Source organism: Natrix helvetica (assembly GCF_964273705.1).
Source record: "Natrix helvetica genome assembly, chromosome: 1".
NCBI lineage: Eukaryota > Metazoa > Chordata > Lepidosauria > Squamata > Natricidae > Natrix > Natrix helvetica.
The window spans coordinates 45,444,586-45,579,226 of record NC_138548.1 but is presented as its reverse complement, the minus strand read 5'-3'; the positions used below and the strand labels follow the sequence as shown (position 1 = coordinate 45,579,226).

At 40.6% G+C, this 134,641-nt stretch overlaps 1 protein-coding gene across 4 annotated transcripts; it reads right to left on the bottom strand.

The window, feature by feature from the left end:
• Positions 1 to 14,820: 14,820 nt before the first annotated feature.
• PRIMA1 (proline rich membrane anchor 1) lies at positions 14,821 to 115,264 on the bottom strand. Of its 4 annotated transcripts, XM_081939466.1 has the most exons (6): positions 115,116 to 115,255; positions 92,840 to 95,129; positions 92,131 to 92,266; positions 68,769 to 68,916; positions 45,718 to 45,844; positions 14,821 to 17,055 (listed from the first exon to the last, which is right to left on the bottom strand). In XM_081939466.1, the coding sequence occupies exons 3-6, from the start codon at positions 92,221 to 92,223 to the stop codon at positions 16,953 to 16,955; spliced, it is 471 nt and encodes a 156-aa protein (XP_081795592.1). In that variant the 5' UTR covers positions 92,224 to 92,266; positions 92,840 to 95,129; positions 115,116 to 115,255; the 3' UTR covers positions 14,821 to 16,952. The 4 variants fall into 4 exon arrangements, with proteins under 4 accessions (XP_081795592.1, XP_081795594.1, XP_081795595.1 ...); XM_081939468.1 differs by lacking the exon at positions 92,840 to 95,129 and having other exon boundaries at positions 115,116 to 115,264; XM_081939469.1 differs by lacking the exons at positions 92,840 to 95,129; positions 115,116 to 115,255 and adding an exon at positions 92,534 to 92,596.
• Between the last annotated feature and the right edge of the window lie 19,377 nt (positions 115,265 to 134,641).

Below are 134,641 nucleotides of genomic sequence, written 5' to 3'. Positions count from 1 at the left end.
GTGCTGCACCCATAATGCAATGTGCGATCCCCCAGTGCGCATGCGCGCACAACGCTCCCCCCATTTTTACATGCTTTTTTCGCCCTTCCAAGGCTCCAGAGGCTTTATAGGAGCCTGGGGAGGGCAAAAAGAGCCTCCCCTGCCCCCCGAAGGCCCTCCAGAAGCTTCAGGGACCGTCCGGAGGCTTCCCTGAACCTTCGGAACACTTAAAACCACCCTCCGAGCAAACCGGGTTGCTCGGAGGGTCGTTTTAAGCGCTCCGAAGGCTTCAGGGACCGTCCAGAGGCTTCCCTGACGCCTTCGGAGCACTTAAAACCACTCTCCGAGCAAACCGGAAGTGCTGCGCGTGCCCTGACAAATGGCTCCGCATGCCACTTGTGGCACGCGTGCCATAGGTTCGCCATCACTGCTATAGAAGTTAAGATACGCTCCCATCTAATATTTTATTTCATTAATTTTATCACTTTCCATATCAAATTAATTTATTAATTACTAATGGTAGATTGTTTAGTTTTAACTAGTTGTAACAAGTTATTCTTATATCTCAGGTTCTTAGAAGCTGAAAATGCTGCTGGTCCAAACAATGTTGATAACAAATGTTGTAATTGTAAATATTGCCTAGAATGGCTAAGATTGGTAGCTCAATTCCTCTTGAACTCACTGGCATTATGAGCAAATTAGATTTTGGCTGCTGGGAGGATTAGCCCAAGACATTTTGTGGCCTAAGGTCAAGTACATAGAGTAGTAGGTCCTCTTTCCCATTTACATGTATGGGGTAACTTGAACCAACTGTGATTGGGATGCCATCTTCCAGCAATCTAGGCTGAAGCAGACTATGTGTCGTGCACTGCTTTGTCTTCCAAGAGACAGGAATGCTTGAAGAACTCAGAGAGAATTGTTCAGGAGTCTCTTCATTTCTCAATTGGTGTCATATAGACTTAGTGCTGGCTATGGGTCTGCAGTTATTGATCAAATAAATCCAACAGTTGGATCTTTGAGTCTAGAAGGGTTCCTATGAGAACACAATGTGAAGACCCATCTCAAAGCTGGGGCTGGCATTATTGCATTGAGTTGTTCGACTGTTCAACTCTCATTAATAGCTGAATAATTGAAACTTTTCTGAGCTAAAATCTATGAAGTAAGTGGGTTGATGACTTAGAATGGGAATAGAGGAATGCTGGATGTGATTAAATGCAGCTTGATCACATCCCTTCATATTACTGGGTACACTCACCCCTTGCCTGGGAAGAATATAAGGAAAATGTGATTCCGTTGGTCCTCCTGGACTATTCAGCAATTTTCAACTACATTGTACATGGTATCCTTCTGGATATCAGAATTCAGTTGTGGGCACATTGTGCTAGAGCAGTGGTTCCCAACCTTCCCAATGCCGCCACCCTTTAATACAGTTCCTCTTGTTGTGGTGACCCCCAACCATAGAGGAGCGGTGTCTTGGTTCCTAAGACCATCGAAAATATGTGTTTTCCGATGGTCTTAGGCAATCCCTGTGAAAGGGTCATTCGACCCCCAAAGGGGTCCCGACCCACAGGTTGAGAATTGCTGTGCTAGAGCATTGACAGCTAACCTTTTTATTGTTGGGTACCAAAAATGTTGGCACCCATAATGCAAAGCAGGTCTCCACATGTGCATGTGCGCACAACCTACCCCCTCCCTCCTCTCTGCGCTGCACTGCTTGCCTCCAAGCTGAGCTTGGGATTTCCTCTGGAAAGCCTCTGGAGCCTGGGGAGGACAAAAAACAGGCCCAATGGGCCTACTGGAGGTTCAGAAACGATCTGTTTCCGGCTTCTGAAGGGCCTCTGGGAGCCTGGGGAGGGTACTTTTATTTTGGGAAGGCCTCTGGAGCCTGGGGAACCTCTGGAGCCTGGAGAGAGTGAAAACAGGCCCAAAGGGTTTAGTTGCTTTTATTTTGCATTTTATTGTGTATTTTTTAAAAAACCCGAAACCGTCTTTTTAGTGGTATTTTAGTGTAAACCAATCAGAGGGTTTGGGCTACTGGGAGGTTCAAACATTTTGATAAATAAATAAATAAATACATGTTTAAAAACCCTTCATTACATTAAACTGCTAATTATGTTGATGCTGTGGAGATTTAACTCTCAGTGAAGACATTATGGTACCTGGAGCAGCTAATATTCTCTTGAACTGGTAAATCAAGCTGTGTAGTATTTTCCTAAATCATTGGTCCTTACATCTTCCCTTGAACTAGCAGTAAAAATCTGCTATTTGAGGAGTCACTGCACATTCAAGTAATCTACTGGTTGTTGTCACTGTATTATGTAAATAGAACATACCTGAGTCAGCTCTTCCCTCTCTTGAATTGATGGTATTCAGCCTTTCTTTGAGGCTGGTGGCACATGCTGTTGTTACACAGAGATGGAATGCTAGCTGTGATAATGGCAGGCCCCATTATGCAGATCTGCTAAGTCAACGTTTCCAGGGGAGGGGAGGGGGAGAGAGGCTGTTGTTGAGAAGATCACATTTAATTAGAAGAGAATCAAGTGAGTGTGTGGCATTGCACATCAGGCAGGCAATACTGCAGAAAAGGACCTAGGATTAATCTGTAAGGGAATTCAGCTTTAAGTAATAATGATTACAAATGATGGAAGGCAGTTAAAATTCTTGTATTTATTCTCCAGGCTAAATTTTCAGAATACAGCTAAAAGCAGGGAAGACCCAAACTAAGGAAGCACTTTGTAAGCTAATTGACACACGCATAAGGGAGTATAAAGATAAGAGAAGCTTGTAGAGTTTTGATGGAAGAGATTTATTTTTCACGGATTTTGAATGATTCCGGGACATTTGAATGCCCTGAAAGAGCAATGGAAAAAGATGCTGTAGCAGGGGTGTCAAACTGGTGGCCCACAGCCCAGATGTGCCACACACAGGCCACGCCCATCCCCGCTCCGCAAATGGGAAAAATGTCACATGATGTCAACGGGACACCATGAGTTTGACACCCGTGTGTCATAGCAATGATGGGAGAGATAAAGGTCATTCATTCTGTTTCAACCATCTGGATTTTGTGGGATTCAGGCTCCTACTGGGGTCCTTCCACAACATCCATAGGGCTGTGTCAATTCAGTGTTGGTGATGCCCTTGTTTGTTTCTGTAACTGAAGGGTTTTGAAAGTTCAAGGAAAGCGGAATTACTCAATCCCAGGAGTTAATCAAATCAGTTTTCGATCTAGAGGAAAGGCTGTATTTACAGTATAATTGTATGAAGTATAATTGTATGAAGTGTCTCTAGGCTTAAGGCACTTGAGATGTTCAGTGTGAAGGGGGAAAAGATATAAGATTGGTGCCCAGGAATAAGAAGTTGTCATTTGGAAGTTGGTTAGGAACTCTTCTCCAGTCTCCCATTGCAACTACCTCAATTGGAAAAGGATGGTAAGATGTTTACAATAGTGGAGCTATTGGGGATTCTTCATCTCTGGAAGCTTTTAAGCAGAGGTTGGATAGCTACCTCTTGAGCATCATTTAATCGGCTTTCCCTAACATTGCAAAGGGCTATGTCACATTTCTATGATTCTATATTTCTATAATTCCACAGAGAAGCTTATTCTTTAGTAGATATCCATGTAGGTATGCTCTAAGTACCCCCCTCCCCCCATTTTAAACATGGGGATTTTAGCTTGCCGAGACTGTCAAATCTTGTTTGCTGCTGAATTGTTCATGCTTTGGCACTGGACAATACATAAATGTTTAAATTGCTCGATATGTCTAACTGAATTACCTTCACATTGCAAATAAAAATGGGAAAGGATGTCTCTAGCACTTCAGCTTATTCACTTAGACATGTCTGCTGCAATGCCACTTTGTCTTTTCACTATTTCTTTCTCAGTGAAAAAGAGAAAGTAGAAAAATAAATTTAAAATAATGAGACCATGTCTTTTTCTGGAGAAGTGAGTTAGATTTTAAAGCAGGCTTGTGTCCCATTCAGGGGACTGCTTCAATCTTGGTGAGCAAAGAGAAGAATCTTCGAGTGATTTGTTACTTCGAGAATATATCAGATGTTCCGGGAATTCCATTGAGAGAAATTGCAGGATTCAGGGTCAGTGGCCTGTCTTGGCAAAAACCATTTCCTGTGTTCTTAGATCAGAGGAACACAGCAGGGGTGGGTTCCTACCGGCGTTGGTACCGGTTCACTTTGTGCGTGCTTTGCACAGTTCAATGTAAATTGTTCTGTGCATGCGCGAAGACCATGAAAAACTAATAAAAAACATGCCGGCAATGGCAGCGGAAACTAGGGAATGGGTTCAGGGGCGTGGCCAGCCTGGATCGCTGCCGGTTCTGCAATCCAGGCCAAATTACCACTACCGGTTCATCCGAATTGGTGCGAACTGGTAGAAACCCACCTCTGGAACACAGTCCGAGAGATCCTAGCATGTCCAATGAAGACTCCTGTTTATTATCACATTGTAAATGTTCATTAGTTTGAAGTTCAGGGAGCCATGGTGACTCATGTGGTTAGGATGCTGAATCAAAAGACTATTGAGAGGTTGACAGCTCAGCAGTTTGAAACCCAAGAGCGAGCCACATGACAGAAGGAGTTCCTGTCAATTTGCCCCAGCTCCTACCCACCTAGTAGCATGCAAATGCAAGTAGAGAAATAGGTAGCACTTTTGTGGGAAAATATCCGGGCCACAAAAGGAGCCACATCAAGCATTTCCTGGGAAATTGTGATGTCACTGGCTAATCTTTTCAACTTGGTAGCGCCTTGGTATGTGCTTCCAACACAAATGTAGTACCAGTAGTATAAATCAGAAGTGGAAAATTATTAAATATCTGTATGGAGAATAATCATAACCGGATTTCATCTTTATTATATATAAATCAGATTGAGTTTTTCTCCTGCTGTCTCCCACAACTTTCCTGGTAAGCTATTCATTTTATTTATTAATTAAATTTATATAGCCATCCAAGTCACACACAGAGTGGATTTGGGAGACTTACAACGTTTAAAACATTCACAAGCAGCCCAGAAAAAGTTGTGCATATCTCTAGTGAATTATTACAGCTAGAAAAAGTGATTCAGAAAGTCCAGAGATCTGGTTGTGAACGAGTTACACTAAGTAAGAAAAAAAAACACATGTTAAATTTATGATTGTTTTCTATTTTATAATTTGACAGAGTTAATACTAATACAATGTGTTTTGTTTTTCTGTTTCCTTGGAAGCCAAAAGCTGCATAAACTTTTGTTTTCTGGATACCCACATTGCTACTGTTTTTTATGTGGATTTTTGTTTCTTTAATGGAACTTTAATGGATTTAATGGAACTATTGCATTTTATGTAATCTTGTTTAGAAATTCTTATTAAAAACAAAAGTTCACAAACAGATTTGTAATTTTTTTTTGCTATGAGCTATTTGCAAGGATCACAGCAATTTCATTCCATGTAAATTGTTGATCTGATTCAACAAATGCACAAATCTACAATGTACTTCATTTGGCTTGGTCTCAGAATGTAACTGATTGCGATTTGTATAATCCTGATTAAAGAATCATGGCCTAATGCAATATATGAACCCAGGGAGTGCATGTGTTCATTTCAAAGAATAGAGTCGCCTCAATATCTTGCATTCTTTTCACTCATAATGAGATTCAGGGTGTGGGAAGGTGGGGGGAGTAGGGTAGTGGAAAGATAACCAGAATATGTAAATGGTTGGCTATGACTTACAACAATGACAGATGGTGGATGGATAAATTGCTACTCATTCATTTTTTAATCAAATGGTAAACCATGATGCAACATCGTGCATCATGTGACAGAAGACAAAATTAGACAAAATTGTATAAATCAGTGTTTCAGTACACACTAGTTTGCTTAGAGCCCAGGTTTGATGTAAGACAAATTCTTATGTTCCTATGACTGAGCTATTATTCAATTGTAATTGTTCTGGACAAATTAGGAATGTATGAATTTGGGCATCTTCAAGAATTCAAATTAAACTACATACAGCAAGACAATGAATCTTAACTAACAAATGACAAAAACAGATAAACAACTTTTAATAAGCATATTTTTATTTAAAATAAAAAGTAATTATGATCTTTTTAATAGGGTACTGCACAATCTATATGCAACACAGGGTTTTTTTGGTACAGAATGTTATGTATTGAGCAATATCCTTAAATACTAAATATATGTTAATGGCTTTGTCTTAAAAACATAGCATTAATTCTAAAACTGGCTTTGGCCATGATCCAATGAACTCCATGAATATTATGAGACTTCCGGTTTTCCCTTTCCCAAAGCAGACAGCCTGGTGCAGGTACAAGATGCTTTTATTTATTTTTAAAGGGACTCTTTGGATCATGGCCATTCTCATCAGTTACTTAACCACTGCTACAGATTTTCAAAGAACAAGAGCTGTTTTAATCTGTAATGTGGCGTACACTCAAAAAGGCAGATCTTAAAAGAGTTATTTACATTCATGCATTAGCTTTTAACACACTACCCTTGCAGTTTAAAAACCATATATATTTCAGTTGCAGAGATGCAGGAAACGCTATAAAGAATATATAAAAATATATTTATAACAGTCACAATTCCCCCTTGCCTTACACTATGAATTATTTTAGGTACTTGTGCAAAGCCAAGAGCAAAATTGGTACAAAGATATCATGTGAAGAGGATAGGTTTACACCCATTTTGCATGATAGGAACCAGTTGGAAAGTGCGAGGCAATGGAAATTTAACTCCATACATGTATTATATATGGCTATGTTCCAGCCAAAGTGAAGCACTCTCAAGACCCATAAATCATATTTTTGATGGAACCATACTCCCTCTATGTCAGGGAGCATAGCTGGCCGGAGAATTCTGGGAATTGAAATCCACAAGTCTTAAAGTTGCCAAGTTTGAAGACCTCTGCTCTATGTCTCAGCTGTTGTGTGATGTACAATCAGCTTGACATAAGTAGAGCAATATAAGATATATTAATAAACTGAAAAGCTTGCTAGCTATATGACCATTGGTGCACAAAAGATTTCAATCTGGGTTGTTTTTTTTAAAAAAGACTAAAAATAAAAATTTTAATCCCTGTAAATTGTTATATTGAATTATGATTTCAGCATGAGGTTATCATTATGAGACACCCACACACCCACACAGACCTTTTATACATCCTTGTATATTTCATTTGTATTTAATTAAACTCATTAGAGACCGCATTATTTGTTTGTTTGTTTGTTTATTTATTTATTATTTTAACCATTAGTTTCAAATCAAATTTTGGTTATGTAATAAAACACTAGAAGGCATATTCCTCTCCTCTGTTTTGAAAGCTGGGAACAAGGTATAACTTCAGAAGAGTTAACATTATTTCTAGGGTTTACAAAAATTGAATGCCCCTTAATGTGATTAATATTTTTGTTAGCTTTTAGTCAAAACTTTGAGTCAAAACTTTGTACAACGAAAGGTGTATGATAATTTTTGGGAAAAGATTGCCACTGAGAAATAACGAAGTCCAAAATCAAATCATTTTTTAAAGATCAATCAGCCCTCCCCATCCCCCCACCCCCAAATATTTGAAAACAGCAATTTCCAAAATTCTGAATCAGTAAAGATTCTCTGGTGACTACATGGACATATCTGTATCTAAACAGATTTCTTGTGATATGCTATTAATGTCTGGGATCTCTCTCTATACTGTATATTTCAACTTCTCGTTGCCTCATGCATTGTTGAGCCTTCCTTGAATCTTAATGTGGGCTGGGTTGGATTCAGCTTAACATTTTTAGATTGATTAGGGTTGGTCAGGTGTTGCCATGTGCTATGAACCCCATCATTCTGATTATCTGAAATGGGTCAAGCCAAAAAAGTGGATGTAAGAATTCTAAAATTTCCACTACATTTAATCTTCGGCTTCTACAAACTCCTACAAACCACTCATATGAATAATGTCATTCTCCTGCCTATATTATTGTGCCTATGCAGTATCCTACACAGAGAAATCTCAATTTAATGGATTCTCAATAACAGGTTTTGATGAAAACTCAGATTTATATCTGGACAACCCGTTAAAATAATAGACAAGTTTGTTGCATTTGAAGTGATTTATATGAGGCAATTTAATTTATCTTAATTTTATATTATTCACAGTAATGTAATAGATATTCTAGAACAAACAAAAAAAAACCCTTTCCCAAACAACTCCATTAAGGTTTCCCTGCAGTGTAAAATTATTTTTCCTATTTTACTGATAGGAATAGCTTCAAATACCACAAAGTATAAACTTTCTATATATCCCACCTTCTTCTTTCATACGGCCTTCTAGGTAAGGTGTGTATGTATGTATATATGGTGTATGCACATATGGTATGTTACAAACACATAATCTGTCATTGAGATTTTTTGGAATGAAGCCAAAATAAAATGAAAGCATAATTTGTAATAATTTTAAGATGCTCATTGACATGAATAGAATACATAACAGAAATTCTGATGACTATCATAATGCAGTTTTGAATATTCAATGATATAATTAGAGCTAATAATAACATCATATAATAATATCTCAGTTTAACGGCATATCGTCAGTAGTCCTCAAAGGCCTCTCTCTCTCTGTATATGTATGTATGTATGTATGTATGTATGTATGTATGTATGTATGTATGTATGTATGTATGTATCAGGTGGGTTCCTGCCAGCATTGGTACCGCTTCGCTTCGTGCGCACTTCATAAACTGTAAATTGTTCTGTGCATGCGTGAAGAACATGAAAAAATACTAAAAAACATGCCGGCAACTGTAGTGGAGACTGGGGAACCAGTTCGGGGGTGTGGCCAGCCTGGGTCACTGCTGGTTCTGCGACCCAGGTCAAATTATCACTATCGTTCGCCCAAACCAGTGCAAACCGGTAGAAACTCTGGTATGTATGTATGTATCTGGGAAACTCTGAGTTCTAGTACCACTGCCTTGGACAGGAAGATAAATGGATGACCTTGGACCAATCTCTCTCAATCCTAGGAAGGAGGCAATGGCAAACCACTTCTGAAGAATCTGCCCAAGAAAACGGAAGGGACTTGTCTAGGCAGTCTCTGAGAATCAGACATGATTGATTGAATGAAAGAAAAACAAGTTACAAATAGACCATATTTTAGCCTCCACTTGAGTCTTAGGGAAATCTACACAGTTCTATCTTCTATATTGCTCGCAGGCTAAAAAAATAAATAAAAATAAGCAACCCTTCAGCAAAAGACAACTTGGCTCGGCAGGCAGCCAAAATTCCCTCTATTTCAATTAAAATAAGAGCAGTTATTAGCAGCCAGGATTTTAGTTTTTCTATTTTTTTAAGTTGGATATATCTATTGGCTTGATGTTCAAAAACATTTTTCTTCTTTTTGTTTCAATATTTTTATGTTAAACTTTATTGTGCATTTTGAACTGTTCTTCACTATTAACTAATGAAGTGTTAGGGTTAAGTTGGATTTATGTGTGCTTTTGTTAAAACGAGAATTACATCTGTCTTCGAAATAATGTTTTCTCTGTTCTGATTTTACTTTGGATTTGTCAGTGACTATAATAAAGAGAGTATGTCTTAAGATTCCTCTGAAAATACATTCTTACATAGAATTCAAAAGGCTTTCAGAATAAAGGTCTAACAAGACGTTCAGCCCAAAGGTATTTGGAGTGAAAATGATTTGCAGAGCATTTTAAGTACTGATGGATGTAGCAGATGCAAATAATTAAGACTGGTACCCGCTATGAAATTTCTATTAACTTCAGTGAAGGTTTAACAGGAACTCTGATCCTTTCAATGAATGAAAGCAACAATGCAACACAATCGCAATGCAGTTGGGGACACACATGCAGCATGATCTGGATTTAACCTGGGTCATCCTTGGGGGGAAAAGGCAAGGAAGCTGCTGCTGCAGTTAGAGAAAAAGTACATGAACCGATGGCTATACTAACATAACCCGCACCCTGTGTTCATATATAACTCATGCATGGTATACTTTTTGCTCAGCTTTCTCCTCATCTGAACTATGGAGCAGAGGGGTTGCATTTTCTCCAAGATAAAGGAGAGCATTGAATCCTATGGGAAAAAAATTATAGTTGAATTCTTTTCGTTTTTGCTGTCACAGAACTATTACACTCAGTCTTGAAATTAAATGACTGGTTCAGTAAAATTCTTCTGATAAACATAATAATTGCACCCTGCATACATACAAAGTTTATGCTGTAAAGCATGTCTATTCTCTTTTAGGAAAGAAAATAGTTGCTACAGATTATAACATTGGAATCTGAATTAAAAAGAGAGCGCAAATCTCCCCATGAAACATTCAAAGTAGGATTGAGGAGGGAATAACTGTAAGTGACTGTGGAGTATGGTTTTAAGAGCTTTTTTTTTTGAATCGGCAATTATTTCTGAACAATTCTGTCTCCAAGAATCCAACTTATATTATTTTCACTGTTGCAATTACAATAGGCCAAACTAATTGGAAAAGAAAGCCCCAGAAACCTTAATAGTGTACTTTGATTGCTCCATTTTCACTAAGTCTTAACAAGATATTAACCAGAGGTGGGCTACTATGGGTTTGCCCAGGTTCGGGAGAACCCATAGCTAACATTATGGTTGGTTTGAAGAACCTACAAATCCCACTCCTGGCTGGCCTGCCTACCGCCACTGCCACCACGCCCCTCCCAGGAGTCTCCATGTGGCCCATTTTGGATACGAGATACGTGCAGGGTCTGCGGGGAGGAAAAATGGGCCTCCCAGAAGGCCTCTGGAGCCCAGGGGAGGGAGTTTTTGCCCTCCCAGAGGCTCGAGGAAAACCTCCAGAGCCTGGGAAAGGTGAAAACACCCCCTCCCACATGGTGCAGAAGGCCACTTGGCCATGTCCACTCAGCCACCGAGCAGAGAATCTGTTGCTGAAAATTTTGTAGCCCACTCCTGATACTAACTATAATTTTTAGAAGGGAAGAAACTTAGATAAGTAGGTTAATTTATATATTTTCTCCACAGATTTCTCCCTAAGAATGTTTTTCCTTTTGGACAATATACATATTTACATATCCTCTACTGCTTATTAACATTTTTAATAAATATACTGATTGGGCAGGCCCTCCAGTAACTAATAGCCACCTATGCCAACTATTAAACCCTTAAGGGACTCCTTGCAAGAATATGATGGGGGAGGCTGTTTCAATGAACTAGATACAGTTCAGCTTTTATTATTCTTGTTTTTTCACTTATGTTTAGGGACATTGTAGCCTGCAGTCAAGTTCTGCAATATTTTTTAAAAACTGTCATAATCACGGTGCTGCTATTTTGTTCATGGTTTTTTTTTTCATGGCCTTTTTAATAAAATAGGTGGAGGTCCAGGGTAAGGCTGCTTTATTGAGGTCTGGAGAATAGCTAACGGCTAAGCTACAGAGAAGCCTCTAAAAGTGATTCTGTTATGCAATTCGCACAACGGATTAATTAGGAGGAAAGAAGGAGCATCAAACTGGCTAGCAAGTTTGTTACTCCTCTAATATTATCTTTAACATAAGCAAGAACTGCCCATGCCCGTGATGGCGAACCTATGGCCCGCGTGCCACAGGTGCCACATGGAGCCCTCTCTGCCAGCACACAAGCCGTTGCCCAGCTCAGCTCCACCGCGTATGCGGGAGATGAGCACACGTACGTGGGGAGGGTGTTACGCGTGCATGCATGTGGGAGGGTTCTTGTCCACATGCATGGCAGCAGGGGGGTCACGTGCGCATGTGTGGAAGTTGGGGAGCCCCATTTTTTATTTCAGGCGGCTTCAGGGAGGCCTGCTAGACCCAAAACTGGTTACAGTGGGGTGTGGCACATCCCCAGCCCATTTTTGGTCCCAGGAGGCTTTAGGGGGGCCTGCTAGGCCCAAAATGGGGCAGTGTGTAGTGTGCCCCCCGCAGCCCGTTTTTGGTCCCAGAAGACTTCAGGGAGGCCTGCTAGACACAAAACGGGCTGCCGGGGGGTCAGGCACAAGCACTGGGGCGGGAGCACAGGCGGTTATATGCACATGCACAGGGGAGGTGGGGTGCATTGTATTGTGGGTGTGGGCACATGTGTGCGCGCTGTCACGCACGTGCACGTGATTTTGGCATGCGAGGACAAAAAGGTTAGCCATTAGGGGCCTACTGTCTTTAAAAGAAATACTTCTATCCCAGTGCAGATCTTTTATTGCTTTCTGGCATCTGCTTTTTCCCTTTGAACTTCTACTTCTCATGATTCTACCTGCAATTTAATAGGGTCTGGTTTGATACCAGTCCTTGAAGACCCTGAAGAAAGGAAAATTTCTTGCAAGATTAACTGTAGTATTTACCAGCTAAAGGTTACGGACTTCTCTTCTTAAATGCCTATCAACTCCAAGTTAGTGTAGTGAATGGAAAGCAAGAGAACAAGCCTTCAAAATCTGTTAGTGACCCTGCTCCTCTTGATGGAATAGCAGGAATGAAAATCAGGCTTCTTGCTGATCTCTCATCTGTTAGAGAAGCAACCGGTGTACTTCCGTGAGCGAGCAGGGGACTCTGAATTTCCACTAATAAAGTCCTTCTTGACAGAATGGAGAGCCTTGTTAACAAATGTAACCAAAATAGCTACAGAAATGCTGAATCAATCAGCAAATATGAAGGCCAGAAATGAAAGACGATACCAGTCCATGCTATTCTAGTCTCAAGTTTACCACTAATAATTGAGCACTCCAATATCTGAGTAGCTGCACAATTTAAAACCCAGTGTTTTGGTATTTTGTTCATTTTTATTTTATTTTACATTTTTTAATGTTTCTCTACATAAAACTATGTGGTAATTAAAACATATTTTAGTACTGCAGTGAGAGGTATACTTTATATATAACCTATTACTTTATATATTTTCGTACATTAATAAATCCGACTATTTGCACTAGTAGTCCTCAAATTAAGACCATTCATTTAGCAACCTTTGGAAACCACAATAGTGGTGAAAAAAGTGACTTACAACCAGTTCTTGCATTTTCTTTGCAGCGTCTCTGTGGTCATAGGATCAAAATTTGGGCACTTGGGTAAGCAGCATGTATTTGGGGGATGTCACATGACTACTGTTTGTGACCACCTCAGTCACTTGCCAAAAGCAAAGTCAATGGGGAAGCTGGATTTGCTTAATAACCACGATTCACATAATGACAATGGCAAAAAAAGAGTTTGCAAGAAGAGGAATTGTGGTCATGAATTGCCAAGGCAAATTTAAAGAAACTGGTGAATATTCTTGACCAGGAAAAAAAAGTGACTATAATCCTAAGAAAAATAATACTGAAAGAACCAAAACCAAAAACCAAAATTCAATTCAGGAGCCAAGATTGATGCAAGAGGTAGGAAGACGGAATCTTGAAATACTTATGGCCTTGATTCCCTTGAATATATGGTTATGCAAAAGATGCTCATGTAAATGACGGATATCTGAGATTATTTTTTTAATGATAATCTTGTTTATTTTTTATGAATATTGTGCTGGCTAAATGTAAAGTAAACTTTTTATATAACCCAGGCAGATTAAAAATAATAATAAACAGTGGATGAAAGTAAGATATAGGTTTCTAAATAACAAGTTTGCAACATTGACAAAAGCTATACAGCAGGCAGTAAGAAGATTCCCTAGCCATGCCACTTCAAAAAAGTGTTTTTGATATTTCTAGGAGTAAAGGCAAACAAATCTATTAGTTCCAAAGCTATAGGAAGGTATTCTGAAAACCCCTTATGTAAAATCTCTGCTGGAACTTGAGAGAGCCACTTTTTTTGCAATTTACAAACACAATCATTTCCTTGAGTCCACTGTGCTTCTTACTACCAATCCCTCTCCCCTCCCCCCCAGGCACACTTCTTGACCATAAAAAATGAAATTGATAAGGCAGGGTAAGTCCCACGGATCCTATACCTTCAGAATTTAATTAAATCAATTCAAAATAGTGAAAATTACTCCTTATTAATTTTATTTTGCTTGAAAAATCCCTATCAACAATAAAAGGGAAATCTATGGATAAATTCCACCATAGTACCCATGTTATCAACAGTAGGCACAGGGCCGTCTTAACAACACTAATGGCCCCTGACAAATCAGTGTACTGGGGCCCCCTATGACAACTACTCACAGGAATAAAAATGTAAGTGGTCGATAAAATTAAACATATATTTTCATGTTAGTATTAATTTAAAAAGTGCAGTAAAGTGTAATAAATATGTTGCTGCATTTATATGATAAAAGGTGCATTGAAGGGTCAACATATACAGATAGTATGGGGCACCTATGCTCGTGGGGCCCATGGGTAAGTGCCCATCAGGCCCATGTGTTAAGTCAGCCCTGAGTAGGCAAACTTTATGCTATGTATATCTTAAATGAGTTAAAGACATAGCTGGGGAGATCCTAAAATCTTGGGGACTGAGCAGATTGAGTTCAGAGAAGGTTGTCCTACACTGGATTACATATGGTTTTATGCAATCGCATTGAGAAATATTTCTGGGGATTGATGTGTAATCTTTTCATAGTTTTCATTGGCTTAAAGCAACTTTCAATTCTATTTATTTATTATTTATCTGATTGATGTGCCGCTCATCTCATCTGTTTCTAGGAGACAACTATGGGAAACACAACTGACCAGAAGGGAATTATTCTAAATCCTATTTGCAGATTACATATATACCTAATGGCACTTTAACTAATATATTTCCTTCTACAGGTGGAGCTAGAGAAGGGTGTGTCTTGACTCCAATTTTTATATGAATGACTTGGCAGCCTCATTGGAAACTGAAGACTTTTCTGCCCAAAGCTAACAAATACATGTGCCTTTTAAAATTATATGTTGATATCACCTATTTTGCTTTGCCAGAAGTGACTATGTCTCCAGTGACTGATGACAGCCTTCTAGCAATATTACAGTAATAACAAATCAACTATAAAGTATTCTAAAACGAAGGTACTAATTTTTTCCTGGTCCAGGAAATCATAATAAAGATATTTTGATCACCATCATATCGAACAGGTATGCTTAGGATTTTTTTCACCAAGTCCTGTTTAAATGAATTTTCCTTATCTATCCTAGAAATGAGATTTATAAGGAATCAATTTTCTAGTGAGACACCCTGGCAACCCTTACTCCTTGGGAACGTGCTTTTTTTTGTACTGTATCCTCTACTGGGATATAAAGAACAAATACAGCCACTACTTTTTAAGATTCCTAGGAATAAGTTGTTTATTTTATGTAACTTAGTGCCTTGCAGATGCAAGCTCAGACATAACTAAAATGGTTGCAAAAGTATTTTATATTGCTACTAAGAGGCAAGTTATTGTTGCTGCAACAGCACTAACTATATTGATTTTAAGTATTATTGTATACTGTTGAGTGGCAAAAGGCTCTAAAATCATTCACTCACTCACTCACTCACTCACTCACCCATCCATCATTTTTCATATTTAACTGGGACAGCATTATACAGTGACTTTGTCTAAGTGAGAGAGTATCAGAATTCAATGCAGAGATGTCCCCCATCCCTCACTTTTAAGAGGTCTTCTGAAAAACTGATTGTAGGTTGGAATACACTGGAATTCTACTTGGAGACAATCCTAGCTGCATTCAGCCAGCATACCAGCTTCTTACAATTTAGGACTGACACAATATCATAATTCTAGACTACAGAACTGCTAGTTTCTTTTAGACTGCTTGAATCTACAGAGAGAATATCACTGAAGCTTGACAGCAAGACAAGAAGCCACATCGTGACACCTCATTTTGTTTTGTTTTGCTGGTACAGCTGTGACAAATGAAGGCATATAAAAGAAAAGACAGAAACCATATTTTAAGTTCCTAAACAAGGTATGGACAAGTAATAGCATCAGTCGTTCTTTTACAAATTAAAGTGACTGTGCCTAACAAGACACTGTGACAATGGAGAGTTGGATTATGCTTTTAAACTGTTTGTGGTACTTTATCACAAAGTGATACAAAACAGAGCAATTTTGGCACTATTGGCAGCCCCTTATGAAAGAGGGGACTGATCTATCACAGCTTTTTCCCTACAACAGATTTTTTTTTTATTTAGCACTCATTTGGAGGAGCAACTCAAGGAATAGGAAAGTCTTCAAGGAGTTGTTTCCATTGCAGCTTCTTGTCCTCCAGAGTAAAACATTTTTAGATCATTCTAGAGATCTTGTCTACAGATTAGTGTGGTGGATATACATGTGCAAAACTGCAAAATAATAATAGATATACCGAAATACAGATTTTTTTTTAAACACTAAGGCCCAAAATGTTTCTGGTCTATGGATTAACAATATTTAAAACACTTTAAAAATGTTATCCTAGGTAACACTTTTCTTTCCACCAGTAAAGCTAATTGTTGTAAGACATTCCAAATGGCACCTATATCTAGTCATCAGATTGTTTAGGAGAGGATACATTCCATGAAATCATGCAGCTGGGCAGGGAGGGATGTTCCCTTTCAGTGAATGGAGATTTTCCACTTTAACAATTTGATCATCATAAAGGGTGGGTCTTAAAATGACTGTAGAGAAACAGAAAAATGCAAAGCTTGAATCTGCAAGCCCAATTATGGTATTTTACCATCGTGAATAGATCACTCTCTTAATTATCAAAGGATCGCTGAAGCATTTTAAAAAAATAAACAGTCCATCAAAGATGAGGAAAGAAGAAGGGGCACTGCAATGTTGCTTTCAAAAGAACAAGCATGCAGTGAGTAGGCCTCTGTGAATCCCTTTTTCAGAGTAGCCCCCGGTATAATCCCACTTTTCGTGACACTCAGCAAGCCAAAGAGGAGTCACCTGCTTTTCTTCTCAGAATATCTGAAGCGTGCGCTATTTCTGAAATGAAGTCCTCGGCCATAGGTCTTCTCTTGATGCTGCATTTCACCCACCTTGCATATTCCATGTGTGCTTTTAATGTTTACTATTCAAGAGGTGGTTTTGGAAATTACACCACTGCATTGTTAGCATCAACTGTCTTGCTGTTTTGACAGGATGTCATTGCATATTCAGCTTGACTTGTTCCATTCTCTTCTGTTCTCATAGGTTTCCTTCGTTAAATCCCAATCAAAAAGGTATTTTAAAAAGAAAAGGAGACAAAAACAAATTCATTAGCTATGCAAAATACTGAAAAACATTCTATACAAATCATTAATTATAAAAGGATTCTTAAAACTAAAAATATTGTATCTCATTCCACCACTGACTTTGTGCAATTCTATAAATTTTCAAATTTAGACTATTTATCTACGCCACGAATTACTGAAGAATTCTGTATTATGACTCTTTAACAATTTTCTGATGATAGGAAAAAAAGGGATGAGCATCCAGATGGTTTCCAGATATTCAATTCTCATCAATGCCAGCAGGACTGCCAATGGCAAACCATTTAGAGAGCAGCAGGTTGCTCCTGAACAAGGAAAATAAGGGGGGAATGCAAGACAATAAACCCTTGATTTAAAAGGCTCTGTTCTGAGTACTTTGGTTACAATGAAGAAAATTTGTCTGCATATTGGATAATTCTATGCACATATACAAATTGCTACTTTATACATGCAAATGCATATAATATGCAAAATGCATATGTATACAATCTAGTGTCATTTTATGCATAAGCAAAATTAATTTACATTTAATAGATATTCTATTTTTACGGCTGGCATTATTCCCTGTAAATCTGTTTAAGAGTTTTTATACCTTAAATCCTTGACCAAGTCTTATTTTATGTCACTTTTTCCACTAGCTACTCGATTCAGAAATATCTAGACATGGAAGCCAAATCATACACAACTACAGTATCCTACTGTACCATAATCAATTGATAGAGAGATTGGGGGGGAGCATATTGAATGATTGAATGAATGAACGAATGAATGAATAAATAAATAAATAAATACTTTTCCAGTGGCTTAAGTATCTATAAATGAAGAACAGTATTGTTTCAAAATCAAGAAACAGATAGGGGGAGGATTCTGTAGAGACCCTTGGATTTCCTCTCTTCTGGAAGATGCAGATGTGGGCATGTGCAATCCTTAAAACAGCCTCTTGCCATGAAGCATGGCGAGGGACACTGTTACATTATTACTGCTAAGTACTGCTAACACTAAACTGCCAATTTAAACAGAGCTTGCTTTTACATGAACACTTAAGTTTGTAATCTTAACCTATTTTTCCTGACATGTATACAATTTAGTTTTGCAAAGATCAATACTAAGCAATTTATGAACTTCACGTTTGCTTTATAAGCTATACAGCCCCAGCGTTCACTGAACTGTTTTTAAATTCTAGATACAAGACTGGAAGAGGAGAGAATCCAGAGACATTATAATGCTGTTTCAGTAAGAACAAAATAGAGAATTTATGATGACTGATTGTACGATGATCAATCAAACCTTTATTATGGTCTCTGGGTCAGAAAACACAACAATATAATACAGAGACTTATAATTATTATAAATTATTATAAAACTTTCAGAAAGTAATACAATTATATAAAATGCACATCTGGCTCTCATGAAACATTATGCTGCTCCTCCCCCCACCCATGGCCACACGATTGCGATCTGAGTCCTTGGCAACCTGTTTGCACTTAAGACCAATTTCCAAGCACCCCACGATAATGTGATCACCATTTCCAAACTTCTCTGCTGGTTTCTCTAGATAGTCAATGGGGTAGCCAGCAGAGAAGGTTGCAAGCTGCTACCACCTGACACGGAGCTGAGATTCTGGCAAGCAGGCAGCTCTTTGACAGTGAAATGAGAGCTGAGATTCAAGAGTAAAGAGGGCTGCCTCCTGAGGAACTCCTCGGGTGGATTGCAGAAATGGAGGTCAGATCCCAAAGATCAGTGCTGTCTTTGTGCAGTCTCTTGAAGGAGTTTCCCTTTGTGCAAAAGGGAGGGGTGGAGGAAGAGAGTTCAGATCCAGAAGATCCCACTCAGTTCATGCAGCCCGCCACAGGGAGTTCTGTTCCATGCATGGAGGGCAGATGAACTTCTCCAGGGGGATGCAGAAACAAAGCCTGAATCCCAAAGATCCAAAATTTGTTTCTGCAGCCTACTGCAGGAGTTCCTAACCATCCATGGAGCTCTTTTGCTCCGTCACTTAATGACTAGAACTGGAGGAACTGGGATTAGGGTTGTTGAGTGAAGTGGGCATGTGGGCATCTTAATGACTACTTCATTCAATGATAGATTCTGGGGTTGCAAGTCAAGCACTACGTGTATTTGAGTATTTAAAAAGTATGCATCTTTTAAAAACAATATTCCAAACTTTTGACCACTGTGTTTTACAGCTTGCTTATAATATAATTTTGGGTACGTTATATATTTAGGAAAACAACCCAAAGTAGATAAAACAACCCAAAGTCCTCATTATTCTATTGCAAATTTTCTTTATAGCCTCCAATATGTATATGTACAAAACTAATTATTTTTTAAAGTCTTTACTCACTCTTCATTACTCCAATTCTGTTCTACTTTTTCCTCCATTCTGCTCCATCTTTTTAAATTGGTATTTGTTTTGCAATTAGTACTGGTGTATGTTAAGTGCTGTTTAAATTCATAATATTCACTCCATGCAAATCCACTCCAAATTCATGCCAGAAGCAGAAGTAACTCATTAAAATGTCTACTATGAAATCATCTACGTGCAGTTGTTTTTCTAATTAGCAAATCACTGATTGAGCTCTTTGTAAAATTGCTTTAAAATGAAAGGAGCAATTTTATGCTAAACAAATGAAACTTTATGATGTTGAGCAAAGAAATGAAATGGGAGTGCAAATTTGTACTCTCATTCCCTTTTCATCTCTCATTTTCCTGCATCCAAAAACCAAGAGAATATTATTTAGAATATGTTCAGTTAAATACATCCTATTCTTATCCATCTGTCTCATTCAGATAGAAAAGCAACTATGAGAGAAAGAGAGAGAAACATGAGCCTACTGGAAAATGTTGCAACTACTTTTATAGGAATAATGCCCAACCTTTTTCGCTCCTTGTTTTTCATGGTCTGTCTTATGTTACAATGAAATCTAACCATTTATCTAGTGTTGTCTGACATTGAAGATGGGTACCAAAAAGGAGGGATGATGTAGTCATTTAAACCTGATAGTAGGAAAGAAGCACTAAGAAATATTGGATGGAAAAGGCTAGAGATGTTTGTTTTCTTCATATGGAGGTGCTCAGGTCCTATTTTAGACATTTCCAGGTAGTCCTCAACATACAACCATTATTGAGTCCAACATTTCTGTTGTTAAGTGAGATATTTGTTAAGTGATTTTTGCCCCATTATATGACCCTTCTTGCCACTGTTACGTGAATTACTGCAGTGTTAAGTTATTAACATGGTTAAGTGAAACATGGCTTCCCCATTCACTTTGCTTGTCAGAAGAAGGTTGAAAATGTGATCACATGATCCCGAGACACTGCAACCATCATAAATATGAGTTAGTTGCCAATCATCTAAATTTTGATCAAGTGACATAGGATGCTTCAATGATCACTAAGGGTGAAAAATGGTCAAAAGTCCCCTTTTTCAGTGCCGTTGTAAATGCCAGAGATGGTTGACACCCTTCAAAGAACAAAATCTTAACAGTAGTTAAGTTTTAAATTAAATTAAATATTAGTGAAATTAATTCAGATGAAGTGGTTGTGTCCCATGTATTTAATATTTTCCCACTTTGTCATTAATTGCAATTATAATTGAATTATACTCACCTATTCTCTTCCTCTGCAACTCAATGCTAATTATGTGTCCCTTCATATCGTTTGGGGTCACCTAATTTTCCACTGAAATTTAATATAAATCTCCCTAAATCCTCTTAATACTTAAAGATTCATTTGCTTTTAACTTAGTTTGTTGGGCTCCAAACTGATAGAATCATTGATAGACTGCAACGTCTAGAAAGGAATTGTTTGATCTGTAACCCAGTGATGGATTCCTGACAGCCAAAACACTTTTGAAGCAGGACAATCTACACTTCCTAAGGTAGTCTTTTAACCTCTGGAATAGCTATTACCAGTAGTGCCCCCCCCTTCTCCGATGCCTAACTGAAATCTACTTTCTGTTTTTTTTATAAGTTTGGCTTATATGTCATTGTATTTCCAAAGATTCTAAGTGGTTACAAATAACAAAAAATTTTAAAAAATGAAGAGCAGAATCTTTCTGCATCTTAAACGTCTTTGTAGAATCTTACTTTCATTAACTCTTTGAAAAAAAAATAGGGGATTTGATGCCAAAAAATGAGACCATCTGGACATGGAGGTTTAGAAGTAGGGATCCATCACTGAGAAGGCTTAAGAATGGGTTCCTTACCTCAGATTTGCAACCTGCAGCCCTCTTTACTACATCTTACCTGACACACCAACTCAAACTAGATAGGGAAGCCACAGAGTTATGCAGGCCCTGAGCCATATAGAACTTTAAAGGAGATAATCAGCAATTTAAAGTGCACCTCAGAGATCAAACAGGATCAGGAGAATTACACTCCCCTGCCCTAGTCTCACCAGAGGTCATCAACAAGCCTTAATGGCATAGGTTCAATCCCACATGCAGGCTTGAATCCTGACCAGAAAAGATCAAGATAAACTATTTCATTTGTGATTCTCTGCAGTTGTCCCTAACAAAGTAAAGCTGGATACCAGTCAATAGTCACCTACAGGTAATGTTTCTTTAGCAACTATAATTGGGTCTGGCAATTTGGTTGTTAAATAAAGTGAATGCTACATTCAACATAAGACTATGGTTATGTTCATACTTTGGCTTTCCATTGTTTTACAGACCTACAAGGTTGTAAATCTGAAAATTGATCATAAAGTTACTTTTTCACCACTGCTGCAACTTGAACAGTTGCTAAACAAGACTGTCACTAAACAAGGACTACCTGTAGTATAATTGGATGACGGCTTCTTGAAGACAGAGGAAACAACACCTTATTGAAGTTGTATACATTTCCCATTATCCACGCACAGCCTTCCCTTACTTTAAGGAAGTCTTTCACCAGCCAGGTAGGATAGATGATCAAGCACAGAGAACTTAGCCAGTATTCAGAATATCCCAGTATTTTGCAATACAAGACCTCTGTAATTTCAGCTGGACCTGACACAGCTAGTCTCTAACCCTGAGGATATCTGAATGATTGCATCCTCCAGATTCTGTCTGAATTCACTGCAATGGCAAATCCATCTTTTGACCTCGCTTTCCATAATAGGGACCAATTCACTTTTAATAATGCTTAGGATGACTATTTGCAGAAGAAGTAAGACCAGAGAAATAAGCGACCTTCCCCATTCTTAGCACCACTTGAATCTGATCGCTTACCGATGTCTGGACATATAAACTTTTCTTTTTATACCAGCTTCACTCTAAACACTTCTTAAGCCATTTTATCTCCTTGAGATTCCAAGGAAATGACTTGGATTAATGGCCAAAGTTAGAATGCTTGGAAACAATCCTGTCAAGTGCTGTAGGTAACTCCTATTCTAGATAATTTGTCTGGAACGGTATAGGGTTTCCTGCCTAGGACGGGGGTTGGACTGGAAGACCTCCAAGGTCCCTTCCAACTCTGTTATTGTATTGTATTGTATTGTATTGTATTGTATTGAATTTTATTATTGTATTTATTGTATTGTATGGTATTGTATTTATTATATTGTATTGTATGGTATTGTATTATTGTATTATTGTATTGTATTGTATTATTGTATTGTATTGAATTTTATTATTGTATTTATTGTATTGTATGGTATTGTATTGTATCATATTATTGTATTATTGTATTATTGTATTATTGTATTATTGTATTGTATTGTATTGTATTGTATTGTATTGTATTGCATTGCATTGCATTGCATTGTTATCAGTGAGATACTCAAGAGAACTCCCTACCAGGCTTCAGTGAACTCCACATTTGGTCTGTGGAAATAGAGTGATTTATTAGGTGCCTGGGGTGGGCTCTCCTCCCTCCAGAAGTTTGCAGTGCCAGTAATTATATTATATCCAGAGTGATGAAACTATACCTTCCTCAGAACATCTTTCAGCTGCTCCATGGCAAAAGCCAAATCTGACATGTGGCTGCCTACATGGATTAGGGCCATGATCTCCTGCAATAAATCCAGGGTTGTCATGATGGCCAAACTCACAAATTACATCGCTTCTTATGTATATGAGAGATTAACTGTACAGAAAGATAAATTTACAGCAGAACTCTTCTGAACTTTCACAGATGATAGCAAGTTAGTCAAGGAGTGTATATTCCAAGAAGAGTAAAAAAGAGGGAGAATTTTAAATAATTTTAAAATGTCAGCAAAATTCTGTCAGACAAGAATGTTCAATAATTCCAAATAATGCCAAATAATAAAGTCCCTCTGAATTCATTAAGAGTATCACTGCCTCTCTTATTTACTCTGAACAGCCCACCATAGCTCACAAATACAGATAGTCCTTCTTTAGTGTCCACAGCTGGGACCGGTAGGTTGGTCTTTAAGCAAAGTGGTTGCTACGTGAAACTGCAACTATTTTATCTTACTTCAGCTTTCCTTTGCTTTATAGACCTGCAAAGGTTATAAAGGCGAGGACTAATTGTAAAGTCATAACTGTTAAACTAAATGTGAACTATCTGCGTATGTTTTCCGTGGATGAAATCTTTTCTTTTTTATGATTTCTTCTTCCAGTTTTTAATTATATCTGCAGAGAAATATATCTTTCAGAAATTTCTGATGATTTCCCCTAAGCATTAAGGATATTGCACTTAGTTTTCATTCATTTGCCAAGTGTCTTTATCACTACTTCAGATCGGCTTTAAACACACAGAGAGCGCTAATGCAGATGACAATATAATGGTACCATGCTATCATATTGATTAATCACAATTACTTTCTTAGCAGCTCTACTTTGGTCTAACCGAAGTTTACATTCTTTTGCAAAATTACCTCATATGCAACACATTTTATTTATGTATTTACTGTATATTTAATACTTGCTAATTGCCCATCCCCCTTGATCCTTAATGAAATAGCCATCAGACCACAAATAAGTGACCCTAGGCCAGCGATGGTGAATCTTTTTTGGCTCATGTGCCATAGTGGGGGAGCGCAGGGGGGTCGTGCGCGGGCGTGCCACATCCATAATACAATGTGTGACCCTCCCCCCATTTTTCCATGCTTTTTTTACCCTCCCCAGGCACCAGAGGCATTATAGGAGCCTGGGGAGGGCGAAAACAGGCCCCACTGCCCCCCCCAGACCCTCGGGAGGCTTCAGGGACCTTCAGGAGGCTTCCGGATTGCTCGTAGGTTGGTTTTTAGTCCTCCGGAGGCTTCAGGGAACCCTCCTGAAGATCCCTGAAGCCTCGGGAGGGCTTAAACCGACCCTCAGAGCAAACTGGAAGTCTGTTCCTGAACTTCCTTTTTGCCCATAGGGCAGGTTTTTTGCACTCTGGAGGCTTCAGGGAAGCTCCTGAAGCCTCCAGAGGGCCTCTGGGAAAGTGGGGAGGCTCTTTTCACCCTCCCCAGGCTTCTATAAAGCTTCTGAAGCCTGGGGAGGTCGAAAAATGGCTTTAAAAAAGGCTGAACTCAGCTGGCCAGCTGATAGGGCAGCGATGGTGAACCTTTTTTGGCTCGTGTGCCACAAGTGGGGGGAGCGCAGGGGGGTCGTGTGCGGGCGGGCCGCACCCATAATGCAATGTGCGACCCCCCAGTGCGCATGCACGCACAACAGGCGCTCCCCCCATCTTTACACTTTTGGTTTGCTCGGAGGGTCGTTTTAAGCGTTCTGAAGGCTTCAGGAATCCCTCCGGACAGTCCCTGAAGCCTCCGGAGGGCCTCCGGGGGGGGCAGGGGGGCTCTTTTTGCCCTCCCCAGGCTCCTATAAAGCCTCTGGAGCCTGGGGAGGGCGAAAAACGGCTTTTAAAAACGGTGAACTCAGCTGGCCAGCGCGCATCAGGGCAGCGCCTCGTGTGCCCTGACAAATTTCTATGCATGCCACCTGTGGCATGCGTGCCATAGGTTCGCCATCACTGTGGTAGGGCAACACCTTGCGTGCCCTGACAAATGGCTCCATGTGCCACCTGTGGCACGCGTGCCATAGGTTCGCGGTCCCGGCCCTAGGCAATTCCTGGCCAGATATAGTTGCAACAGTGGTGGGATTCAGCCAGTTCGCACCTATTCAGGAGGACCGGTTGTTAACTTTCTAAGCAGTTCGGAGAACCGGTTGTTGGAAGAAATCTCATTTTGTGTTTTTCCACTTTACAGGGCTAATCTGTACGGAAGGCAGGAAGGAAACATTCTGATGTTGTTTATAGCCTAATCTTTATTTCTCTGCTAACAGAAACTGCCTCTCTGGTTAACCCTTATTATATTGTAACAGCTAAGGCGAAGCGCCCATCAACGTAAGTGATGTTGAGTTGACCACACCCACCCAGTCACATGACCACTGTGCTCTGCCTACCCAGCTGGTCATTTGGGCAGAGAACCGTTTGTTAAATTATTTGAATCCCACCACTGAGCTGCAACTAGTATGTCAGCCTATGTTAAGAAGACACTCCTAACTTTGAGACCACATGTGTCTGCAGTGTCATTGATAGATTAAGAAACACCTCAAACAGTGAAACAGGGACTACAACTCTCTATAGCAGTGGTTCTCAACCTTCCTAATGCTGCGACCCTTTAATACAGTTCCTCATGGTATGGTGACCCCCAACCATAAAATTATTTTCGTTGCTACTCCATAACTGTAATTTTGCTAGTGTTATGAATCGTAATGTAAATATCTGATATGCAGGATGTATTTTTATTGTTATAAATCGAACATAATTAAAGCATGATGATTAATCACAAAAGCAATATGTAATTATATATTGTGAAATATTTCTTAATAAATCTATATATTAAGAGAAAATATATTTCTCTCTGTTTTTGTCTCTCTGTCTCTCTCTCTGCGTCTGTCCGCCTGTGTGTGTGTGGCTCTTTGTCTCTCTCCCCCTCCCTCCCCCTCTGTCTCTCTCTGCCTCTCTCCTCCCTCCCCCATCTCTGTCACTCTCTCTGTGTGTGTGTCTGTCTGTCTCTCACTCACTTAATCACTCACTCTGTGTGTGTGTGTGTGTGTGCGTGTGTGTCTCTGTGTCTGTCTCTCCCTCCCTCATCTCTGTCACTCTGTGTGTGTGTGCCTGTCTCTGTCTCTGTCTCTCTCTGTCTCTCTCTCTCTCTCTCTCTCTCTCTGTGCCTCTCTCTGTCTGTCTGTCTGTGTGTCTCTCCCCTCCCTTCCCCATCTCTGTCACTCTGTGTGTGTGTGTCTGTCTGTCTCTCTCACTCACACACACAGACACACATACTATGGTCACTTTTAATCACAGGTTAAAAGTACCTGGCAGCGGCGTTTTTCCCTGGGGGAAAGTCTCAGAGGCTATAATTTACGGGGTGTGCACACGCCACACCCCTATGTTTTCAATGGCATAGAGCCATGGCAAGGCTCTGCGCAGCTGGTGATGACTCCGGAGCCCATCCGGGAATACGAGAAATGCGAGGGGGACCCCTCCCCCTGCAGATGGGCTCCAGACCCCACACATCTCGTTTCCAATTGGGGGGATCCATGCAGAGGATTTCTTCCCCCCAATTGGAAACGAGGCTGTGCTGCCTGAAGTGGCGGTGGCAGTGCATTGCTGGGCGATGGGCAGTATGGAGGAGGGTGTGGTGCTGCCGCCCTTGCCTCTGGGGCTCTTCTTGTGGGACATGCTGGCTAGTGCAGCTTCAGGGCACCCCGGCCACCGGCTCTTCCGCACGCGGCTCGGCTCCCAGCACTGCCGGCATCCCGTCTAGTGCCCGTCTTTGGCAACACGGATGGGCTCCGGACCCCACACATCTTTCACAGCCGCCTCATTTCCAATTGGGGGGATCCATGCAGAGGATTTCTTCTCCCCCCAATTGGAAACTAGGTGGCTGTGAAAGACAAGGCAGCGCTTTGTCAGAGTGAGAACACTTTCCTGCCATTACGAAGTCTCCGAGGCTGTAATTGTACAGGGTGTGCACGCGCACCTATGTTTTCTATGGCGTGGAGCCGCAGCAATGCTCTGCGCAGCTGGCAATGACTCCGGAGCCCATCCGCAGGGGGTTTCAAGAAACACGAGGTGGAGTTTAAAGTTTAGAGTTCAGATGGTCTTAGCGACCCCTGTGAAAAGGTCGTTCGACCCCCCAAAGGGGTTGCGACCCACAGGTTGAGAACCGCTGCTCTATAGGATTGACTATGCATCAGTCAACCAGGCAGATGAAACACTCATCAATAGCACTTCTGGTTTATTGTCCTGACAGTTCTGAACTGAATGAATCCAAGATGCTTTGTGATCTGCTGAGATATTTCTTTATAAAATGAAAACCTGAACAACTTCAATGTGACCTATGGTCTCTATTATTGTCAAGGAATTAGACTTATCTTTAACATCTGAGGAAAAGATACACACTGGTCTAATATCTGGGAACAATTATAAAGCATGCTGGATGTTAACTCGCAAAGCATAAATTGAATTTATAGCCTCTCTAAGAACAGCTGTGATATTTCTGTCTTATAGATTTGATAGCTGCTGCACAGCTGGTGCATAGCATAAGGTAGATGAGCCAGTGATAGAATAATTTGCAAGCCAGGTTATATGCCTATATTCTATTGGAAATAATAGATTGTTCAAGGAATCACAGAATCATAGTTCATTTCATTTGTATAGGATTCCGCCACAAAAATCAGGAATTTTGGGTTTAAGGAAGTTTATTGTATGAAATCTATCATTAGTTCATTTGTATGACATATCAATATCCCCCACCTTAAAAAAATTCTAGGGTTTTACATTATAGTTTTCTTACCAGGTATTATACTAGCATAGCATAGCATAGCATAGCATATAGCGCAGCATAAACGGAAACTATTATCTGGAGATATAACCTGCTATTGGTAATTTCTATGTTAAAAGGTCTTTGAAGATATTCAGTAGCCCAGTAAAATATCAGAGTCATGAGGACAGGACTATTTTTTTAGTAGTGTCAACAACGCCTTTCTTTGATTCAATAATCATGTACTTTTTCAATAAATATTTCAATGAACCATTAAGGGGCTTCTTATTCATTTGACAAATGAATTCTGAAGAATGATGATGACATTTTCCCAAATGAAATTGACTGCAATTAAATGATCCTTGATAAGTATGATCTTGATTGTTATTACAATTTTTAGTTGCTGAAATAAAATTCCTTTCCTACCAGATCTACCAGTCACATGCAGGTCTGCAGAAGATGTAAATTCAAGTTATCCTTAGCTCCACAGACTACACAGAGCTGTCCATGTAATTTTCCTAGCAATAATATGTTAGTAGCTACTTCCAGAATATTTGTTTGATTTTTCTAATCCCTTCTACAACCCTAGAATTCCACGGTAAACTTTTATCCAAGTTCTCACTACTTTTGACCCTGCATAATTTAAAAATAAATAAAATCAATTAAATATGAAGAGATGGGTGTCTCCCATGAAATCTTTGCTATTTTTTGGGTATCTTGGGATAGTTATCATCTTTTAAAGCAGTGTTTCTCAAACTTGGCGACTTTAAGTCCTGTGGACTTCAACTCCCAGAATCCCCCAGCCAGCATAGCTGGCTGGGGAATTCTGGGAGTTGAAGTCCACAGGACTTAAAGTCGCCAAGTTTGAGAAACACTGTTTTAAAGTTACAAAACAAGGTTAAAGAAATAGAATCCATGTAGCATCCATACATATTCGCACTACTAAAATGAAACTGCATTAAACAAGAACATATTTGGTCTTAATGCTGGATAAAATAGCATGGTTTAGAATATGATGAATTCACAGTTCGCTGTTTTATATTTAACAATCACTCTGTCCCAGTTGGTTTGGAGAATGCTTTCTGCCACAAGAATATGCCACTCTTAACCTACATCAATGAAGGCCTTTCTCTTTTTTTTTTTTTTTTTTGCTTTTAGGCACAGTTGGGAGTCCAACCTAGCAAAAGGCTACCCAGGGATAGCAAAGCTGTGCAATGTCTTTGTTTTTGAAGCCTTTAGGGAACGTTTCCTTTAGTAGGCTTTCGGGTTTTTTTGCAACTTCACCTTATTCCACTACAAAGCACTTACTGCTTCCAAAGAAACACGTAGGTCTCTGCCATAGAAACTGTCTTCCAAATGGACTGGAAAAGGCTCCAACTCCAAATCTCCTTTTCTTCAATATGTGCAGTGCATCACCAGTATTGTCCCAAATTTACATCCGTTTTAAGGAAACACACAGACATACTCTAAAATACATGTACATGGCTTTAAAAAAAAAGCTACCCAAGAATGGGAAAATTCTGATCCTACCAATGTGAGTAATAAGGTTTGTTTATTTTGGAGACCTCTTCCTGCCTCCAAAACATTAAATTTAGTTTTGGTCACCAAAATGTTGCCTTTCCCTGATCTAGAGGAGCCCTGGAGTTATACTTTTTAAATGTGTACCTCTGAAGCAAAAGGAGCACTATCTCTCATAGAGTTTATAAGAAGCAGCCTTTATAAGATGCTAATACGTTACTACATTCTTTCTTGTGTCTGAAAACAAGCCAAACACTCCAGAGTTTTTATTTTCCAGTCTATATGTCTCCACGAGAATAAAAAGGCACTACAAGTTGAACTATCACAATCTGTACAGATATCAGATAAAGATTTGACAGCCTCTTGAGGTCTAAAATAGAATGATGAGTTTCACTATGGAGCAGGGCCAGTCTTCTCATTGTATAGTAGTGCCTTCCAGAACTGTTGGATTATAACACCCATCATTTTTAGCTAGATTCAAGAGCAAAAATACGTGAAATTAGGCTGATAACGGTATAATTTTGCTCAGATGTCTGTGCTCATAGAAAGCTTGCCTTTCTTCATTTGTAATTTTTTTAAAAAAATGTTTAATAAGATTATAACTAGACTGTCAAAAAAGAAAGTAAAGAATCTTCACAATTTTAGAGAGCTATTTTCTGCCTGGCATGTGTAATTCTTTATCATATAATTTGTGTGCTGTTCTTTTTTAGACATAATTGTTTCTATTCTCAAGCATTAACACTGATTGACTTTAATTTAATGGGTGAAAACAAGAGGGTTGATTCTGAATTTCAGTAATTCTAATGTTCTGCAATGAGAAACTGATTAATAGATTGCCAGGTCACAACTGAGATTCTCTCTGGGCTTTGCAATAATTGATTATGCAGAAGATACCACATTTATAATGAATATTACCCATTATTGAGCTTTCTGCTGTGTGGCATACTTGGAATTCTGCTTGTAGAAAGGAATAAAAAGCAAAGAAAACTGTATGGACCTCTCCATGTAATTGTCTTGGCAGAAATACCAAAGTGGTTTGTGTTAGATACTTACTCTAACTACAGTGGTTTCCACCAAGGTCCTCTGTTCCAGCGGGAACAGAGGTTTAATCCTATTGGTCGAAGGGTCTGACAGCTCCCTATAAAAGGGCTGCTGTCAGACTCAACCTTCGCTGGATTGTTCTCACTTGTTGTACTTAATAAAGAGCTGTTGTTACTGTTAAGCCTGTGTGTGCCTATCCATTACCCAATCTAACACTGGCGATGAAGGTGGGATTGGAAGACAACTAGGCGAACCGAAGGAACGTAGCAATCCAGCAAGTACATCCAGCCCGGAGCTCAGCACGGCTTCGAGCAGCCATTTTTGAGCAGCAAACTCAAAACGCTCTCTGAACACAAAATGGCAATGCACTCCCCACCGACCCCATATGACCCAGTCACCAAGCACTGGGACTCGTACATGCTATGGTTTGACTGCTTCCTTGAGGCAAACGACCTCATGGACCTTTCTGAAGGCCGCAAGAACATGTTCCTCGGGTGCTGTGGCTGGAAAGTGTTCGAGACGGCGAAAGACCGCTCTGAGCTGACACTGCTACAATCAGTTGCCTGGTCCGTGCTTCAGCAGATGCTAAGGACCCACTATGCACCCAATCTGTCCAAGCACATTCATCAGCATGAATTTAACATCAGAAACCAGAAGGAGGGCGAGTCAATTAACGAGTATGTTGCGGCGCTCCGCAAGGCCTGCGAATTCCAAGACCTGGACGAGCTGGTTCTGGACTGCATAATTTGCGGCGTACAGGACATTAACATACAGAGGAGGTTACTCGCTAAATCTAACCTCACTCTACAGATCTCCTTGGACAAAGTCAGGGCATCGGAATAAGCCGTCAAATCGACTGAGACTCTGCAGCGGCAAAGCGCTCCACAAGACACACGAAAGAGTACATCGCGAGGCTGCAGAGCCCGAGAGCTCAGAAGGCGAAGACAATGACAGCTGCCGCATATGCAGTAGCCGTGCCCAGCCGGCACGCAAATTCAAACCGTGTCTCCCGACTTGCGCTAGCTGCAGAGGAGACCATGCCAGATCGGCCTGCCGTTTCTGTGATGAAACCTGCCAGTGCTGCGAGCAAAAGGGGCACATCGGCAAGGTGTGCCGGAACGAATTCCCTGCCACTGCCTGGCAGCCTAGAAGCACACTAAACCGCCAACAGAGGCCCAGCCAAGGGCCTGGCAGAAGCCACCACAGCACTCAGAGGGCGAAAATAGAGTCACCCACCACATGTCAATCGGCCAAATCCGCACCAGGTGGCCAAAAAAGCTGAAGGTCACAGTCCTCATCGAGGACTCTCCATGTAAGATGGAAATCAACACCAGGTCATCACTGACCATCATATTGTGGTCTACCCTGAAGCAGGCTATCCCTAGCCTAAAGAAGCAGCATTTTCGCACCCCTGATACACGATTACCAGGGAAACCGGGTCCCTATCGTGGGCCAAGGCACCTTCCAGGTGAAGTTCAAGCAGTTTAGCAAGAAACTCCTAGTGACAGTGGTCAGCAGCAACCTGCAGAGCCTTCTAGGGCTAGATTGATTCCAAGCCCTGGTGCTAGAGGTGACCGGTATCAATGCCTTGAAAGATGATGGCACTGAAGCCATCTTTAAGGAGTTCGAGGACATCTTTGGCATCGGTCTGGGTAAGTATGCGGGGACTCCAATTTCCTTTAGTTTGGACCCCAACATAGCCCCAATAAGGCTAAAACCCAGGAGAGTACCTTTTGCTCTCTACCCCAAAATTGACAGGGAAATTGACAAGCTCGTAGGCCAGGGAATTCTAGAGCCGGTCAATCACGCACGCTGGGAGACCCCTATAGTGACACCTGTCAAATCTGACCGGTCTGTCCGCATCTGTGCGGACTACAAGTACACAGTAAATAAAGCGTTACAACAAAGCGCCTACCCTGTACCCATTGTACAGCACCTCCTTCATTCATTAGGCCACATAATTTTTTTTGCTAAATTGGACATGGCGTAGGCATACCAACAATTGCCTGTAGATGGCACTACGGTGGAGGTCCAAACCATTGTGACGCACAGGGGTGCATTCAAATGTCACCGCCTGCAATTCAGCGCAACACCCTGGACTGTTCCAAAGCATCATGGAACAGCTTTTGCAGGGGATTCCAGGAGTCGTCCCCTATTTCGATGACATCTTGGTATCGGCTGCAAACGAGGTGCAACTTTTAAAACGTTTACGAACAGTTTTGGCTCAAATTAGAGACAAAGGCCTCCGTCTCAAAAAGGAGAAATGCCAAATTAACGTGCCAAAGCTTGAATTCTTAGGGTACCAAATCGATGGCTCTGGGATTCACCCGACCACACAAAAAATCAAAGCAATTCAGGACGCCCCCATACCTCGCAATCAAACCGAGCTGCAGGCGTTCCTCGGGCTCCTTAATTTTTACAGCTTCTTTCTTAAACAGAAAGCCACAGTTGCTGGGCCCTTACACTGTCTCCTGGCTAAGAACACGAAGTGGTTCTGGGGCAAAGCCAAGACAGCCACATTTGCCACGGTAAAACGACTCCTGTCAGCAGATTCCTTCCTGGTTCAGTACAGCCGGACCCTGCCATTGGTGCTGACCTGAGACGCTTCCCTGTTCAGCGTCGGCACCGTCCTCAGCCACCACATGCCCAATGGAACCGAAGCCCCTATTGCATTTTACTCCAGGACCTTGTCCACAGCAGAGCGGAACTACATCCAGCTGGACCTTTGGCTGCAGTGGCCGGAGTAAAGAGGTTCCATGAGTATTTATATGGCCAGGACTTCGAACTGGTTACGGACCACAAGCCATTGTTGGGCTTACTGGCTGAGACCCCAGTGTCATTATCACCCCGCATGACCAGATGGATCATCTTCCAAGCTGCCTATTCCTACCATCTCATCCACCGACCAGGCTCCACCTTGGGGCATGCTGATGCTCTCAGCCGCTGTCCGCTGCCTGAACTTCTCGCTGACCCTAGCCTCGAGACGCCGTTACTCCTCATTGACTGCCTGGAGACTGGGCCTGCCTCATCCAGTGACGTTGCCCGTCACTCTGCAAAGGACTCCACCATCAAGCAAATGTTGAACTGGGTGTGGAAGGAGAGGCCCAAGGGACCTGTTGGGGCTGATTTCAAAATGTATTTTGCCAAACACGATGAGTTATCGGTTGTAAATGGCTGTCTAGTTTGGGGGGACCAGGTTGTTGTTCCACCCAAACCGCACATTGCAGTATTAGAGGCTTTACACGTAGGGCATCCTGGAATTGTCAGGATGAAGTCTTTGGCTAGGAGTTACGTGTAGTGGCTTAACATGGACAGGAAGATCGAAGAAGGGGTGGCTACCTGAACACCATGCCAGGAGTCCAGACCAACTCCCCCAGAGGCACCTGCCAAGGAGTGGGAGTGACCTCAAGCACCATGGTCTAGAGTGCACATTGACTTTGCTGGCCCAGTTCATGGCCAGACATTTTTCGTAGTTGTGGATGCCTACTCGAAATGGTTAGAGGTAGTCCTGATGACTTCCACTATGGCAGAAGCAGTCATTAAGGTGCTACGGAGACTTTTCTCCACACACGGCCTGCCTGATGTCTTGGTCTCTGACAAGGGGCCCCAGTTCACGGCCAATTTGAGACCTTCCTAGCAGCTCAGGGAATCAGGCATGCCCTGGTCGCGCCATTCCATCCAGCCTCCAATGGTCAGGTGGAGAGAATGGTGAGATCTGCAAAAGAGGCCCTCTCAAGGATGGGCCCGAGAGATTGGAAAACACGGGTTGACCACTATTTGCTAATTCAGCACATCACACCCAGAGCCACTATGGGGAGAAGCCCCTTTGAGCTTCTCATGGGTCCCTGGCTAAGGTCCCACTTAGACCGGCTACACCCCAATTATTCTGCCTCATCGCCCCCAGACTCCACAAGCAAAATTCAGACATTTAGCATAGGGGATTCGGTATATGCCCACAACTATGCCGGGGTAACTCTGTGGATTCCTGCCACAGTGATAGGCATCACCGGCCCTCGCTCTTACCTCTTAGAGCTCTAGGATGGTAGGAATTGGAGAAAGCATATTGACCAACTCCGTGGCCGCCTCTCCAACTCCACTCTTAGACAACCAGAGGTAACTCCTGCACGAGTTAGCCAAAGCCCTACCCAAATGGAGCAAACACTCACTCCTTCCACAGCCAGCTCAAGACCGAGGGTACCGAGAAACTTATCTGGTTTTGTTGCAAGCCCACAGCAAGCTCCGAGCGAACCGGAGCAAACAGGTCCGTCCGACCTGTCCTGCGCAGGTCAGGCAGAGCTACCCAAAAGCCCGCATACCTGCGTGACTACGTAACTAGTAGAATTGTTCCATCCAAGAGGGGAGGGGTGTTAGATACTTGCTCTAACTATAGTGGTTTCCACCAAGGTCCTCTGTTCCGGTGGGAACAGAGGTTTAATCCTATTGGTCGAAGGGTCTGACAGTCCCTATAAAAAGGCTGCTGTCAGACTCAACATTCGCTGGATTGTTCTCACTTATTGTACTTAATAAAGAGCTGTTGTTACCGTTAAGCCTGTGTGTGCCTATCCATTACCCAATCTAACAGTTTGCCATTGCTTTCTAGCCTACAGCCGTGGAATTCCAAGTATCAACCAAGCTATGTTGCAGCGTTTCAAGAACAGCTAAGGTTGGCAGCAGAAGATAGGTGAAGGGCAAGGCTAAGGAAAGGATGAGGGGGAAAATGTTTATTTATTTATTTGACTTATCAGTCGCCCCCTCTCCGCAAAGGGACTCGGGGCGACGTACAATCAAAACAGATATACAGATGTGGCATGGAGGAGGTGACATCAATGCTTAACAGGTAAGATTCAAATAAAAAGCCACAGAATAAATAACAATAGATTAAAACAGTTAAAATAATTTAAAACCCCAAAATTTACATTTACCGTAATTAAAATTGCCAGGGAGGTCAGAAAGTTCTAGTCAAGCCAGGCCGGCTAGTTGGAACAGGTGGGTCTTGAGTTTCGTGCGGAAGGAGCGGAGATCGGTCGTTATCCTGATGTCTGGGCGGAGGTCATTCCAGAGGGCTGGGCCCATCACAGAGAAGGCCCTACTCCTGGGCGCCGCCCTCTGACACTGCCTGGTGGACGGCACCCGGAGGAGTCCCTCTCTGTGAGAGCGAATTGGTCGCAGGGATGTATGGGGCAGAATGCGATCCCGCAAATAGCTAGGTCCTGTGCCATGGAGCGCTTTAAATATGGTAACTAACACCTTGAAACGCACCCGGTAGACCACAGGGAGCCAGTGCAGCTTGCGGAGGAGAGGTGTTATATGGGAGAACCTCGTTCTCCCCATGATTGCCCACGCGGCCGCATTCTGGACCAATTGCAGTCTCCGGGTGCATCTCAAGGGGAGCCCCATGTAGAGAGCATTACAGTAGTCCAGGCGGGACGTCACCAGCGCATGAGTGACTGTGTGGAGGGCATCCCGGTCCAATAGGGGGCGCAATTGGCGCACCAGGCGAACCTGGTGGAACGCCCCCCTCGCCACGGCTGCCACATGGTCTTCCATAGACAGCCGGGCGTCTAGGAGGATGCCCAAATTGCGCGCCCGCTCCACGGGGGCCAGTTGCTCGCCCCCGATGGCCAGCAATGGAATACACTGGTTGAACCGGGGGGCCGGTAGCCACAGCCACTCCGTCTTGGAGGGGTTGAGTCTGAGTCTGAGTCTGTTGTCTCCCATCCAGACCCATACGGCTTCCAAACACTGGGACATCACTTCGACGGCCTCGTTGGGGTGGTTTGGGGTGGAAATGTACAGCTGTGTATCATCAGCATACAGATAGTATCCCACCCCAAAACCACGGATGATCTTGCCCAGCAGCTTCATATATGTGTTGAACAGGAGAGGCGAGAGGACCGACCCCTGTGGCACCCCACAAGTAAGCAGCCTCAGGGTCGACCTCTGCTCCCCTGCCAACACACATTGCATCCGGTCGGAGAGGTAGGAGCAGAACCACCGCAACACGGTGCCTCCTACCCCCAACCCAGATAGGTTCCAGACGGAGCTTGGGCCACCTCCTGTGGATTTGACCCGCCCCCGAGTGGAGGACCTGGTAGAAGCATGGAATAGTGCGACTACCGGGGCCCTGGACCGGGTGGCGCCTTTGCGGCCTCTCCTGCGGCGACAAACCACCCTGGCTCCCTGGTTTACCGAGGAGCTAAGGGTGATGAAACGCCAAAGGAGACGCCTAGAGAGTCGTTGGAGATCCTCTCGTTCCGAATCTGACCGAGCACAGGCACGAGCCTATTTGAGGACGTACCTTGTGGCATTAAGAGCGGCCAAACGTCAACATTGCGCCGCCCTTATTGCGTCTGCAGATAACCGCCCTGCCGCCTTGTTTCGGGTGACTCGCTCCCTCTTGTTTGAGAGGCCGCGGGAAGCCCCTTTACAGGGTAGAGCAGAGGAGTTTGGGAAATATCTACATGACAAAGTCGCTCAAATCCGGATGGGATGGGCCCCCTTCAGTGGTTCAGTAGAGACGCCCGTGGCGAGTCTTGAGGGTCCGCTTTGGGAGGAGTTTGATTCGGTTGCCATCGAGGATTTGGACAGGTTGCGTGGACGTCTGCGACCCACCACATGTTTATTGGACCCGTGTCCCTCCTGGCTTGTACTGGCATCCTGGGAGGTTACACGTGACTGGCTCCTGGTCCTAGTGAACACTTCGTTGGGTGAGGGGTCTCTACCAGCCGCCTTGAAAGAGGCGGTGGTGAGACCCCTGCTCAAGAAGCCTTCCCTGGACCCGACGGACCTAGTCAATTACCGTCCAGTCTCCAACCTTCCTTTTCTAGCGAAGGTTGTAGAGAGTGTGGTGGTACAGCAGTTCCCACGCCACCTGGAGGAAAATGATTATCTAGACCCACGCCAGTCCGGCTTCCGACCCGGGCACAGCACGGAGACGGCCTTGGTCGCATTGGTGGATGATCTCTGGCGGGCCAGAGATAGGGGTTGTTCCTCTATCCTGGTCCTATTAGACCTCTCGGCGGCTTTCGATACCATCGACCATGGTATCCTGTTGCACCGGCTGGAGGGGCTGGGAGTCAGGGGCACCGTTTTACGGTGGTTTGGCTCCTACCTCACTGACCGGACGCAACGTGTGTTGGCAGGGGAGCAGAGATCGACCCGGAGGCCTCTCACATGTGGAGTGCCACAGGGTTCGGTACTCTCGCCTCTCCTGTTCAACACATACATGAAACCGCTGGGCGAGATCATCCGTGGCTTTGGGGTGGGATATCATCTGTATGCTGATGACACTCAGCTATACATCTCCACCCCGAACCACCCCAATGAGGCCATCGAAGTGATGTCCCGGTGTTTGGAGGCTGTACGGATCTGGATGGATGGCAACCGACTGAAACTCAACCCTTCCAAGACGGAGTGGCTGTGGCTTCCGGCGCCCCGGTTCAACCAGATGCTTCCATCTCTGGCCATTGGGGGCGTGCAATTAGCCCCTATGGAACAGGTGCGCAATTTGGGCGTCCTCCTGGATGCCCGGCTGTCCATGGATGACCATGTAACAGCCGTGGCAAGGGGGGCGTTCCATCAGGTTCGCCTGATGCGCCAATTGCGCCCCTTATTGGACCGGGATGCCCTACGCACAGTCACCCATGCGCTGGTGACGTCTCGCCTGGACTACTGCAATGCTCTCTACATGGGGCTTCCTTTGAGATGCACTCGGAGACTACAGTTGGTCCAGAACGCGGCCGCGCGGGTGATCATGGGGAGGACTAGATTCTCCCCTGTAACACCTCTCCTGCGCGAGCTGCACTGGCTTCCTGTGGTCTACCGAGTGCGTTTCAAGGTCTTGATTATGATCTTTAAAGCGCTTCATGGCACAGGGCCTAGTTACATGCAGGATCGCATCCTGCCCCACACATCCCTACGACCAATCCGCTCTCACAGAGAGGGACTTCTCCGGGTGCCGTCCGCCAAACAGTGCCGGGGGGCGACACCCAGGAGCAGAGCCTTCTCTGTGATGGGCCCAGCCCTGTGGAATGACCTCCCCCGTGACATCAGGATTACTTCCGATCTCCGCTCCTTCCGTGTACAACTGAAGACCCACCTCTTTCAACTATCTGGCCTGGCTCAACCGTAATTTTTTCGTACCCCTCCTGACTGTCTGTTTTTAACATTTTGAATTTGGATTGTATATGGGGTTTTATAATTAGGGTATTTTAATGGTTTTTAATTGTCTATGTATTGTATCTGTTAACCTCCTCCGTACATGTGTGTCTTTGTATTTATGTATGTCATGGGTTTATGTAAATGTTATATGTTTTTTACTCCATTGTACGCCGCCCCGAGTCCTATTCGGAAAGGGAGCGGCTAATAAATTTAAATTGATTGATTGATTGAACCCCTCCAGCCGGCGCAGTAGGATACCATGGTCGATGGTATCAAAAGCCGCTGAGAGGTCTAATAGGACCAGGATAGAGGAACAACCCCTATCTCTGGCCCTCCAGAGATCATCCACCAACGCGACCAAGGCCGTCTCTGTGCTGTGCCTGGGCCGGAAGCTGGACTGGCGCGGGTCTAGATAATCAGATTCCTTCAGGTGACGTGGGAACTGCTGAGCCACCACACTCTCTACAACCTTCGTTAAAAAAGGAAGGTTGGAGACAGGACGATAATTTTCTAGCTCCATTGGGTCCAGAGAAGGCTTCTTGTGCAAGGGCCTCACAACCACCTCTTTCAAGGCGGCTGGCAGGAAACCCTCACTCAATGAAGCGTTCACAAGCCCCAATAGCCAGCCTCGTGTAACCTCCCAGGATGCCAGTACAAGCCAGGAGGGACACGGGTCCAATAAACATGTGGTGGCTCGCAGTCGCCCACGCAACCTGTCCAAATCCTCAGTGGCAACAGAGTCAAACTCCTCCCAGCATGGTCTCTCAAGACTCGCCACGGACGTCCCCCCTGGAACACTGAAGGGGGCCCATTCCCTCCGGATTTGAGCAATTTTATCCTGCAGGTATTCCCCAAATTCCTCTGCCCTGCCCTGCAAAGGGGGCTCCCGCTGCCTCTGTGACAAGAGGGAGCGGGTCACCCGAAACAGGGCGGCAGGGCGGTTCTCTGCAGACGCAATAAGAGTGGCGCAATATCGACGTTTGGCCACTCTTAATGCCACAAGGTAAGTCCTTAAGTGGGTTCTTACCTGTGTTCGGTCAAATTCGGAGCGAGAGGATCTCCATCTGCTCTCTAGGCGTCTCTTGTGGCGTTTCATCACCCTTAGCTCCTCATTAAACCAGGGAGCCAGGGCGGTTCATTGCCACCGGAGAGGCCGCAAAGGCGCAACCCGGTCTAAGGCCCCGGCAGCTGCACTATTCCATGCAGCCACCAAGTCCTCCATCCGGGAGCGAGTCAGGTCCACAGGAAGTGGCCCAAGCTCCGTCTGGAACCTATCTGGTTCCATCAGACGCCTGGGGCGGAACCATCTGGGACAATCTGGTTCCGCCTCCCCGCGGTGGGGGGTAGCGCCAGGGAAATCGAGCCGGAGAAGTGAGTGATCTGACCATGACAGGGGCGTGATGGCTAGATCCCCTACTCCTAGATCACTCGTCCACTGGTCGGAGACAAAAACAAGATCCAGTGTGTGGCCTCCCTCGTGCGTGGGGCCCTGAATTACTTGAGTCAGATCCATGGCTGCCATGGAAGCCATGAACTCCCGAACTGCCTCAGATGCTTCTCCCATCGACGGCAGGTTGAAATCCCCCATAACTAAGAGTTTGGGGGTCTCAACCGCCATCTCAGTGATCCGCTCGAGGAGTTCGGGCAGGGCCGCTGATGTATAGCGAGGAGCCAAGTATACAATCAGTAAGCCCAGCTGTCTCCCTGGGCCCCATCTCACGCCCAGAGACTCACACCCGGATATCTGCGGCACAGTGAATTCTCTCGGTTCCAGATTCTCCCGTATAATTACCGCTACCCCACCACCCCTGCCCTGGGCCCGTGGCTGGTGGAATACACGGTAGCCTGGTAGGCACATTTCCACGAGGGGCAAACCTCCCTCATGGCCCAACCAGGTTTCCGTTATTCCCGCGAGGTCCGGCTCCCCCTCTGAAATCAGATTGTTGATGAGGGGGGCCTTGTTAACCATGGACCTCGTGTTACACAACATCAGCCTGAGGCCCTGGCTCTGTAGAACCTGACCACCTAGAATGCGGGGGTTGGTACAAATGACCGGGCGTGTCCAACGACCACAGTCTCCCAACCGACTACACGTTCTTCGACTGTCCTCGCGCCTGCCCCTCCCTATGACCGTAGGTATCACAGAGCCCTCTATAGGAATGTTATTTTCCCTCCCCTCCCCCGCTCCGCTCACTTCCCTCCTGACCACACCTGTTCACCTGGCTCTAACCACACTCCTGGCCTGTATAGCCCTCCTCCCCACCCTGGAACCCCCTAAAATATTTAAAAAACATTTAACTAAAAACCCCCTAATTCCCCGCTTCCTCCACCTCTCTGGGTTAATGAACCCGTCATCAAGGTGGGCCCTGGAAAGGGCAGGGGGGCATACCTGCGAGAGGGGGGACTCTCGCAGTCGTAGCAGGTCTTGTTGCCTTTCTCTTTAAAGGAGAAGAGTGATTATACTTTTGTTAGCTGCTAAATCCACTAAGAATCACAGACTTAAAAAGTTCAATTTGACTATGAATTAGGGTTTGTCTCTTGCATAACAGGGAATTGATAAACCAACTGCCAAGTTTTTTGTTTTACTTAATTTTATATGGCGAACAGATGAGTTACAGAAACACATTAAATTAGAACAAATTTGAAGAAGACTATTGCATGTATTGTATTAACTTCATCTGAGACCAAATTAGGAAAAGCTACAAAAGTCACCAGTATTTTCAACATAAGGTTTGCACTGTATGTGATCACCTGGCAGAAAAACATTTTCTGCATCAGTCACTGTCTTAGAGCAGCAGTCCCCAATGTTTTTTGGCACCAGGGACTGGTTTTGTGGAAGGTAATTTTGCCACAGATTGGGGGGGCGGGGGTGGATGGTTTCAGTTTTGTGCACTCACTCGCTGTTCACCATCAGCTTTGCTGCTGGTTCATGGCCTGGAGGTTGGGGACCCCTACCTTAGAGGATAAGGAGGACACTCATTTGTTATATAGATAGCATTATCTGTTTAAAATATGAGTTTTCTGGAAAATGGGAGACTGTGAATTATAGTTCTGTCTTAGGGATGGAAGCCTGTGGGAGACCTTGGACCATCATTCTCTCTCAGCTGAACTCACCTCACTTGTTACTGTGGGGCAAAATAGAAGGAAGGAGTTCACCATCTTGAGTTATTTATAAAAATAAGAAAGACGGGATTAGATAAATAAATACATGAGCCAATTTTAGATCCTTTTGCTTACAATATATATTCAATAACATAAAGACAAAGTAGAAGAGGAAAACCAAAAAGGTATTCTAAATTTCTCAGATAAGAGAAAACTTATTCTGGATAGGTTAAAAATAATCTGAAGCAGAATATATTAACCAAACCCTAAATTTTAAAATAAGATGAAGGTACGGCTCTAATGTGGTTCTAAGACACTTAAGATGAATCTTATGATGTGCTGTATTAAAAAAAAACCTATTTCACAAAATGAGGGACAAATTTAATTATACATATAAATTTCTAAAACTCCCCAAAGTGCTTTTTCAAGAGACAATTGGATTTTTTTGTTTTTCTTTGAAGACGTTTTGCTTCTCATCCAAGAAGCTTCTTCAGCTCTGACTAGATGGTGGATTGCCTCTTTCCAGTTAAAAGCACTTTTGGGACAATCATGACCTGGATGACTGAGATTCTCCATAGACATTTTAAAAACTCATTCATTCTGCTTTCAGATTGCAACAGCAAGCAGAATTAACAGGCATGCAGGCTTAAACCCCCTCCCATGGCCTACAAAACAATCAAAGACCCAATTTTAGCAATTAGCTTATAACATTCTATCTTCTTCTCAAACAATCAAGTGGCACCTAAATAAACTATAGCTGTCTCCTTATCAAGCTAATAACCTAAAAACAACTAAAATTTAGTGGCAGAAAAAGAACAGCATTCTCCAAATAAATTGTCCCCTAAAACAGCTATCAATATCACTGAAGCCACTAATACACAAAAGAAAGAATTTCTACCTTATCAGTCAAATAATCTATTACCCGCAAGGCATCTGCAAGTCACATGCAAAAAAAATATCTACCCATGGGACTTTTCCATCTAAGAACAGATAAAGTAGGCAAGTTAATAAGAATATACAATTGCATCAAACAATGAAGGTCATGTCTCTAAAAATTCCTGCACTGATTATGCTACCTAGCACGGTAATAAAACGTCTACATCCCCAAATGAGTTATAAGAATTCCAATAACACAACATGCCAATCCTGAGCTACAGATATTCTCTTCATGTTAATTAAAATCTGAACTGGACAACTGGGCATGCTTTATGCATCCTACTGCCCTCTAGTACCTCAAGGTTTATTTTAGTATTATATGCCACTCTAGTCTTAAACTGATTCTGAGTTGAATACAATATTAAGAACATAAATTATTGAAAACAACTCAACAAATACACAGTCATTAGAGAACAGTCAAATTACATACAACACTCCCTTGAAGGAACGACAAATTCAACACCTCATACCCTATAGGCTTGTTGAACAAAAAAGGTTTTAATTGCTTCATAAACACCCAAGTGAGTCAATATTCTGTGGTGAATAAAAACTACACAACTGAAGGCAGACTATAACACTAAATTTGACTGCAAAATGATTGAACTGCAGTGCTATCTCTCCCTTCCTCAGATAATTTAATGTCTCTAACTCAAAGTGCACAGGAAACTTTCTGAATCTTGATTAAATCCAATCTCTGGCTTTATCTCAGACAAAGGGCTACAGGAAATGGACAGGACTGCGTCTGAAGTAGACTGAATACTGAAAACAGACTGAACATTTAGTACTACGGTATTTTGGCAGAATAAGATGTGATCTATACAAGGGTGAAATGAAGAAAAGATAAGAATGTAGAATAGTACAGATATCTGAGTGACCTGGAAGAGGTTAGTAATTGCTTAATGCAAGGGTCGGCAACCTTAAACACTCAAAGAGCCACAAAGGTCCTAACCGGAAGCCCCCCATTCAATTCTGGAGCTGACTGGAAGTCCAGTTTCCGCACCATAGAATCTCCTCCTAGTGCGGCGTCCTTTTTCCTGTATCTGTCTTAACCAAAAGCCCTATCAATTGTGGAGCTGACCAGAAAACCCGCCCTTTGCCACAGAGTCTCCTCCTGGTGTGCCCTGCTTCCCATCCATCCCTAACTGGAAGCTCCTCTCAAAATGGTGGTGCCAACTGGCGACAGGGAGCTGCAGCAGAGGAATGAAAGAGCCACATGTGGCTCCAGAGCCACAGGTTGCTGACCCCTGGCTTAATGGTACTAGCAACATTTCCCATTTTTCCACTAAAAACAAGCTGCTAAAGCATAGAAAGCTTCACGTGAGCAAGAATTCTAGAAAGAATTCAGTTCTGAAGGCTCCCAAATTCAAAATATGCTCAGAGAAATTCTGAGCTTTAATTTTATGGCTGTGTCTTTTGAAGCAGGATCAGCATAGAGGATATTTTGATTCCAATAGAAAAAAAACTATTAAGTTTAATATGTGTTTATAATTGATGTATATCCTGTCACAGCAGGATGAGGTGAAAAAAATCTTGAATTGGGAAAGATTGATTGTAAGATGGTAGTGCTGAACTATATATTCATTTGCTTGTTAAAAATAGCTAAAATCAGAAGTTTCTCTGCATTTGGTAAGTAGAAGAAAGTTTAATTTAAAGGAATATGAATACATTGAATTCCACATCTGCAAGATGAAGCATTATAATCCATTCTATCAACTCCAATTTTTACTATTTAATACTTTATTTGATTCTGTTGCACTGAAAGTTCAAACTGGAGGAAATGTTACTTCCCTGAAAATCACAAATAGTTAATAGAGCCTACTGAAGCAACTGCCAATAGCCTGAGGAAACTGCTTAACAGAGCATTTATTGGAAGAATTTAGTGGAACAGTGAAATGCTCTTTTCACTCAGGGCAAACATAAAACAAAAAACAATCACAACCTAACTTCTCTCAGCAGGCTTTGAATGATAGACATATATACATTTTGCTTTGTTTGGAAACTCCCAGACATGCTAATTTTGTGTGCAAGCAGGGAAAAAATAAATGCACACAAAGTTCTAATGTATGATTTTCCAGCTAGAGGGCACAGGTAGAACTTTGTACTTCGGTGATGGGCTTTTCCTCTATAACTGGTTCTTATACAACTCCAGTGATGCTGGGGCTCTGGTTACGTAACAGTGTTCCCGTATTCTGTAGCAAAGTCCAGACTGCATTGGAGCAGCCAATGCTGTGGCTCTCCTCCCTGCTTCCGCCAGTATTAACCACTTAGAGACGTATGGTGAACCTATGGCACATTTGCCCAAAGTGGCATGCAAAGCCATGTTGCCTGGCACGAGCGCTGTTGCCCATTCCTCTTCTGGATTTCTGGCACGCATGCATATATGACAATCAGCTGGACTTTGTGCCTGTGGCAGTGCCAGAAACTGGAAGAGCTGGTCTTCCAGTTTTTGGCATAAGCATGCATGCTGGCCAACTGATTGGCATGTGTGCATGCATGGCAGTAACCGGAAGACTTGTTGGCCGGCACGCATGCTTGTGTCGGAAACCGGAAATTCATTTTCCAGTGTGTACATACTCCCTGGGCAGTTCCTTTTCCTGTTCACAGCCCAGATGAATGCATGCATGCTTCACACACATGCGTGAAGCGTGCACACATATGCAAATCGTGCACATATGTGTGAAGCACACACACATGCGCGAAGTGCTCCCTTTTCGGCACTCGGTGCCATGCGCACGCTCTTTTTCCGCACTCAGTGCCAAAAATGTTCGTCATCACTGACTTAGAGGCACTTGTGGCGCTGTACATGCCTCCCAAATAACTTGCAGCTTCTTCCCTCGCAACTAGATGTTCTAATTCTATCCTCCTGTATATTCAAGTTCTCCTGAAATCAATAGCTCTGTTCTTGTTTTGGGTTATTCTGATCTTTCAATTATTGAAAACAAGAGAGTGTCAAGGATTTATGAGCTAGAAAAGAAAGGGAAGGGAAAGGAAAAAAGGGAAAACTTTTGTGTGCGTGTGCAATGAGTAAATTCAGAAATCCCTTTTAGAGAACTGCACAGTCTGCAACACTAAAGTATCTCCATGCTGATATATTCAAGAAACAGTTCATCTTGCAGCATTAAGCTTCAATATGCTAACACACAGCCTTACCTTTTTATGGCTTTGTAGCAAATGATGAAAACTAGAAAGAGGAACACCGGTATGGCACAGCATGCGGCAATGATTATAGCTGGACTTGGCCAGGGCACTGCAGCGGGGCAAATAGGAACGGTGGGAGCTGTAAAAGATAACACACTTAGTTGAGTCCTACCGAACACAAAGTTTATGATCTGAGGAGCTCTTTTTAACCCAGAGTGAGGAGGAAATTACCAAACAAAAGTCAGGTTATACTATAGAACATTCTCAGCTACCTCAGATAATAAACTCTACGGTGCTTTTTCACTACATATTAAACTGTATTTCAGCAGTAGCCAACTGCTATAAAGCTACCTTAAATTCTCACTGGTCCATGCAACTCAATGTTAATAACATTTAGTCTGAGTGTTGTATGAGTCCAGCCACTGTGGTTTATGAATTTGGTTATTTTGGGGGGGGGTTAACATGCTCAGTATATCTAGCGAATTGTGGCTCACTATTGTTAACCAAATCAGGCATAACATGATATACAAACTATTGACAATAGCTCTGCTGGGTTCAGCAAGAGCATGTCCAAGACCTATCTGGAGGTGCCAATGCTTTCTGCAAATGAAACAGATGCTGTGGCACTAAGCTAAAGGTTTGTCTCTAACTCGTTAAACACTTGAAGATTGTTGAAGAATTTAAAATGTCTTAACATGGATGGAAGTCCCATTTCTTAGCAGCTGCCAATCAACCAATCTTTGTTTTACCCAGTAAAAGCATGCTGCTATATCAACATATTAAACCCAATGAAGAAAAACACATCAAACATAAATGTCAAATCCTGCAACCGCTGTTACAATAACCTCATGTGGAGACTTCTTTACAGGAGTTTTGGGGATAATCCTTCCCACTCCACAAGTTCCTTTTAGTTCTTATAAGGATTCTTTTCTTTTTGCCACTTTTAAAGCACCTGGAAATTACAATTTTAAAACAAAGAAGGGATTCAGCTCTAAAATGTGTATTTGTACTGATATTAACTAGAAGATTGATTATTTCTATTTCATTCTATCATGAAGCTCAAAGTGACATAAACATGGCAACTGAATTTAGTCATTATCAATTTATGATAATTATATAATTAGGCAGCTAGTTGCCTAAAGCATATTACAGGTCTTTATAACTAATATGAGATTTGAATCCAAAACTTCCCAAATCAAACCCAATTCATGAACTAATATATTCAAAATTAAACTTGAGTTCAGTGGAAAATATTTTTCAAACAAGTATGTACAGGAGGTCTTTATATAATATTTTAATTTATTGTGAAATATTAAAGAGAAACAACATACATTGTTAATTACTAATCAGGAATTGTATCTCCGGGATATTACTTTAATCGACTTACAATCACAATTGAGCCCAAAATTTCTGTTGCCAAGAGAGACAGTTGTGAAATGAATTTTGCCCCATTTTATGACTTTTCTTGCTATAGTTGTTAAGTGAATCACTGCAGTTGTTAAGTGAATCTGGCTTCCCCACTGACTTTGCTTGTCAGGTCGCAAAAGGTGATTACATGATCCCAGGACACTGCAACCGTCATAAATATGAATCAATTGTCAAGCTGAATTTTGATCATGAATTGTGACCATGGGGATGCTGCAATGGTCATAAGTGTGAAAAACAGTCATAAGTCACTTATTTCAGTACCTTTGTAACTTTGAACAATCACTAAATGAACTGTTCTAAGTCCAAAACTACCTCTACTGCTAAATACGATATTTTACTTTTTTTGTAGCATACATAAAAGGTAGGTTTCTCCTAATCAAGTTAGTCCATTTTATTTGTCCAATAAATTTTCCATTTATTTTTACTACTTGATCAGACCAAATGCAGCTATATGTGGTCTATTAAGAGGGCAGTGAAAGACCATGGCATCTTCTACATATTAAGTTGCCAAGGTTCAAAAAAGATGACTGGCCAAACACCAAATCATCTGTCATAGCACCAATTATCTATGACCATGATGGCGAATCTATGGCACGCATGCCTGAAGTGGCACATGGAGCCAAGTCACCTGGGACATATGGTGTCGCCCGTTCCTCTTCTGGGTTTCTGGAGCGCATGCATGCACAATGATCAGCTGGCCTTCATGTGTGTAGCAGTGTTGGAAACTGGAAAAGCTGGCCTTCCGTTTTCCGACATGAACATGCACACCGGCCAGCTGATTGTTGCACATGCATGCGTGTCAGTAACTGGAAGACTAGCTGGACAGTCTGCATGCGTGCACCAGAAACGGAAAGTTTCCACGCATACCACCTCTTTCGGGTTGCGGCCCCCAAGAGCACGCGTGCGCTCCCTTTTCAGCGCTTAGTGCTGAAAAGGTTCACCATCATTGGTCTATGATTATATTTTATTTGTAACATTGTGCATACACCACACAAAATATACTTTAAAATAGCACAAGTCAAATATTGGGACAACTTTTAAGCAATGTTTATTTGGGGGGAATTATAATTGGCATATTATTATTATAAATTCTGTCTAAATATGCTGTGTAGGCCAAATAAAAAGACAAAGCCCATCTGAACATATGCCATCTAAGAAATGAATTCAGCATTAAAGAAATGATGATTTTTAACATTTGTATTAGCGGAGATCATTTTAAATATATGTGTCTTATGTAGTATTCATGAATGCACTTCAGTGACTCCTTGGCATATCCAGAATGTCATCACATCAGCTTCGCTTCATTGTCCCTGACCCTTGGAAATACAGCTGGCAACACCTGAGCAGTCATGAAAGACATGGAGAACTGGATCAAATTTTATAGCAAGAGGAAAGACTGATAACAGCATTCTGGTTTTCGACATATGGCTCGCAATGAAGAATTCTTCACAGGACACCAGATTGAAACGATTATTTGTGAAAACACAGACCACTGTTGTTGTGGCCCAGCAGCGATCGGCTGAGCTGTTGGTGGACTCTGACAGCGATGACCATTATGGGACTGCTCTGGAGCATGAGGAAGACTCTGGAGCGTGTTTAGAGTCAGAGCAGGGATTAGAGAGGCCTGTTGGCCAGCAGGTGGCATCTGAGTCAGGGAGCAGTGAGGAGCAACAGAGGGAGGTTGTCCCTGATGTGTGTGTGTGTAGAGCTGAGAGGAGAAGGGAGCAGCTGTGGAGAAGACGTTATAGAAGGAAATAGGGACAGCTGGCTATGGTTGTGGCCCCTCCCAAGGAGTTTATAGGTGGAGCGACGGGAGGGGAATCTTTGCAGGAAACAACAGTCCATTTTACTAGCCGTTGAGAAAGCATTCCGTAAGTCTAATCTTGGTTTCTTGAAGATAGCGTTCTAAGCTCCTAGTCAAGGGGTGGTTTTATCTCTGTAATTAGTTGTGGCAGACAGCCAAGCCTGTGTCTGCATATTCATTAGAATCACGGGACAGAACAGTTTGTTTCCTGCCCCCAAACAAAAGCTGTAAATATTATCACCATGGAGCAGTTATGTGCCGAAAACGCGCAACTTTCGCAACAGGTCGCTATGTTGGCTGCCCAGGTGGCACAACTCCAAGCTCACCCTGCTCCACCCCCACTTTGGAGGAAATGCCCGGTTGCAGTGTCTGATAAATTCGATGGCAACCAAGCCATGTTTCCAGCTTTCTTGGGACAATGCCAGCTATTTATCAACTTGAGAGCAGAAGATTTCCCCACTGACCGAGATAAAGTGGGGTTTATGATTAGCTTACTCTCTGGCTCCGCAGTTCTTTGGGCGACGCCACTGCTGGTCCAGGCTAGCCCTTTGCTGGATGACTTCAGGGGGTTCTGGGACCACCTCCGGTTAATGTATGAGGACCCCATTAAGATGGAGACGGCTACCCGACGACTGAAGACTCTGAAGCAGGGACGGGGTTCCTTGCAGGACTACATCAGTGAATTTAGGCTACTAAGCCAGTATTCGGATTGGAATGAGGCAGCCCTCATGGACACATTTGAGGATGGGTTGTCAGAAGAATTGCAGGATGAGCTGGTGCATGTGGATAGACCACCGAATTTCAATGTGTTGGTCCACCTGTGTCTCCAGATTGATGCTCGGTTGCATAGGCAGGGAATTCGCCACACCTCCCAGGAGAACAGGATGGTTCCGGCCATTCATGAGACTCCAACTCCATGGGAGGAGCCCATGGAATTAGGTGCAGCCAAACCCCGCTTTTCGATAACGGAGAAAGACAGATGGGGCTTAGGGGGGTTGTGTTTTTATTGTGGGGAACCTGGGCACATGGCAGCCTTTTGCCCCAAGAAGAGACGAGGGGCGTAAGTTACTGGACCTACACCCCAGACCCAGAACAATTTGTCGGGAAAGGCCCCCAAGGCCAATCTAAGGGAGACCTTGGGTCGGGTGCACATCAATTCAGAGCCATGCTCAGAGACAGTGACTTGTGCGCCTTCCCAACACTGATCCTGGCATACCGAATAGTCCTGTCCAGTAGCCCGCAGGGGATTCTGGCGCATGCTCTCAACTCTGGGCCACGAACTTCATGGACGAGGTGGTTGCGACCAAGTATGCGGTCCCTCTGTGTCCAGTAGATCCTCCCATGCTTGTGGAGACCATTGATGTCCGGGTGCTTCTATCTGGGCCTACAAGGCCACCATGCAACCCTTGCGCCTGGTCATCAGAGCTCATGAGGAAGCCATCCAGTTCTACGTTACCTCTGGCCTGCATTTCCCCATGGTCTTGGGATTGGCTTGGTTTTGGGCACACAACCCACAGATCTACTGGTTCCAGAACCTTGTCACCTTTCCAGCCTTGCAATGTATGGACCACACCTGTCATGTCTGTGCAGGCTAGCTGCTGAGTCCACCCGGGGTGTCCTTGTCTTCAGACATAACAGATTTTGCAGACGTGTTCAGTGAACAAGAAGCAGACCAATTGCCACTGCACTGGCCATATGATTGTCCCATCGATTTGATTCTGGATGCACCGCTCCCTGTGGGTCATTTGTATTCAATGTCAGACCCAGAGTTGGCCGCATTGCAGGAATTTTCGGACAAAAACCTAGTCAGGGTTTTATTAGACCCTCGTCTTTACCATTGTCTGCCCCGGTCTTGTTCATCAAAAAGAAGACCGGAGATTTGAGACTTTGTTGTGACTATTGTAGGCTCAATGCTATCATGATGCACAATCAATATCCTCTGCCCCTTATTCCTGAACTGTTGGAGTGGCTCAGAGAGGCTAAGGTGTTCACCAAATTGGATCTCCGTGGAGCCTACAATCTTGTCCGGATCCAACCCAGGGATGAATGGAAGATGGCATTCGGCACCAGGTACAGGCATTTTGAGTACACGGTCATGTCTTTTGGGCTGACCAATGCCCCTGCCGTCTTCCAACATTTTATGAACAACATTTTCCGGGACCTTTTGGACCAGTTTGTCATCATTTATCTCGATGACATCTTTCTGATATACCCGTCCTCCCAAGAGAACCACCTACGCCTGGTCCTACAACGGCTCCGTGAGAATCGCTTGTATGCGAAACTGGAGAAGTGCCAGTTTTGGCAGTCCACCATTGAGTTCCTGGGACATTGTATCTCTCCCGAAGGCATTGCGATGGACCCGGGCAAGGTGGAGTCTTTGTGTAGTTGGCAACCTCCTCGGAGAGTGAAGGATGTCCAGTGACTCCTCAGGTTTGCCAACTACTATCAGACCTTTATCCCCAGCTTTGCTTCCCTGACTGTGCCCCTCACTCGGCTCCTGCAGAAAAAAGTTCCGTTTCAATGGGGGGGCCCTGAGCACCACACATTCCAAGCCTTGAAGCAGGCCTTCGTGAAAGAGACCATTATGAAGCATCCTGACCCCCACGGTCCATTTGTAGTGGAGGCGGATGCATCCGATATCTCTGTGGGAGTGTTGTTACTTCAGGCTCATGCCTCCGGCGGTACCCTTTTCCCTTGCGCTTATTACTCATGGAAACTCAATTATTCCGAGCGCAATTATATTTGGGAGAAGGAGCTACTAGCCATTAAGGTGGCATTTGAGGGTTGGAGGCATCATCTAGAGGGGGCCAGTCATCAGATTGAAGTCCGGACGGACCATAGGAATTTGGAATTTCTGAAGACCATGCAGAAATTGAACCAGCGCCAGATCCGGTGGTCTCTTTTCTTTACACGGTTCAATTTCCGCATGACGTACATTCCCAGTGTGCACAAAACGGCGGATGCCCTATCAAGGAAACCCAAGATTTCATGTACCAAAGATCTGATCGAGTGTGGCTGTCCACTAGACCTCTTCTGTCAAACTGACTGGTCAAGAAGTTAGACTATCGTTACCTTGGCCCGTTTCCTGTTGAAGCAGTCATCAATCCGGTCGCCTATCGCCTGACTTTACCACGTTCGATGCAAGTCCATCCAGTCTTTCATCAATCTCTTCTTGTTCCTGAACAGCCGGCTTGTCCCCTTCACCAACCCGATCATCCCCAACCAGAACCCCGTGCCGATGAGGCGCCGACTAAGTATGAAGTTGCCAGGATCCGGGATTCCCGATGGCTGAAAGGACGGTTCCAATACCTGGTGGAATGGAAAGGCCGAGAGCCGGAGGATGTTACCTGGGGGGATGGGACCTCCGTGCACGCACCTGCTTTGGTGCAGGCCTTCCATGAACAATTCCCAGCTAAGCCACACCCTGAGCATCAGACCCGGGGGAAGGGCCCTGCGGTGAGGGATAGTGTTGTGGTCCAGCAGCAGCCGGCTGAGCTGTTGGTGGACTCTGACAGCAATTACCATTATGGGACTGCTCTGGAGGATGAAGAAGACTCTGGAGGGTGTTTGGAGTCAGAGCAGGGATTAGAGAGGCCTGTTGGCCAGCAGATGGCAGAGGAGAAGGGAGCAGCTGTGGAGAAGACGTCATAGAAGGAAATAGGGACAGCTGGCTATGGTTGTGGCCCCTCCCAAAGAGTTTATAGGTGGAGCGACGGGAGGGGAATCTTTGCAGGAAACAGCAGCCCATTTTACTAGCCGTTGAGAAAGCATTCCGTAAGTCTAATCTTTGTTTCTTGAAGATAGCGTTCTACGCTCCTAGCCAAGAGGTGGTTTTATCTCTGTAATTAGTCATGGCAGACAGCCAAGCCTGTGTCTGCATATTCATTAGAATCACTGGACAGAACAACTGTTAGGCACTCAAAGAAGCTGGCTATATAGATATATAAACATAAACACTTGGTAAATTCTTTTATACTGTAAAAATATTTAAAATGAGACAATGATTACATAAAGGTACATTGTTATTAAGCAGACAATCAAGAATGTAAAAGAAATAAGTTTACTGAAAAGAAAGAAATATTAATCATAACTGAATATATGCTGTACAATGAAAGTGAGGTTTTTGGCTATATTGGATGGAAAAACTGTGACGGTATATGTAATCGAAAATATGGATGCAAAAACACTTGTAACCAAACGACATGCTGTATGTAATGGATGAAAATTTTTTAATGTTGTCTTTTATGTTTTTAAAAAAAATGTGAAAAAGAAGCTGGCTTCTCTGCTAGCCGGGGGGGACTATCCAGAAAATAATAGGTCACAGACCAAACAGGTTTGTGGAGGGAAAGACAAACTGTGCAGACAATTTTGTGCATTCCACCAGAGTAAAAAGTAAATCATTCCTCAAGCTTAGCTTTATTCCTAGAGAGATGTGGTTGTTGCTTCCTCAGCAAAAACAGAACAGCTATGCCAGTTGCTTTCTTCCCAGACATTCCTAAAAGTTCCTAAAGACCACAATGTAGTCCTTGGCCTGGGATTCTTAATGAAATCCTATCCCAAAGCTAAACAGGCTAGATTATTTCACCCTCTGTTGTGACAATACTTTATACTCAATTTAAATGTAATAGGAAAAGATGTGGTATCATTTTGTGCTCTCTGCGAGAAATCTCTTTCCCAAGGATTGCAATCTTTGTTTTAAAGGAATTATAGAAACACATTGGGCAGAACCATATCAAATTCAATAACCTCTTTAATAAAGTTCACATTCATAATGCTTAAACCTATAATTTAGCATAGAAGGAGGACAGGGAATTTGGTTGCATTTTACATACTAAAAAAAATTAAACTTGCAGGTTTTTTTTTTGGGGGGGGGGTTCTGTAGAATTTCCATGGAACTTGAATAATGCAAATTCCTAGCAACCACCCAGAATAATTGGAGTCAGGCAACAAGTAATAATTAGCAATGGCAATAACACAATTGCTAGAATTATTCACTGGAATATATGTAAAAATTATCAAGTGCCAGTAATGAAAAATTGCTGGGAACATAAGAGTTGAAAAAGTAACCGAAAATGAGCAGTTAAAATATTGTAGGATTTCTAAATGCTAACTGATAAGGCCCTAGTCATAGCACATCAGATTTAATTGCGGTTGAAAAGAAGAAAGGGTAGATAATTGATGTGGCAATCCCAGGAGTTAGCAGAAGAGAAGACAAAGAATTGGAGATCACAAAATATCAAGCTCTGAAAATCAAAATTGAAAGATGATGGCATAGGTCAGCTGTGTGGTGGTCCCAATGGTTATCAGCACACTGGATGTCATACCCTTCCCCTCAAAAATTGGAATGGCACTTAGAAAATATGTGCATTGACAAAATTTCCATTCGTCAATTACAAAAAGCCATACTGTTAGATCTGCACATACTATATCCATACATTACGACATCCAAGGTTCCTAGGATGACTGGATCCCCTTTGCTGAATCACCATGATCCCACAGGATAGGTAGGCAATACAGTTTAAATTACAAACTGAGGTTTAGCATTGGTATCTCAGAGTTTTATATTGATTACCTATAAATACCTACAAATCTATGCTTGATACTTAAGAATTTATAACTTACTGTATATAACTATTATCAAGTAACCACTGCTGAAAAGCTTGAAGGAGCACCTTATTGAGTTAGTTTTCAAAAATAAATGTACAGTTTTAAAGGTCAGTGTTACTTATTTGCTTCTTTTGGTTTACTACCTAATGAAAACAATTAAATAACAGTAAACATGGATTTCAATTAAGGCAGGTGTCAGAGTTATTTATTTATATGAAGATCTTACAAATGATCAAATAATTTAAATTGTGAGTGTACAGGCTGCAGACAGGTGTTTCCCAATATAAAATGAAATTCCAAGTAATCATTCATTATATTTATTTTTAGATTTGCCACGGGGACTTTCACTGACAAAAATGGAATCAAGGGATGGCAAGAGTATACTTTTAATAAATGATTTCAGATTTGTAGAAAGATAGTAGCACTATACTACTTCTCGTCTGGTAACAGAACTGCCAAATTAATGTCATAATTACTTGACAGAATGTACAGTTTAATTCAACTTTCTCCAACAGAGACCATCCAGATGTGCTGAGCTGCTATTCCTTACATTCAACCAATGGAGTCTGCTAGTGAGGATTATTGGGCTAGTAGTCCTATACAGATGGAGGGCAGCACGGTCTTTCCTGTTTTGTCCTTCTTGATATTCAGAATGAATGGTATGCATAATTTACTAATGATCCTTTAGGATAAAATTATGTATTAATGTGCATTGATTCTAGTTTATTAAAAAATATCCAGTCTATGTTAACATGGTTTTCTGAATGGATATCCATTCATTTATATGCAGTAAACTGGCTGGTACTGGTCTAGTTCATAGATCAGCAATCCATAATATTTTACTGAGTAGTTCTAAATATGCTTCCTTGCGCAACAGCTCAACTGAATTCAGTAGACTAGCTTTAAAAAGCACTAACAATTCTGTCTTCTTAAAGGATAAATGCTGTTATCTAAAAATGCCAGGCTGACAATTTTAAAAGAAAGAGCCTTACAGTTCAGAAGAGAGACATTGCCTGGATAGTAGAAGTGGAAGGGAGCGGGGGAAGAAGGGAGGGGAATGAATGAAGGAAGGAAGGAAGGAATGAAGGAAGGAAAGAAGGAATCAGACAGACAATATAATATAATCGTATCCCCAAACAATTGACTAAATTTCTCAACATTGGTACAAAGACTAGTGATTTATCTATTAAATGACATGCCAAAGCTTTCAGACAGTTTACAAATAATTTATGACCTCTCTTTTGATGTTAGCTGAGTGATGTCACAGAATACTTATAACTATTCTACTTTTTCAAAGAAGTCTCAGCTCATAGAAAATTTTAAAATGAGGGCATTCTACTCTTACAGTCTTATGAAACTCAAAGATTTCTAACAGCCATCAAGGATATTCCAGCTGTACAGCTAGATATTACTTTTTCTTAAAGCCTTACTGTAATTTCTTTATCGAATACAAAGAAAACTTGTGCAATACACCAAAAGATTTGCAACCTCTTCCACTCTTCTGAGACTGATCTGCTAAATGTGAACCATGAACCAAACTGGGAGAGAAGTAAAAGACAAGTAACAGAAGTTCTGAAACCAAATTGAATAGTCCCAAACAGAGAGGATTAGGCATGCTGTTTCCTGAAAAGTGTATTTTATTTATGAGTTGATTTTTCTTATGATTTATAAGGCTGCCTAATCATAAATCACTCAAGCAGCAAAAATAGATTTTAAAAGATCCAAATGCTAAATAACAATAACAAAATAACAATAAAATTTCAGCTCTCCAAGGATTTTATCCTTCCTGCTGTGGTGATGAGGGATCTACCATTCTTCTTCCCTTCTTCAAACAAACCAGTTCTATAAGCAATCTTCCAAAGCAAAAAGGATCGACTGGACAGAAATAATGGGACATTGTGGTTTTAAACTCATTAAATGGGGAAAATCTGTACAACCAAAAACTCCATAAGAAAAAAGACCTCCATTCACTCTGATTTACATTTTTGGAGTAAATGTTTTGGTAAATGTTTAGCTTTACCACTTTGATGATTAAAGAGTTCCTATCATTAGTGAAGCAGTGGCTCAATGGCTAAGACGCTGAGCTTGTGGATCAGAAGGTCAGCAGTTCAGTCAAATCCCTAGTGTCGCGTAACGGAGTGAGCTCCCATTACTTGTCCCAGCTTCTGCCAACCTAACAGTTTGAAAGCATGTAAAAATGCAAGTATAAAAAATAGGAGCCACCTTTGGTGGGAAGGTAACAGCATTCCGTGCGCCTTCAGCGTTTAGTCATGCCGGCCACATGACTATGGAGACGTCTTCTGACAGCGCTGGCTCTTCAGCTTTGAAACGGGGATGAGCACTACCCTCTAGAGTCGGGAACAACTAACACATATGTGCAAGGGGAACCTTTACCTTTACTTATCATAAGTCTATTTGCTGAATTTGAATATGACATAATCATTCACATTTTTAAAAAATGCTTGACAAAATTAAAGAACAGTCTGTACGGGCAGGGGACAATGAGGACAATGGCTTGGATCTTGCTTCTAAAGGGTTAGGCTTATGCCAATTAAGATCCATTTATTGTATAGCTGGACTGAGACAGTGCTTTATTCCTGCTGCCAGGAGAGTCTAAAGATTACTTTGGATGGAAATCAACAGCATCTGACTCATCAATACCTTTCTCCGAAGAATTTGAACAAAGCAAACAGGGTAACCCTTTCTTAAATTGAAACATTTTAAACCAAAATGAAATGAGCATCGCAAAAAAACAACAACTCAAAACAAACTAATTGAGGAATTCAATGTAACTATTTAAACAGAGATTGAAAGAACAGAGAAAATTTTTCATTCCACTCAACAAACATTTGCAGAACCCCCCTTTTATTTCATCTATCTATCCCATCCATCCACACAGACCCAAAACTCCATGCATATGCGCCTTCCTTTCAGATAAACTGCACATATATCACAAGGTACCCAAACCAAACATTAAGCTTTGTGTTGGAGAATCTGCCTATGCATTAGGAATTCACCACACACAGATGTTGGAAAGGGAGACAGCAATGAACTCATGTTGAAAACGACCAAAGTTTGTGAAATCCAGGGCATTTTTAAAAAAAGAAATGAGGAAATAATAAGGGAGGATACACATTGGTAGGCTATGTTGTAATATCCCACGGGATCAGTGAGTCAGAATATAACAGACTGCAATAAAAATGTAAAAGGAAAACCCTTCTCCTAAGGTTTAATAATTCATTACGGTTGCAGGAACTAGGTATGTCTAGCTTAAGAGAAAGAAGGACTAGGGAAGACATGATAGCAGTGTTCCAATATCTCAGGGGTTGCCACAAAGAAGAGGGAGTCAAGCTATTCTCCAAGGCACCTGAGGACAGAACAAGAAGCAATGGGTGGAAACTAATCAAGGAGAGAAACAACTTAGAACTGAGGAGAAACTTCCTGACAGTTAGAACAATTAATCAGTGGAACAGCTTGCCTCCAGAAGTTGTGAAAGCCCCAACACTGGAAGTCTTTAAGAAGATGTTGGATAGCCATTTGTCTGGAACGGTATAGGGTTTCCTGCCTAGGCAGGGGGTTGGACTAGAAGACCTCCAAGGTCCCTTCCAACTCTACTATTGTATTGTATTGTATTATATTGTATTGTATTGTATTGTATTGTATTGTATTTGTATATATAGTGGCATAGATCTTTATTATAAAACAAACACAATCAGAATAAAGTCTAGAAAATGTATAAAACTAAATGTGTTATATTTGGAAAATATTGTCAGAAAATAAATTTCTATGGGGTTCTTCAATTCTGAGAATATCTTTACAGAAAAATCAATTATCAATTAAATTAAATATTTTCTGACTTGGGATCTAAGTATACTAAATATATCTGGAAGCAATTCTATCAATTAGAAAGGCCTGGAATGGAATGCCTAATACATTTTTTCCCTTGCCAAATTGACTATGAGGAAATCCTTTAAAAATTGGGAGAAAGCAGAGATATTGATTTTAGACCAACTACTAGGTGAAGATGAATTTTTAACATTTTACATGTTAAAAGATAAATATTATCAGATATAACCTAGTGGCTATATTTACTATTACATTTATTAATATTATTTGGACCAGCAGTTTTTTCAGCTTCAGTTAATAAGAGATACTAGAGCAGCTTGTTAAATCCTTCAAAACTAAAAAAAAAAAACTATTAGTTTTTATAGATATTTGTTATGAATAAATCAGTTTGACATTCAGATGTTAAGAAATAAGTGGAATAAAAAATTAGAGATTACTATATTGCTTCGACAATCGAGGATGCATTAACCTCTATAGCAAAAGTATCAATGGATCTCAAATTATGATTTATAGAACAAAAATTAGTATTTAGTATTTATTAGATTTCTATAATATTTGTACAATAAAGGACTGTCAAAAGCAACATTTTGTTGGAGACGCAATAAGGAAAATGCTTATTTAAAATATATTTTGGGAGAGAAGAGACAAAGAAAAAGAGGTCAACTTATTTTCCAAAGCCCCAGAGAGCAGGATAATAAGCAATAGATGGAAACTAATCGAGGAGAGAAGCAATCTGGAATTAAGGAGAAACTTCCCAACAGTGAGAAAAATTAACAGTGGAACAGAAGTTGTGGGAACTTCATCATTGGGAATTTTTAAGAAAAGACAGGACAGCTACTTGTTTGAAATGATATACAGCCGTGATAGCAAACCTATGGCACTTTGCTGACACGTGCACCGTCACCCCAGGTTAGATCTCCATGGCGTTTCTTTCGAGAGCTTCTGTTTCTCTGGAAACAATGAAACAGAAGCTCACGAAAGAAAAGATTTTACCTCTTGCCGCACTGCCGGTGTTGGGATGTCGCACCTCCTGCCAGCCAGCTGGTCTTCGGGTCTCTGCTGCGCATGCGTGCATGTCTGTGCATGCACACACAGACATGTCTGTCCACGTTCACATGCACTCACCTTTCAGTTTGGGCATGCACGCAAAGTTTGGGCACTCGGTGTCTAAAAGGTTTGCCATCACTGGTATAGAATCTCCTGCTTGAGCAGAGGTTGGACTACAAGACCTCCAAGGTCTCTTCCAGCTCTATTCTGATTTGAATAGAAAGCAGTGGTTTATATAAATAGGATTATGTGACAAAAAGTAAAATTTTCAGAAGATAATATTCTTCTGAATTATGTATCAAGTACAATACATGGAACTTGACAATCGGACAATGTAAATTAAGATTCTTTGTGCCATTACTATGACTAAAAGAGTAATATTGTAGTGTTGGAAAGAAAAATGTATGACTCCATTTAATCAATGGATCGAAGATCTGATCGCATTTGCCACCTATAAATCATTTATTTATTCAGTTTCTATACCCGCCCACCTCAGTCAATGACTCTGGGTGGCATAGAATTCAAAAACATATAGTACAATAAAAACAATAAAAACTATTTAATTGCATCTGAAAGCATACCAGTAACCCATGCAGCTCATGCAGTAGTGATATTACATGTGCCATGTATTTGGCACCATTTACTACCTGCAAGCTGCATTCTGTACCAGTTGAAGTTTCCAAATGCTTTTCAGGAGGAGCTTTGAGTAGAGCATGGTGCAGTACTCTAAACAAGAGGTTATAAGGCCACGAGTCACTGTGAGCAGGGCCTCTGGTTTAGGAATGGGTACAACTGGCACACAACCCGAAGGTGTTTAAAGGCTCTCTGAGACATGGCTGCTATCTGCTCTTCAAGCAGGACCTGCAAGTCTAGGAAGACCCCTAGATTGCACATATGTTTGTCTGAGAACCAGAAACAAAGATGGAAAAAACGTGTCTCTGGTAGGTCCAAATATCCATAGCCATTCTGTCTTGCTAGGGTTGAGTCAGAACCTGTTTCAACCCATCCAATCCCCAATAGCCTCCAGACACATGGGGTAGGACACCCACGACATGTATTACTTAAATATGAGCCAGCAGTGTGTTGCAGCAGCCAAAACAGCTAATACAATGCTTGGTTGCATAAACAGAGGCATAGCGTCAAGATCACGTGAAGTATTAGTACCATTTTATAAAACCTTAGTAAGGCCACATCTGGATTATAGAATCCAGGTTTGGTCACCACATTATAAAAAAAATATTGAAAATATTGGGGGGGGGAACTGCAGAGAAGAGCAGCTAAGATGATGAAGGGTATGAAGAATGGTTGCAGAAATTGGATATGGTTACTCTAGAAAAAAGAAGTACTAGGGGTGACATGATAGCAGTGTTTCAGTATTTGGGGGACAGCCACAAAGAAGAGGGGGTCTACTTCTTTTCCATAGCACCAGAAGGAAAGACAAGAAAGAATGGGTGGAAACTAATGAAGAAAAGAAGCGACCTGGAGTTAAGGAGAAACTGTGAGAAGGACAATTAACCAGTAGAACAGCTTGTCTTCAGATGTTGTGGGTGCTTCATCACTGGAGCTTTTTAAGAAGAGACTAGACTTCTGAAATGGTATAGGGTCTCCTGCTTGAGCATAGGTTCGACTAGAAGACCTCCAAGATACCTTCCAACTCTATTCTGGCCTGGGGTAGAGATATAAAGCTGGGTGTCATCTGCATACTGATGATATCTCACTCACAAGCCAACAAATCATCTCACTCAGTGGCTTCATGTAAATATTAATAGAAGAGGAGAGAGAACTAAAACCCTGAGGCACCCTACACAGTAGGGGCCGGGGGCTGGATCTCTCTCCCTCTATCAACACCAACTGGAACCGGCCTGGAGAAAGGAGGAAAATCAACACAATACACCCAATTCCCAAAAACGCCCCAGAAGGATGCCATGATCAATAGTATCAAATACCGCTGAGAGGTCAAGAAGAGCCAGGATGGATGCCACTCCTGCCATAGGTCATCCATGAATGTGATCAGTGCTGTATCAGTCCCAAACCCAGGTCTGAACCCCAACTGAAAGCAGGCTAGATAATCTGCTTCATCCAAAGTTCTCTGAAGGGGCTGTGCAACCATTCTTTCCACCACTAGAAAGGGAAGATTGGAGATTCAACAAAAGCTTGTATGGACAAGTATAATGAAAAATGGGACTTATTTATACAGAATGCAGTATGTTAAAAAGATAATATCACAAATTTATTAGAAATATGTGCATACTTGAATAATATTTGCATTAGATAAGAGTATATAAAATTGCAATTGTTGTTTTTTCTTTATGGAAATTTGGTGGGATAAAACCCACAAATGGAATATACAGCTAGAAGGATATACGAAGAGGTGGAGTTGCACTATATATAAGAAATAACTACATTTCTACAGAAATAGAGCAGAACAATGATGAAAACAATCTTGAATGCATTTGGGTCAATATAAAGGGGGGGGGATAACAGTGCCATAGGGGCCACCCAACCAAATAGAGGTAATAGCTGAACTTTTTGCTAATCAGTTAACTAAGGTATGTAGGAAGCACATCACAATAGCAACGGAGGACTTTTTAGCTATCCCAACATCTGCAGACAAATTCTGCACCATATGGAGGATCAAACAGGTTCCTGACAAACCTAGCAGACAACTTTCATCTCCCAAAAAGTAGAGAACTAGGGAGTCAGCCATATTAGATTTATTTATGGATGGGAAACTAATCAAGGAGAGAAGAAACCTAAGGAGAAATATCCAGGCAATTAGAACAATTAATGAGTGGAACACTGCCTCTAGAAGTTGTGAATGCTCTAACACTTGACGTTTTAAAGAAAAAATTGGACAACCATTTACAATAATACAATAATACAATAGTAGAGTTGGAAGGGACCTTGGAGGTCTTCTAGTCCAACCCCCTGCCTAGGCAGGAAACCCTATACCGTTTCAGACAAATAGCTATCCAACATCTTCTTAAAGACTTCCAGTGTTGGGGCATTCACAACTTCTGGAGGCAAGCTGTTCCACTGATTAATTGTTCTCACTGTCAGGAAATTTCTCCTCAGTTCTAAGTTGTCTGATATAGGGCAGTGATGACTAACCTTTTTGCTATTGCGTGCCAAAAGTGGGGGGAGTGCGGGGGGGTCATGCCCACACCCATAATTATATGCGCCCGTCCCTGCGCATGCGTGCGCAAACATCCCCCCAAGCTCCCCTCGCTTTTGGCACGCGATGGCACGGTGGACCTGTTTTTTGCCCTCCCCAGGCTCCAGACCCTTTCTAGGAGCCTGGGGAGGGCAAAAATGGCAGCTCCGGAGGCTGAAAACAGCCTGTTTCCTTACTTATGGTGGGCCCAGAAAGTTCAAAAATCAGCTGGCAAGCTGAGCTTGCATGTCCACCAATATGGCTTCACATGCCACCTATGGCACGTGTGCCATAGGTTTGCCATGACAAATATAGGGCTTTCTGCCTGAGCAGGGGGTTGGATTAGAACACTCCAAAGTCCCTTCCAACTCTGCTATTCTTCCTCTTATTTCTTTTATTTATTTTTTGTTAAAGCATTTTTATGTCTTTTTTCCCCTTCTCTGACAATGTATCTATCACCATCCTATTATTTTTGCGTGTTATTTTGTTTTTTATTTTTAATTAAGAAGCAATAAAAATAAACTAAATGTACTAATGGTCATGAGTTCAGGAAGCTTGCTAGATAAGGAACAATAGAATTGATGTGGAAAAATGTAACTAAAGATCAGAAAAGGTATGAAATAGGAGAACTACCTGGGAAATGAAGGGAAAAGCAGAGGAAAATGATGATTAACACTATGTCGGGAAGCATTATTTGGTGGAAAAGACAAAAAAAATAGTGCCTAGATGGAAAGCCAAGTGACATCAGAATCTATAAGCAAGTGTCCATGAAACAAATAGTTGAGTAATAAATTCTGGAATATTGATTGAAGAAAGACTTTCTGCAAAGTTAGGACTGGCATGAAATGAAGAAACATTTCAGTGCATAAAAAATTTATCATTGTTACATTATCATAGTTATCAATTTCTGCAAATATCTGACCTTTTTCTTTTCTTTTCAAAGGTCTTTTGGGGGCCTGGAAGTGGAATCCAAGAAGAGAGTTGGCAAAAGGAAGAATATTTTTCAAAAATCCCAAGGAAGCAAGGCGAGTTGTAATGTGGTTGCACCTGGTTCAAAAACTACAACTAGCTGCAAAAACTATTCCCCATGTTTCATTCTTTTTATATCTACTGCATTTTTAAATCTTGCTTTGTTTTATTATGAGCTGCTCAAATGAGTTTGAAGATGAGTAGTGCCTGAATCAAAGAGACTAAATAGCATTGAATTGAACTGAATTAGGTCAACCCTTCATCCATCAAAGTTACTACTCTTGGGCCTTTATAAAATGGGCCTTTTGGGATGGTTGACAAGTTAAGCTTTCTTTTAGATCATCTGCACAAATTTCAGGGTAAACACACCAAACAGTACGCTTTGTACTGGAACAGTTGCCAAATGCCTTTTCTTTAAACATTGGCACTTCTTCAAGTACAAATAACTAACAATTTAAGTCCATGATATTGGCTGAAACTGAAGACTTTGAATTCTAAATACTAAAGACAAAAATGAATTCCTTCTGAAAAAACATAAACAGGCAAAAATAGTTCAATTATAGTTTATAAATGAAGAATCCTAGCCAATGATCTAATTCCTTTTGGACTTCATTAATTAACCAAAAGAACATAACTGGCCTTTGCAGAATTCATTGTGCTATTGAGAATTAAAATATTATACAGAAAAAGTATTCCACAAATAAGTCACTGCTTTGACACCATTTACACATTAGTAATTTCATTTAACTATGTTTGCCTACATATTAAGTTCTATAGATGTTATTGCATATACTATTCTTAACATAAAAATTCCTTTAAAAAAGGTATTCTTATATTTAAAATAACCACTGGTGGCTCCTTGAAGCTGAAGTTGAAACCCCAAGCTGCTTTTGAATTTCCCAATGTCCAAAGGAGAAGTGTGCAGATAATATGCAAATTGTAAGCAAATTTAGACTCTATGTAAAAAGGTCAAAAGCCAGGAGTTTTCTATAGCTTTCTTAAATTTATTAAAGAAACAAAAAAAAAGTCCTAAAAGAAAAGAGAGAGAATGTATATATAAGTAAAAGGAAGAAAAAAATATCAAAGAAGTTGACAATTTCCCAAAAGGGAAAGCACGGTAGTTTCATCTCTCTTCTTATACTGAAAATTACAAGACAGTTTCTAACATTACAACTTGGAAAAAACGCACTGTGTTAAAAATAAATGATAGAGCTGGCAGGATGCCCAGACTGTCTGCCTTGAAAATAACCAAAATATAAACAAAAAAGAGTACAGGGAAAAAAATCCAGATGTAGAGACTTTTAAATGTAGGCTTTTACTACAGAACCTCAGGCAAACTCAAACTTCTTCCACAGCAGATTCCACAGAATGAAACACAATCAGGCTTGTTCACAAACAGATTTTAAAGATAGGATAAAAGCTCAGAGTTGGTTTAACATCCCTCTATCTGTTATTTCCCCCTTCATTTTGTTTTTATACTTTTTTTCAATGTCTCTATAATTAATACACAGAGAGGGACTCCTCCGGGTGCCGTCCACTAGGCTGTGCCAGCGGACGACGCCTAGGGGAAGGGCCTTCTCTGTGATGGGCCCGACCCTCTGGAATGACCTCCCCCCCGACATTAGAATGACTACGGATCTCTGCTCCTTCCATCAGAAACTTAAAACCCACCTATTCCAGCTAGCCGGCTTGCCTAATTCCACCTATCCCACCTCAGTCCTATTTCTAATTTTTTAAAGATTGGTTTTAAGGTCTGTTTTTTAATTTTTATAAATTGTACAGGGGTTGTTTAATCTGATTTTTATTTATGTGTATGATTGTTTGTATGTTTTAAATTTATTCCTGTACACCGCCCCGAGTCCCTCCGGGGAGAGGGGGGGGTCTAGAAATTTAATAAATTATTATTATTATTAATTAATACTGATAGGGGTTTGCATGTATTTATTTATTATTTTAGCTTTGTTGTACATTGTCCAGGGTCACTTTGGTTGAAAGGTACAGCTACATAAATAAAATAAATAAAATAAACAATGTCATATCTGTGAATCTGATATTTATTATTAACCCAAAATGTGACTGGAAAATGCATGATGTATTCATCTGCTTTGGGGGTCTTACAAAAACAGAACTAAATCATCAGCAAATGCTCTCAATTTATAAACTTCCTTTTTTACATTATACCTGTTATTTTTTCATCTTGCCTAATATCCCCATTCCAAACTACCAACACCAATATAAATGGCAGGGGAGACAAAAGGCATCCTTCTCTCATACCCTTTTGAATTTCACATGGTTTAGTTAAATCTCCATTAATAATAATCTTTGCTTGCTTTGACTCTTGAATAAATTTCTCTCCAAGTCCTAATCTTTAAACACAAAAACCAAATTTAAGTTGTCAAATGCCTTCTCTGCATCCAAAAATATTAAAGCTGCCTGCTTCTCATATTGTAAGCATTCAATAATGTTCAGAACAGTCCTTACATTGTCTCTTGCCTGTCTTTTGATAAAAAGGCAGATTAATCTTCATGAATGTATGTCTGTAAAACCTTTTTCAATCTTTCTACCAAAATTGCAGCAAAAAGTTTATAATCATTATTTAATAATGACATTAATCTATGGTTTTTATTGTGACATCTTGCCCCTTCTTTGGTAATAATGCAATATTAGCTTCTTACCAGTTTTGAAGCATCTTTGCTTCATACTCCATTCATTATATCCTTTAGTGCAGCGATGGCTAACCTAGCCAAAAGCGGAGGCAACACAGAGGGGTCATATGCGGGCATGCCCACACCCATAATGCTATAGCGCAATCCCTGCGTGCGCATGTACGTGTGACCCCAGCCCTGTCCTGCACTTTTCTCACACCATGGACTCATTTTTTGCCCTCCCCAGGCTCTAGAGGCTTTCTAGGAGCCTGGGGAGGGAAAAAACAGTCTCCCCTGTCCCACTTCAGGCTTCCCTGAAGACTCTGGAGCGCGAAAGATGGCCCAATGTACAAACCGGAAGTCCATCCCCAAACTTCTGGTTTGCGCGTTGGGTTGTTTTTCGCACTCCGGAGACTTCAGGGAAGCCTCCGGAGGATGAAAAATGGCCGAAAAAGAAGGGCGAAGTCAGCTGGCCAGCGCACACATGTGGTTGACAGGGCAACACCTTGCATACCCTAACAAATGGCTCCACGTGCCACGTGTGGCACGCGTGTCAAAGGTTCGCCATCACAGCTTTAGTCGCTGAAGAAGGTGATCCTCAAAGCATTTCTAATATTGCCTTTGTAAGGCCACCTGGACCTGGACCTTTACCTGGTTTCATTTTTTAAAGTTTCTGATATTTCAAAAGTAGTTACTAGATCATTCATAAGTTGTCTCTAAGCTTGTGAATGTTTAGGTAAGTGTTGTCTTTGCAAATATTCATCTATTTTATGCATATCGAGCTCCTGTTTCTTGTACAGATTAAACATTGTGAAAGGATTTTTTAAATAAGATGATTATATTTATTACATTGTCACCTTCATGGATTTTCTCAATCATTCTCTTTTCTCTTTCCTTTCTTAATTCATTTGCCAGTCCTCTTCCTGGTTTATTTGCACATTCGAAATATATTTGTTTCACTTAATTTAATTTAGTTTCTATTTCTAGAACTGCTAATTGTTGATGTAACAATTTAATCTGATGTACATTTTTAGAGTCCATAGGTGTCTTTTTAAATTTAATTTCTTTCTTTCTAATTTCATCCAATAGCTTTTGCATCTTTTCCTGGGGTTTCTTCCTCTCTAGACAATCATATTGTATAAAATAGCCTCTCTTAACTGCTTTACTAGCATCCCAAACAATCATTACATTTGTCCCTTTAGCCAAGTTATTATCAAAGTATTCATTTAATTTCTTTTTATGATCCTTTACAATCATCTCTTTTTGTAAAATAGGAATATTATGATTGAGTTGTATAATTGTTTCATTCTTCATAGTGAGACCTTTTTTTTGCACCTGTTTTAATCACATTTAAGCTCTGCCAGATCTTACTGGATTGGCTTCAAGATTTATACCTGAGCCAGAATCTCTTAACAAATTGGTAGAATACTCCTCCTCCATCATCATTCCCAGCCTGGCAGATGATGATACAGCTGAAATTAAGCTAACTGTGGAATGTTTGGGTCTAATTGCCATTCCTGTTCCTTGTTAAAGGCAAAATAGGTTTTATTTATCCAGATCAAAGTCTTTGTCCATACAGTCTGATGATTCAAAGTCTGAAAAACTTTTATCAGGGGAGGAGCGAGAGATGTGCACTGACAGTGCCATCTCAAACCTTTTTTAAAAAATACCACACAACCTAGGGGTGAAATTCAGCAGGTTCTGACAAGTTCTGGAGAACCTGTAGCGGAAATTTTGAGTAGTTCAGAGAACCAACAAATACCACCTCTGGCTGGCCCCTGAGTGGGGTGGGAATGGAGATTTTGCAATATCCCCCAGGAGTGAGGAGAGAATGGGGATTTTGCGGTATCCTTCCCCTGCCAAGCCAGCGAAGCCACGCCCACAGAACCAGTAGTAAAAAAAAATTGAATTTCACCACTGACACAACCCATGCACGGGGATATACAGAAGAAAATATTCTGTGTTCAGAAAATATATTTACTAGCCCAGAGAAAAGTTAAATAACTTCTAAAGTTATTTAAAAGGAATAATAAAGGAAATGGGGATCCCTGGAGGCAAACTTTCCCCAAAACAGAAGATAACAAAGAATGCAAGAAGAAAATTGCTTTACAGTTTACTTGGGTTTCTGAGAAATTGAGGGAGGCAAATACAAGTCTTCCAGAGCTAAAATTTGACTTGAAAGGGTTTAGATAATCTATCTCCTCCAGGAGATGGATGCAGATGCATTCACACACAAAGCTATGTGTAACATTAAGTTTGACAGAACATAAATTGGGGAAATTATAAACGTATTTATACACTAGATCATGGCACCCTCATTGTATAGCATTCATGCCGTATGGCATTATTCAAGGATTTGCATGTTCTTGCATGTTTAAGGAAACATCATTAAACAATCAACATTTGTCTGGGCTATGACTATTTTCCCATTCTGCATTAGAAAAATATTGCTACTTTTGCATTAAATAAATATTGCCTTCTTCCCAATCAGTGATTTAACAATCTTTCAGATGTTCCTAGGCTTTTCTGAACATAAAGAGAAACAGTGGTAACCTCTACTTACATGAAACCCTGAGCAACCTTGGTGGTGGCGGTGGCGGTGGAGGTGGCGGTAATGGAGGTGGTCTGCATTGGCAGATATGCTGGCAATTATCTGTAGCTTTCTCTACTAGAGGCTTAGCGCATGACTTCTGGAGTTCGCCCTGAGTAATCTGCAAAGAATGAACAAGCATTCAACTGTTTATCTCTCTTCAATACTTGAACAATCAGCTCCATGTCTAATAAGCTTAGTCAGCAACTCAGTTTTCATTTTTGTATATAGGGCGCCCTCAAACACGGCATGTGAAACTTCTTTTAAATTCAAATAGTAGTCTCCTGTTTGTGGGAAAACAAAGCACATCGTCCTTTTCATTTCTTTCTAAACTCCTCATTGTGTTCTCCACTGTCTTGTTTACTTTTTTACTTTCTAGAATACAAGAAGTGAATTTGTAACTGGGTAAGTGAAGGAATTCTGTCCCATGATTCCAATGAATATGAAGGCACAGGCTTGGCTGTCTGCCATGACTAATTACATAGATAAAGACACCCCTTGGCTAGGAGCCTAGGAAGTTATCTTCAAGAACCCAAGATTAAATTTACAGAATGCTTTCTCAACGGCTCGTATAGTGGACTGTTGTTTCCTGCAAAGATTCCTCTCCCATTGCTCCACCTATAAACTCTTTTTATAGGACACACCCTTAGCCAGCTGTCCTTACTTCCTTCTAGCTGTTCCTTTCTCCTATCAATTCTACACATACGCACATCAGGGACAACCTCCCTCTGTTCCTCCTCACTGCTCCCTGACTCAGATGACACCTGGTGGCCAACAGGCCTCTCTAGTTCCTGCTCTGACTCCAAATACCCTCCAGAGTCTTCCTCATCCTCCAGAGCAGTCCCATAATGGTCTGAGCTGTCAGAGTCCACCAACAGCTCAGCCGGCCGCTGCTGGGCCACAACAGGAGGGCATAGTCATTTGATCTGAATCAGAATGGGGTTTGTGGTGGGAAATAGATGGTAACCTTTTGTCTCCCCTACAGTCCAGTCTGGGTCAAACTTCTTGCATTTGCCACTGGGAAAAAAAGAGTTATTTTCTGCATGGCTTTATATTCCCAGTTTGGCCATAAACAATATCTTCTGTTGCCTTACCTTTTTGCTCTAAAATAGTCCCCCCCCCCACTTTTCTTTTACGGCTAGTCCTTGATTTACGACCACAATTGAGCACAACAATTTTTTTGCTAAGCAGTTGCCCCATTTTGCAACATATCTTGCCACAATTGTTAAGCGATTCACTGCAGTAGAGTTAGTAACATGGTTGTTAAGTCAATCTGGCTTCCCCATTGACTTGGCTTGTCAGAAGGCCATAAAAGGTGTTCGCATGACCCCGGGATGCTGAAACGGTCATGTGAAAAAACAGTCATGTCCTTTTTTAAAGTTCCATTGTAGCATCAAACAGTCACTAATCAAATGGTCGTTAAGTCGAGGGCCATCAGTATGTCTTTTTATTCTCAGGGTTGTCATTCTAAAATCTGATAGTATCTACCGTGTTTCCCCAAAAATAAGACTTTTGACCCCCAAAATAAGCCCTTGACCTTATTTTCAGGGAGGTCTTATTATTTTTGAGGTGCAGGAGGTGGCGAGCGTGGTCACCTCATGGCTGCTGCTGTGTTGCAATATTTTTGGGGAGGGCTTATTTTCAGGGCAAGGCTTATTTTAGCACATGCATTCAAAAGCCCAATTGGGGCTTATTATCCAGGGATGTCTTATTTTCAGGGAAACAGGGTACTATCTTTGAATCTTTCTTTAAAGACCATTATGTTTTTATTTAATTCCATATCCCTCATCCTGAAGTACAGCCAAGGCATTTGTGAACACTCATTGGATCCAAATGCAATGCAAATCTATGCTTTATATAAACAACTAATAAGAACAACTCCAAAATAAGAACCTGGCTGATTTAAACTCTATTAAGGCACTACGGGAAGCTTAGTGCCTGGTAAGGATTTCACAGCCCCTGTATCTTTAGAGGTCAAACTGGATCAAACACAAAGAAGAAAGCATTATCTTGACCAAAGATTGAAATAACACCTAAATATATTAAAGAACTCACAATTAAATGAATACCTTTAAAGTTATCAACAAATAAATCCAAAAAGAAAAAAAGGTTAAAAAAAAACCTCAAAAAACTAAAACAGTTTTGTCTTGGTAATGGGGAGGTGAAATTTAACGTTACCACATTATAATGGTCAGAGCATCATCTGGTGATTATTATTATTTTTTGCAGCATGAAAAAGAGAGGAAGGGTCTCGAGTACAATGAATTCTTCCATGCAGGGAGTTTTTGGATCTGCTGCAATGGTCATAAGTCATTTTCTTCAATGCCATTGTAACTTTGAATAGTCACTAAATGAACTGTTGTAAGTCGAGGACTACCTGTATAGCTAAATAATACCTAATCAATACGTAATCAATAAACTAACCCTTGAATTTTTAACAAAAATATGATGAAAAATGAAGCACCCACAAATAAATTGATAATTTTTTCATGGTAGTTTGGTTAAAAATTGGAGGGTCTACTTATTCACGGATGGGCTAATCCACAAGTATGTGGAGATATATGGGTACCTTTAAAAATATATAATCTATACTAGCAAGTAAGCCTATCTGCAGATATGCCAAAACTATCTTTTGGGATTTATTTTGGCACCTAAAATTCTTTGCTTAGCCACAAATATATACAATAAGTTAAAAAAAATAGACATTTTAATGTATAGAAAAATTAACTGTAGGCCCTATTTTAAAGACAGAAGAGTTGTTTCTAAGTCAGCACTATTTCTCCTAAACAGTGCTTGTTGTAGCACAATCATATATCATCTAAAAAGAAATGAAAAATGCTTTCTCCATACTATTTTATAGTATAGTATATAGTATATGTTTTCACCAATAAATTAACCAAAATTCACACCATGAATCAACTCACATTTTGTAAGTCAGATGACAAATTTATGGCAGAACTCCAGAATCTATGCTTGTTTGTACATACTGTATATATTTGCATATATAAATAATATATTCACAAGACCTACAGCTGATTAGTGTTGATTTCATTGCTGATAGGGTTATTTATCCTTTCTAGGTACTGAGCCCTCTCCAAGCTTGCAACCAATAGCACATTAGAAGGATACCACTCTGAGAAGGCTGTTGTTAATCATCACTCTTGGGAAAAGGCAATGACAACACAAAGAGAACCACAATGTGTATACAACTTTCAGCCATGCTTCCTGAAAGTGAGGCAAGAAGAATGATGCACATCCATAAAATCTCTGAAAACACACCTTAATTGCATTGCAGGGAGTAAAACTCATTAACTTGAAATAAAATACTTTTGAATCAACATATCTAGAATTATGTGAGGATCACATGATAGGATGATTAAAGTTCCTCTATTTTTCTATAGTTTATAATCAATATCTAAAGTAGTTTATGCAAATCTGCTAAAGTTTATGTTTTGCCAAATACTACGATCAGTATGTTACTAAACTGAAGTGTGAAACTAATATATGTCTCAATAGGAAATTACACACAGACATAGGTATCAACTCCATTTAGACCAAAATCGGAAAACATGAAGAATGGTATTAACAATTATACTTATGGTTATTTTATTTAGCTTACTGTATGACTACTATATGCTGCTGAAAAGGAATCATTGTGATTTCTTTGATTTCACTCTAACAACAACAAAATTATATATATATACAGCTGTACATTCCTAAGAAATCTACCAGTACATTGGCACAATGCAAATAATCACATGGCCAGATGAAGGAATTTAAAGTATTTTTCCCTTGATCCCTTGAAGGTAGCATTTTATATCTTAAGTACCTGAGGGAAAGTAGGCAATTTTTTAAATGGCAGGCTGAACTACAAAGAAACTTGAAACTCTGCGTGTAAAAAATCTTCAGTGCTTTAAAACTGCATGTTGAAACCTATTACTAAACTTAGGGAAACCAAATTTATTTATAAATAGTGTGCCAGCCCTTCTCTTAAGGTAAATAAAAAAGCCATTTCATTAGGGAGTCCTCAAGAACTCTGAAGGATTGTATGAATACTGCCAATGCAGTACCATTCATCTATTAAGCAGAATTTTTTTTAAAAAACAGAAACAAGCCACACAACCCATCTCAGGTATTTTATGGCTCATTTTAACCATACCTCAGTGTTATACCTAAACGATGCTCATGTACAGCAAAGAATTCCATCATACTACACATAAAATTGTAGGTGTAATAGAGAGCGCTCTAGACAGAAAGATGGCAAGCTAAGTAGGATAACCTAAAAGGAAATAGTAACTAACTCTCCAATGGTGTGTAGACCAGTGTTTCTCAACCTCAGCAACTTGAACACATGAACTTGTAGATGTGGCTGAGGAATACTAGGAGTTGTTCCACACATCTTGAAGGTTGAGAAGCACAGATGTAGAGAAGCTGGTGACAGCTGTCATGAACAACAGACTCTTTGGCTTAAGGAAAGACTAAATCATGTTCGAAGTAGCAGCTTGATTCTTTTACTGCTATTGTCTCACCAACTGTTTCAAAAGGGCCTCCAGCTTCAGCTCTGCTTATGGAAGCCACATCTTACTTGTGTAGATTCTGGCTCTTTTCTCCCTATTGACATTCCAGCTTGAGACACTGTTAGATTCGGGCAACGAGAGAACAGACTTCAGACGATAGTGACAATCAGCTCTTTATTAGTTAAGTGATAGTGATCCAGCTTGCTATGGGGTCGTGCAGCTCCCCTTTTATAGGGAGCTGGCAGACCTTCCGTCCAATCAGAACAACCCCTTGTTCCCGCCCTAGTGGCAGACCTGAGTGGAGACTACAGCAGTTTATGCAAATATCTAACACCCCTCCCCTCTTGGACGGAGTGTTCCGGTTAGTGACAAAGTCCTGTAAGTATGCAGGTTTCTGCCTTGCTCGGGTGGACCTGCGTAGTTCGGGTTGTGCCGGAGTGGGCGTAGGATCGGAGTGTCCTTTTTGTTCCGTTGTCCTGGCTGGGGATGGTAGATTCCCTTCGCTAGGAGACTGCTCCGTTCTTTTGTCGGTCTCAGGTTCCACCCCAGGCTCTGCTGTGCCGTAGTCGTCTGTGATGGCCGATTCGGGTTGTTGTATCGGCAGTCTTTCTGATGGGATGAGTTCTTCGTTCGATGATCGTAAGTTGGAGTGCGTCAGGCGACCTCGGAGTTGGTCGATGTGTCTTTTCCAGTTCCTACCGTCTTCTAATTCTAACAAGTAGGAACGAGGACCGGTGATACCTATTACCTTTGCCGGAATCCACAGTGTCCCCCCTGCATAGTTGTGGGCGTATACTGAATCCCCTATGCTAAAATTCTGGATTTTGCTTGTGGAGTCTGGGGGCGATGTGGCAGAGTAATTTGGGTGTAGTCGGTCTAGGTGAGAACTTAGCCGGCGACCCATGAGGAGTTCAGCGGGACTCCTTCCCGTCGTGGCACTAGGGGTAATGTGTTGGATTAAAAGATAGTGATCGATTCGTGTTTGCCAATCACCCGGGCCCATCCTAGCGAGGGCCTCTTTTGCAGCGCGCACCATTCTTTCCGCCTGTCCATTCGATGCCGGATGGAATGGCGCGACGAGGGCATGCCGAATTCCCTGACTTGCTAAGTATGCTTCGAATTGCATGGCCGTGAACTGGGGCCCGTTGTCGGAGACCAGGAGGTCGGGCAGGCCGTACGTGGCGAAAAGTCGCCGTAGTACCTTGATGACCGCCTCTGCCGTGATCGAAGTCATCAGGACTACTTCTAACCATTTGGAGTATGCGTCCACAACTATTAAGAATGTTTGTCCCTGAACTGGTCCTGCGAAATCTATGTGTATTCGCGACCAGGGTGCTTTCGGTTTGTCCCACTCCGTAGCGGGCGCTTCGGGGGGGGCTGGTCTGGATTCTTGGCACGGATTGCAAGTGGCTACCCATTCCTCTATCTCCTTGTCCATTTTAGGCCACCAAACGTAGCTCCTAGCCAATGCTTTCATCCTTACGATCCCTGGATGCCCAACATGCAAAGCTTCTAATACATTCCTCCGCAGTTTGTGCGGTACAACAACTCGATCCCCCCACAATAAACAACCTTTTAAAACCGACAGTTCATCACGCTTAGACCAAAACAGTTTGAATTCGGGTCCCACAATCCCTTTGGGCCACCCCCTCCATACCCAAGTTTGCACTTGTCTGATTACGTTGTCCTTAGCAGAAAACCTAGCAACGTCCACAGAAGATACTGGCCCTGTGTCCAAACAGTCAATCAAAAGGACCAGTATCTCTGGAGTAGGGTCGGCCAACAGTTCCGGTAGCGGGCAGCGGCTGAGCGCGTCTGCATGCCCCAATGTAGAACCCGGTCGGTGTACCAGTTTGTAGGAATACGCAGCCAGGAAAACAGTCCACCTGGTCATGCGCGGAGAGAGGGAGACCAGTGTGGGGCGGTTTCCCGCCAGTAGGCCCAGCAATGGTTTGTGGTCCGTGATAAGTTCGAAATCGCGGCCGTAAAGGTATTCGTGAAAACGCTTGACTCCAGCCACAGTGGCTAACGCTTCCCTGTCCAGTTGGCTGTAGTTGCGTTCCGCTGAAGACAATGTTCTTGAGTAGAAAGCGATGGGGGCTTCGTTCCCGTTTGGCATTCTGTGGCTAAGCACTGCGCCGACGCCGAAAGGTGAGGCATCGCAGGTCAATACCAGTGGTAGGGTTTGGCTGTACTGGATTAGCAGAGAGTCGGTCGTCAGCAGGCGCTTGACTGCGGCGAAAGCAGCCACCTCGGAACGTCCCCAGGTCCATTTCGCGTTCTTTGCTAGAAGTCGGTGCAATGGCTCAGCGACGGTGGCTTTCTGTCTGAGAAAGACGCTGTAGAAGTTAAGAAGTCCGAGGAAGGCCTGCAACTTGGTCTGATTTCGTGGTGTGGGGGCATCCTGGATCGCCTTAATTTTTTTCTATGTCAGGTGTATTCCCAGTCCATCGATCCTGTAACCCAGGAATTCTACGCTGGGCACGTTAATTTGGCATTTTTCCTTTTTTAGGCGGAGACCCTTTTCTCTAATTCTGGCCAAAACAGTCCTTACACGCTTTAATAATTGCTCCTCGTTTGCAGCCGACACCAAGATGTCGTCGAAGTAAGGGACGACTCCTGGTATGCCCTGCAAAAGCCGTTCCATGACGCTTTGGAACAATCCCGGAGCGATGCTTATGCCGAATTGTAACCGGTTCCATTTAAAAGCACCCCTGTGCGTCACTATAGTTTGGGCCTCCGCCGTGGCGCTATCCACTGGCAGCTGCTGATACGCTTGTGCCATGTCTAATTTTGCAAAAAAATTTCCTGGCCCCAACGAGTGCAATAGGTATTGAACCACGGGCACAGGATATGCGCTTTGTTGTAGGGCGACATTAATTGTACATTTATAGTCCGCGCAGATACGGACTGACCCCTCTGGCTTAACGGGGGTCACGATTGGGGTTTCCCAGCGAGCGTGATCCACTGGTTCAAGGATCCCTTGCTCTACCAGCCTATCAATTTCCTTATCAATTTTGGGACGGAGCGCAAAAGGCACTCTCCTAGGTTTGAGCCTGATAGGCGCCACATTTGGATCCAAATTAAATGAAATTGGCTTACCCACATACTTACCAAGGCCGGGGCTGAACACATCCTCGAACTCCTTAAAAATCCCTTCAGCGCTGCTGTTACCCACGGCGTTGATTCCGGTAACTTCTAGCCCCAAGGCTTCGAACCAATCCAGTCCCAGGAGGCTTTGTAATGGCGCGTTGGCAACGGTCACGGGCAGCTGGGCTGTGATGTTTTTGAACTGGACTCGAAACATGCCCTGGCCCACAATGGGGACCCTGTTCCCCTGGTAGTCTCGAAGCAGGATGTCTGGTGTTCGTAGTTGGCGCTTCTTTAGGCTCGGAATCGCCCTTTTCATCGCTGACCACGAGATGATCGTCAGTGACGATCCCGTGTCGACTTCAAGCTCGCAAGGGGAGTCCTCCAGGAGGACAGTGAGTTTCAGCTTTTTAGGTCGCTTTGTGCGGACCTGCCCTATCGTTGTGAGATAGGTTCTCAGTGGTTATCTCTGGGAATACTCTCTCTCGGCTCTCTGGGAATACTCTCTCTCGGCTGACTCCCTTGGTTCTCTCTCTGGGCGCCCTTTGTTTTTTCGCCAAGCCCCTGGGGTGGGCTTCTGTCGGCGATGCGTTGGTGGTTGCCATGTTGTGGCAGGGACTTCGCTCCGACACACCTTTGCAATGTGTCCGATTTTGTCGCAACGCGAGCAAACAACGTCTCTGAAATGGCAGGTAGACCGGGGATGATTCCCTCCGCAGCTTACACAGGGCGGCAAACGGGATTTGAATTTTCGCACCGGTTTTGTGTGGCAGCTGCGCATGCGATGGCTGTCTTCGCACTTGCTGTCCTCGGTTTCTTGATCGGTGGCCTCATGATGCACCCGGGTTTGTCTGGTTCCGGATTGGGGTGCGCTGTACCCACGTTGTAGCATTTCCGTAGATCTGTCCGCTGATTCCGAAGCTCTTGCCTCATCTAGCGCAATCTGCAGGTTTAAATTGGATTTGGCCAACAATCGTTTTTGTAACGAAATGTCTCTTAACCCGCATATGAGGCGTGCTAGGATATGCTCGTCCAGGTCCCTGAACTCGCAATGCGTTGCTGCTTTTCGGAGCGCTGCAACGTACTGATTGATGGATTCGTCCGCCTTCTGGTTCCGCATGTTGAATTCGTGGCGGCGAACGTGGCGGGAAGGTTTTGGCGCGAAATGCATCTGCAACGTCTGTTGTAGCGCCGTCCATGTTACCACCTGGATGGGGGTTGGCTCCGAGAGATCCCTGGCCATCTCGAAGACCTCTCGACCGCAGTAGCTCAGGAACATATTCTTTTTCCGGGAGTCCGGTACTCCCGTGAGATCGTTTGCCTCGAGGAAGCATTCGAATCTCAGCATGTAGGATTCCCAATGCTTGGTTATTGGGTTGTATGGAGTTGGTGGAGCGTGCATCGCCATCTTGTCCTGCGTTCGAATTTGCCGCGCTAAGATGGCTGCCGGAATTTCCGCTGAACTCCGGGGCTGGATCGAATCCGTAGATTCCAGTGGTAGATCTTCGTCCTATCTGTCTCTTGATCCCATCCTTGTCGCCAGTGTTAGATTCGGGCAACGAGAGAACAGACTTCAGATGATAGTGACAATCAGCTCTTTATTAGTTAAGTGATAGTGATCCAGCTTGCTATGGGGTCGTGCAGCTCCCCTTTTATAGGGAGCTGGCAGACCTCCCGTCCAATCAGAACAACCCCTTGTTCCCGCCCTAGTGGCGGACCTGAGTGGAGACTACAGCAGTTTATGCAAATATCTAACAGACACCACCTCTATTCTCTGACTGGATGGTTGGTTGATTCAAAGCCAGGTAACATAGAAGGCTAGGGAAATCTCTTAGTATAAGCCCGATAAAGATAGCCCACCATTACATTTCTTGTCTTCTTCTTTTTACTCCAACCTCTACAGTCCCCTTCATCTTTTCCAGTTTCAACACTTTCTTCTTCACATCAATGTAGTCTTTAAAACTCAGCAAGCACTGGGTTTGCAACCATACATTCCCTGCTGATGTAGCTAATTCACAAGAATTTCCCCTTCTCTACAATAGGAGATTTATTCTACAATGGATGATCCTATCTTCTCTCTAAAAAAGAGTGAAAGGGTAGACATCCTGCATAAATATTTTTTTAGCTTCTGCTTGAAACTTGCAATGAAAGCAATGCACACCCAGCTTTGGGAGTAACTTGTTCCATTGCTAAGTGGCAATTCAATTGCAAACTGCTTTCTGAAATTTAAACCTATTATTCTTTACTCTGGACTCTGAAACAAAAGAGGGAAACATCGATGTGAGTCAGGGGTGGGATTCTACCAGTTTGGCCCGGTTCAGGCGTACCGGTAGCTCCGAAGCTCTGCTGAGAGCGAACCAGTTCGCTCCAAACTTCAGGTGGGCCCGCCCGCCTGTGGGTGATACCTACCAATATTGCCTTGTGTTTTAGCCCAGATGATTGGCGCGGCAGAGTGGATTGCCGTGCCTCAGCTGTTTTCCTGTGAATTGTGCACACGTGCGTAGTACGTGTCAGGAACACAAAGCGTGCGTTCAGCGAACTGGTTGTTAAACCATTAGGATGCCACCCCTCATGTAAATATCTGTTCTATACCAAATATTGACATACTTTCAGATACATGACAGTACTCTTACATTATTTGGTTTTAGATCTTTTGTACAATTTTGCATGGCCAAATATTTAATTGGACATACTGTGAAGCTCCAAATCCTACTCCCCCCTGAACTGGGCTGTTAAGATTAGTATTTATCAGTAGAGAAGTTTGGGATAGGAGGGAATGTTTGATCATTTTTAAAAGGTTGAAATAGGTGTACATTTTGACTAGACTCTTTTTTGCCCTATCCCTTATCCAAACTACTATATATATAAAAAAATAATGAATTAAAAATCTCCACTCTACATCTTTGGTGATGCCATCACTTCAGTATCATGTCCCCTATAAATAATGCAGTCAAAAAAGTACAACATATACAAAAGTTTCTTCACTCTTAATGTTGGAAGCTGGGAGCACAAATCCAAGGTCTGATTTTCCTCCCTAAAAGCAGGCTTCTCTTCTTACCTTGGTGGGGGAGATCCAGGGGTGAAATGCTACCGGTTTGGGCTGGTTCGCCTGAACCGGTAGTACAAATGCTACTGGTTTGCATGGACCGGTAGTAAAAAAAAAATGCTACTGGTTCGAGCGAACCGGTATTTCCTATGATCAGCTGTAACGTGCGATTTATATTAACTAGAAAGCAGGATTTCCTGCTTTCTAGCTAATCTAAATCACGTGGCACAGCAGATTCCCCCCCTCACTGTTTGCTTACCTTTGCAGGAATGCTCGGTAGCAGTCTCCGCCCACCCACCCGGACATCATCACATCTGTTTTTGATGCTCTGTGCATGTGCGCGCACACTCACATTGCTACCGAAGCAATAGCAAAGGTACGTTGATTTCACCCCTGGGGAGATCCATATGTTCCTACACCCTAAACTGCAAACTATAAAATATAGCCCCAGTGATAGAATACATTAAAAAATAACTATTTTAAATATTTGAATGAAGCAGATGATAAATATTTTAAAGTAAATGAGACATGCCTAATCCGCATACTTATTTTCATATAATTCAGAAAAATGAAGAAATCCAAACCACATATTATCTTTTTATAAATAAAAACAAATTTTAAAGGACAGAGCATTACAGTCCATAATAATCTTCTAGACAAGCAGAGATTTGGACAATAACCAGATTTTCTGAGATGTTTTTAGATGAAAGTTGCAAAGGAATAAATATTCTAGAGACCACTTGCTTAATAAAGGCAAATATAAGCAAGCAGGTTATATAGGCATTAAGAAGGACTGAATAGCCTTGAAGAAAGCTCCTGAAGTAAACTTTTGCAATGTTATAGGCAAGCACAGCTAATTTAGTCTAAGGTGGTCAGAACTTGTCCTTATCTATAGACAACGAAAGACTGTCTATAAAGTATGTGGGTGCCTGAGCTGGGGGGTGGACTAGAAGACCCCCAAGTTCTCTTCCAACTCTGTTATTCTATTAAATCTTCCAGAAGAGCAATATACGCATGATAAAATATAACCTTGCCTGATTATTCATAATTAATGATATGAATATTAAATGAATATGTATTCAGTGCAAGCAAGCTGCCATTGGAAGCATATGCTCTGCTTTGGTTTCTAACCAAGGGCCTTTTCTCTTTTTGGACAAATGCCTGATGGTTCTTACACAGGAACAGGAAGCTCCAAGGCGGGACCCAAGAGAAAGTATAAATCTCTCTCTCTCTCTCCCACACAGGTGCTTTTTTTTTTTGCCCAAGCTCTCAAACCATGTGGTCCTGTCCACCATTAAACCATCTTTCCAAGCAGTCTCTATGTTTCCAGTGTCTTCCTTCCCAGTTGGAATTGAATCCAGATAGACATTTCTTCCAACATAACTACCACTTGTTCAGTGCCGTTGTGAATTTGAACAATCACTGAACGAATGGCCGTTAACCAACTTGCAGATAAGAATACTAATAAGATGTCAAAATAAAAAAGATAGAAGTTAGTAATGGACCAGGTTATTACATATAACAGTACATATCACCTCACACAAAATGTCAAGGTTTGTTTTTTCTTGTTCCAGAATGCAATAGAAAGTGAGCAATCATTAGATTTTTCAAAAGGCAGATTCTGACTTGATGTCAGAAAAAACCATTGAGAAGAATTTAGTAATGAAACCAGTTACCCCAAAAGTAGTGGAGTAACTTCAACTGTGTTTGAAGCCATCTGTCCGGGAAACTTTAATTTGGATTTTTTTTTCATTGAGAGGATGATTGGATTTGATGGCCTAAGTGACTGTTTCCAACTCCACAATCTTATGTAGATATTCAGCTTTTGCTAATTTTTAAACAGTGGAAAAAAACTCTATGCTGGCTTCTTTATTTAAAACTGAATATATACTGTATTATTGTTAGAAATCTGACAAACCATGATGACTCATAGGATCTACCACTGTTCCTTTCTTTCGTTCATGCCCACATAAGATGTCTCCACTTTTGGCAGATTAGAAGGTCTCACAGCATTTCTAATGCTCTAATGAAAAATTTTACTAAATATAAGTCTGTTCCCAATCATATAGTTTATTTTTACTTTTAAAGTCTAACAGCAAATATATAACCAGCATACATTTAGCTTACTGCTAAAGGAAAAATTCTTTTGCATGAAGTCATAACTGTTACTGATTACAATTTGCTCCCTAGATGTTTTGGTGACATTTCTTATCAGAGGAAATAATACTGAACTTGTTCGAGTGCAGCTTGTCCAGACTGAACTCCTTTATTCTGATTCACATAGTTCTCCTTAACATATTGTTATCAACAGATGACAATATAGTTTGATTATCTGTAAACACTCAATTACAATATTTTAAATAAATGTGCTTTGTGAAGTGACCCGGATCCCCCTAATATCAATCAAGGCCAATACTTTCAAAAACTCGGTTTAAATGAAACTGAAATGAAAGTGAAAACAAATTACTCACATTCTGACTTTTAACGGGGTTTAATTGTCTACAATATGGTAAATTAGCAGATGTATTTAGAAAAAGAGCAGGGAAGAATTTAAAAACCTAATAATTTTTCCCTTTTTCCTCAATAATTTTTTGTATTTAATCTTCAATAAGTTTATTTTGTTTTCCTTATTTTTCTTCTCTCTATTTCTCTCTGTATAGATTCTAATATGCATTAATCAACACTGTCAACACTGAAATTTTTATTATACAACAATTATTTAGCTATGCAGTAATATGTAGTAGTGTTTTTCTTAATACTATGTTAGACTTTTTTCTATATAAAAATCTAATAATTTTATGGTTGTTTAGTGATAGCCTAAATTAATTAACACTGACAGAATATTTCCTGTTGTGTTTATATTTAATATTCTAAATCAATGTTTCTTAAACCTTTTCTCTCAGGACCTTCTCACTTTTAAATATTCTGGAGGATCCCTAAGAAGCTTTTGTTTATCTGGATTATATTTGTATTTTCATATTAAAAATTAAAATTAACACTTTTGCTGCCACTATCAACTCTCATGATTATTTGTTGGGATTTTAATGTTGTATTATTTTTCAACTTAGCAAATAATTTTGATGTTGCAGACCACTGAGAGGATCTTGTTGGACTCCCACGGGATCCAGGACTATGCTTTAAAAACATTGCTTTTAATTATTCAACTAACAAAATCTTAACTTTTTTTTTAATTAAATTTATTTGTCGCCATCACATCACAGGGCAACTCTTTAATACTGTAAAAATATTGTATAGAATATAAAGTATTAAGAGATATAAAAATGCAATAAAAACGGAAAAATAAACATCTTATATTACTTTCTGTCATATGTAACTATTAGAATATTAGTGCATAGTCTTATTCTGTCAATTTACCTAACTCCTTTTAAAAGTAGTAGCCTTATGGTATTGGCAAAATCCACTATTTAATTAAGTTTTATGTGAAGAACCTGTCCTTCACTTGGTTGAATGAACTTGGCCATTTTGAATATTTACCCACAACTGTCTTCTCCTCCATATTGTGCATGACCTTTATCCTTCAGATTTAGTCTCCCTATCCCTATTTAGGTTTTCCCCTAAACTAAATGAAATATGTATCAAGCTTTCTTGGGTGTTTACTCATGTCCCTTGGTGCGAACAGCATGTGGACATCTCCTTCAAAATTATTGCATCTTCTTGACAGATTTAGGGGGCTATTCTGAGGCAGATGTCTGCATTACCCACCAATTACCATTTTGGCCTAGCATCTTTTGCACTGACTAATTTGCAATGTTCTGGAAACATTGTTGGACAAGAGACGAGGTCAATAGTCTATTGGGCCAAAAACCAGGAGTAGCCTGGTAGTCTATTCACATATTTTATTAAAAGGCATAAGTACCTGTCACATCTGTTGACATAAACTACAGTACAGAATGCTTATGCTTTTAATAAATTATGGAGGTCCAAAAGGATTACCACGATTTTTCTAATGTTCAGGAGGATTCTGTTATACTAGAACAGCTATGACAATGGCCAAGGCTTTGGGACATTTATTTTTTAAGTGAACCCTTGGTAGATACTCTGTAATCTACAATTTCATCATATATTAGAATAACGCAGCCAGCATCTGAGGCTGCACATCCAATGGGTCTGCAGTTCTCTCAACTTGTTCACAAAACTCCTGCACTCTGCAATCCTCTTTTAGATTAAATTATACCACAGATTATATTAGTTATTGCAGTGTTGTCAGTGCAAACCAGTTGAAGGAATGACAGAGAATCCAGTGGTAATTCCTACCTGAATTAAAACTCTAAAATAAAGTAGTGTTTTGAACCATGTAATATACTATATTTTTCAGAGTATAAAACCCACCGGAGTATAAGATGCACCAAGATTTTGAAGAGGCAAATTAAAAAAACAGTTTTTGCACTCTGCAGACCTCCCCAAAATGGCCCATTTTTCACGAAAATGGGCCTTTTTAATCAAAAAAAAAAGTGGGGGGGGGGCATGCATTTAGGTGTACTCCTGGGGACTGGGAGAGCAAAAGCGAGCAAAAATGGGCTATTTTTCAGTCATTTTTGCCCTCCCCAGCCCCCTGGAGCACTCTGGAAGCCTCCTAAAAGCTATGCATGGCCATTTTTGCAAAGAGGGTAGGTCAAAAATGCTGTATTCAATGTATAAGATGCACCCAGATTTTCACCCTCTTTTTTGAGGGAAAAAGGTGCATCTTATAGTCCGAAAAATACGGGTATACATTCTAGACTTCAGCGGTACAAATGTAATACTGGAAAGAACAAATATTTTAAGATGTTTTAAAAAGAAGCCACTATTTATTAACTGATGAGTACCAGTGGTAAGAAACAATGCAGAGTGGGGTCATAAAAGTCAAGATGGCATCTATGACTGAGCCATTGCAGCAATCATTTTGACTTTTCTCATTCCCCTAACACTTTTTGCACAAAATTTAGACTCTTTTTGCTTTAGGATTATGTTGTGCCATGAAACCAATTTGAACTTAAGGGAAAGAGAAGAGCAGTATTCAATCAAGAACCTCCAAAACACTTTCCTTTACTCCTAGCTCACTGTTTTCTGCTTATGTGCACAGTCTGAACTAGTTGTGAATATATTCTATATGTACTTTTTACAAGACACAAATATCAGCTGCTACAGTCCTGAGGAAAAGGAGTTGCTTTAGTTGCTAAAGTAAAAAAGCTCTTTCATATCAACAAAGGATTTTCTTTCAGTGCAGTCCCAGGAGCCATTTTTGTGAGGGGAGGAAGGGTTAAGCTCATTCATTGTTACTCTTTCTCTCTGTCTGCTACAATCCTAATAATTATCTCAGTCTGCAGCTACAATTTGCATTTAAAATGCAAAGACACATTTAAAGCCATGTTCAATATAGCCTTGAAAGCCGAATAAAGAGTTATAAGAACAGTAAAGATTACTTCGACTTGCATATCATATCATGCTTGAATCTGACATAAATAGTCAGCAGGAGCTGACCCAACTTACAGAAAACTGGCTCTTCCTTACTAGAGATTTATAATATTGTGTCTCGTCATACAACCACTACTTCACTATTATAATTATAATCAGACTAGCTTCTGTATTTTTTTCAGTATTTGCTTGGTGGCAGTAGAAGATGCTATAAATTATTAGCAAGGAAATGACCTTTACTTTTAATGCTACACCACCTGCTACACACACACCAGGGATGGGTTCTTGCCAGTTCTAACCTCTTCTACAGAAGAGGTTCCACAAATCTACAGTGCCGTTTAGAACTGGTTCCAGTTCCCTCCCCCCGCCCGTCCGCATGTCATCAAGATGAAGAGCGAGAGGAGGAATTCTGGGAGTTGAAGTCCACAAGTCTTAAAGCTGTCAAGTTTGAACACCCCTGGTTTTTTTTTCCTAAAGGGTTAGGGGTGCAAAGGTCTTGTAACTTGACAGCTTTAAGACTTGTGTGCTTCAAATGCCAGAGTTTCTGAGCCAACATTTTGGTTGCTAAGCAAGAGCGTTGTTAAGTGAGTTTCACCACATTTTACAAGCTGGCCACGCCCACCCAGTCACATGGCCGGCAGCCACTCCCACCCGGTCACATGGCTGGCAAGCCACTCCCACAAAGCAGACCATACCTACAGAAGAGGTTCTAAAAAAATTTGAAACACACCACTGACACACACACACACGCACACGCACACACACATATTTCCTCAATGGTAAATATCCTCTATGTTTTGGATATCAAATCCCAAGCAATAACTTAACAGATTAATATCATGCTTTCATTTACAATGGGTAATTGACAACATGTGGTCATGTACAGTTTATTTCAATAACTATCAAAAATGGTGTATAGTAAAAAGGCATTGTAAATAGAAATTATTAGTATGGTTGGAAATTGCATAAATGATGTTTTAAGGTTACAATGGTTTGGAGAGGGAATGCGTTTCTATTTCTACTTTAACCTCCCTCCAACTAGCATAATCTTTTCCAGAATGAATTCAGACTATTTTCAGTCTTAAGCCTGGAAATTTGCCTCCAGGTTCCCATTTTGTTGAGCAATATTCCAACTAAACAAGCAACAAGTTAAAGAGAATTAGCATGATGATGATGATGATGATGATGATGATGATGATGATGATGATGATGATGATAAAATTATAATATCGAGAAAGGAAAACAGCCCTTGGATTGAAACACTCGTTTAACTAATATGCATATGATTAAGCATGAAAGCAAGATTACATTATCTCATATGCACATTGCTCTTTTTGAAGATTTATAATACCTGAATTCTTTATAGAGACATTCTGTCATTATCTCTAGATAAGGATAGTTCTGACAAGCTTAGACCAGGGGTGTCAAACTCACGTCGTCGTCACATGACATATTGGGACTTCCCCCCCCTTCAATAAACTGGGCGTGGGCGTGGGCAGCATATGACGCATTTGGCCTGCACCCCGGAAGTTTGATAATCCTGTTTTAAGAATAAAGTGGCTGTGTCAACTTATAACTATTGCAATTTACTTCAGAATTTTCTTCAAGGATATCTAATTCTTCCTACTATCTGCAGAATCTGCTTGTTTCATATATTTCCTTTATTTTCAAAGCTCCCCTCATAATTCTTATTTTAAAATCAAAAAGCCTTTCAAGAAGGTTAAAGATCACCCTAAAAACAGCTATTAGAACTCTTTCAGAATAGAGATGGGAGGAGCAATGTTATAGAGAGAGGGGAAGGAACAGACTGACAGAAAGGTTTGATTTCCTTTTGGAAATCAAACTTGAGCAGCATAATTTTTGAGTTTTGTAGAACACTCTCTTTTGTTCTAAATCATAAACAAATTTTAGTCATACACTAGCTTATATGTTATCCCATTCTACAGAATATTTGGTTGTTCTCACTAGAACCAAGAATAAAAATTAACACATTAACTCCAGAGTTTATAAAGAAGCATTAATTTTAAAAACTCTAATCAAAGTAGCTTAGACAGTTCAGATCAAGATGGCTTTTGGAGCTTTACAACACATCTGAAAGGAGAAAGGTATCTCTCAGGAAAAGAGTGTTCCAAAACACTGAGGTTGCCACCAAAAAGCACATCCTGGTCTTGGGCCATCTCTTCGTATCATAAAAGGTAGGGACTCTTGCAGCCCTTCCTGACTGGCCAAATATGTGACACAAGAGCTACGTTTGTCCAGAAGAGACAGTCTGGAGTCAGTTGATTTATTATGGCCATTATAAACAAAAAGGAACGTATCTTCCGTATTTCTTGTGACTACATGAAAGAAGGAAAAAGGGAAATTTGAGAAGCTCAATGGATTTCAAAGTAACAAGCAAGTGGTTTGTTTTTTTTAATGGAAGTGGATACTTTCAGCCTCTCTGCAATAGCACAGGCCCAGTACATGATCTTCTGTGTAAATTTATGATGTAATTTAATGGTGGGTAGGGAAGATGAACTGCTGCTTTTGTATCTTTTGAATCATTGCTCCCAGTCTCCATAATTGATGGCTATTGCAGCCCATTGTTGTAGGAATCTACCTACACTGAAAAGTATTGAATTGCTTACTCCAATTCAGTCATCTATAAAACTGAAATGGTAATAGCACCACAGAATTTAGGCAAATCTGAATTATAGAATACCATCTTCCATCATCCATCTTCATCATCATCCATTACATAATTGCTTATCACTACTGATTTCTATCTGCATTGTTAGGTTTTTACCATGTAGCAATGGAAGAGTCTACCAATGCATCTTGTCCAAGACCTCATCAAACTTCGTGCTGGTTCAAATTCTCTGTTATGCCTTCTTACAAGCCCAAGACAATGGAGCTACATTTTACCTAAAAATGAAGCATGAAACTCATCCTCTGCCCCCTGTTGTTCTTTTCATATTATTGTATCTATAACAGAAATTATATACTGCAGGTTTTCCCTGCTGGTAGTCTTAAATGAATTTTCAACTGATATGAATGAACGGAAAATACTATATTTATTTGCCACTAACTGTGAGGATATCACATTTTAAAGTGTCTAATATTTCTAATGTTTTTAATTTGCCGAATAACAAATATGTTCTTGATTATGAAGTTTGCATCAAAAGAGCAGCAGTATAGAATAGCAAACAAGGGAAGGAGAAGCAACACAAATTTAACACTCAGTTAAATTGTAAAATATATGGATGTTTTCGATTTTATAACATATGGTGGCTCCTAGCATTCAGCAAAATGGAACAGGAATCTTTTGGAGATTCACCATAGAAAGGTTAGAGCCAGCATTCAGTCCTTAACCCTCTTTTTAATCAAAGTGTATCCTATTCAAGTAGAACATCAAGATATCACACAATTCTATATAGCACTGAGCTGAAAGATAATACTATAGTATATATTTTTTTACCTCTGGTGGGATAATCCGTCATTTAAATTCTACAGGAATCTAGTTCACAAACTCATGTTGTATGGTGGTTAATTTTATTTTGCTAATCCAACAGGAACAAAAAAATTGCTTATGTTGATAAAATCACAGCATTTCACAAATCTAACACTTTTCTCCCAGGCATAATATAAAGGCAAGCCCATGTATACATTTCCATTAAAGTTATTCAATTAATATTTTTGCATAACTCTAAAGCAGTGGTTCTCAACCTTTCAATGCCACAACCCTTTAATACAGTTCCTCATGTTGTGGTGACCCCCAACCATAAAATTTGTGTCTCGGTTCCTAAGACCATTGAAAATATGTGTTTTCCGATAGTCTTAGGCAACCCCTGTGAAAGGGTTGTTCGACCCCCAAAGGAGTCCCGACCCACAGGTTGAGAGCCACTGGTCTAAAGGGTCCTGTGAGTTGAGTTTGACTCCTGTTGATACGGACATTTCACTATAGTTTTCTTGATAACAAGAAAAAATATACATCTCTATGTGCACTTTGAGAAGCACAAAAGCAAATAAAAATAGATACTGTCCCATAATTTGTACTTTAAAATGCTTTGATTTTACTACCTAATTCAATATATTATTATTTTGTATAATATGAATTACCTACAAAGCTTATATAACAGTTGCTTATGTAAGTTTAAATGATTGATTGAAGGGTAGTTGGTTTTAAAAAGCAGTTATTTTCTTATAATTATATCTGCCTTGTAAACATGCCCAGTTTTCAATTATGTAAGCTAATTTAGCCACCCAGATTCTAAAGCATCACAGGCAGCAAAGTGAGAATCTTATTTAGCAGTTGGACAACTGATAGATCAAAAGACCAACAGAGAGAAAGTTAAACCAAATAATTTAAATATTAACACGTACACAGTCTGCCACCTTTATAAGAGCAAAACTTAGTTTTCTATGTCCTCTAAATACTCAGGTTATCAGTGACCCCATCAAGACCAAGCCAGATTATAAGCAAAGAATCAACTCTAATTAATTGGGCTATACTGCGGCTGCCTGAAATAGATTATTGGTATCTTACTTACTAACAGATTCATTTCTGAACAGCTAGCTACTTTAATATTGCTGGTGTTATTAAGAATTAGACACTGTCAGCAGAACTGCAGCCTTTGCTGTTACCCCTATATGTATTTATAATGATCACTAGTCATCACCAGATATAAATTTCAAGGTCAAACTGCATGGCAAATTGAAACCAGAGAGCTGATAAAGCTGATTCAGTCTGCGTTCAATTCGTAGTTGCATCAGATCTTGTGCCAAAATGCTAATAAAATTAGGCTATTTGGAAAACCTTGTTTTGCCACTACTGTCATGAGTCTTAGAAAGCCCTCTTCTTGTCAACACAATCAAGGATGAAGTCCTGCTCCAAATGAACAAACTGCATTTTGTAGGTACTAAGCTCAAGAGTATTGAGCATTTAAATATGCCGGAAAAGACTTGGATCCTTTGCATATTGTAACTTGCATCCCTTTCAGTGAGGGAACCAATGCTATAGTTTTTGAGGTTTGGGTTTTGTTTAGAAAATTTAGGATAAGGCAATAAAAATAGTACTATGGGGGATTAACAATAAATATTTATCATAAAATGTGAAGGACATCCAGAAATATAATTAAAAACAAATGTACAAGCACTGTTCATAAATAAAGACAAAATAATACTATCTATGTATGGATTCATGCAACATATATTAGAATTGAATTATGTATCCAAAGCCTAAAATCAATGGCAGAATGCCAGAAGTGGCTTTATAGATACATATTTATTTGAAACATCATTGAAGTGTAAAAAATATGTGATACAGTTAGGTTGTTATACTTTTCTTGTCATGGGAGCTTCTCTAGGTAACATTACCCACATGTATCATCTAATTTATCTTAGTTCAATTATTAAGTATTTTTCCATTAAATATACAGATCAGTTAAGATAGACCAATGCTAAAATGATTTGGAGGAGATTCATATAATTTATCCAGAGGTTAAGCTTCTAACAATACTCTCCTTTTGAACATTGTAAACTTTAAAATATTTAGAACTTTCTAGGTCAAGTAAAATATAACCTGAATTAACACAGACATTTTCCAGATTTAAAACTCTGTTCAGAAACACTTCCCTAACACCTCCACCATTTCACTCAAAACTTCAGCTGAAATATTAGAAAATCTTTTCAGATGTTCTGAGTTCTAGGTCTGATTATCTTATTTCCATTCATCTTGAGCCCTCTTCCCTTCTCTTTATATCTTTATATGATCCTTTGAAAATTTATTTGCAAATAAATCTAATCCAGTTCAGTTTATTTTCAGAGAGGTGTGCCTTGAATCACAATTGATGCTTTAATACCACATAGGCAGCAAGCCTAATCATATTTAGTTGAAAGTGTCACTGGGCTCAATGACAATTACATCTGAATAAATCTAATTAGGATTCATACTACTAATTACTCTTCCTTTAAATTAAGCCAAATTCTCTTAGCCTAAAAGAGAGCCACTTTAGTGTTTAGATTAGGAGAAGGAAGACCTAGGCTGCAACCAACTTCAGCCACAGAAATTCATTAAGCATCTTTGGGTCAGGTGGCCTCTCTCAACTCAACCCATCTCATAGTGCTGCTTGTGGTGGGGATAAATAGGAGGGAGGATCACTGCACATGCTCTCTTGAGCTGCTGTGCAAAAATGGGATGTAATATGCATTCCTTATTGCTTCTTATATGAAAACAAATTGGATTATAATCAACCAAACCAAATTACATACGACTGTGGCAAACCTGGAACTTTAACATTGGTCTTTCATATTCAAATGCAAAACAGCAAATAGAAGGGCAATTTAAGACACCAAGGAACAAGTTAGCAGAAAGCACAGCTATCTTCACTGCCAAGGACACATACTAGACTGATTTCCAGTGCTTCCACTACTAACACCACAATCCAATGTTACTGGAAGGGGAGGGGTGCAAATGCCAGAATAGAAATATCTGAAAGTAGCTTCAGCATACACTCCTCATCTGTGCTCAGTCACATCATCCAAGCTATAGTTCCTTCTCTGAAAGTACAAGACTGAGAGCCTTACCACAGGTTTAGACACTTGTTTGTAGCATCAAAACTGGCATTCAAAATCCTACTTTCTCTGACATATTAAGTCACAAAGCCTTAAGTGCACTGATGGAGGATATGTGGAACAAATCACTTGAGAACTAACAATCAAACTAATAAAAATACCAAGCACTTCAACATCAAATATCCTGAACGTAATCAACAATGATTTTGAGAAAGTGTTTCTCCTTTTATAGTTATCTCCAAAACCCATGGCTTTTAAAGTAATAGCCACATTCATTTGTACTGATAAACATGAAACTTGTGACACTTCTAGAATTAACAGCTGATCAAGATCTGTCAAAGAGCTAGCGTCCACACTATTAGCTGTGCAAAGATATGCCAATGGTGCAATTTTAAAAAGAGTTGAAAGCAAGGGATGCATGGACAGAAACTACAATAACACAACATTGCTAAAATCATATAACAGCTGTTCTGAGGTTCTCTCTACCCTTATTAGTCCTATATGCAGAATGGAAATAACTGAATTTACTATCAACAGACATTTTTGCACCTTCCTTCTGAAACAATTCAGCTATTTTGCTGCCAAAGTAATTTCATTAGCAGTTTGCGAAGTACTTTTCTGCAGAAGTTGAGGCTGCATTGGGAACTCAGTCAATGACTAAACCCGAGAAATGCACCCTGGCTAGGGAAGGGGGGAAAAACAGTTCTTCCATTACCTGAATGAAGCCCCACATAGGATGGAGCATCCAGTGAAGCAGCAAAGAAGGCCAGCAGCAATGAAGGAAGAGCAAGACTTTTCGGATTAGCATCACGACTGGAGTAAATGGGAGCTCCTTCTCACAATCGGGGTATCTGGAGAAAGAAATCAGACAGCAACAGTGCTTTAGCGAACCCCCTTCCCCAGATACATGGTCCCTCTGCCTCCCCCAACCACCACCACCACACACACACACACACACACACAGCAACTTCAAACTGATGAGGTCAGTGGAAGAGGGAATAAGTAGCTTGTTTTTCCATATAAAGTATTGGTCAAAGCAGTCCTCTTAACTTCATAGGTTTGGGGAGGATAAAATATAAAAAGAAACAGGATAAACACATATGGCTTCAGACATTTACTTGTTCCGTGCTGGGAAAGCCTCCGTTCGAAATGAAACTTCCCATTAGGCAGGCACATTTCATCTCTCACAAGCGGTGCATTATTATAAATAAAAGTATGTACAGCGCTAACAGGAGCTTCCCTTCCACCCCGCCCCGGTTTAGAAATCCTCAAGGAATCAGAGAGAGAGAGAGAGTTGGTGGTGCAGAGGGAGGAACGTCAGCTATTCAGCCAAGGCGGGACCCCCAGTTTCCTGCTTCTCCTGCGACGGCGGCTATTTAAACGGGTCTTAAATTAATAAAGAATATTTTAGAAAATCCCCTTACCCTGGAGGGCGGAATGGGCCGCGTCTCGATAGAAGGGTGTCGTAGCTGCGCTTCCTTTTACATCTTGGAGCAGAAATTGCGACCGGCGGAAGGAGAGGGAAAAGGCAGCTTTTAAACAAAGTTTTGCAAGGAAAGCCGATCTTTTTCCACACGGCAGATCTGCTCGAAGTTCCCCTTTTGCTGCTCCACCACCACCTAGCGCCGGTAACAGTCCGCTCACAGAGGGGGAGGGGGAAGAAACTCTCTCTTTTTCCCCCTCGGAAGAGAGGAGGGGGTCCCCCTTCCACGAAACGCGTGGCTGTGATATTGATGGAAAGCCAGTCTTCTCGTACGTGTGCGACGACGAGGGGGCGGAAAAGCTGGAGGAATCCGAAGGTTCAACCGAAGGAGCATCTAGCCCCCCCCCCTCGGGTTCCCGGAGAGAGGGCAACACGCGAGATCCTCTAGATTCCGCTGTTTTTGTTTGGTTTTTTTCCCTTCTCTTTGCAACGACTACAGAGAAATGGGAGGAAGGGGAAAAGGCGACTGGTGAAAAAATCAACTCCTCTCCAACAAGAAAGAGAACGAAACAGAGAGAGAGTAGAAGAAGCGCTCCGATTCTCTTTCCCAGCGTAAGTAGTAGGATTGTTTGCTCCACTCTTAGTAGCAGAGCTCGCCGCCTCGGATCCCTAGCCGTCCGTCATCCGGCAACGCCTGCAAGCAGCGGCCGGAGAGAAGGAGCTCATGGGGTGGACTGAAGAGGAGAAAGGACCCATTCGGCTGGAGAGGAGCAGAGGCCCTTGCCCGTGCGGGAGGGCGGAGGAAGAGGCTGCCAGCGAAGCCGGAGGTTTCTCGTCGATCCCGCCTGCGAATGTAATCGCGCCCGTATCTGATGCGCTGCCGTTTCTGCAGTGATTTTTCATAGCTACCGAGCAAGTCCGTTTTGGATTTGGCACTTGGCTCGGGCGAGCGTGTTGCTTTTGACTTTGTGCGCGTAATGTTGCCAACCCCAGAGCTCACAACTACAACATCTTCGGCCTGCTGCTTAAAGAGTTCTCCGGGCATACGGCCCGCACACCCCTTTCCTTGCATGCTGCTGGGGGCAAATCCTCGGCACTAGAGCCGGAGGCCAGGGGGCGCTCTAGAAAGGAAAAGCTGCGCCTGGGTGGTGGGCTCAGGACTGAGGGACGGTTAACTCTCAGGATCTGGGATATGGTCTTGCGCTTTTCAACCGCGCTCTTTATCCTAAGCCAATCAACCAAGCCAACTGTGGTCAAAACTACTCGTTAATTATGGCTCTTCCAAAGTTGAAATACGCCCCCCCCCCATAACAATGAGCTTCTAAAAGTGGATAAACAATAACCGAATGCTAGCCTATCCCTAAATTAACTTAATTGCCATCGTCCTGTGATGGTATACTGCACTTGTTCCTGGAGGTTCTGCTTAGCTGTTGAGGTAGAGTGATATTAAGTTTTTATTATATTTTTGGCCATCACACATTAGTAGTTGGTTTTGATAGGGAGAGAAAGGATGCGTTTGGGACAGTGAGACCATAAAAAAGTCAGCTGTGATTTTATAAAGGAGGAGGAGCAAGAAAAAAAGATGGCATAGACAGGCTATAAAATGCAATTTCTCTGAGCTGCATTTATCATCCAACCTTTTCCCTTTCTGGAAAGAAGGCTGACTTTCCCCTTGAACCAAGGTTTTTTGAGAAAATATTCCGGTAATAATTTCTATTATCTCATTTTGATTACTTACATTCTATTTAACTGTTGCTACTTTAAATGGCCTCTAGTAGAAATTAGAAATAATAGTAATATATAATCTGTACACATAAAAGAAGACTGCTTCAACAGATAGAGCACCTGTCTGGTCTGGGGAGCTAGTCTAGGTAGCAGTCTAACAGGAGATTGGGCCTATAGGCTAACCAGGCAGTTAAAAAAATCAGAAAGAATTTTGGAAAACCACATCAATCCTCTTATCAAACTAACAGCAGGGCCATGAAGTCACTAGAAGTCAGGCTCATCTTCATATTGCCATAAATAGATAATCTCTCAGCAACTTGCAGTCAAATGGCTAAAATGTTTGGTTACTGCCAGAAGTAAAACAAAACATAACACTCTTACCTTTCATGTGAAGAACCTGACAGTGGCAGGTCTCTTGACTTCCAGCAGTGACAACACAATGCTCTAATATCCTCCATGACATGTGTGGGCAGCAAGCTCTCACAGACAGCTCTGTCTTCCTTCATTTCCCCAATATTCTTTACCCTTCAACATCAGTCCCGCTCTATTCAATGGCTGGGCTTTTCCTAACCAATTAATTAATAAATGTAACATTACTATGACTGGTATGCTCAATTATGCTAAATAAATGCTCCATCTCCTTACGTAAATTAAGGTGGATGCTCCTGAGTGCCCCAATTCTTTCCACCACTCCCCACCGTCTTTTGCAGCTGTCCTCATTTCTATTAAATGCTTACTTTAGAGGGAGATTGCTTAAAGATTGTGAAGTAGCTGCTTGCCTGAGAATTATAGAAATTTACTGCTTTTCATACAACATGGATGAGGATTGGTAGATTTAAACCAGAGGCTGTCATTAGACAGTGTTCAATCCAGTTATACTACTGGTTGACAATGGAGGCAAACAAATCACAAGGAGATAGGAGCAGTGGTATTTCCGACTTAACAACTTGTGAGGTCCACTTGTTAAAATTTTGGGAATTTTGTGTTACTGAAAGTGGAGCTAACCTACCATACCTGGTACACCAATCAATTATGTGGCAAGTGTGACCATCAATGACCATGCCAGTTGAACCAGTTGTTAAATATTTACCAGCATACTACTGGATTGGAGGGTTATGAGTAAGGAGTATAGCTTGACCATCCTTGAATTAATTCTAAATACAGGGGCAGTATACAGCAGATTCCAGCACACTTTAAGGTGAGATAATTGAGCCCAAACTGCCTGAAGCAGAAATATTTTTTTCCTCTGAAGCACAAAGCAAGTTACATAAAGGTTGTAAATCTTTTAATTTTGTCACATATGCCTCTACTGGAATATATTTCATTTTTGATGGAAACATAGCAAAATGAAGTCATTGCAGACTCCACATTAATCACAAATCAACCCCAAAGCTTACTGTTCCTTCATTATCTTATTACAACATCTAAAAAGATCAAACATCTCAGAACTTTATCTTGAGGAAATGAATTAGCGCATCATGGAAATAATTTCAAAAGCACAATGACTTTTAATGACAAACTGATTTTCCCATAATATAATTTAGTTTTCCCCACCAGTTCCTTCCCCACCAGTTCCTTTGGACCATAGGTTACATCTCTGCAGCCAACATGCAAGTTTCATACTGCAGGCCAGAAACGAGTCACAGGCAGAACTCTGGGACATCCAAGGATAAGATGGTCTGTTGTGTCTATGTGTAAACTATATGCCCACCGTTACCTCCCTTCTAGAGTGGATGAAATGTAGTAAATTCTGGCTCAGCTGTCTAAAGAACAACCCACTCACTGTGCAACATGTCCTCCTTTCCTTCTTCCTAAGGATAGCCAAGGTGGGGACTGGGGATAATGGTTCCTTGGGTGGAAAAATAAGGCTTTCTTTGACACCTGAATAAAGGAGTAGCTTTAGACAGCTAATTGTGGGAAGCATATTTTTGTTACCCAATTTATTGTCCTCTGACTGCTTGGGATGGGACAAATTGCTCATCGGACCAGGTGAGGTTGAGGAGAAGGGACCTTGGAGCAGTGAGTTCTTTGCTACTCTACTTCGGCAGCAGATTAACCTAGCTTTGCCCTCAGCTGGCTCAGCCAGAAAATAGTTCACTTAGCTGCCAAGATCTAAAGAGTGAGAGAGCCAATGATACCCTAATAAGAATTACATATTTCAGATGGCAGAGGGGGAATCTTTCTGGATCAAAAGAAGTAAAAAACATGTAAAGTTACTGGAAACAACAAAACAAGAACAGCTGCATATCGATACTGGGCACACCCTAGATTGGCAGTTTCTGAAACTTTGGATGTGCTCTGTGGGGTACTTGCCAAAGTTTTTTTCCTTGTTCCCTTTTTTTTTTAGTATTCTGAGAAGATACTTTGTGATCCTCATCTCTATTGCAGTTCTGTAATAATGAAAACACTGGGAGCCTTTAACAGAGCTTCCAAGAAAGCAAATAGAAATCTATTCTGTTCTTCAAGTGTTACCACAGTCATACTCATTAGGAACATAGAAGCAAAGCAATTGGAGAAAATGAAAACAAACTGAATTTTTAGCCAGCAGAATAATGAGCAAAGACAATTGCCTTGTGAGAATGGGAACTAAGGTTATGTAAGTCACATTTATTTCATGGTATACTGTATGTACTAACAAATAATGAGTCACAGTTTTATGTTATTGTTCTGCATACATTAAGCATATGGACTCAAAAATAAGTCCCAGCATATTAATGGGATTTGATCTTTACAATCTGTGTGAGAATGCAGCATCAGTCAAATAATATCACATTTAAAACTGATATGAGATTGCTTTGGCTTCCCAGAACTATCTGGCAGACTAAATCCAGAAGGAATTTATAAGGTTGATAATTTAAATCAGCTTTCTTTAACATTGCGCCTTCTATCTGAATTGAAATTGCATTGCAATCCCAGATCTGGATTGCATGAAATTATGAAATACGTATTTGCAACTTCTATCAGATTAGATCGGGCCTATCTTATGAAATATATGTAAGATGGGAAAATGGAATATATTATTATGGCATTTATTCCATCAGACACTTATTTCACTAAATTAACGAAAATTGGATTCATCAATATTGTGCTTCAAGAATTAGAATAATTGTTTATTTGTTCTTTGTTCCAGAGCCACAATAGATAATACACAGAAAACTGCGCTCCAGATCAGGTCCATGGTACCTGATGTTTACACTGACTTTTATATTTTATACTCCATCTATAGTGCAATCTGTACTGGTGTAAATTTGTTTATTACTACCAGGTTTGACTTTGGTATGTGTTTGGGTGGCGGTAATGAAATTATGTAATATATTATGAATGAATGTGATCAAGAGAGTTACTCTGTTAGGCGATAATGAATGGATGGTGGAAATAAGATGAGAGAGTAAAGAAAAAGTGATATTTGAAGCAACATGAATGAATGAGATTCAAATTCTTTGGTGATCATTTGCTTTTAAAAAAATCCATTTCAAATCCATGGGTTAAGCATACATCTATATATTTGATTGATTTGATTATGTGTGATAAAAGATTGAGAGATGTGGTGAACGATACAAGGTTGGTGAGAAGTGTACAACCTTTAGTGGTGTAAAAGTGGATTTTGGAAAAAGACATGGAAGAAAAATACTGAAATAAATGAAAATAAAAGAATAACTGCAAGGAGGGAAATATGAGTTCTATATGTAACAGTATTAAACATAATTTCAAATAAAATGAATTGAAAATTAATATATGGAACAATGATATAAAAGATGTTTGTTATAATTAAAAGAACATTACAAAATCCACAGAAGTATGAATTTACATTAATGGGAGGTATGAAAGATCCTTGATATAATAATGTAATGAGATTGATTGTGAATGTGAAAAGATACATGAAGGAATATGATTGGTGCAAAAGTATGAAAGGCTATTGTGTAATGTGTATATAGAGAAGAAGAATATAGTCAAAAAGAGCAAGGACTGGTAAAATTAAAAGTAGAAGAGAAAATCAGTACGATTCTTGATAAGAATAAAATAAATGTTTTCAAAGTGGGAATACAGATCTAAACAAGGAACATCCTATGGAGTGAATTCATTACCATAAAGGTAATGAAATAAAATTGAAATGAAACTGAAGTGGGAGAACCAGATTAACCTAGTGTCATAGGGGTGTGTACGTGTTAGTTTGTGCATGTGTGTATGCATGCTTGTGTGCATATTTCAAAACAGGCAAGAAAGCAGTCACAATATCCTGATCCCTTTTGTACATACCGTTTGTATTGTTCTACACATGAGCAAAGGGACGAGGCTTTGATCGTGATGCTCTGACCACGATCTCACCTGTTTTACTCTCTTATGAATGCCACTGGCTACCATGTTAGATAATATGCTGACTTCAGAAGAAGCCATTGCCGGCATGGAAAAAGTTAATTAATTGAAATTAATATGGAGCTCAAATCAATGTTTAAATAGAGTAAAATCAATGTATGTTGGAAGTAAAGCATGTTTGATAATAAAAGGAACATTTAATAAGCAATTCAGCACTAAAGATACAATGTGCTATCCCCTTGATTAACAGATGTATGGATAAATGAATATGGAATTCAAATATTTTTGTGAAATAAGACAAAATAGACATAGTAGTGACAAACACAACACGGCTGAAATCATATCTCCCCTCACTCTATCTTTCCCTCAAATTTATCCTTTAATGCAGAATAGATAATATCTGACTTAGTTATACTTTTTCTGATCCAGAGACAGAACTTTGCAAGTTTTCTGTTGATTTTCTAAAGGCATTTCTGTATTTGATCAAGACATATAATAAATTGTATTATCTATGTGCAATCATTCTTGATTCTTGACAGTATAAGAAACATAGTTTTACGTAACACCAGGGCTGGGTTCCTGCCAGTTCTAACCTCTTCTACAGAAGAGGTTCCACAAATCTACAGTGCCATTTAGAACCGGTTCCAGCTTCCTCCCCCCGCACGTCCGGACATCATCAAGATGAAGAGCGAGAGGAGGAATTCTGAGAGTTGAAGTCCACAAGTCTTAAAGCTGTCAAGTTTGAACACCCCTGGGGTTTTTTCTAAAGGGTTAGGGGTGCAAAGGTCTTGTAACTTGACAGCATAAAGACTTGCATGCTTCAAATGCCAGAGTTTTTGAGCCAACATTTTGGTTGCTAAGCAAGAGCATTGTTAAGTGAGTTTCAGCACATTTTACAAGTTGGCCACGCCCACCCAGTCGCATGGCTAGCAAGCCACTTCCACCTGGTCACATGGCCGGCAAGCCACTCCCACCCAGTCACATGGCCGGCAAGCCACTCCCACAAAGCAGGCCACACCTACAGAAGAGGTTCTAAAAAAATTTGAAACCCACCACTGCATAGCACACATCAAAAATTACAGTAGTGACTTTTCTAATTTTTCTCCTACTAATTACAGGACTTTAGAGCACAAATCTCTGAATTCTTCAGAGATGCAAGGTTCATTGAACTGGTAAGTGGAGGTAAAATAGAAACCTCAGTGTCAAGAGCTGTGAGTCATCCTGCCTGTAGCAGTTATCTAGATCATGTTTGATTTTATTACTGAGCATTTGAGAGCAACATCAAGGAATTAAAGAGATAGCACCTATATTCAGAAAATCAGCCAGCACAACTATATTAGAAGGACGAAACTTGAAAAATGGGACCTGTTTTATATTTATCAAGATTATTAACTATAATTCCTCTAGATTTAAAAACAAAAAAATATATAATTTATGTGGTAGGAATCAAATCCTATGTTATAAAAGTTTTGAAAATGTCTAGGACATTTGCTGGGGAAAAGTGATAGCGCTATGACAGAAATTTCTTTTAGCTATAAGCTCAGATCCCAACAAATTTCATGTTAATACATTTTGTACCTTGAACACTGAGGTATTGGAACTTAACTTTTATTTAATATTGATTTATTTAACAAATGTATATGGTCGCCGAACTCACACATAGGTGACTCTAAAAACAGCTTCTATCCCAGGGCAGTAACCATATTGAAGTCTATGGGATAGTGCAATATTGGGTTTTCAATTTCAATTCTATAGAAAATAAAGGACGTACCATATTCTTTGGAGTATAAGAGCACCGTAATATAAGACGCACCAAGATTTTGAAGAGGCAAATTTCTAAAAACAGTTTTTGTACTTTGCAGACCACCCAAAAATGGCCCGTTTTTTGTCAAAAAAAGGCCATGCATAGCCTTTAGGAGGCTTGTAGAGTGCTCCTGGGGGCTGGGAAGCCAAAAACAAGCAAAAAATGGCCCATTTTTCATGAAAACAGGCCCATTTTGTCAAAAAAAGGGTATGCATAACTTTTAGGAGGCTTATAGAGTGCTCCTGCAGGCTGCAGAGGCAAAAATGAGCAAAAAAACAGCCCATTTTTCGCTCATTTGTGCCCTCCCCAGTCCCCAGGAGCACTTTGGAAGCCTCCTAAAGGCTATGCATGGCCATTTTTGCAAAGGGGGCAGGGTTTGGGGAGGCCAAAAATGCTGTATTCAGTGTATAAGACACACCCAGATTTTCACCCTCTTTTGAGGGAAAAAGGTGTGCCTTATACTCCGAAAAATATGGTATGTTTGTGTTTTTATTTTTATAGTTATAATCTACACTGAAGACAGCATTTAATTTCATTGTACCATGTGCAATGACAATAAAGTAAACTAAACTAACTCTAGGCAGCTTGCATTTAAAATAACAATATAAATATAAACTCACACACACACCTATCCCCATGGCAGCAGGCAATCAAATTTACCACTTCATTGATTCCATTTTCATTTCCCTAGGCCTGCTGACAAAGTCATGTTTTAGGGCTTTTGGAAAAGCAACAGGGTGGGGGCCAATCATACCTCAGTGGGGAATGATGTTTCATCGACAAAGGGCCACCATCAAGAAGGCCCTTTTTATGGTCCCACCACATGTACATTCCTAATTGATGGGACCTCCAGTATATTCAGGATAGCCATATTTTATTGCAATATACAGGAAGTCATAACCTCTAACCCTAATGCATTAATTCAGCAACTGTTTGAAATTATGAAAGCCCTGAAAGAAGAGACTTATGTCCTGTACTGAACTTTGCGCCTGTTGCAGAGCCCCCTGCAGTCATATGAACTATTCAGCCACTTGACAATTCACCTGCCCTTACGACTGACCTAGGGATGCTGCACAGTGGTGGGATTCAAATATTTTTAACACCGGTTCTGTGAGCGTGGCTTGGTGGGCGTGGTGTGGCTGTGTGGGCGTGGCTTGGTGGGTGTGGCAGGGGAAGGATACTGTAAAATCCCCATTCCCTCCCCACTTCAGGGAAAGGTTACTGCAAAATCCCCATTTCCTCCTGATCATCTGGGACTCGGGAAGCAGGGAATAGATTGGGGCGGGGCCAGTCAGAGGTAGTATTTACCTGTTTTCCAAACTACTCAAAATTTCCGCTACCGGTTCTCCAGAACTGGTCAGAACCTGCTGAATACCACCTCTGATGCTACAGCAGCATCCCCCCTATCTTTTCCTGCCATGCTGAGTCCCTTCGATCTACCTTCCACCCAGCTGGATTATCCGCAGGCCTTGGTTCTGCTCCTCATCCCATTGTCCCAGTCTGTCTTCTCCCATTACATCTTGCTTCCTTTTTTCTAAAGATTGCCTTTGGGAAGGAGAAACAGCTGATCCGCTCTGCGGTCTTCCTATGCAGAGGCTGTGTGGTTCCCCCCTGGAAGCGGGCACCATTTTGGAAATGGTCACAATTCTTGGAAACCAAAAATTGCAGCTACTCAATTCTCCCTGCTTCACCTCCCAAAATAATGCCCATTCCAGGACAGCACTACATAGCCATTGTCTAGGAAGGCCACAAGGAAGATTTCCCAAAGGTGAACTTCAACAAAAATAAGTGAAAAATAATTGGCATGATGGGGGGAGGAGGAAGGTGTGGAACCACCACAACTTATGACCGTAATGAGCAGGGTCCATTACAGTCATAAATCAAAGACCACCTGCAAGTATTCACAATAAAAATGTGTATTCTAAATGAAATTAGTCACAATTTATATATTATAGCAAAAGTGCATAATTATAATTTAATGCTGCAAACTAGTAAACTATTGCTGTTTTGGTAATACCATGTGTATTTTGTAATACACATCTTCCCAGAAATAATTCTCACTGAATAAAAAAAAGACACTCCAGTAAACACAGGATTGCAGCTACAATCAGAATATATCATTGAACATTGTGACAAGTACATAATAGCAACCTTAATTTCATATAGTAAAAGTTGATTAGAATTAGAAGTGATTTTCAGTGTTGGTGCAGATTATTGTTCAAGAAAATACTTTCCATAAAAGATCGCACAATATGCTTTGATTTGTCCAAGCCCCTGTGCAATATTATACGCAGGGTCTTGGACAATATGGTGTTCTCACTGCACAATGTCTCAAGATATGAGACTATTTGAGGTTATTATACAATACATTTGAGAACTCAAAAAGAAGAGTTAAGAGAAAGAGGAGCTATTTTTGATGTGATAAAGAGAAAAGAATAATAAAATACATTTCCAGAAAAAAATAAGTATTTCTCAATAAATTAGGTTTTTACACTAACAGTTATCTTTAGAGTAAGAGAAATGGAAATAAAAATGTATGTATGTAGAACAACATTTTTGAGTTTTCTGGCATCTACATTAGGAAAAGAAAAAGAAAAGAAAAGAAAATGATATTGAAATTACAGCAGGGAGATACACTGTATTAATGGACACTGGACATACAAAAGGCATTTCCGCAATATTATTCCAGCTTGTTTAAAGGAAGAGATATCTCTCTGGAGAAAAAAGATGAATATCTCAAGGTACAAAATTTACTGAGATTACAAAGGAACAGAAACGGATTATGAATGGACCTATAAAGATAAAGCAAAGTTTTGAATCAAAAGTATTATTATAGCTATAAAAAGTATTAATTAAGAAAAGTACCTAGACTAGATGGATTATCAAGTTTTTATTACAAATGGTTTGTGGATGAACTGTTACAGTCTGTACAAACATTATGAATTCTATCTTCCAGAGAAGAAAAATGCCAGACTTGGAAAGAGGCCAATGTAGCACTAACATTTAAAGAGGGACAAGATTTCACTTTAAACAAGAAACTATAGGCTGATATCATTATTGAATACTGACTACAAGTTGTTTACAATAATTTTAGACAATAGCCTGAAAATAATTTTGCAATAATTTATTCATGAGGATCAATATGGGTTTTTATCTAAAAGTCAATTCAAGGACAACCTTATAAATGTGTTGGACATTTTGGAATATTTGGAGTAACATGAAAATGAAAAACAAGCCACAATGTTTTTCTCAGATGTAGAGAAGGTCTTTGACAATTTGAACTGGCCTTTCTTGCTCAAAGAATTGAATGATATGAACTTCGGATATAAGTTTATAAAATGACTAAGATCAATTTACATTTCACAGAAAAAGCACAAAGACTGTTAATGGAGCTCTAACAAAGCCATGTTGAGAGTACAGACTCACATTTTCCCAAAAAAACATTTGTGGCTCACAGCAGAAGAAGCAATAGATGAGAAATTAATTAGGAGATACAATATAAAGGCATTTCAAATTTATGCTGAAAATGTGAACAAGACGTTTTCGTGCCTGGTAGATGGGTAAAAAGTTAGCACATTTTGGATTCAAATACATGTATTTATTCTGAAGATTTTAAAGATTATTGCACAGTTGAAACGAGAGGTTTTCTCTTTAGGATAGATGGACAAATAGTTGAGGAAACGTCATGGACGTTTTTGAATAAAACAGAAAAATGAAGTTATGATTTATAATTCTTGATGATTGGACAAGATATATTATAGAAGAAGAAAGTAATGTTGGAAAGTTAGAGTAAGAAGTAAATTTATAATTGTTCTGCGAAGTCCTGATGAGCAATGGCATTGAGACTTAGCATTTCATCATAATCATTGTTGCTATTATGCCTCAGACTAGTAAGCCTTTCTGTTTCCTGTAGAAAATATATGACTGTTCTATCTGTTGCCCAGAAAGAAGACCCATCTGTTTTCAAATTGTTAGTAATGCCTCCAGAAGGTATTATTTATCCAAAATTGCTGGGTGAAATATGCTTAAGGATACCAGTACTGACACAACAACAGTATATTGCAATTTGACTGGCCATGGTCACCATTTCAAGGGTATGTTTTCTCAGAGCCTTTGTGTTTGTATTTAAAATTAAGGAAAGAAAACACTAGGAGAGGTAACTCCTTTATCTAATGTGCACCAAACTGTATACACTCTTGGTCTTGAATGTATTATTATGATTATATATTAGAAATTTGAAGAGGAAGGCTCACATTTCCACTCAGAGATAAGTAGCTTTAGACAAACGACTCTTACTGTCATTGATCAATGAATTTTGGAGGGTAATTGTAAGGATAAATAGGGGTTGGGAATAAATGGAAAAATCACATGCATTCTGCTGAGCTGTTTTGAAGAAAGGTAGGATATAAACTCAAATAAAAAAATAATAAAATACATCTGACTCTAAAAACTTCATATTCCTAATGACAGTTCTAAAATCTCCCAAACTTTTGATGGATTTCATGAATATTTGAAGTTGACAAGGCACATTTCTCAACCCTTCCAGCCACGGGGAAATAGGATGTTTGGCTATATTTCAGAAAATCAGTTCGACATTGATATTGGGCAAGGTCTTCAGCACTTCAGGAGGCATTCTACCCATTAACAGCAGACCCTCATGCCACTTGTTCATATAATGGTAAAATATGGACTACCTAATACTGTTAAATAGGCTCATAGCTGGCTGAATTGCCACTTGACTGCCACATCCATTAATGGCTCCACTTCAGCTTGGAGGAGTATTTATTAGAATGCTACAAGGCCTGAAAGAAGGAGTTGAAGTGGATGTAATAGTTGTGAATTTGGGAAATTTAAAATAGTTGATTGGCTAGTTGTTTTGTTTCAAACAAAAAAGGGACTAATTGCCAACAATTGAACATTTTACAGAATAAATAGATTGTTCCCTCAAAAGATCACTTTATTTCACCATCCAATATGACATGGCATCACCAAAACACTAAATTATTTAAAGCATCCCATACAGATAGTCCTAGACTCAGAACCACAATCGAGTTCAAAACTTCTGTTGCTAAGCTGTTGTTAAGTGAGTTTTGCCCCATTTTACAACCTTTCTTACCATAGTTGTTAAGGGAACTGCAGCAGGGGTGGGTTGCTGCCAGTTTTACTACCGGTTCGCAACCTGCGTGCTGTTCAATGTTAATTGTTCTTCGTGCATGCGCAGAACAATTGACAGTGAACTGCGCATGCGCAGTCAGTAAAAACCAAAATGGCGATGGCCAACGGCCAAGCGGCAGCGAGGAAACTGGTTTGGGGGCATGGCAGGCCTTTGTGGCTGCCAGTTCTGCGACCCAGGCCTGAATTCCACTATCGGTTCAGCTGATCCGGGACGAACCGGAAGCAATCCACCTCTGAACTGCAGCTGTTAAGTTTGTAACATGGTTGTTAAGTGAATCTGACTTTGCTTGTCATAAGGTCCCAAAATGTGATCATATGACCCCGGGACACTGCAACCATTATAAATACAAACAGATGTCAAGAATCCAACTTTCGATCATATGACCATGGGGATGCTACCATAGAAGTGCGAAAAACAGTAATAAGTCACTTTTTTCAGTGCCATTGTAACTTTGAACAGTAATGAAATGAATGGCTGTAAGTCGAGGACTACCTGTATTAAAAAAAACCAAATTAGGCAAAAGCTTGGGTGAAATGCCAAGTCTATTTGATCATTCTGTTGATGGGGTACCATAGCATAGAGTTATCTTACTTTCTAATGCTTTGAAATATGAGATAAAAGCAGCGTCCTCAATAGATTTGAAAATAGAGAAAGCTTTTTAGATTACTAGAGTCTCAAATCAGTAACAAATAATAAAAATTATCACAAATTCTTTGTATTTCAGCTAAAAGTGAATTAGCAATCAGAGCATTCAAGATTAGCAAACTATGTTATCTGTTGTGTACTTGACCATTTGATGCATGTGTGGTTTCTATGTCACTTTCAAGGACAAGAGGAAGTTTATTTCAATATACTTCTTAACATTTACTAACTAATATTAGCATAAAACAATGCTTTCTATGTGATATTTTTTGGAACACATTTATGTTGTGCATTGACTGACTTTATGCAACGTTAAAATAAATTCAATGATGAGCAAGCCAAAATGCTAGGAGTCTACCAATACATTTTCAATCTTTTTAAAACAATCTCATACTCACCCAATCAAAATGGGCACTATCTAATAAAATGAAATTCAATGGTGAAAAGAGTAAGGTTCTACATTTAGGCAACAAAAATGGAATGCACAGGTACAGTATAGGTGATACCTTGCTCAGTAGTAGTAACTGTGAAAGGGATCTTGGAGTCCTAGTGGACAACCATTTAAATATGAGCCAGCAGTGTGCAGCAGCTGCCAAAAAAGCCAACACAGTTCTAGGCTGCATCAACAGAGGGATAGAATCAAGATCACGTGAAGTGTTAATACCACTTTATAATGCCTTGGTAAGGCCACACTTGGAATACTGCATTCAGTTCTGGTCGCCATGATGTAAAAAAGATGTGGAGACTCTAGAAAGAGTGCAGAGAAGAGCAACAAAGATGATTAGGGGACTGGAGACTAAAACATATGAAGAACGGTTGCAGGAACTGGGTATGTTTAGCTTAAGAGAAAGAAGGACTAGGGGAGACATAATAGCATTGTTCCAATATCTCAGAGGTTGCCGCAAAGAAGAGGGAGTCAAACTATTCTCCAAAGCACCTGAGGGTAGAACAAGAAGCAATGGGTGGAAACTAATCAAGGAGAGAAGCAACTTAGAACTGAGGAGAAACTTCCTGACAGTGAGAACAATTAATCAGTGGAACAGCTTGCCTCCAGAAGTTGTGAATGCCCCAACACTGGAAGTCTTTAAGAAGATGTTGGATAGCTATTTGTCTGAAATGGTATAGGGTTTCCTGCCTAGGCAGGGGGTTGGACTAGAAGACCTCCAAGGTCCCTTCCAACTCTACTGTTGTATTGTATTGTATTGTATTATTGTAAGAAATATCATTTGCCTGCAAGCAAGAACTGGTGGGAAAGTAATAGAAAATGAAACTAAATTGCTCTGGGATTTTAGAATTCAAACAGACAAGCACCAGCCACATAACACCTCAGACTTAACAAGCGTTAAGAAAGACAAAAGAAATCTGGCTAGTGGATATGGCAGAACCTAGTGACAGCAGAATAGAAGAGAAAGAATGCCCAGTTCTGGCACTCCAGCATGCTCGCATGCCGGAGTGCCAGAAACCCGAAGATCAGCTGGCCAGAGCACATGCGTGTGCCAGCCAGCTAGTCTTCGGGTTTCTGGCATGTGCATGTGTCAGCTCATCTTTGTGGAGCACCAGAAACCCAAAGACCAGCTGGCCTTCATGTGCATGCCTGTTTTTGGCTATTTTGGGGGCCGTTTTCAGGTTGCTTTCAGGATGTTTTTCGGGTCGCAAAATGGCCTGAAAACAGCTGAAAACAACCCCCAAAATGGCCTGTTTTCAGGCCGCTTTCCAGTGCTCCGGCACCCGTGAAGACCAGCATGCCAGAAACCAGAAGAGCAACTGGCGACGGCGCACATGCCCACAGAGAGGGCTCTGCGTGCCACTTCTGGCACACATGTCATAGGTTCGCCATCACGGCCCTGGGACTACAAGAAATTTGTTGGAACAATAGATTCAAGCATTTTCTATCCCTTTGCAGCTCGATACCTTGGAATACCTCTGAACGGCTTGTGCGTCAACCATACAGTAGTATGGCACTTTTATTCAGTGCCACCCTTGCAGTCTTTAACGTCTGGCCCTTAACTCATACTATAACAAGATGAAAAGATTTAAAATGCTTCCCATGTGGTTTATGGAGCAGGAGGATTATAAAAGTCAGCAGTGAATCATATCATTAATTGAAACATAATCTCAAAATAATGTCCAAAAAAACGAGAAAAAATTATTAAAATAAGAGTTTATTTGACAGAATGTGTTTGTCCTCAAATCACTGAGGTAGGTTCACACATTTTAATTAAAATGGGCATTTTCCTTAGTACATATCTATTGCAAATGTTTAGCTAGGAGGAAGAACCTAACCAGTCATGGATTATTTTGAATAGATCAACAGATTATATACAATACAATACAATAGCAAAGTTGGAAGGGACCTTGAAGGTCTTCTAGTCCAACCCCCTGCCTAGGCAGGAAACCCTATACCATTTCAGACAAATAGCTATCCAACATCTTCTTAAAGACTTCCAGTGTTGGGGCATTCACAACTTCTGGAGGCAAGCTGTTCCACTGATTAATTGTTCTAACTGTCAGGAAGTTTCTCCTCAGTTCTAAGTTGCTTCTCTCCTTGATTAGTTTCCACCCATTGCTTCTTGTTCTACCCTCAGGTGCCTTGGAAAATAGTTTGACTCCCTCTTCTTTGTGGCTACCCCTGAGATATTGGAACACTGCTATCATGTCCTTCTTTCTATTAAACTAGACATACCCAGTTCCTGCAACCGTTCTTCATATGTTTTAGTCTCCGGTCCCCTAATCATCTTTGTTGCTCTTCTCTGCACTCTTTCTAGAGTCTCCACATCTTTTTTACATCGTGGAGACCAGAACTGCATGCAGTATTCCAAGTGTGGCCTTACCAAAGCATTATAAAGTGGTATTAACACTTCACGTGATCTTGATTCAATCCCTCTGTTGATGCAGCCTAGAACTGTGTTGGCTTTTTTGGCAGCTGCTGCACACTTCTGGCTCATATTTAAATGGTTGTCCACTAGGACTCCAAGATCCATTTCACAGTTACTACTGTTGAGCAAGGTACCACCTATATGCATGGAAAATATTTGGATGAAAGGCTACCAGAAAATTCCATGGTCTTAGGGTAGATTGAGAAATGGGAAAAACTTCCTGCCCTTTTCTGGACTTTACATAGATGATTCTATGAAGTCAATAGTTCAACTCAAAGAAGATTACTATGCGTTCCCAAGAGGATTGTAAATCTTTTAAAACTGTTGTCTGTGATCTCATTATACCATTTCCTGACATATGGCTTCTGCTACTACAGTCCTAATTCCCAGACAGCATAATACCTGATTTAGCATTATAGGAGTTGTAATCCTAATACACCAGAGGAATTACAGGTCTGGGAAGATTGCATTTTGGGTTCTGTTTTCACAAATAAATTGCAGAGATTCCAAAAATAGACTTCAAAAAGCTCATTACATATTTTATTTTTTTAAAAAGACTCTGAATGAAAGTTATTCCTTGATGTCAATGGACGTTCGGATAGTACCGATCTATCCCCAAATTCATCATATTTAAATTGTATGTTTAAAATTGAGTGTGAAATACTTGTACATTGAAGTTAATAGCAAGAGATCTCTACCTTAGAACTGCAACACTTTATGTCCTATTGGCATTTGTGTCAGGATCCTACACATTTTATAGGATTCTGAAGGTAAGTATTTTGCACTTGGAGAGGGCCATTATATGAAAATCATTGCAAACAATCAAGTTTAAAATTTCGGTAGGCGCTTTTTTTTAGTGGAGCTGTTAATAACAATCATGTAATATTCTTTCTCAGTGTCCTTAATTAAAAAGGTAAACCTTTTACCATAACAAAACTACTTGTGATGAAAATTTGTCAAGCTTGCTAATATCAGCCCCTCTGAGGCAACTGGAGAAAATGGAAAAATATTTCTCTGCACTTGTGCGTCAAATATTTGCAATTAGTAAACAAAAATGCTTTCAGTTATTACCATTAATGTGTGGCTACAGTTGAATATGTCCGACTGCTTTATCTATATCTATGGCATATTTGTTTGTCCTTTAATTTTGATGTTCTAGGACAGTGTTGGTGAACCTTCTTTGGCTCGCGTGCCAAAAGCAGAGGGAGCGCGGGGGGGGGGGTTGTGCCTGGGCGTGCCACACACGTGCATGCTTCCCCCCCTCCAGAGGCTTTCTAGAAGCCTGGGGAGGGAGAAAACATAAATAAATAGCCAATACTGTATTAATAAATATTTCAAAAATGTCACTTCTTAATATTGCTATATTTACAATACAATACAATACAATACAATAGTAGAGTTGGAAGGGACCTTGGAGGTCTTCTAGTCCAACCCCCTGCCTAGGCAGGAAACCCTATACCGTTTCAGACAGATGGCTATCCAACATCTTCTTAAAGACTTCCAGTGTTAGGACATTCACAACTTCTGGAGACAGACAGATTTATTAGACAGAATTGCTTTCCATCCTTTCTTTTTTGCATAAAGTTTTGGCTTTACGGGTTTTTGAATCAAATGATGGTGGTTATTTCAGAATCGCAGAACTAAAAACAAAAATCCAGATTTAAATTTAATCCAATGTTGTTTCTTTATATTGCTGGTTATTAAAGCTAAGTTGAAAATTCTGCTTGATAAAAACATTATTGACTTCTTACCCAACAAAAGAAATTTAGTGTTGGTTATTTATAGAAGACTTAAATAATGCAATCCTCCCAAAGGCTGACTTCACAAAGATAAAGCAAGCATAACTCAGATACATCAATCTTATATGGACCTATGACTCATGCGCATCAAAGTAAGTAAGTGGATTCATTGGGGTTTAGTGACCTGTCAGGACCTCTAGCTATCTTTTGTTAAAATTTAAAGCCACTGCTCCATTTTCCTTGTCTCACTCATCTTCCTGAAATGTCTTATTTTTTACGTTGGATGACAAAAGAAGCTTATAGTTTACTACAAATCTCATAGAAAATGGTATTAATAAAATTAAACTATAAAAATACTAATTCATATTCTTCACTTAATCAAACACTGGTGCAGGAATATGCTTCACAAATCAAATAAGATGCTGAAACACAGTCCTTTGAGCCTTGCTTCGGTTATTGTGAATTTTGACCAAGTACATGTAATCAGTGAAAAACTTCTTGTAACTTATATTTGATTTTCAATAGACTTGTACATTTACAATTTGTTGTTTTGATGCATTAATAAAAAGTTCACAGAGACATCCAATCTGATATGCTCTAATATTATTTCCACCTTTTCAAAATAAAATACTCAATTTTCCTTTAAAATTGCATTAACACTATAAAAATCTTATTGTTAATCAATGCTTTAAATAATTTAATTCAGGCATTATTTTTTAAGTGTAATTCATAAGGATATATGATTTCGAAAATTTTAGACACAACATCCTACTTAATCTGTCACCGGTATGGATCATCTTACTTTTCTTGAGTGCAGGAACAGACCTCATACCTCTTCCAATCCTAGCTCATCAGAAAACCCAAGCTGTGATTCAAAATTAGTCCATTCTGCCCAAGTCATTTTAACCCCTTCCAAATGAATCATTTCAACTGCTCTGCTCTGATTTAGTTAAGAGCCACAGCTATGATTGACTGCAAGGCTTGCCATGACCATCTCCCCTTAATCAAGCAATAAGGCATGCTTTTTGTATTACACATATATAATCCACAAATGCCATTTTGTAGTGTAGTGTTAAGGCACCAGATTAGAAACTAAAGCCTGAAAGACTTGGTCCCTCTCCCTTGAGGAAGAAGGTAAAGGGCATGTCACTTCTGAAATCTTGCCAAGGAAACTGCATGACATGAGAAAGGAATCACCAGTGACACACAGAAGTACAAATCCTTACTGTCTGTAAGAATGTATCAATACAAAGTAGTTTCCTGCCTAGGCAGGAAACCCTATACCATTTCAGCCATCTGTCTGAAACGGTATAAGGTTTCCTGCCTAGGCAGGGGGTTGGACTAGAAGACCTCCAAGGTCCCTTCCAACTCTACTATTGTATTGTATTGTATAGTTGGTTGCCCAAGGCCAGTGAGAAAGTGTAAATGATTCTTATACCCAGAGTGGTTAATACCTCTATGCTTTTCTTTCCACTGTTTCCTCAAAGCAATAGCCTATTGACAGGGCATTTGGTGGCAAGTTGAAAGAGAAGTTTAAATTCCTATCCCAAGGAAGTCTGTGGAGATTCTCAGTCATCCAGATCATGGTTGTCCCAAAGGTGCTTTTTCAGGAGGCAACTGGACATTCTTGTTTTTTTTTCTTTTGAAAACGTTTCGCTTCTCATCCAAGAAGCTTCTTCAGCTCTGACAGGATAGTGAGGAATGGAAGGATTTATATTCCTTGCAGACAGCTGGCAATTTGCATACTTTTAGAGCAGGGGTGTCAAACTTGTGACCTGTGGGACAGATGAGTCACGTGCTGGCTCCGTCCCTGCCCAATTTAGTGAAGGGGGGGAAAAGTCCCGATTCATCATGTGACGCCGCCATGACAATGCGAGTTTGACACCCCAGTTTTAGAGGGTCGTTGAAGCACTTAAGGGTTTATCTGTGTCCTGCAGGTCACCTGAGCCGTGATCCTGATTCCTGTAGTCTGCATTTTTTCCTCTGGAAATCCATTCCTACTCCCACACTATTCAAAGAGTGCACATCCCAAATAGCTAAACGTCCATAGCGATTTTCAGTCATCCACGTCAGGCCATGGAGGAGAATAATTTGATTTCACCAATCCTATATCTAAGATTGGTTTACTATTGCTACAAGGATAATACTGTGAAATGTGATGGACTTAGAAGTATAATAGTCAGTTATTTTCAGTGTAAAAAATATAGAAGCATGGCAAAGGTATCATTTGAAATGATCTGGAGAATACATCATGCAGCAGCTAAATTGATAAACGATAGATACCATTATTTTGCGAATGCATCAAATCAATCTCTCCAAACATTTTAAGCTTTTTTTTAAAAAAAAATCAGCAGATCAATAGGATCTTCATTTCTGTTACTGCACCTACTGTTTGGAACAACATTTCCCCAAGATTAGATGGGTCCTAAAGCTGAAAACAACCAGAGCATAGAAAAAACTCAAAGAAGTAGTGCAAGATCAGAAAATGGGGAGAGACCTGGCTCATAGAATTGCCAAGAGTCGGATATTCCTAAATGGATAACTTTGTCATCATAATCATCAGATTGGCCCTGACCTTGTTGATCTTTTGGAAGGCCTTTAAAACTTGTCTGTTCTTGCAATCAGCGGGACTAAAAAGTTAGCTGAGCCTATTTTTACTTGGGCCTCGGAAAGAAGCTTCCCTCAGTGCTTAGAAAGCCACAGCTAACGAAGGACGTGGTCAGCCCCTGGAGAAGATGGTGTGCTGAGCCAATTTAGTTTTCTGATTTTTGCACTAATTTATAGTTAGTGAATTAATAACTAAATGATTGGCATGATAAATAATAAAACATGTCTAAAGACAATTCCCAAAATGCCAGAGGATGGGTAAAGGATGGCTGGAGAGCATTGTACTCCAGGAGAGAACAAGTGGTGAAAGAGGAAAATGACTCATCAGGGGGCATGACGGGTGAAGGCCCCTTGAAAAAAGCTTGACTCAATAGGAAATCTGATTAAGCGATTTAAATATGCATTAGAATGGAATTGTTAGAATCTGCAGAAGTATAGAGATAAAAAGTACATTATCAAAAGTCACAACTGCTTTTCTTTTAAACCTCTCATAAAATACAAATTGGGATATTTTAAATATAGTGGTGAAAAGCAAGGCTTTCAAATATCACCAAAGAAATTAGCAATTTTAATAACAATTTTATTCCAATATGGAAAAATAAATAAAAAGAAGCAAAAATCTGGAATAAGAAATATTTAAGTATTTGGAATTGAATTGCAGCATTTAAAATGGTGGCTGTTTCAAAATTCTAAGTTTTATTTCAAAGTCTTTCAATAGAAGTGCCAGGTAAAATATTAACATTATGAATAAGAAAAATTGAGTGTTAGTTTCAATACTAAAAAAATAGGTATTAATAGAATTACCATATCTATAGACTTTAGAAACAAGTAGCATGAGGAGTCTCATTTGAGACATATCACACTTTCCATATTATAAGAACCAGTAAACAACAGATATAACTAGAAAATATACAGTAGGTAAATAAATGCATAGGCCAGATAGTTTTTCTTCCACATAGACGTTATAAAAATATGTAATATAAATAATATGCTAATGAAAGCTACATCTCATCTTAGGGGGGGGGGGGAGGCAGTTTTGATACAGAGCATCTTCCCTCTTTACTGGTATTCTCAGAATTCTATAGGGGGCGATGCTCATCTCTGTTTTAAAGCCGAAGAGCCAGTACTGTCTGAAGACGTCTCGGTGGCCATGTGGCACGCATGACTAAATGTCGAAGGCGCAAAGAACGCTGTTACCTTCCCATCAAGGTGATTCCTATTTTTCTGTGCATTTTTTCTGTGCATTTTTTCTGTGCTTTCGAACTGCTAGGTTGGCAGAAGCTGGGACAGGTAACGATCTCACTCTGTTACACAGTGTTAGGGATTCAAACCGCTGAACTAATTTTCCCTTGTGGATAATTTTATGAAAAGGCTCTTAGAATTTTGTTTCTTACCAAGTGAATGGGGATGAAAGAAGCAGGCGAATGCATGAAGTATTCTTCACTCAAGAGCGATGACAGCAAGCTGTTAGGTGGGTGAGCCCTGCATTTTACAATACTCTATGTAGGGTATATTTCATTCAGCCCTCCTGTAGAATGCCATCCTTCACCCAAATCCTCTCTCGGTGTTATTCCATATAATGGGTTTCCTTCCTTTACCTCACTAGGGTGCCTGATCGAAAGTTAAATAGTCTTTCTTGGAAAAAGCCATCCTTGGAACTTTATCTCGTCTCTGTGGGTGCGGCTACTTATCTATCAAGGCCAGAGTAAAGGAGCCTCCAAACCAGCCTCTAAATTTTCAGACAAAGACACGTGTGAGGCAGTTCTAAATATCTCAATATGTTTAAATATTCTATATATTAAGCATAAGGGATATGTGTAAATACTATATATTTAATTGGGCACTTTGGGATGCCTATATATCTGCTGAAGAGTACATTACTATTCTTTATGAAAGACAAATGTAGTATATCTTGTTTTGGAGGGATGGGATAAAGGACAGAGGATTTAATATTTTTAAAGCTGCTGGGCGAATCCATGAAGTGTTGATGACAAAAATCTTATTTTTATCCAAATGGGTCTGGATGGTGTTCATCCCAGAGTTCTGTGGGAAATTCTAGGTGTGCTTGCTGGACCATTAACTGATCTGTTTAACCAGTCTCTTCTAAGAGGTGAAGTTCTAAAGCACTGGCAAACAGCTAATATTGTACCCATCCACAGGAAGGGGGCTGGGGAAGAAGCTGGAAACTATAGACCAAAGAGCTTAACTTCTGTAGTAGTGAAGTTAATGGAATCACTCTTGAAAAAAATATGGATTGACAAACATTTGAAAGTGCACAACTTGATGGATCCATGGCTTTTCTGAGGGTGGATCATGTCAAACTAATCTGACTGACTTTCTTACTCACTAATATTTTGGATGAAGGTGGTGCTGTGGATGTAGCCTTTTTGGATTTTAGTAAAGCATTTGATGAAGTGCCACATAAAAAAAAATTCATAAAAAATTGTACAGACTAGGGCTTAATCACTGGGTGGTTCAGAGGACAGGAAGCTGGCTCAGTGATAGACCTCAGTGTGTGACTTTAATGGGACACTGAAAGAGACCAGTTACAAACGGTGTACTACAAGGTTCAGGCCTCAGTCCTAGATCTTGTTTTGTTCAATGTGCTTGTAGTAGATGACTGCAAAATGAGTAAACAGTGTGGCCAAGGTCTCCATCATGAATTGCAGCATCCAAATAGTTAACTTTTTGTATAATATTCCTGATAGGAATTGTCTCTATTCCAAAGATGTTTCCCATACAGGATGAGTAAAAGCAGTTGGGGTAGGAATTGGATTGGAAGAAAGCATAAGAACAATTTTCTACTGTCCCTTGAGACTCATGTAAAAGGCTCATTTAATATTTAACAGCATTCACACATCTGTACAATTTAAGCATGGATATCCCACCATCTTTATAATTGAAATAGCTGCATATATTCAGGCTATTGAAGAGAAGATTAAAAGAAGGCATTACTGTAGTTATTGTTGTTAAATTTTAATCCTGCTTTTAAATTTATTTTTAGGTTGTTATTTTCTATTCAATTGTAAAAATCATGTGATTTTAACTTATATTGTGGAGTCCTTGGTGCCTTCTGAGCTTGGTTGTTTTCTTGCAGAAATTTCATTACCAAACTAGGTAGCATCAGTAGTACCACTAAGGAGTGTTTCCCAATTGAAACTATGGTTAAGTCTGTCCATGTGTTCTGAAATTAAGGAATTTCCATCATGTCTTCTGACTGTTGGTGTTGATGGATGGGTGTGCTCAGCTAGTTGTCTGCCTGTTTGTCCTTCAGGCTGGCTGTTATAATACTTACAATGTATGTTGTAGATTTTTTTCTTGGGCTGCTGGGTCTTTTAATTTACTTAGAATGTTTTGGAGGACTTTAGTAAGTCTCTATGTTATGGTGATCCCATGTGGTTGTAATAGTCTGTTGGTGATTTCTGAGATGTTTTTGTGTATGGAACTGTTATTCTTGTCAATATTTGACTTGATTGTGCTATATTGGATTGAGTCAGGCAGTTTTTGATAAAGTTACAAAACTTTATGCATGCATGTTTCCTTTTACTGACGTTCAGGGTTAATGCAGTGTGTTTGTGCTCATCTAAATAGTGTTCTTACACTGTTTCTCTTGTGGGAGGTTGGGTTGTTACTTTGATAGAGGACCACTTGGTTGGTGTGGGTTCTTTTACAATAGAGTTGTGTTTTTAATTTGCCATCATTGCAAAGGTAGCATGTTGTTGTTTTCTTCTTCCTTGGAAATTTTATTCCTTTGAAGATGTTACTGATAGTTTTGTGTATCTTCTCTAGTTAGTCCTTTTTATAATGATAAAGGTGTGATCTACTGTATATAGCAGATCCATACTTGGGTTGTATGCATGGAAGTGCTATAGATTCTAAATGTTGTATTATGGTCTCTGCTATGAGTCGTGAAAGTGGTATTCCTTTGTTTTGTTGGTATGTATGTATGTATGTATGTATGTATGTATGTATGTATGTATGTATGTATTTGTGTTACAACCCCTGGTATGCCCAAATATGGGAGGAAGCTCACTACTCCCTCTTTCTGTCCTTCGGCTCATTACAGAAGACCATGGAGGTAGAAAACCATATTTTTATTTTTAATGTTTTTAACGCTGGACCTTATTTTTATCTCTGGTCGGTGGAAGAGTGATCTGGGAATAGGGGATTTGGTCATTGCACCCCTGTCATGGTCAGATCACTCACTTCTCCGGCTCGACTTCCCTGGCGTTACCCCCCATCGCGGGGAGGCGGAACCAGAAGGTCCTAGATGGTTCCGCCCCAGGCTACTGATGGAACCTGATAGGTTCCAGATGGAGCTTGGGCCACTTCCTGTAGCCCTGACCCGCTCCCGGATGGAGGACCTGGTGGCCGCATGGAATAGTGTGGCGGCCGGGGCCTTGGACCGGGTTGCGCCTTTGCGGCCTCTCCGGTGGCAGCGAACCACCCTGGCCCCTTGGTTCTCCGAGGAGCTAAGGGTGATGAAGCGCCACAAGAGATGCCTAGAGAGCAGATGGAGATCCTCTCGCTCCGAATCTGACCGAACACAGGTAAGAGCCTATTTACGGACCTACCTTGTGGCACTAAGTGTGGCTAAGCGTCGATACTATGCCACTCTTATTGCGTCCACAGAAAACCGCCCTGCCTCCCTGTTTCGGGTGACCCGCTCCCTCCTTTCACAGAGGCCGCGGGAAGCCCCTTTGCAGGGTAGAGCAGAGGAATTTGGGGAATATCTGCAGGACAAAATTGCTCAGATCCGGAGTGAATGGGTCTCCTTTAGTGATCTAGGGGAGACATCGGAGGCGAGTCTTGAGGGACCATTCTGGGAGGAGTTTGACTCTGTTGCCGCCGAGGATATGGACAGGTTACGTGGGCGACTGCGGGCCACCACATGTTTATTGGACCCGTGTCCCTCCTGGCTTATACTGGCAGCCTGGGAGGTTACACGAGGCTGGCTCCAGGGACTAGTGAACGCTTCGTTGAGTGAGGGGTCCTTGCCAGCCGTCTTGAAAGAGGCGGTGGTGGTGAGGCCCCTGCTTAAGAAGCCTTCTCTGGACCCAGCAGAGTTAGCCAATTATCGTCCTGTCTCCAACCTTCCCTTCCTAGCGAAGGTTGTTGAGAGTGTGGTGGCGCAACAGTTCCCTCGACACCTGGAGGAAATTGATTATCTAGACCCGCGCCAGTCCGGTTTCCGGCCCGGTCACAGCACTGAGACGGCTTTGGTCACGTTGGTGGATGATCTCTGGAGGGCGAAAGATGGGGGTTGCTCCTCCATCCTAGTCCTTTTAGATCTCTCAGCGGCTTTCGATACCATCGACCATGGTATCCTATTGCGTCGGCTGGAGGGGATGGGGGTGAGGGGCACCGTATTGCGGTGGTTCTCCTCCTACCTCTCCGGTCGGATGCAATGTGTGTTGGCAGGGGAGCAGAGGTCGACCCTGAGGCTGCTCACGTGCGGGGTGCCGCAGGGGTCGGTCCTCTCACCTCTCCTGTTCAACACATACATGAAACCGCTGGGCGAGATCATTCAAGGGTTCGGGGTTGAGTATCATCTGTACGCCGATGATACTCAGCTATACATCTCTACCCCGAACCACCCCAACGAAGCCATCGAGGTGATGTCCTGGTGTCTGGAAGCCATCCGGGTCTGGATGGGAGACAACAGACTCAAGCTCAACCCCTCCAAGACGGAGTGGCTGTGGCTACCGGCACCCCGCTTTAGCCAGTGGGTTCCATCCCTGGCCATTGGGGGTGAACAACTGCCCCCGGTGGATAGGGCGCGCAATTTGGGCGTCCTCCTAGATACCTGGCTGTCGCTGGATGACCATGTGACGGCCGTGGCTAGGGGGGCGTTCCACCAGGTTCGCCTGGTGCGCCAATTGCGCCCCCTACTGGAGCGGGACACCCTTCGCACAGTCACTCATGCCCTGGTGACTTCCCGCCTTGATTACTGCAATGCTGTCTACATGGGGCTCCCCTTGAGATGCACCCGAAGGCTGCAGCTGGTCCAGAATGCAGCCGCGCGGACAATTATGTGGAGTACTAGGTACTCCCATGTAACACCGCTCCTGCGCGAGCTGCACTGGCTGCCTGTGGCTTTTCGAGTGCGTTTCAAGGTGTTGATTATCATCTTTAAAGCGCTCCATGGCTCAGGACCTAGTTATCTGCGGGATCGCATCCTACCCCACACATCCCTGCGACCAATCCGCTCTCACAGAGAGGGACTCCTCCGGATACCATCCGCTAAGCAATGCGGGTGGGCGGTGCCCAGGAGTAGAGCCTTCTCTGTGACACGCCCAACCCTCTGGAACGACCTCCCCCCCGATATTAGAACTACTGCTGATCTCCGCTCCTTCCGTAAGAAACTCAAGACCCACTTGTTCCAATTAGCTGGCCTGGCCCAATCGCAATTATAAGAATAACCTAATCCTGACCTTCCTGGATGGCATTTAAAATTTTTAAATTCTGGGGTATTTTAATTGGTTTTAATTGGTTTTAATTATCAGTTAGTTTATGGTTATTGTACAGACTGTGTGCTTAAGTTGTTTTGTCTGGGGTTTTGTGTTTTGTTTTGTTGTCTATTGTATATTTATTGTCTGTACACCGCCCCGAGTCCCTTCGGGGAGAGGGGGCGGTTTATAAATTTAATAAACTGAAACTGAAACTGTGTTGTATTTGTACTGATAAATAAATAAAGGGAGACTAGTATAGAGCTAATTAGCTCGAAATAGATCTATACTAGTCTCCCTTTATTTATTTATCAGTACAAATACAACACACACACACACACACACACACACACACACACACACACACACACACACACACACACACACACACACACACATATATATATATATATATATATATATATATATATATATATATATATATATATATATATATAATTTGTTTTCGTAGATTTTCATGGGTAAAGATGGCAGGTGTGATCCTGCCGAAACGTTGCAAAGACAATCTCAACCTTACACGGGAAAAGACCTGAATACAACAAAACCAGCATATATATATATTTGTGTTGTATTTGTACTGATAAATAAATAAAGGGAGACTAGTATAGATCTATTTCGAGCTAATTAGCTCTCATCAGCTAGCCATACCCTTACTGGGATTTGAACTAATTAATACAACACAAATATAAAAAGGCAACATTAAAAATAAAAATATGGTTTTCTGCCTGCATGGTCTTCTGTGATGAGCCGAAGGACAGAAAGAGGGAGTAGTGACCTTCCTCCCATATTTAGTCATACCAGGGGTTGTAACACACATACATACATACATACATACATACATACATACATACATACACACACACACACACACACACACACACACACACACACACATATATATAATTCCAACTAAAAATATATAGTCAGGAAAAGATTGATAAGGTCCATGAATCTGGGTATTTCAATCTTGGTGTATATGGTTATGCTGTGTGTTCTGTGTAGTACTACTCTCATGGATTCGTTTATTAGTTCTGTATCTATGAATGTAAAGACTGCTGTGGCGTCAAACGAGACCATGATTTCATTTTCATCTAGGATATTCCTATTTGCCCATTTCTATTTGACAACCCTTAATGGCACAAAATATTTTTTCTCTCTCTGAATCTCTTAAGTTTCTTCATTTGTATTAAATCTGCAAATGTATGTGTTGTCAAAATCAAAAGTGCCTCACAGCACCTTATTTTTGCCTGACTCTTACTTACTCGGCACAACCGAATTCAATTAGTCTTTGCGACCGTAGCAATGCTATCAGAAATGGATGAACAACCTTAGAACAATTTATTGTCCAATAAAAAAACAGGCAACCACTTTTGATATGATGCATGATCTTCCTGCTTTCCCCTGCTCCTCCACATAGGCCCTAATTATGACGCTCTTGGAATCTGCAAAAGCCTTAATTAGAAAATAAGATAGATTCAACATCATGAATAATCTTGCCAGTGCATCATGATCTGGATGCTGCAAAATGAGATAGGACAGTAAGTAGGGTGGATAGGCTCGATGAGGTTGGTACTGTTGGTGTTACCCGATTGGGTAGTGAAACATCTACAAGCAAACATCCAAACTCAGAGAGCACCAAAGATTCCACGGTTCAATCCTAAAATACATATTCTAACCCTATATATTCACTTCTTCTATTGGAATAGGCTGAATATTTGGAAAGGTGCTATTTGGAACCAAGGGTGAGATACCATATCTGAATGTTTCCTTAAAAAGTCCTTTCAAGTAGAAAGTTAGTAGACTAAGAAGTAAACTCTATATAATCTTCTTGATATGCTAGTTTTCACAGTAGTTTTTTTTAATGCATCAAAACATTTGAAAATGCAGTGTGAATTTGAATTGTCCGTGCTAATTAGGATTCTATCACATTGTTTAACTGAGGATTTCAGCCAGTTCTCTGACTGATGACCTAGCCAGGAAGAACTAACTAAAAATTATAACTTTTTTCAAAAGTCCTATTTCATGGATAAATAAATGAATGGAAACCAAGGAGGGCATTCTTCCTGGTCCCTGTATTGTAAGTCGCACTCACCAATGATTTTCCTAGGCAGGAGTATCTATATGCATATCTGAATATGCACTAGCACTTTCACAGGTGACAGTGTCAGGCCTGCAGCCATGTTCCTTTTGGATCTTTGGCCTGCCACACTTCTATTCTACTATGCTGTTTCTACAGTGGGGAAATGGGAAGGGGGATGATACAGAGTAGAATGTTATGTAGCCAAAATAAAATAGATTGCCAAGGTCATCCTTTGTCTTGGCACCTCTGCACCTGACCGGAACTGGATGGGTGGAACTGCCAGCATGGCAGTGGAAGATTGGGCCATGTGATGGACTTGTGGGTGTGGGGGCAAGATCATGAACTTTAACTTGGGAGTGTGGGGGAACGGAAGAAGCTTCAGATTCAGGTTTTCCCCCAGATGTGCCAGCATGGTTCTCTTAATAAATTGGAACTTTGAGCAATACTTTGCCTTGGACTCTGATTTACTTTTGGATGCTATCTGGAACGCTGACAGACAGCACCTGATAGTTAAAAGTCCAGATTGTGAGGAATGTCTGTATTGTATTTACATTTTGTGGATGCAAGACATGATATGCGGTATTAGGATGCTGTTAAGGCCAGGTCTAGCAAGTATGGCTCCCCCCCTATTCAGTTCTACATTTGGAGAATTATTTCTGAATTCCCCATGTGTTACTTAGATCGAAAATGGTCTGTTCTAAGTTTAGAATAACCACATTATTTTCTATAAAGTTTTTCATTTCTAAGTTGCTGCTGAAGTTGCCCATCAATAATTAGCACATGAACAGCAGATTGAGCTGCATTACTTCTATTCAGGCTAGTAAAGGTTCTGCAGATTAAGATATAACTGAAAAATAGATTTATTTTTAAGAAATGAAATGTAACAAACACTCCAAGTCTCCTTATTTAATAGAGAAGCTTAATGTAATTTATATTAATTAGCCAGCCATTATCAAGATATATTCATTCATGGCCTCTCTTTGCTTCTAGATTATTTCTCTCCCTTAGCAAATAGATTTTGTTGGGGCCCATCTTCCATTCAGCTAATTCCATTAATGGCATAAACAAATGAGTGGAGGTTCCTACTTTCACTCCTTATAAATGATTCCACAAACTGTAAAATATTGTAATGCTATATGCTGCTATATGGGGAACAATGAACAGAAATGGAAAGGGACCTTAGAGAAATGTCCAAGCTGAGATTACATGAACAACTTTACTTAGCAGTCACTGTTTGGAGCCTCTAGAGCAGTAATAATAATAATAATAATAATAATAATAATAATAATAATAATAATAATAATAATAATAATAATAATAATAATAATAATAATAATAATAATAATAATAATACTTTAATTTATAGACCGCGCCCTTTCCTTGACAGGACTCGGGGCGGGGTACAGTCATATTAAAACAATGTGGATACAAAAATATAGATATACATAGATAGACGGAGGAGGTAGGATATACACTGTACAATAATGGATTAAAATTCGAATAAAAAGTTAAAAATTACCCTTAAAAATACCCCAAAATAAGATGTTTGCCAGGAGGTTGAAAGTGGGACTATAAATCAGCTAAGCCAGCTAATTGGAACAGGTGGGTCTTAAGTTTCTGTCGGAAGGAGCGGAGGTCGGTAGTAGTTCTGATATCGGGGGGGAGGTCATTCCAGAGGGTTGGGCCCATCACAGAGAAGGCTCTACTCCTGGGCGCCGCCCGTTGACACTGCTTAGTGGACGGCACCCGGAGGAGTCCCTTCCTGTGGGAGCGAATTGGTCGCAGGGATGTATGAGGTGAGATGCGATCCCGCAGTGTTTCTCAACCTTGGTGACTTTAAGTCTTGTGGACTTCAACTCCCAGAATTCCCCAGCCAGCTGGCTGGGGGATTCTGGGAGTTGAAGTCCACAGGACTTAAAGTCGCCAAGGTTGAGAAACACTGCTCTAGATTGTTCTTGTGCTAACTGGGTTACAAGAATTGCAATCTAACCCTTATAAAGCCATGGAGATGGCTGATTCAGCAATCTTTATCTGTAATAACATGCAAAGAGGAGGCTTGTAGAAATCATTAGAGAATCTGCTACAATTACTTATGCAGGGTTTCTTATTAGGAAACAATACTTTTCATCTTATATTCTAGGATAGCACGTCTTCTTTATATGGCACTTGGAAATTAATAGATCTTTGCAAGGCACATGAAGTACGTGCTTCACACATGGTGCAAATGAAGCATCCTACTTGAAGCATCGAAACAACAATGTGATTTTTGGAAGATGTCAATGTTGCTTACTACTTCAAAAATGGTCCTTAGTTGTCTGCATATGTGTGTGCATACACAACACTTTCATGTTTAAGAGTATTTTAATGCTGCTTTCACTCTGGAACAGGGAAATGCTTAGCTCATGCTAACAGGCTTTGCAGTTTTTTTCAGATGGATATGTTTTTAAATGGCCTTTCTTTTGGAGATGTGCCAGGAACTTGTAACATGTTGGTTATAGATATGAATAAAGCCTGCCCCCTTAATTTTCTCTGGTACTTGCACTCTTTCCATTTTTTGATTCTCTCTCTCTCCCTCTCTCCCTCCTTCCCTCCCTCCCTCCCTCCCCCGTCTTTTTTCCCCACCCTATCCAACAATACATGATTCTGCCTACAAGAGTGAACTGATAATTATTATAATTAGGCCAAGGACATATGTATTCATTTATTTTTTAAACAATTTGATATAGTTGCCCAACTCACACACAGTGACTCCATTGTGACATGTAATACAATGGCTGGAGGTTTCTCACACCAGCTTTTGCTAGATGATTCATTCCATTTTTTTATAGTTCAGGGTATGGTTGGATTTTTATATTTTGTTCAGCCTTAATTTATGAATCAAGGCAAATAAACTGTAAGTATCCCAGGATAATGTTGCAGGATCCAATCTGTATCTTACAGGGACCAGAGGTTTAGTCTTTGGAGATTTTAGACTCGTGCTGGATCCCTTCCTTGGGGAAGGTCTCTCGTATCTGAATGCTGTGAGAGCTTTAATTTGGATGATGCTTCTGGACCCTGAGAATGGACAACTGTGGTTTATTTAGTAAAATACAATTAATACAATACTAATTCCAAGGGAGGGAGGGAGGAAGGAAGGATCAGTATGATGATGGGTTAAATGGTTCAAAGAAAACTGATCTGTGGTGCAGAGTGGTGGAAATAATTAAACTGAATTACTGAAACAATGAACATCAGCATTCCCTGCTATAATATTTGAGAACCTCCCAACATAAATAGCCCATCAGATGGTACAGTATTCTTGAATTGTATTACTTTATACAGGGATGTGACTCTTATGCAGTGGTGAAATTCAATTTTTTTTACTACTGGTTCTGTGGGCGTGGCTTGGTGGGCATGGTGTAGCTTGGTGGGCGTGGCAGGGGAAGGATACTGCAAAATTTCCATTCCCATCCAACTCTGGGGCCAGCCAGAGGTGGCATTCGCTGGTTTGTAGAGTGCTCGGGGGGGGGGGGGGGCAAAAATGCCCTTTTTTTTTTTTTTTTTTGCAAAAATGGGCCCTTTTTTGTCAACCAAAGGGCATGCATAGCCTTTAGGAGGCTTATAGAGTGCTGCTGGGGTGGGGAAACTGCCTGTTTTTCGCTCATTTATGCCCTCCTCAGCCCCCAGGAGCACTCTATAAACCTCCTAAAGGCTATGCACGGCCATTTTGGTGAAGGGTTTCAGGAGGCCAAAAATGCTGTATTCAGTGTATAAGATGCTCCCACACTTTCAAACTCTTTTTTTTGAGGGGAAAAAGGTGTGTCTTATACTCTGAAAAACACAGTACTCAAAATTTCCTCTACCGGTTCTCCGAATTACTCCAAATTTCTGCTACCGGTTCTCCGGAACCTGTCAGAACCTGCTGGATTTCACCCCTGCTCTTAAGGCTCTTACCACATTATGTGCTTTCTTCTGACAATTTAAAAATATAAATAAATCCTTGCAGTGGACAGAAAAATTGATTTCAGGAATAATGATTCAAATGTAGCTTTATTATTCAGTCTCTTATGAATTTAATAGCCTTTTGGAAAAATATATAAAACGTTTGTATCTGGGATACAGCTTAGAAATATTTTTAACAGCTGAGGAATGGTCCATATTTTTATATTATTTTATTTATTGAAGTTTATTTATGGTTCCCATGTTCAATTTTTTTCAGTTGCAAAGGATGAAGTTGCAGAAAGGAAGGGAAAGTTCCTCTGTTGATATCTAGGAAGGAGATAGCAAATTAGAATAAATAATGTCAAGCTGCGTGGACAAAGATAATGAATTTGTATGGCAGTTTTCTGTAAGGTGAAAGATGTCATGGCTAGGTAAGTTTTATGTTGAATAGGTACAATTACCTGTTGAATAGGTACAATTAGGACTGAATTACATTAGTTGTACATTACATTCAGTTGAACACTTAAAAGTTTTATGAAATGAGCAAGCTTCACAAGCAGGATAATCACACAGACTAAAATCATAATCAGTTACTATATTTAGCAGGCATAAACTATAAACTGGTATAAATAGATATGCCTTTAAAGATTTGAGTGGAATCTTGCTAATCTAAACCAATGTTCCCTTTTGCAGCAGACAGACCAGTGGTGGGTTTCAAATTTTTTCAGAACCTCTTCTGTAGGTGTGGCCTGCTTTGTGGGAGTGGCTTGCCGGCCATGTGACCAGGTGGGAGTGGCTTGACAGCCATGTGACCAAGTGGGAGAGGCTTGGCAGTCATGTGACTGGGTGGGCGTGGCCAATTTGTAAAATGTGGCGAAACTCACTTAACAACGCTCCTGCATAGCAACCAAAATGTTGGCTCAGAAACTCTGGCATTTGAAGCATGCAAGTCTTAAAGCTGTCAAGTTCAAAGACTCTTGCACCCCTAACCCTTTAGAAAAAAAAAACCCAGGGGTGTTCACACTTGACAGCTTTAAGACTCGTGGACTTCAACTCCCAGAATTCCTCCTCCAGTCATGTTGGCTCAGGAACTCTGGCATTGAAGCGTGCAAGTCTTAAAGCTGTCAAGTTACAAGACCCTTGTATCCCTAACCCTTTAGAAAATAAACCCACAGGGATGTTTAAACTTAACAGCTTTAAGACTTTAAGGTTTAGATAGGACTCTTAGAGGCGGGCAGGACGATTGGTGAGCCAGCCAATCAGTGAGTGGTGGGCGGGGCAAGTGTGGTGCAGACAGGCAGGGGGAGGGAGCTGGAACCGGTTCTAAATGGCACGATAGATTTGTGGAACCTCTTCTATAGAAGAGGCTAGAACTGGCAGGAACCCACCCCTGAGACAGACTATGGTAAAATGAACTGGAAATCAATGGAAGTTGCTAAAAGGAAAGAGTTTACTATATTTAACATAAACATATGCAGCAAAATCATGTCTTATTTCTTCATATAAATGACACAGAATGATTACTGTTTCCTGTAGAAACTTGGGAAGAAATGATTGTGTAAATGTACTTCATTTACAAAATAATAATCAAGCTGAAATTAGTAAACAAATAGTCTGATAATCAGAATAGCATTTTTTCAACTGTCTTGTAAACTCTGGAAAAGTATTATTGTTCATCACACAGTCAGCTAGATGTTCAGACTGGATTTGGCATTTTTGTCTACCTATTAAGTCCTTTTCAAGCATAGGTAGATGTGGATGTTTGATGGTGTTAAAAGTTGTCACGGCAGGATGTAAGCTGTTTTGAGTAAAGCTGCCATTTGCAATTGACTAATGGTGAATTGTCAATGCTGATGGTGTTCAAGTGGTGCTCCAGCTGTCTAATACTATTGGTACTACGTTTGCTTGCTTTTGCCACAGTTGATCTATTTCTGTTTGCAGATCTTTGTATTTTGTTATTTTCTCTAGTTCTTTCTCTTCTATTCTGCTGTCACTAGGTTCTGCCATATCCACTAGCCAGATTTCTTTTGTCTTTCTTAACGCTTGTTAAGTCTGAGGTGTTATGTGGCTGGTGCTTGTCTGTTTGAATTCTAAAATCCCAGAGCAATTTAGTTTCATTTTCTATGACTTTCCCACCAGTTCTTGCTTGCAGGCAAATGATATTTCTTGTAGATCTTCAATGCACCATTGTTGCTACTTTGTTGTGCCGTTGCTTGTAGTCAGTCTGTTTGATCTTGTAGCAGCTAACCAGGTGGCCCACTGTTTTTTCAGCTTCTTTGCAGAGCCACTAATCACCATGATTCTATCTTCCATGGCCAGGAGGTGGCAATAGAGGAATTATTTCAGCCTTTTCCATTTTGACTTTTTTAATCAGTGGAAAGGCACAACAGGATGTGAGAGCTCATACACTTGGTTTAAGAGTGAACACAATTTTAAAATACATTAAACACCTAAATTAGATATTGTCAGTATCTATGTTTTAGTACATGTCTTTTGTTCACTTAAACATCTTCCTCCACATTTAAGAAAAGATTGCCATACCACAAGAATATTTTCAACATCATCCCCGTTTGTAAAGATCCAGTTGCAGAAAGAGATGGTTTTTATAGCCTTGGAGCTTACACCAATGCAGAAAGATCCTTGATAGCCTGTGAGTTATTGGTGTATGAAAAGATGCTTTTTTTAAAAAGCACATTTAGGGCCAGTTTCATTGCTAAGTAACTGCTAAGAAAATGTCCATGGGAGAAAAGATGAACAGGTTTTCTTATGGACAATCTTCTGTCCTCTTTCCCAAGGTTTTTTTTTTGTATAATTATTTATATTGCCCCTTTTTATTGTATTGATTAGGAACTGGACATGATTAAATAGAAGAAAAAATGAATTAGTCTCATCGACAACCATTTCACTTTCATAACTCCACCAAATTAAGAATTAAGGGTTTGGGACACATTTAAAACTAGTTTATGTACTCATTAGGGATCTGAAAAACTAGAGACAAAGTTAACATGTTTACGTAGCTGCTTCACTACACATTTTCTTAAAATTTCTTATTATTTTAGTTGTCCATTGTACATACATACTGTATTTCTTTGGAAAACTGAATGAGGTAGAGGGAATTCTGTGACTGGATTGCATCTGAAATCCTACATTTCTGTATGTGTTTGGGTCTGATAGTCCTCATAAGGTAGAGAAAACATTTACCCTGGGAGTGAATCATTTTGAATCTGGCTCCCTGTTGTGTGACTTCAGATTCAAAAGGAAGATTGCATAGAGCAATCAGTAACAATCTGAGATACATTTCAACTATTTTAATCAACTGCCAACATCAACAGATCTTAAGTCCAACTTTTAACAAAGCAATTAATCCTCTTTTCCTCAGCATGTAAGTACTTGGATACTGAACCTTTTGATTTCTGAAGAATTACATAGAGTTTAATTGTCTCAAAATGAAAGATTTTAAAAACTGCTTTTGGAGTGCCATCTTGCAATAGCAAAAAGATATTATTTGCTAGCTAATCAATTACTTGCTTTTAAAAAATTATTAAATATTATTAATTAATTAATATTTTTTAAAAATGAAGTTACTGTATAAAGTAAACATTAACTCACACTGTATAAATTGTGTGTGTGTGTAACCATTTGATAGAAAAGCAGCATTTACAGAATTAACTCATTGAGATTTAAGACTTCTGAGAACTAAAACCAAACCTGGATTATACTATCTAAAGATAGTAAAAAAAGTAAAAAAGTAAAAAGTAAAAAATAATAATTAAATAAATACTCTTATATTTAATCTAATTAATTAATATATATTTGAAATAGTTTTTTTTCCCCAAGCAGGTACACTATTCTCATTTATTCTTACATCTCCATGTGCTTTTCTATAGTCTCGTCTTATTTTCATCCATTATGTCACCCAATAGAGTATTTCCAATCCCCAGATCCTATTCATTCTGAATATTGTACAATTTTCCTTTAAAGCCCAAATCTTTTCACTCATTGGAACATAACTATAACTGACCTCTGAATTTCTAATTTTATATTCATCCACAATAAGCTATATAAGCTCAATTTATGTTTTATGACACACAGTTTTCTCTTTTAATTCTTAATTAAATATATACCTTCATTTCTGTGCCTGTACTCATCAATTCCACTCCATAAAATCAAACCACTTTCCTTCAAATATATCCTTCCTTTTCATTGTTTCACAAACCCATACCTTGTCTATTTTCTTTGATTTCCTTCATTAACGTATGCTTTTTTACCAGTTGTTCATTTTATATTCAGTGTACCATCTTCTATATGCCATGATTTTACCAGATTAGCCCATGAAGATTGACCTCCATTATGAACATTGTTAAGTGAAGCTTTCATATTGCACTTTTATTAACATGCAAACTAGATTATTATTAATTTTAATCATATTCATGTATCATGCAGCATTCTCTGCCAATAATAAATAATGATACTGATAAAGTTTTCACACATACCACAAGTGCAACAAAATCTGAGTTCTTCTCCAAGCTTACTCAAAATTCTCTGTGTGAATTAAGATCTCTTGACACCACCTCATAAGCTAATATACTATTGTCTGCCTCCAGTTTACTTAAGTAGGAGGTACATGCCTTGCAATGCTAAGATTCAGAGTACATGCCCAACCTAAACACAGAAATTTTGACAAAACCCTCCAGTAATCTAACTTTAAAAAGTGCTTGTGTAGAATCCTACTTTGCTCTTTGAGTTGGTGGTCCTGTGAGATAAATCAGATTATGTAGGATTCAGTCAACTGGGCAATGATCTAGAGTGGGTTTGAGCAAGTTTGCAGGGGGAGGAAAGGGGAAAAAAATGTCACTATCCCTTCGCTATTTCTCATAAAATTGTTTTTATTTCATTATTTATTGAGCTTACTGATCAATAGAGCAGATATTATTTTCATTCTATTTTCCACCTGAATAATGATGCAATTAGAGCCAAGTAAGTATTTCTAAAATAGGACACAATGAAAAGTATTCATGGGCATCATTTTAATTACAGGGTAATAAATCTACCTATTGTACTTATATATCTTTATTTAAGGGCAAACTAATTTCAAGGAAAGGATACCCCACCCCATTCCAAAAGTTTCCATTCATTGTTCCTTTGAATTTGAAGTGAATGTAAATTAGGTTTCTTTATTACGCATAGGTCTTGGTTTAGAATTAAGCATAATTTTGGAGTCTTCAAATATTTTCTATATCCTTACATGATGGTGTTGAAAAAACAAAAACAAAGGAGAAAGCTCCTCCTGGTGGCTGGAGATGTTATGTGTGTTTTCTTGTATTTTACATGCTGCTTTTCTGGCATATCAATCCCAGCTTAAGAACTAGGTTTAATGCAGTGTTTCTCAAGCTTGGCAACTTGAAGATGTCTGGACTTCAACTCCCAGAATTCACTGGCTGGGGAATTCTGGGAGTTGAAGTCCAGACATCTTCAAGTTGCCAAGCTTGAGAAACGCTGGTTTAATGGCTTTCTGTTCCATAGAATAGAGCTCTTTGTAAGACTGTAAGACTAGAGAAAATAAAAGAATCCATACAAAATTTATTATTTTCAGAATTTCTGGGAAAACATGGTATCATATTGGTAGGAAAACATCATAGGGTTTGAATGCAGATCACATGCCCGAAGTTGTAATATAAACTGTTTGTGTATGTGCATGTGTGTGTGTTCATCTCTATGTCTCTAGGTGAGAGATTAAGAGAGAGATATAGAGAGAAGTTATATAAGAGAAAAAGAGTAAAAAATCCACAATACTGGGGGAGTTCAGAAGTAAAAATGAATAGCTAAAGAATGGGTTTTACTACTGCAGATTATACCAATAACAGCCAATGTAGAGTACATCAAAACAGTTGCCATTAGAGAAAAGGAAGCCTGTAAGGCAGGAAGCAACATGCAATAGAGGAGATTTGCAGTTTTGTTAGTAGTGAGACAAACAGCCTGGAAGTAGAGAGAATTCCTTCCAACTCTTACATTTTTAGTTTTATATACAGTGGATTCTTGCAGATGATTCGCTTAGATCATAGGTGTCAAACTCACCACGTTACGTTGCCGTCACGTGACATTTCACGTTTTTCCCATTCGTGGAGCTGGGGTGGGTGTGGCATGCATTTGACGCACCCGGCCCACAGGCCGCCAGTTTGACACCCCTGGCTTAGATGATCTCCAAGATCCCTACCAATCCTCCATATCAATGATTTCGAATTCTGTCAAAATTGATAACCGTTCAGTTAAAAACAATGGGATGTTTGCCATACTGGCTTCTGAAATAAGGTCAAAATGCAGCTTTAAATGGTTTAAATGTATAGTTGTTATAAATTAAAAATAAAAATAACTTGGTTTTGAATGTTAATAAAACAAAGGAGATCATTGTTGATTTTAGAAAGAGCCGGCATAGTCACACTCTACTTTGTATGGAGATTAAAACATATGAGGAACTGTTGCAGGAACTGGGTATATCTAGCTTAAGAGAAAGAAGGACTAGGGGAGAGATGAGAGCAGCCTTCCAATATCTCAGGGGTTGCCACAAAGAAGAGGGAGTCAAACTATTCTCCAAGGCACCTGAGGGTAGAACAAGAAGCAATGGGTGGAAACTAATCAAGGAGAGAAGCAACTTAGAACTGGGGAGAAATTTCCTGACAGTTAGAACAATTAATCAGTGGAACAGCTTGCCTCCAGAAGTTGTGAATGCCCCAACACTGGAAGTCTTTAAGAAGATGTTGGATAGCTATTTGTCTGAAACGGTGTAGGGTTTCCTGCCTAGGCAGGGGGTTGGACTAGAAGACCTCCAAGGTCCCTTCCAACTCTACTATTATATTGTATTGTATCAAGACTGCAGCTGTGTAGGTGGTCAATAGCATGTGGGGATGCAGATAACTAACAATCTGACTTGGTCTCTTCATACATTATCTTTAGTGAAGCATGCAAATCAGCGTTTGCACTTCCTGTGTCAGATGAGGAGAGCACATCTTTCTCCTTCTGGCCTGGCCAGTTTTTACAGAGGTACAATTGAGAGCGTTTTAACAACCTGTTAAAATTGTATCAATCTTTGGTTTAATGGTAGCAGTGCCTTCTCATACAGAGAGTAGTAAAAGCAGCTGAGAAAATCATAGGAAGCTCGCTAATACATTCAGGATATTGTTTATAAGCGCTATAAGCTTAGAGATAGAAGCATTGTTAGAGACCCCGCCATCTATATGTATAGATTTGAACTAGATTGTGATGTTTGTAATATATGTAACATATATAGGTATATGCATAATGATTGTCTTTTGAGAGCTGAATGCAATGTAATTTTATTTTAATGTATGCTGATTAGTGTACATTTAAAATGACAATTAAGTTCTATTCTCACATATTTAATACATTCATTTTTTAAAATCATTTATGATATTACAATTTGGCTACAACTTTTGCAGGAGATCTTAAGGCTCATCTAAGATTTCCGGGTCATAAATGACCCTGGACTCAAAAGAAGTTTGATTGCTGGTGACACCAATGAGCCACGAGGTGAGTACTGATAGATTTAGAAAATAACACAAAAATGATTTATTATGGTTGTCACCCAGCCAAATGTTTAGACTGGATTTGGCATTTTTGTCCACTTATTGAGTCCTTCCCAAGGACCTGGAATAACAGACATTGTTTAACATTAAAGGTGTCATCACAGGATGTAAACTATTCAAAGTAAAGCTGCCTTTTGCAATTGATTGATGGTGATCTCGACAGTGTTCAAGTCGTGTTCCAGATGTTTTAGAATTAAACCCAAGGTGCCTATTACTATAGATACTATTTTTGCTTTCTTTTACCACAGTCATTAATAATAATTGTTATTATTTAAACTTGCATGTCATCCAACTCTCAACTCTGAGAAACTCACAACAATAAAAATAAATAAAATCAAAAGATAAATATAGCAGATGGCAAACATGACGAAATGGGGGATTTCACTCTTTCCTCATCTTCATGGCTCTTCAAAACAACAGCAGAATTAGAATAATTCAGATCTCAGGGAAACCTGTTCCAAACAGCAGGCACTATTACAGAAAAGGTGCCTTCTTCTGAAATGGTTTAACTGAAGGAACATGAAACACATCAACCCTGCAGGATCAAATTGGCCAGGCAGCTACTATGAGAGACAGACCTCAAGTAATCTGGCTCTATGTCGTGTAGAGCTTTACAGGTAATAACTAGCACCTTGAATTGAACATGGAAGCAAACAGGTGACCATGCAGCCAATGTAGCCCACAAAGCAGAAATGTTACATGGGCATACTGAAGCATATTACCTGTACTGCTTGTGCCATCTCATTCGAAACCAGCTGAAGCTTCTGAGTGATCATCAAGATCAGCTGCATGTAGAATCCATTGCAGTAGTCAAGACTAAGCATGAATGACTTTCGTCTGAATAACAA

Bases quoted from the DNA above. Each gene is read 5' to 3' on its own strand.
- PRIMA1 (XM_081939468.1), bottom strand. From the start codon at position 92,223: ATGCTAATCCGAAAAGTCTTGCTCTTCCTTCATTGCTGCTGGCCTTCT. The intron at 68,917-92,130 runs GTAATGGAAGAA...CATTCTTTGCAG, and splicing joins CTATGTGGGGCTTCATTCAG to ATTACTCAGGGCGAACTCCA. The intron at 17,056-45,717 runs GTAAGGCTGTGT...GATTTAACGAAG, and splicing joins TGCTACAAAGCCATAAAAAG to GAAACCTATGAGAACAGAAG.